This window comes from Bufo gargarizans, chromosome 2 (assembly GCF_014858855.1).
Source record: "Bufo gargarizans isolate SCDJY-AF-19 chromosome 2, ASM1485885v1, whole genome shotgun sequence".
Lineage (NCBI taxonomy): Eukaryota > Metazoa > Chordata > Amphibia > Anura > Bufonidae > Bufo > Bufo gargarizans.
The window spans coordinates 197,677,736-197,821,914 of record NC_058081.1 but is presented as its reverse complement, the minus strand read 5'-3'; the positions used below and the strand labels follow the sequence as shown (position 1 = coordinate 197,821,914).

The 144,179-nt window shown below is 43.7% G+C and overlaps 1 protein-coding gene across 1 annotated transcript; it reads left to right on the top strand.

The window, feature by feature from the left end:
- Window positions 1-23,235: 23,235 nt before the first annotated feature.
- CSK (C-terminal Src kinase) lies at window positions 23,236-126,384 on the top strand. Its single transcript, XM_044279875.1, has 13 exons — window positions 23,236-23,688; window positions 85,039-85,115; window positions 88,314-88,427; window positions 93,566-93,678; window positions 99,545-99,764; window positions 108,965-109,058; window positions 109,724-109,789; window positions 112,841-112,940; window positions 116,656-116,746; window positions 116,850-116,923; window positions 117,913-118,108; window positions 121,034-121,120; window positions 124,070-126,384. The coding sequence occupies exons 2-13, from the start codon at window positions 85,101-85,103 to the stop codon at window positions 124,247-124,249; spliced, it is 1,350 nt and encodes a 449-aa protein (XP_044135810.1). The 5' UTR covers window positions 23,236-23,688; window positions 85,039-85,100; the 3' UTR covers window positions 124,250-126,384.
- The last annotated feature ends 17,795 nt before the right edge of the window (window positions 126,385-144,179 follow it).

Below are 144,179 nucleotides of genomic sequence, written 5' to 3'. Positions count from 1 at the left end.
AGTGAGGAACAGGAAGTATTTGAACACCCTGCGATTTTGCAAGTTCTCCTACTTAGAAATCATGGAGGAGTCTGAAATTCACATTGTAGGTGCATTCCCACTCTGAGAGACAGATTTTTTTTATTTTTTTTAAATTCTGGATTTTGAAAGAATTTATTTGTCTTGCACTGCTGAACATAAGTATTTGAACACCTGAGAAACAGCAAGAATTCTGGCTCTCAAAGACCTATTACTGTGCCTTTAAAAAGTCCACCTCTACTCCACTCATTAATCTAACTTAGTAGCACCTGTCTGAGCTCTTTAAAGACACCTGTCCACCCCACAACAGTCAGTCAGACGCCAACTACTACCATGGGCAAGACCAAAGAGCTGTCAAAAGATACCAGAGACAAAATTGTGGACCTCCACAAGGCTGAAAAGGGCTACGGGATAATTGACAAGCAGCTTGGTGAAAACAGATCAACTGTTGGAGCAATTGTTAGAAAATGGAGGAGGTTAAAGACGACTGTCAGTCTCCATCGGACTGGGGCTCCATGCAAGATCTCACCTTGTGGGGTATTACTGATGATAGGAAAGGTGAGGCCCAGAACTACAAGGGAGGAGCTAGTCAATGACATAAGGAGAGCTGGGACCACAGTTTCAAAGGTCACTGTTGGTAGAACACTTCACCGTCATGCTTTCAAATCATGCATTGCACGGAAGGTACCCCTGCTCAAGTCATCACATGTCCAGGCCCGTCTGAAGTTTGACAATGACCATCTGGATGATCCAGAGGAGGCATGGGAGAAAGTCATGTGGTCAGATGAGACCAAAGTAGAACTTTTTGGGTCTAAACTTCACTCGTCGTGTTTGGAGGAAAAAGAAGGAAGAGTTGCATTCCAAGAACACCATCCCTACTGTGAAGCATGAGGGTGGTAACATCATGCTTTGGGGGTGCTTTTCTGCGAAGGGGACAGGACGACTGCACTGTATTAAGGAGAGGAGGAATGGGGCCATTTATTGTGAGATTTTGAGCAACAACCTCCTTTCCTCAATCAGAGCACTAAAGTTGGGTTGTGGCTAGGTCTTCCAACATGACAACAACCTGAAGCACATAGCCAGGATAACCAAGGAGTGGCTCCGCAAGAAGTACATCAAGGTTCTGCAGTGGCCTAGCCAGTCTCCAGACCTAAATCCAATAGAACATGTTTGGAGGGAGCTGAAACTATGTGTTTCTCAGCGACAGCCCCGAAACCTGACAGATCTCGAGGAGATCTGTGTAAAGGAGTGGGCCTGTTGCAGTGTGTGCAAACCTGGTCAAGAACTACAGGAAACGTTTGACCTCCTGTAATTGCAAACAAAGGCTTCTGTACCAGATATTAACACTGATTTTCTCAGGTGTTCAAATACTTATGTTCTGCAGTGCAAGACAAATACATTCTTTAAAAATCATACAATGTGATTTCCTGATTTTTTTTTAATATTTATTCTGTCTCTCAGTGGGAATGCACCTACAATGTGAATTTCAGATCCCTCCATGATTTCTATGTGGGAGAACCTGCAAAATCGCAGGGCGTTCAAATACTTCTGTTGCTCACTGTATGTTCTATATTCTATGCTTTTCGGGCAGCCCTGGCCCCAAAGAAGTGAATGGGGCTTCAGTGAAAAACGCATTACATCCGGAAGCAAGTCCAGATGCAATGCGTTTTTCACTGATGGTTGCTAAGAGATGTTGTTTGTAAATGTTCATGCGCATGAAAAACTCATCAAAACGCATTACACCCGCGCAGAAAAAAAATGAACAACTGAACTTAATCGCAGACAAAACTGACTGAACTTTTTTTGCAAAATGGTGCGAGTTTCACTGAACTAACCCTGAACGCATCCTGATACAATCAGTATCGTTCATGTGAAAGAGGCCTTAAAGGAAACCTGTCAGGTTGAACATGGTGTCTGAGCTGCAGGCAGCATATTATAGAGCGGGAGGAGCTGAGCAGATTGATAAGTAGTATTGTGGTAAAAGATTCAGTATAAATTCTCTTCATTTATCTAAATTCCTGCTCCTTCTAGGCTTTGAAGTCAGGGAGGCGGTTGTCACGCTCTAGTGTGGGAGGGAAACCTCACATCGAACATAGGAGGGAAAGGGAAATAAGGCCTGAAAACTAGGGAAGGAAGAAGGACACCTCCTAGTGAAAACCCTAATCAAAGCCCTGACTGACTACCAGTATGGAAGGTGAGTTCATACACAGGAATACCTAAAGCCCTATCTAACCCTAAAGGACCCTGGTACTAATGATAGGAATGAGACATCCTGTTCCTCCAAAAGGAAGGATGAACGGGAGTCTACCTAAGGCCTAATACAAAACAGCATAGAAATGCAACACACAGAAAAGCCAAAATACAAAGGGAAAGGTAACATTTAACTTTCAAGAAGCTATGGCAGCATCAGGGACTCAGCTGAGATCCAAACACCAGCTATCCACAGGTCCAACTGAAGCTATAAACCGCACATCATTGTGGGAGAAACATCTATAAATAGGAAAAGTTACAGTAAATGACAGTAAATGTGTTAGCCCCACCTAATTTAGTTGACCCAATTTGGGCCCACTTACAACATGAGTGTTCTTTAAATTTCCATTCCGTCCCGTGCTCACCCCTCTTTTCAGTGGTGTCCCAGGCAGCCGCTATTCCGTCTACTACTCCTACCAGCTTTAATTACAACCCAGCTGACAATGAAGTTGGATAAAGTAGTAAAAGCAGAGGGCAACTTTTGATTATTTATTTTTTATTTAAAAGGGTTATCCAATACTATAAAAATGTCCCCCATATGCCGGGCCCCTCACCGTGAATATACATTTTTATAGTTTTGGACAACACCTTTAAAACATCTTCCACTTGGGGACTCATGCTTTAAATTCTGCATTGCCTGGAAGTGTTTGACACACGAGTACTGGGAAACTGGTTGGGGCAAGGGTTACCCAAACTATGTTTTGCTATGGGGTCTTATGAGATCTGTATATGTCCCTGGTTAGAACGTTAAGCTACCTTTACACCAGCACAGCAATTTCCATTTTTCTGTTTACAGTATACAGTAAGCTCCTAAACTCCATCTAGTCTAAACTGCAGAAAGACAGAATTGTATGAATTAAAGGGATTATCCTATGTGGATATTTCCATAAATGTCCAATAGGTGTGGGTCTTACCTCTGCTGTGAATGGAGAGGTGGCTGTGCACGCTTGACTCTCTACGCTTTCTTCTATCAGAGTTTCTAAAATAGGCAAGTACGCCTGCTTAGTTATATTTAAAACTCCCATAGATGTGAAAGGAGAGAGCCAAGATTGCGCCGCCACCTTTCCATTTGCAGTGGCAGGACCCAGAGGTGGGACCAGCACCTATCAGACATTTATGGCATATCCCATAGATATTCCATAAATGACCAGATGGGAATACTCCTTTAAACTCAGTTGGGAATTTACCAGGATAACAAAGGGGGATGTATAATAAGAAGCAAAAGTAAATAAACGACCGAGGACAACAGTTATGTTGACCCTCAAAACCATAACTAAATTGTGACATTAGAATGCATACAGATGTAGCAGGGTTAGCACTCAAGCTCTTAACTCAAATTTCTTAACTCATCGTGTTATCTTGAGACAAAAGCCATTGAAAAGCAATTTAAGGTGTTTGCTTAACGCATTTAGTTTAGATAATACGTCTCATAAAACATGAGTGTTAACTCTACTACATCCGTAATTGTTTAACCCTTTCAACCTTTTTACCCGTACGTCACAGTGGTTGAGTCAATGTATGGAGCGGGCTGCTGGAGTGGGTGCACTGCAAGGGGACACTATAACTACTGGGTGCACTTAAGGGGGACATTATAAGTACTGGGGCAATACAGAGGGGAATTATAACTACTGTGGGCTTTACAGGGGGACATTAGAATTACTGGGGCATCTACTAGGGGACACTAAAACTACCTGGGAAACTACAGTGGGCATTATAAGTACTAGGGCAATACAGGGGGCATTATAACTAATGGGAACACTACAGGGAGACACTATAACTACTGGGAGCACTAAAAGGGGAGATTATAAGTACTGGGGCAATTCAGGGGAAATTAAATCTACTTGGGTCACTACTGGGTGACACTAAAACTACCTGGGACACTACAGGGGGCATTATCAGTACTGGGGCAATACAAAGGGGAAGGGGGCCTGATAACTTCTGGGGTCACTACAGGGGACACTATAATTACTGGGGGGGCACTAAAAGGGGGGGGAATTGTAACTACTGGGGGCACTACAGGAGTGCATTAGAACTACTAGGGGCATTACAGGGGGACACTAAAATTACCTGGGAAACTACAGGGGGACATAAGTACTAGGGCAATACAGGGGGCATTATAACTAATGGGAAAATTACAGTGATACTGTGATAAAACTACTGGGAGCACTAAAACTGACATTATAACTACTGGGGACACTACATAGAGAGATTAGAACTACTGGGGGCACTACAGGGGGACATTATAGCTATGTGGGCACTATAAATACCTTATAACTACTGCGGGAATTGTAGAGGGACCTTATTACTACTGGGGGCTCTACAGGGGGGCTTATGGAGGGGCCTTATTACTACTGGGGGAATTTGAGGGGATCTTTTTACTACTAATGGGACATTAGTGGCCCATATTACTACTCGCGCCACTTAAGGGGACATTATTACTTCTTGGGTTACTTTAACACTACTAATGGCACTATGGGGCATTCGTATTACTGGTGGTACTGTTGGGGGGGGGGGGGGGGAATTATTGCTTCTGAGGATACTGTGGGGGGAATTATTGGGCACAATATAGAGGGCACCTCTACTAGCAGGGGCACTCTCAGGGAACATTTTCACTGTGGAGGGCACTATTATAATTGGTGAGACTTTTGGGAGCACCATTGGTATGTGAGGGACTATCTTCCAAAGTTATTTCTTCAGAAAAGTATTTAGGGGCATTGGGAAGCACAGTGGGCACCGTATTGGGGGGAGCAGCAGGATAGCACAGTTGGAGCACCGGGGGAGGGGGGCACTTGTGCTGAAACTTGTTCAGGTCTGATAAGACAGCTGTATCTCAGTCTACTGCTTCTCCTTGTAGCAGTGAACCACCAGGTCACTGCACTCCCAAAGGGTTAGATGATGAAAAGAGAACATCTAAGTTAGAGGGCACATCAATAGAAGAGTGTGATGTCTCCTGTATACGTATGTAGTGTGGATGTGATGGCCATCCAAATATGCCATTAGCACTGGGGAAGGGAGGTTGGGGTTTGGATTGGGGAGAGCGGACCATACACCACACAGCAACTAGGCCAGTGTTAAATTTCCGTTTGGAGAGAATGAAATCTAGACACCCGTTTCTGGCTTGGGTGCTCATAGAGGGCTATAGTCAATGTATATCTCAGAATGATCTATGGCACACTGGAGATTTGGCTTGCAAAGTGTAGTTTTAATGCATCTTGTATATCTTTACATAATCAATTATCATCCAGATATAAAGAATGAATAGGTAGATTATTGGCCATATAGAAAAGTCCCAACGTTTCGGTCAACACTGACCTTTTTCAAGGGATCTGGAAAAGATATTGATAGCAAACATGAAGTATTGGAAACACAAAAGATCATGTCCATAGTTGTGGGAAAAATGGTTAGTCAACATAGTGGTTAATAAACATAGTCTTATAACAACAGTATGTATAACAATGAGTACACTGTAGATAAATGCTAAATTCCTATCCCAGTCTGGTCCTGAACGTGGTTACCTAGTGGATTAACTAATTCTCCAGTTTCAAGCTAGTCAAAAGTGAAAAAAAAAAATGTCTGCCATAAACATGTCTAACATTATCATCAGATTATGGTTACCTGGAAGGAGAAACAAATTATGCCCTGTAGTTTTGAAACTAGCCACTAGATGTCTCTACTGGACAACTATTGAAACTGAGTCAGTCCATATCCATTGTAATGGTAGCATCTCATATTCCAGGGATGCTCAACCTGCGGCCCTCAAGCTGCTGTAAAACTACAACTCCCATGATGCCCTGCTGTAAGCTGTAGGTAGTCCGGGCATGCTGGGAGTTGTAGTTTTCCAACAGCTGGAGGGCCGCAGGTTAGGCATTCCCGTCCTATCTTTACTGCACATATATTTGTTTTACATTATTTTGGCAAAAGCATAGCATCTCTTCCATTCTCCTGAAATGAGTCTATTCTGCTAAAAACTGTCATTTTCTCAATTTACTGTTCAGATCTCATTTACAGTTTTGCTATGGATACAAAAAGTGCATGTTTTCAGTGCAGAAAATACCTCTCATGACGGGGGTATTGGCTATGCCTCGTTCGCTTTCTCCACTTACCTTAATACCCTCCTTTGAATTCCCATTCCCCACCATTACACCTCCTCGCCACCATTCCCCAAGCTCAAAAAAGACTCGGACCACCAATTGGAAATGTAATGGCCACAGCAGCCGTTTATTAAATAACAATTATAAAATAACCACAACATAACACTGATAATCCCCAATGGGGGGAGGTCCTTGAAGCCCCAAAACATTGAGCTGCCAAACCAGGGTGAGCCATTCTTACCTCCAGCCGTAACACCCAGCTCAAAGGCAACACCGAATGACCCCCCTCGATTCACCACAACCGCTCGGTCCACCTGGGAGTCCAGCCCCAACCGTTGGGGCCCCCCCAATTGTCCTCAGATTCCACTGTGACCAACTCCAAGGACCCCCCCACCGCCACCGACGACCGGACTTGACCACCTCAACTCCGGGCGTTCCTCCACAACCTTAGGGCCACCTCAATACCATCCTGCAATGCCAAACTCCACATATCCAGCCCCACCGCATTCAAGTGCACCCCATCCGACCTCCAAAAAGCCCCCACTCCAGCCTCCAACTCCCTATGCCTAACTACCACCTCCCTGTTCCTAGCCATAAAACGACCAATCGCCCTATTCACCCGCGCCTTATTCACCGCATCCACCAACCGCGCCTCCCTCCACACCTGTCGGGGAACAATATCCGACCACACAGTCACCATACCTGGGAACAATGACCACAACAGCAAGAAATCCCACTTAACCTCCTTAATCAGGTCCCTGATCGGCTTTGCCGCCAGATCGTTGCCCCCCGCATGGACCACTAACACATCAGGTGCCCTATCCATCCTCACAAACCTATGAATCTCAGGCAACACCCCCTTCCAAACCATACCCCTCCTCCCAATCCACCTTACCACCGTAGACTCTCTGTCAAAGCCCAACTGTTGACCGTCCGGCCGAACCGCTGCCCGGACAGCCCCCCAGAAGACGTAAGAATGCCCCAGAATCCACACCAGAGCGGGTGCCGCCACTGCAACGAGAAAACACAAGAACAATAACGCAGCTTTTACACCCAACACGACAAACCTTTAACACAACCACCCCCGTTCCACTATAGGCGATCCAAGCGAACATACGACTTAAACCTCGCCGATTCCCACTGCCCAATCCGCCTAATAACATCCTCCCCCAGGCCCAACCTTGCCGCCTCCATCGCCGCCCCAATCCTGAAGGCGTGGCTAGAATACCCTTCCCTATCCAACCCTGCCCGACTCAAACACTTATGAAAAACCGCTGAGAACTGAAAACGAGACAAAAAAGAGCCATCCGCATGAACCAACAAACGGGCCCGCCCCCCCCAAGCCCTGCCCCATAATCCTGTAGACATTGAACCGGGCACATATCACAACCCTCAACCCGAAAAAGCACCACCTTCCGACCCCTCCCCAACGTATCCGTCTTTGACCGCCGGATAACAAACTCTACCCTATCCGCAAACAATTCAATATCCCCCCTCCGAAGTCCCCCCACCCGCCTTACTGATGGACAAACCAACTCACCCACCCGCATTGCCCCAAAAAACGCCAACAAGAAATCTAACCGAAACAACCGAACCTCCCCCTCCGATCTACAAACCCCCCGCAACTGACCTCCCAACCGAGGCAACAACCCAAACGATACCGGCCTTCTCCCATCCACCCCCGCACCCAACCTCTGCCACCCTTTTACAGCCTGTACCACCAAAAGGATTTCGTAACATCCACCATACAACGAGCCTTAAAACCAAACGCTAACCCTGTCATGTATCCGCTAACCTTGCTAACCGACCAACCTTGCTCCCGGCAATGACCCAAAAACAGTAATAAGGACAATTCTGGCTCCTCGTTTCCCACTCCCAAACTGAAACACCAATCCTCCCAAGCCTTCCAAGCCCTCATATACATATCCCACGTACCCGGAGCCAACGACGCCCGAATAAGCCCCATTAATGTTCCTCCAACAGCTCCCACAGGCAAGCCGGACACTCCAGGCCAACCTTGTCCGCCTCCGGAGCCAACTCCCAAAAACGATTCCACTGCGAACAAGAAAGGGCGTCAGCAATACAATTGTCCACCCCTGGCACATGCACCGCTACAACCCAAGCATTAAGCGACAAGCACTCCAACACCAACCGCTGCAGCAGCCGCACCACTAACGGCGACGATGCGGACAAACCATTGATCGCCTGAACCACCCCCATATTGTCGCAGTGAAAACGCACCTTCCTGTCCCGGAAACGCTCCCCCCATAACAAAACCGCCAGCACGATGGGAAACAATTCTAACAAGGCCAAATTTCTCACCCAGCCCCGCTCCACCCACACCGCCGGCCAAACCCCAGCACACCATTGACCCCCACAAAATGCCCCAAAACCCGAACCCCCTGCCGCATCAGTAAACAACTCAAAATCAAAAGAATCAACAACTTCACCCATAAACAGCGAGCGACCGTTTTACTGGTCCAGAAAAGAACTCCAAACCTGCAAGTCCGCCCGCAGCTCCCTCCCCAACCGGATATAATAATGCGGAACAACCACCCCCCCGTCGCCTGTGCCAACCGCCTGCAAAACCCATGGGCATTAATTTCCGACAAGCGAAATTAAGCTTCCCCAACAGCGACTGAAGCTCCCTCAACTGCAACTTCTTCGCCCGACTCGCCCTGGCCACCAGACCTTTCAGATCCTCCAGCTTATCCCCTGACAGCAATTCCATAACAGGCCCCACCGTCTTGCCCTCCGCCAATGGTACCCCAAACCTTCCAAAAATCGAATTCAGCGTCTCCAACAACAATGCACAAACCGGCGACCCTGGGGGACCAATGCACAAAAAATCGTCCAGGTAATGAATCAAAGATTCACAACCTGATGAGTCCAGTACTGCCCACTCCAAAAACGAGCTGAACATTTCGAAATAAGCGCACGACAGCGAGCACCCCATGGGCAAACAACGATCGATAAAAAAAAAACCCATCCCAAAAACACCACAACAAATGCTGACACTCCGGATGAACCGGCAGCAACCTAAACGCCGCCTCAATGTCCGTCTTTGCCAACAGGGCCCTGGCCCCAAAACGCTTCACCCAACCCACTGCCGCGTCAAACGACGTGTATACTACAGAACAAACTGCCGGGTCAATACCGTTGTTAACCGAGAAGCCCCTCGGGAACGACAGATGATGGATAAGGCAAAACTTATTCGCCTCCTTCTTAGGGACAAACCCCAACGGCGACAACAGCAAATTGCACACGGGCGGCTCCAAAAACGGGCCCGCCATCCACCCAAGCATCACCTCCTTCCCCAGCTTTTCCTCCACTACCTCCGGATGCTCCCTAGCTGACCGCAAATTCTTCCTGAGCAACACCGCTCCCCACGGCACGAACGGAATTCTAAAACCCTCCGAAAAACCCAACCCTAACAACCCCGCTGCCTCTCTATCCGGGTACCTATCTAGGTACGGCTGCATCTTTTCCAGCCGAACCGGCGTCGCCCCCTTTTCCAGAACTATCCCTGCCTCTCTGTTTGCCACCTCTAAAACACCTCGCTGCCCCATGAGTCCCTCCACAACCTGAACATTCGTGCTTAAATTTACATTTAACCCCGAACCTACAGTTACCTTCGTTAAATGCGAAACACAGTCCCCTCGAGGTGGCAACTGCCGTACTGCCCGTCTAGACTGGCTACATGTTGGGCTGTAGAAAGAGGACAATCCCAGAAAAAGGACATTTGAACAGCAGAGAGGTAGCAATCATTACCCTGTCACTCGCAAACGACGACCCCAACATTAATGGGTGCTCTTATTGAGAACCCCCCAACTGATGAGGACGCCCTAAGGATTATTAACCTCTCAACACACCCACTTACACATATGGAAAGATCGGTGTTGGTAAGAGGTCTTTCTTTTTCTCCCATGAACATGCTGAATAAATTTGAATTTATAAAGGATATTTATCTATTCTGCAGACAATTATGTTTCAGAGTATTATATGCTCAACCATCTTTGGTACAGCAGTTACCTGAGGACGAAAGGGGTGTTTTTATGGATCTGATGGATCTATTGAAGGAAAGTGAATGTGAGACAGGTAGGCGTCAATTTACGCCACGTCTATCATCACTCCCACACTCAATCTCTTTCCTAACATCCAATTGTTCTTTCAGGTCATGGTGGCGGAGATTAGGAAACTACAAGTGAACAAAATCCACAATAAAAATCTGACTAAGGCAGAACTAGTGGCCATCAGGAATTTACAGAATAACGCGGCCTTTGTCATCAAGGAGGCTGATAAAGGAGGTAATGTTGTATTGTGGGAGACTGGGCTATACATAGCGGAGGCTAGAAGACAACTGAATAATCGCCATTTTTATACTCCATTGCCCACCACAACCTTTACGAAGAAACTGGATAGACTTCTTACCTCTGCATGGCAATTCAATATCATCACTAAAAAAGAAAAAGAGTTTTTGGAAGTCAAATATCCCACAGTCTCGACCTTTTACATGCTACCTAAGGTGCACAAGGATTTGGCTGTACCTCCGGGACGTCCAATTGTGGCGGGGATAGGGGGGCTATGTGAACAGGCTTGCATTTACCTTGACTTCTTTTTAAAGCCCTTTGTATTAGGTCTTCAGTCGTATCTTAGAGACTCCATGCAGTTGGTACAACATCTACAAGAGGTTCAACTTCCCCCGGGTACACTTATACTCACATGTGATGTGGATTCCCTCTACTCGAACATCTCTCATAGTGATGGGGTACGAGCCACCCAATACTTCTTTCAAAAATCAACGTCTGGAGATCCGGCACATCATACATTCCTGGTGAGCCTCCTGGATTTTGTCCTCCATCATAATTATTTCATGTTTGATCGTGTCTTTTACAGACAGGTCTCGGGGACTGCCATGGGGGCACGATGTGCTCCCTCCTATGCCAACCTATTCCTAGGTTGGTGGGAGGAGACACAGGTGTACCCCACTGCCATGTTTGACGAACATGTCATAGCATGGTATCGTTCTATTGATGACCTTTTGATTTTTTTGGCAGGGCACAGTGGAACAGTGCACTGAGTTTGTTAGTATGTTGAATACCAATCCATTTAACATCTCCCTCACCTATAGGATTTCGGATACCAACTAATAGCCTGTTACACTTTGACAGCTTCCATCCGGCCCACCTGCGAAAAGGGATCCCTAAGGGACAATTCCTGAGATTACGTCGCAACTGCACCACCACTCCGGACTTCAGTGAGGCCTCTTGTGATTTGACGACCAGATTCCGAGCACGTGGTTACCCTAAGAAAGTGATATCAGGAGCATTTGAAACGGCAAAGGTGGCTGATTGCTTGGAATTGTTGAAGCCAAAATCTAAACCTCGGAGTACCCAGGTACATCTTATCACCAAATATAACAACCAATGGCATGATCTATACACAATACTAAATGTACACTGGCACCTTCTATTGGTGGATCCTAAGCTGAGCGGTCATGTCAACCCAAGTCCGAAGATTATCGCACGCAGAGCTCCAAATTTACGGGACAAACTGGTACGTAGTCATTTCCAGAGGCCTACACAGGGGTTGGGGAGGGGTGTCAGAATGCGTGGGACATACCCGTGCGGTAATTGCAACATCTGTCAATGCATGATCTGCACTGACTCCTTTTCCACCTGCAGGCATCCGGCCGTGATATCTTTGGGTCATTACATCAACTGCCGTACAAAGAATGTGATATACGCACTCATTTGCGAATGTGGAAAAATATATGTGGGTCAGATCGGTCAGGAGGTACGGAAACGTATCCAACATCATCTATCAAACATTACCTTGGCTCGCAGTGACCGGACTCAAGCCAAGAAACCGTTAACCTCAGTCGCTGCACACTTTCTGGATTGTCACCAGTGCATTACCTCTGGACTTAGGATTGCCGGCCTTGATGTGGTGCGCATGAATCTGAGGGGAGGGTCGGCCACTTCCCAGTTGCTACGTTTGTAGTCCAAATGGATTTTCAATCTGGATACAGTGGCCCCACATGGACTAAATGAAGAACTCACGTTCACTGGCTTCTATAATACCTGAATTTGGGGTTTCATACAGGAATCTGGTGCGTGTGTGTGGAGGGCCATTTCTCCCTCTGGTGCTTCATGGCATCCCAGGAGGGATGGGGTCCGCACCACAATGGGCAATTTGCTCTGTGGTGGGTGGGCACCTGCACTGGTAGCTTACTAGGAGGTTCTTTGATTTAAGCAAATATGTGTCAGTATTGTGCGGTCTTGGGTTAGTGTTGATGTGTGCGCATGCGTCATACATTTGCACCCACCCGGCACTGGGTATTTCATGCTCATACAGGGGTCTAACTTACCTTCGTATAACATCATTTGATTGTTTATTATCAACTTATCTTGTAGGAATTCATAATGATATCTTGATATTTTAGTCATGACACGAATATATACAGTACAGACCAAAAGTTTGGACACACCTTCTCATTCAAAGAGTTTTCTTTATTTTCATGACTATGCAAATTGTAGATTCACACTTAAGGCATCAAAACTATAAAATTAACACATGTGGAATTATATACATAACAAAAAAGTGTGAAACAACTGAAAATATGTCATATTCTAGGTTCTTCAAAGTAGCTACCTTTTGCTTTGATTACTGCTTTGCACACTCTTGGCATTCTCTTGATGAGCTTCAAGAGGTAGTCACCTGAAATGGTCTTCCAACAGTCTTGAAGGAGTTCCCAGAGATGCTTAGCACTTGTTGGCCCTTTTGCCTTCACTCTGCGGTCCAGCTCACCCCAAACTATCTCGATTGGGTTCAGGTCCGGTGACTGTGGAGGCCAGGTCATCTGGCGCACCACCCCATCACTCTCCCTAATGGTCAAATAGACCTTACACAGCCTGGAGGTGTGTTTGGGGTCATTGTCCTGTTGAAAAATAAATGATGGTCCAACTAAACGCAAACCGGATGGAATAGCATGCCGCTGCAAGATGCTGTGGTAGCCATGCTGGTTCAGTATGCCTTCAATTTTGAATAAATCCCCAACAGTGTCACCAGCAAAGCACCCCCACACCATCACACCTCCTCCTCCATGCTTCACGGTGGGAACCAGGCATGTAGAGTCCATACGTTCACCTTTGGCTACTTTCACACTAGCGTTCGTGGCTCTGCTTGTTAGTTCCGTTTGAAGGCTCTCACAAGCGGCCCCGAACGGATCCGTCCAGCCCTAATGCATTCTGAGTGGATGCGGATCCGCTCAGAATGCATCAGTCTGGCACCGTCTTGCAGCTTGCAGCGTTCGGGTGTCCGCCTGGGTGTGCGGAGGCAAACGGATCCGTCCAGAGTTACAATGGAAGACAATGGGGGCGGATTCGTTCGAAGGTGACACAATATGGTGCATTTTTCAAACGGATCCGCCCCCCATTGACTTTCAATGTAAATACAAATTGTACTTAGACTTTTTTAGTAAAATATAATGCAGATGGTTCCGTCTGAACGGATACCATTGTTTGCATTATTATTTTCCCTGCTATTATTAGTTTTTATTTTCCTAATTAGGAAAATAAAAATAAAAACTAATAATAGCAGGGAAAATAATCTATCGAGAGCAGAAATTCAGGCAATAAAACAATTGCAGAAGGACCAGAATATAACAATACGCCCGGCGGATAAGGGGGGAGCCATAGTGGTTGGTAGGATAACCCCATGAGACTAAGTATACATTGAAGCGCTTCAAGTCGACCAGGAGTAGTGGGATCGGTATCCAAAATTTGGTAGAAAAAATCTAAAATCAACGGCCGCAGTGACATCTGACCTGCCTGCTTGATTGAGCATCTGTGCAGGAACCAAACTCTACAAAACCACTGAGACGGCACTTCTACAATTGATTACCGTAGATCCCTGAACCTACCTCCTGGAAGTTACATCGCAGCCTGCAAGCGTACTACACGTGGGACGCCACGTTAACCGCAGCACAGTCGGCACAAACCTACAGAACTGTAAGTAATACTAGTGCCGTATGAGTGTATATACAGGCAGAGCGATCTGTTATACTGCTAATTCATAGCAAAAGAAACTTGAGTGACCGAACTATCAATCCTCAGTCCGACTTTATTGAGACTAACCTGTGAACTTTATTTAAATCCTGATTACAACAGCTTGGATATCAGGTGTACTGGACACATTATATAATACGGACACACAGAGTAATAGAAAGGAACAAAAACTTGAGACCATCAGGACACCTTTTCTCTAGGATCGTACATATGATTATATATTTTAGTGTTGCATTTTATTGATTCCTGCAATCTTATCTATTTTAGAGCATTATAAGTCTATATAGCATACCAATTTATGTTTAATATTTTATGTGTCATTATATATATTTTTTGGTATAAATAAATTAAATTTACTGTCTACAACACTCTCCTGTGTGGCTTTGAATGTAGATGTGCCCTAGTACTTTTCCATTAATATTTCCTTTTGAAGATTGGGTGTAATCTTCCCTGTAGGAGCACTCATCCCATTTTTTTGTCTAGGAGGTGAGCCTTCTCTAAATATTTTTTAAATAATACAAATCCTATTCAGTAGGACTATCAGCTGTGTATCCACCTGACTTCTCCACAATGCAACTGATGGTCCCAACCCCATTTATAAGGCAAGAAATCCCACTTATTAAACCTGACATGGCAAACCTGTGAAGTGAAAACCATTTCAGGTGACTACCTCTTGAAGCTCATCAAGAGAATGCCAAGAGTGTGCAAAGCAGTAATCAAAGCAAAAGGTGGCTACTTTGAAGAATCTAGAATATTTTCAGTTGTTTCACACTTTTTTGTTATGTATATAATTCCACATGTGTTAATTCATAGTTTTGATGCCTTCAGTGTGAATCTACAATTTTCATAGTCATGAAAATAAAGAAAACTCTTTGAATGAGGTGTGTCCAAACTTTTGGTCTGTACTGTATATATATATTTTTGTTATGCCTAACACAAGATTTATTGAGAGCAAAAGAAAACCATAAATTGCTTCTTAACCTGCTAAAAGTCGCAGGCAGAGTGGTACAGGAGAACTGCAGTATAAAGGAAGGCAATACCCTTAGAAGAGTAGTCTTTTTCTCCACACATAGTGTTGTGTGTTTCTTCCAAACTCAACTTTGGTTTCATCTGTCCAAAGAATATTTTGCCAGTACTGCTGTGGAACATCCAGGTGCTCTTGTGCAAACTGTAAATGTGCAGCAATGTTTTTTTTGGACAGCAGTGGCTTCCTCTGTGGTATCCTCCCATGAAATCCATTCTAGTTTAGTGTTTTATGTATCGTAGATTCGCTAACAGGGATGTTAGCATATGCCAGAGACTTTTGTAAGTCTTTAGCTGACACTCTAGGATTCTTCTTCACCTCATTAAGCAGTTTGCACTGTGCTCTTGCAGTCATCTTTACAGGACGGCCACTCCTAGGGAGAGTAGCAGCATTGCTGAACTTTCTCCATTTATAGACATTTGTCTTATTGTGGACTGATGAACAGCAAGGCTTTTGGAGATACTTTTATAACCCTTTCCAGCTCTATGCAAGTCAACAATTCTTAATCGTAGGTCTTCTGAGAGCTCTTTTGTGCGAGGCATCATTAACATCAGGCAATGCTTCTTGTGAAAAACAAACTAAAAACTGGTGTGTTTTTTATAGGGCAGGGCAGCTGTAACCAACACCTCCAATCTCATCTCATTGATTAGACTCCAGTTGTCTGACACCTCACTCCAATTAGCTCTTGGAGATGTCATTAGTCTAGGGGTTCACATACTTTTTACACCTGCACTGTGAATGTTTACATGGTGTGTTCAATAAAAACATGGTAACATTTAATTCTTTGTGTGTTATTAGTTTAAGCAGATTGTGATTGTCTATTGTTGTGACTTAGATGAAGATCAGATCACATTTTATGACCAATTTATGCAGAAATCCATACCATTCCAAAGGGTTCACATACTTTTTCTTGCAACTGTATAAAAAAAACAACAACTTATACTTACCTCCTCCAGGATGCGATGCAGGCCTCTTCCGGCCTGTGTCCCTCGCTGGCTCAGGCGGCAGGATTACGTCATCGGGCCGCCTGCACCGGCCTCTGATAGGTTGCCAGCCTAGTGCTGAGGACGGCGATACAGATGACTATAGAAATGAGTGAGCGCTTCCATAATGGAAGCGCAGCACTCATCTCCTGCTGTCCCCTGCCGGCGCCCCCCTTCTGACGGCGCCCCGGCCTGCCCGGTCCAAGAAACGGCCCTGTGCATTATTAAAAACTGGAAGGATAGTGGGGACCCATCGTATTTGAGGAAGAAATGTGGCGGGAAAAAAATCCTGAATGATCGTCGATCACTTAAACGTTTGGTGAAATCAAATCGAAGAAAAACCACAGTAGAACTTAGGGCTATGTTTAACAGTGAAAGTAAGAGCATTTCCACACGCACAATGTGACATTGCAGAAGCTTATCGAAACAATGCCACAGTGAATGTGTGCCGTAATCAAAGCCAAAGGCGGTCCAACAAAATATTTTAGGTGCTGACTTTTTTGGGGGACGGGCAGTGTATTATTTTACATTGTTTTTATGTGTAAGCCTCTGCTTGAATGTGAGTTTTAGGTACAAATGACTGTTTTGATGCATTTTTTTAAATAATTGTTTGTCACAAAGTTACATGAAGGTGGACATAGTTGTCAACAACCCTTCAAGGCAACTGCAATCATCAGGCGTCTGCTTTCAGGAAATATATTGGTTCTGCGGGTGCACTTACCTTTCTAGAACTGACGCCCTGTATTTTTAAATGTTGTTACTTTTTAAAAATTTCCAACTTAAATGCAGATTTTTGGTCTTTCCATTTCTGGTGATTTTATGAAGATATGTACATGTAAATTTAGGCAGAAGTAACATATATGAACTCTGCACATGCTAAAATTTTATTTTTATGAGGTGTGGTGCATATACAGTGGCATGCAAAAGTTTGGACACCCCTGGTCAAAATTACTGTTACTGTGAACAGTTAGCAAGTTGGAAATGGAATGATCTCCAAAAGGCATAAAGTTAAAGATGACACATTCCCTTTGTATTCTGGAAGATAAGTCCCTGAGAGAGAAGGTTGTCTCTGAGTGGAAGGGACCACAGAGTGTCTCCTAACAGAAGGATGAGATCTGTGTACTACACGCGACAGGGCCAACCTGGGGTGATGAGAATCGTCTGAATGCCCTCCAACTTGATTTGGCACAGGAGCCAGGGCAGAAGGGGAAGAGGAAGAAAGACGCATACGAGACCTGAAGGTGGGAAGCTTGTAATTTAACCTGGACACCATTAAGTCCACGTCCAAGTGGCCCCCACCAGATCGACTGGAACACTTCCGGATGCAGAGACCACATCCTGATCCTCGGTCACCTGGCTGAGGAAGTCCGCTGTCCAATTTTCTACCCCCGGAATGCGGACTGCTAATAAAGCCGACACGTGCTTCTCCGCCCACTGCAGGATCTTGGCTGACTCCACTATCACCACAGGACTGTGGGTCCCTCTTTGATGATTGAGATAAGCCATGTCATTGTCCGACTGAACACAGATCAGCAGGCCACTAAGGAGGGGAGTCCAATGATCGGCAGTTTGGATTCTGACACAGACCATTTGCCCTGAACTGCCCGAGGTGGGAAGACTCCACCCCGACCATGGAGGCTGGCGTCTGTGGTGATTACTGCCCACGAGATAGGGAAAGAGGATTTGCCAGAGATCACCGCCGGTGTGGAAAGCCACATATGGGTCGATTGGACCCATGGAGGAAGGACGATGGGATGGTTAAAGAAGCCCGGATTCCAGGTCCCAGGATGTCAGTATAGCTAGCTGGAGGTGGCAGGTGTGAAACCGGGCAAACGGAATTGCCTTGATCAAGGAGACCATTGTTCCCAAGACCTGCATGCAAAGACCTCAGCCAGAGAAGAAGACAAACATTCTGCTGAAGGGACAGACACTTGTCTGGAGAAACAAGGACTTTGGCCGAAGTGGTATACCGGACCATGCCAAGGAAGGAGATCCATGTGTTAGGACATAGGAATGACTTCTGGAAGTTGACCAGCCAGGCAAAGCATGTCAGGGCATCCAGAGTGATATGCAGACTGTCCTCGTTCTGCCAAATGTCGGAGCCTCAACGTGAATATTGCCCTGATAGGGAATCAGGGTGATGCCCCAAGAACGAAGAAGAGCAAGAAAAGGAGCAAGAAGGGGGGGGGGCTTGTGGACACATGCATAGCTGTCGCCAGACCAAAAGGCACGGTGACATACTGGAAATGGTGTGACACCACGGCAAAGTGGAGAAAACGCTGGTGTGCGCAAGTGATGGGGATGTGCAGGTACGCATCCTTCATGTCCACAGGGGAAAGGTGTGTGGGGTGAACTGGTGGCATTTGAGGGGGAATTGATGGCACTGGGGGAAGCTGGTGGCACTGCTGGAAGAAGTAATTGCATTGGAGTGGGAACTGATGGCACTGGGGAGGAACTAATAGCACTGGAGGGGGAATTGATGGCAGGGGAGCTGATGAGTTTTTCTAGAAAACGTTCTTTCAATTAGCTTTTGCTTATTAGAGTACCCGATTAATCACTGGATTAATCGGTAGAATACTTTATTACTAAAATAATCGATAGCTGCAGCCCTGTGAGAGGGTCGTAAACCACAGTTGTTGTCCATGCACACTGCGGGGGTTGTAGTAGTGTTATGTAACACCTTTGTGTATATATTGTAACGGTCACGTACACACACACACACACAGGGGGGAGGATAGTGACCACTGCGCTCCACCCTCACCCCTGGTCTTGCCTACTTGCCTCATGTCCTTATGACAGGGGACAACTGGACGGCAGTCCCTAACTTAGGATACGTGCTGGGAGGACAGACTAGACAAATAACGGATCGTGAACAGACCGGGTCAATACCAAGAGAGCAACACAGTACAGAGGGATAAGCAAAGAATAGTCAGGAGAAGCCGAGGTCAAATACCAGGAGAGTAATGGAGTACAACAGAAGTCCGCAAAGAATCGTCAGGTGGAAGCCGGGTCAGAATACCAGGAGAGATGCGCAGTACAGGAGGAGCAGGCAGAGGATGGTCAGGGAACACAGGATCAGGTAAGTATACAGTAATCAAAAATCGCCAGGAAGCTAAATTAACAGGCAACCTGTGGCCAGCAGGCTGCCTGTTAAATACTAGCTAGCTGGGGTCATGTGACATGGCCAGCGTCACATGACCCACACTAGGAAGTATAGCTGAGCACCGAGTGCCCAGTTTGGTGCTCAGACCTCGCCTGGTTGCTGGGGGAACTGGGGACGCAGAGGAGACATGCACGGCCGGTCCGTCCCGCCCCCTATCACCAAGGAGATGAGGACGCTGTGCGCGTCCTCGCTCCTGCACAGAAACGGGACACCGGCGGCGCTGAGGAGAGCGAGCGCCTCGGTGTCCCGTGACATATATACTGTGACTTGCAGTGATACTATTTGTAACAGTACTGACCACCATGCTGTACCCTGTGCTTGTGCTGTGCACAGTACTATAGATCTACTTCATATACTATAAAACTAACAACGAGCATTCAGAATATTATTTGATTATGATATAACCCCTAGACAACCAAGTGCTGTCGGACACTTGATGCAGCGAGTGAGTGAGTGTATTGAGGATCCAGATGAACGTCCATGCAAGCCCTGTGTCTCCCTCACTTGCAACCTCTTCACAATTTCGACATCAGGACTCGTCTAGTTCCAGAGAGTCAATCATGGAGCGAAGGGACTCCATCCTGAAGTGTTGAACCACCTCTGTAAGCATGGACTATAGCACTTGAGGAAAGGTGGCGGCTGGGAGAGGAAAAACAATCCGACGGAATTGAAGAAAACTTGATCTTGTAACCCGAGGTTACAATCTCGAGCACCTAGGAGTTGGTTACGTGGGTACACCAGGCTTCCTGAAAAAGGAGTCGGCCCAGCAACTAAGTCCGCTGGAAAGGGAAGCGGTAAAGTGACGAATCAGGTAATAGCATGTCTTGGAGACGATGACTGAAAAGTAGTCATGCAAGGGGTTTGTCTGTAATGGAGAAAGTACATGCCCTGGCGGCTGGTAAAAGGGGGAGGGTAATCCAGAACCTGGAAGGTATCACGAATGGACGTGACTAAACTGTCCACTTTAGAAGCAATCTTAGAAGATTGTTCCGGGTTCAGATCTGAGTCTAGTAACTCTCCTTCGGACAGTATCTCGCCTGGGAGGGAAGAGATTTCCGAGCGGGATCTTGGCAGGGGTGGAGATGCCGAGGAGTCAGAGGGGGAAAACTGTCCTGTTCTAGCCCGCTTGAGGGTCTGCCCCAGGGTTGGTCACCTGAGGAAAGCGCAGGTTATGTCTGGTCAACCAATCGACCTATGAGGGTGAGAGTGGACTGGGGAATTTAAGATAAATCCACCACAGCCAGAGACAAGACACAAGCCTATTCCGGTTCCACTCGATCAGGGTGATAGTGCGGCTGCTTGGGCGGAGGACCCCGGCTAGTCTGGGCGCATTGCACGTAGTACACAGGTAGCCCGGCTGACTGCGGGGGATCTTGAGCTTGCATTTGGCAGCAGCATAATGGGTAGGGGCTGATGGAGGACAGGTGTCACCTGGAGGAATACTCACCCATTACCAATTACTCACCCCATCTTCATTCTCTTCTCTTCACCCTCCCTCTGTGGACCAGCAGGGTCACATCCTCAGCTGTTTGGCACAGAAGTGGCAGACAGCTGGAGTGGAGGGAGGGACTGACAAATTCAGGTGACCCCATGACTGGCGGGATTCAGGGGAGCTGGGCTGCCCTGGTCCACTTTGTCTTCTTTGTAGAAGATGGACCATGAGGAACACCAACACCGGCCAAACTCCCCTGGTGAACAGAGAGGCCAGATGTTTCTGCTACCCCAACCTGTAAAGAAAGAAAAAGAAAAATGGCAGAAACGTATCTTGCAAAGCAGAGAGGACTGCCTCCTACGACACTAAGGTAAAAACTTATCAGCTCTCTACAGGCTGGAGGGCGTATAGCTGACAGGAGAAGCTAACACTTTATTCTAGCTTAGTGTCGCCCCCTAGTGGCAGCAGCTATACCCGCGGTCCAGTATCCCCCAATGATACGAGCGAGAAAATGTTTTTGTTTTTTTTTCATTTTAAAGGGAACCTGCCACCGTGATTTTGTGTATAGAGCTGAGGACATGGGTTGCTAGATCGCCGCTAGCACATCCACAATACCCAGTCCCCATAGCTCTGTGTGCTTTTATTGTGTAAAAACACTGATTTGATACATATGCAAATTAACCTGAGATGAGCCCTGTCCCTGACTCATCTCACCTACAGGACTCATCTCAGGTTAATTTGTATATGTATCAAATCAGTGTTTTTACACAATAAAAGCACACAGAGCTATGGGGACACCAGGATTTTGTGTATAAAGCTGAGGACATGGGTTGCTAGATCGCCGCTAACACATCCGCAATACCCAGTCCCCATAGCTCTGTGTGCTTTTATTGTGTGAAAAAAACGATTTGATACATATGCAAATTAACCTGAGTTGAGTCCTGTCCCTGAGATGAGTCCTGTACATGAGATGAGTCAGGGACAGGACACATATCAGGTAAATTTGCATATGTATCAAATCAGTGTTTTTACACAATAAAAGCACACAGAGCTATGGGGACTGGGTATTGCGGATGTGCTAGCAGCCATCTAGCAGCCCATGTCCTCAGCTCTATACACAGAATACCGGTGACAGGTTCCCTTTAACCCCTCTTCCAACCAATATCAGACATTTTTATCCATGTGACATGTCGCATTCTCTTGCTGGAAGATCCCATGTGCCCCAGGGAAGACAATCAGCATGTATGGGTGTAAGTGATCTGCAAGCGCAGGTAGGGCAAAACGGCTGTTGCCTGACTCATCTGTGCTGTGCCCGCACTTTCCAGTTTTTAATCAGAATACAGCTGCAAATATTACTTTATAGTGAGTGCCGATATTCATCACTTCTTTATTTACTGAAGGATGGATTCATATCCTATCATTACAGAAAATGTTGGGCGACATGTCGCAATGTAGTTGTACCCTTTTTCCTGCACGACTTGTCGCACAACACGTCACCGTGTAGCCCTAGCTTAAGTTGCATAACTCGCTGTAACACGTTACCCCAGCCTTAGATGATGGCTACACAGTGATGTAGGCCACGTGACCTGTCCCTAAACAGACCATCACGCTGAAGCATAATTATGGAGTAGCATTCGACAGTACAGTCACAAGCAGGGCTGGAACGCTTAGGAATTAGGCTACGTCTACACGACGACATTTGCGCGCGACAATTTTTATAATGGCAATTTATAGTTTCGCACTGCAACATGCTGCGACTGCGACGCAACAGTCGCAGAAAAATCCATCTCAAATGGATTTTCTGCGACTGTTGCGTCGCAGTCGCAGCATGTTGCACTGCGACACCATAGACTGCCATTATAAAAATTGTCGCTCGACATTAGTGCAACATGTTGTCGTGTAGACGTAGCAAATCAGATGCAAGGCGACTCAGAATGTACTTGCTCTGCTGCCAGGGAGCATAGCCAAGTGCGAGCTTTGGTCACCTGAGAGGCCGAGATCGCTGCATAGCGTCCTACTAGTGCACAAAACATGTTGTTATAACGTGACACGAGCACAGCCTCTGCTTTGTTGTCATTACACGTTACAGCGCCGTCGCCTGACAATTGCGTCACCCACCAACCAGACGTACAACCGTCTCCTGCCATCCACAATATGGTAGAGGAAGGAGGGGCGGTTCACGCCCTGCGCCCCTGCTCTGGCCGCGCAGGCGCCGTGCGGTGCTCGGGGCTAGCACCGTTTCCTCTGTCAGGGCCGCGTCTGCAGAGACAACTGAACGGAGGCCTGCCTGCTCCTTCCAGCCTGCGACGGCTTCCGTTCCGAGCTGGTCCCTAGATAAGGATATCGCCGGGACACGCTCCCTGCGCGCCCTCTGTCACCCCCTCCTGTTAACCCTTCCCCGGCTCGGTTATTGTAGCGGCAGACGTCTCGGTCAGTGGTCCCTGTGCGGCTGTACTCCTCCGGAGCCCCGGCTCTGCATGCACTGTCCGCAGCAGCCAGCTTCTGCATGCGGCAGGGCTCCCCGTGGCACCCTCTGACCCCATCGTAGTGGGCACCCTCTCCCCATCTCTCTGTGGTCTGCCGTCCTGCCTCGCCCCCCACTGCTCCTCCACACGTCGCCCCAATTCAATGGGAGGTCCTGGACATCTGCACCTCCAGGTGAGCCTGCATGGGTGTGTGTCAGTGAGTGACAAGTGCCATCTGTGTGTGACAAGCCTGCGAAATAGAAGTGCTGCTGTGCCCGGCTGTACATGGGCTCTCCTGTGTGTGCATACATATATATGCATCTGTCTGTATGTGTATACACTGCCTGACCACTGTCCTCTCTAACAGACTAATGGCTTCACTGCAGATTGCATTCTGCTAAACTACTGGACTGTCACATTACATAGGACCCGGGATTACACGTCACATTACATAGGACCCGGGATTGCACGTCACATTACATAGGACCTGGGATTGCACGTCACATTACATAGGACCCGGGATTGCACGTCACATTACATAGGACCTGGGATTGCACGTCACATTACATAGGACCCGGGATTGCACGTCACATTACATAGGACCCGGGATTGCACGTCACATTACATAGGACCCGGGATTACACGTCACATTACATAGGACCTGGGATTGCACGTCACATTACATAGGACCCGGGATTGCACGTCACATTACATAGGACCCGGGATTGCACGTCACATTACATAGGACCCGGGATTGCACGTCACATTACATAGGACTCGGGATTGCACGTCACATTACATAGGACCCGGGATTGCACGTCACATTACATAGGACTCGGGATTGCACGTCACATTACATAGGACTCGGGATTGCACGTCACATTACATAGGACCCGGGATTGCACGTCACATTACATAGGACCCGGGATTGCACGTCACATTACATAGGACCCGGGATTGCACGTCACATTACATAGGTGGCAGATTTAGGGTTACATGTTACATTATATAGGGATCAGACATTACATAGGATTTAGAAGTTACATTTTAGATTGTATAGGTCTTGGGTTACATTGCAAAAGACTCAGGTTACACGTTATATTACATTGAACTGGAAACTACGTGTTACATTGCATATCATTTGTGATTACATGTTACACTATATAGGTCCCACTACATTACGTAGGAATCAGGATTACACATTACATTATGTTGGATTTGGGACTGCACACTGGATTACATAGGACTCAGGATTACATGTTATATTACATAGAAATTGGTGAACATTTGTTGTCCCTACAGATAAGGCCTCATGCACATGACTGTAGTTTTGATCCGCTTCTGATCTGCATTTTTTGCGGTTTGGCTGCGGACCCGTTCATTTCAATGGGGCTCCAAAAGATGCGCACAGTACATTGTGCGCTGTCCCCATCCGTATGTCCGTTCTGCGGCCCCTCAAATAAAAGTACAAGTGTCCTATTCTTGTCCGTGTTGCGGACAAGAATAGGCATTTCTAACAGAGGGTGGGATGTACCGGTCCGCAAAATGTGGAGAGCACACGGGCAGTATCCATGTTTTGCAGACCAGAAAAACGGATACAGTCATGTGCAGGAGGCCTAATGGTGTGGCTCTTCCCACTTCTTTTGCGCTAGCCTGTCCTTCTTGGCTAGTAACTATTGTGCACTGACACAAAGGTGACCAGAGCCTTGTCCTCTGTCCTGATATTGACCAGTCATGAAATGATCACCGAGCAGACGCCATTACTGGTTTCATCAAGATGATGTGATTTGTCTGGTTACATCTTCATTCGCCTCTTGGTTCAATCACAAATGCAAAGGTGGAGCGTTCTTTATTAGATTGTGATGTTTGTGTCTGCCGGCAGAGCCATGATCTCTGTAGTACATCACGTGTATTGGCAAGTCACTCATAAATGCGTATGCCCTGCACTAGGTACCTAGTGTTGCCCTTGACTGGCTCTCTGATATTTTTCCGCTATTATTAGGCTTATCTTTAAGGGGACATACATTGAGATATATTTGCTGCACTGTTTATGATGACCAGTAGAGATGAGCGAATTTCACGTTATGAAATTCGTTCACGCTTCGTTTGGTGGTAAAAGCAGAATTGCGTTATGGATTCCGTTACCACGGACCATAATGCAATTCTATGACGGAATGCATAACGGAATGCCTTTAGAGGCATTCTGTTATTCATTCCGTCAAAATAGAAGTCTATGGACTTCATAACGGATCCGTCCCGTTTCCGTGATGCAGGAGAGGACTCCCCTGCATAACGGAAACGGGACGGATACATTATCCAGCCCATAGAGTTCTATTATGACGGAATGCCTCTAAAGGCATTCCGTTATGCATTCCGTCATAGAATTGCGTTATGGTCCGGGGTAACGGGATCCATAAAGCAGTTCTGCTTTTTACCACCAAACGAAGCGTGAACGAATTTCAAAATTATATATATTGTATAGTGCTGTGCTTCTTAGGGGCCAGAGGATAGGTAATCATTTTTATAAGTCTCAGAAACAGCTTTAATGGTCTCTGTATAAGGGACTGTTATAGTGCGGTTTATTGGGAACCAGTAACATAGTACATAAAGCCGAAAAAAGACATTTGTCCATCCAGTTCGGCCTGTTATCCTGCAAGTTGATCCAGAGGAAGGCAAAAAAAAACAAAAAACTGTGAGGTAGAAGCCAATTTTCCCCACTTTAGGGGAATAAAAAATTCCTTCCCGACTCCAATCAGGCAATCAGACTAACTCCCTGGATCAACGACCCCTCTCTAGTAGCTATAGCCTGTAATATTATTACACTCCAGAAATACATCCAGGCCCCTCTTGAATTCCTTTATTGTACTCACCATCACCACCTCCTCAGGCAGAGAGTTCCATAGTCTCACTGCTCTTACCGTAAAGAATCCTCTTCTATGTTTGTGTACAAACCTTCTTTCCTCCAGACGCAGAGGATGTCCCCTCGACAGTCACCGTCCTGGGAATGAATAGATGATGGGATAGATCTCTGTACCGACCCCTGATATATTTATACATATTAACTAGATCTCCTCTCAGTCATCTTTTTTTCTAAAGTGAATAACCCTAATTTTGATAATCTTTCAGGGTACTGTAGTTGCCCCATTCCAGTTATTACTTTAGTTGCCCTCCTCTGGACCTTCTCCAGCTCTGCTATGTCTGCCTTGTTTACAGGAGCCCAGAACTGTACACAGTACTCCATGTGTGGTCTGACTAGCGATTTGTAAAGTGGTAGGACTATGTTCTTATCACGGGCATCTATGCCCCTTCTGATGCAACCCATTATCTTATTGGCCTTGGCAGCAGCTGCCTGACACTGATTTTTGCAGCTTAGTTTGCTGTTTATTAAAATTCCTAGATCCTTTTCCATGTCAGTGTTACCCAGTGTTTTACCATTTAGTATGTACGGGTGACTTGCATTTTTCCTTCCCATGTGCATAACTTTACATTTGTCAGTGTTAAACCTCATCTGCCACTTATCTGCCCAAACCTCTAATCTATCCAGATCCCTCTGTAGTAGTATACTGTCCTCTTCAGTGTTAATTACTTTACAGTTTAGTGTCATCTGCAAAAATTGACACTTTACTATACAAGCCTTCTACAAGATCATTAATAAATATATTGAAGAGAATAGGGCCCAATACTGACCCCTGAGGTACTCCACTAGTGACAGTGACCCAATCTGAGTATGTACCGTTAATAACCACCCTCTGTTTTCTATCACTGAGCCAGTTACTTACCCACTTACAGACGTTTTCTCCCAGTCCGAGCATTCTCATTTTATTTACTAACCTTTTATGTGGTACAGTGTCAAATGCTTTGGAGAAGTCCAGATACACGACATCCATTGATTCGCCGCTGTCAAGTCTAGAACTTACCTCCTCATAGAAACTGATTAAATTAGTCTGACATGACCGATCCCTCACGAAGCCATGCTGATATAGAGTTATTTGCTTATTTCCGTTAAGATGCTCTAAGATAGCATCTCTCAGAAAACCTTCAAACAGTTTACCCACAACAGATGTTAAACTTACCGGCCTATAGTTTCCAGGCTCTGTTTTTGGACCCTTTTTGAATATTGGTACCACTTTTGCCATGCGCCAATCCTGTGGGACATTCCCTGTCAGTTTAGAGTCTGCAACACTTCATACAAAGCTTCATACAGTGTTCATACAAAGCTCGTTCCTGATAATTGGCCTGTGTAAAAGTGTCGCCGATCACCTGATGAACAGGTAAACGACTGTTTGTATATGTAAATGCAGTCCTCATCTCTTCTGATGATCGGGCAGTTATTGGGAGAGTCCACTTTGTTCCTGATAATCCGCCAGATCATCTGTACGTGTAAAAGGACCCTTGGCGGTCTTAGGCCCCTTTCACACGGGCGAGTATTCCGCGTGGATGCGATGCGTGAGTTGAACGCATTGCACCCGCACTGAATCCCAACCCATTCATTTCGATGGGGCTGTTCACATGAGCAGTGATTTTTACGCATCACTTATGCCTTGTGTGAAAATCGCAGCAAGCTCTATTTTGTGCGTTTTTTGCGTAACGCAGGCCCCAAAGAACTGAATGGGGTTGCATGAAAATCGCAAGCATCCGCAAGCAGGTGCGGATGCGGTGCGATTTTCACGCACGGTTGTTAGGAGACGATCAGGATGGAGACCTGATCATTATTATTTTCCCCTTTTAACATGATTATAAGGGAAAATAATGGCATTCTGAATACAGAATGCATAGTAAAATAGCGCTGTAGGGGTTAAAATAAATAAATAAATAATTTAACTCACCTTAGTCCACTTGATCGCGAAGCCCGGCTTCTCTTCTGTCTGTCTTCTGTGCTGTGTGCAGTAACAGGACCTGTGGTGATGTCACTCCGGTCATCACATGGTCCATCACCATGGTAAAAGATCATATGATGGATCATGTGATGACCGGAGTGACATCACCACAGGTCCTGTTACTGCACACAGCTAAGATGAAGACAGAAAGATGCCGGCTTCACGATCAAGTGGGCTAAGGTGAGTTAAATTATTTTTTATTAACCCCTCCAGCGCTATTTTACTATGCATTCTGCATTCAGAATGCTATTATTTTCCCTTATAACCATGTTATAAGGGAAAATAATACAATCTACAGAACACCGATCCCAAGCCCGAACTTCTGTGAAGAAGTTCGGGTTTGGGTACCAAACATACGCGATTTTTCTCACGCGAGTGCAAAACGCATTACAATGTTTTGCACTCGTGCGGAAAAATCACGCGTGTTCCTGCAACGCACCCGCACCTATTCCCGCAACGCCCGTGTGAAAGAGGCCTTAGTGTTTCATCACTTGGAGGCGTCACAAGAAGTTGTTCATATGTGCTGACTATACAGGGCAGTGAAATGAGGACGCACGGTGCATGCGTGACCTCCTCTGCTGGCTGGGGGTGGATACCGGATTTGGAAAAGTCTAGTCTAAATGGAAGGAAGCTGTCTTACATTTTGAAGCCGCGCTGGATACGCCAAAGTTATGAAGAGGCCAGTGCAAGGGGTTATTAAGACTGGCATCTAAAACGTTTTATTTAGCCCAGTGAAGTAATTCTGATGTATGAAACGTGTGTGACATGTAGAAGCTTCACGTGCTTATCAGATGTGTGGTTTTGATAAGGTTTCTTTCTGTTTGAAGAGCACATTAAAGGGGTTCCCGGAGTCCTGACATATCCCCATTTTCACCCCCCTGATATGAGCTCCGATGCTCTCCTTTTCCCTGCGCGATTCTTTTTATGGAGATCCAGTGACGTATCGGGCTCTCCATAGGGTAAGCTAGGTGGCGGCTTCTGCCCAGCAGTGAGCCTGGTGACGTCACCAGCACCGATGGGTGAGCTTAGCGCTGCCCTAGCTCGTAAAATGGCAAAAGCACGCCCATCAGTGCCACTGACATCACCAGCAATACTGCTAGGCGGAAGCCTCCACCTAGCAGTGTGAATATACAAACAAAACGGCCCTTGCCCTGCACGATCCAGCACAGGGCAAGAGAGCAGCGGAGCATGAAATGCTCCAATTCTCATGTTATAGGGGTGAAAACGGGGATATGTCCGGGTTCGGCTCTGAACCCAGACAACCTCTTTAATGGGCAGCCTGGCTGTTTTAGGGCGCCATTCACATACTGGGGCAGATTTATTAATTCAGCCACAGTTTTACCTTTTTTTTATTTTTATATATTCGATTTGCGGTAAAACTGACCAGTTACTTTCATTCTACAGGTTTTGATACTGATAAAATAATAAAAATCTTGGGGGAAAAAAAAATCAGTTTTATTTTTTTTCCTCGCCATATTCTGACCCCTATAACTTTTATGCAATCATATGTACAGCTCTGTGTGAGCATTCATTTTTTTTGCGGGGCGACCTGTACTTTTTGTTGTGGAGTGTGTATGACTTTTTGATCACTTTTTATTGAATTTTTTTGTGGGAATTGAAGCGACCAAAAACAGCGAATCGGCTATTTTGACTTTTTTTCCATTTTGCCGTATGGGGAAAATATTTTTATAGTATGGCCATTTAAAAATATATATATATATATATATATATATATATATATATATATATATATATATTTTTTTTTTTTTTTTGGGGGAGGGGGGCGTGAAAGGGGGTGATTTGAACCTTCATTTATATATTTTATTTTTAACTCCCATAGGGAACTATAACAAGCAGTCATTACCGTAGATTGCTATTCTCATAGACTCCAATGCATCAGCATTGGAGTCTATGAGAAATGTTAGTTTCCTAGTATGCAGCATACTCCTGTCATTGTCCATGACGGGCTGCTGCATACAAGCTCTGGCTCCTCTGATTGCCACAGGAGGGAGCTGGAACATAGTCGGAAGTGTGCTCTCAGATGCCATGGTCAGGATTGGCCACAGCATCTGAAGTGCGATACGCGGGTGTCTGCTGTAGGAAACAGCAGGCACCCCCGTGGCTATGGCACCCTTTCTGCTCAGGAGCGGGCGCCTCTTTAAAGACCCAAACATTTATTATGAGATCAATCAAGGAGCTGGAACACCTCAGTGCCGTGCACTATGTTGTGGCTGTTATAGGGTACTGCAGGTCAGCTCCCATTTCTTTAATAGGCCACCCAAGAATGGGCACTACACAGTGTACAGCGATGTGGTGTTCTGGCTCCTTACACTGTTTACTTCCACAACCCCCGGCTGCCACTAACGGTTGATCGGTGGAGGTGCCTGGTGTCAGAACCCCAACGATCTAATGTTGATGACCTTTCTTATGGATAGATCGTCAGTATATTAGTCCCAGAAAGCCGCTTTAAGGGTCCATTCACACATCCGTGTGTGTTTTGCGGATCTGCAAAACACGCACACCGGCAATGTGGGTTCCGCATTTTGCGGACCGCACATTGCTGACACTAATAGAATATGCCTATTGTCCGCAATTGCGGACAAGAATAGGGCATGTTCTATTTTATTCGGGAATGGAAATGCGGACCCGGAAGTGCAGGGCCGCATAGAAATGAATGGGTCCGCAATTCTGTTCCGCAAATTTGCTGATGTGTGAATGGAGCCTAAAGCTAGTGCTAGAACACCAGATATTTGGAGTGTTTATGGATGTACCCGTGCAAACAAATAATCACAATTGGCCCTTCCTGGACTCGTGGTCACCAAGATCTGGGTTCTGAGACGGGTAAAAAGTCATTCCAGATACTTCTTCATGTGCCAAATTAGTCCAGGGTGTAAAGGTGGTCATTCATGGTAGATAAAAGTTGGCGGGACCGACTGACCATCTTGCCTGTATGGTGATATCCAGACTTTACTGCAGGCGTTGAAGAATAAAAAGGATTGGGCTGTTGAATGTCAACATGGCTGTTCCTTTTGTTCTCAAGGAGATAAACTGCTGCTGGAGGTGCCTGGCAGCAGCTCTTTTCCCATTCAGGGCACGTGCATGGGGTCAGGGGAGGGATAGCTGTTGGCCAGATGATTAAATGGGTATAGCATGTATTTATTTTTTTGCAGCTATCACACTTGGACGCCATGGTATAGCAGTGGAAGTGCTGTGGAAGTGATGTGTCTCCACATGCATGTAGCTTGTGTTTAGTAGAATGGATCTTATTACCGTGTCCATGACCACGCCCTGGCTTCTTATGGAACAACATAAGTACCCCCCATCACTTCTTCATGTTCCTTACGGTTTTTCTTGTACCGTATGAGGCAGAACATCTTTCTGTGTTTCCATGGGTAGCCCTTTTTAGCCGTGCGATTACCACAATGGCAGGACGGTATGTTATCTTCAGAAGGGGGGAGGTCTGTGGATGTCAGTGTGCGCTCCCCGGGGATGTGCATGTCACTCGCTTGCAAAATTCCAGCTGTCCGGCCTGCTAGAGGCCAGAAAGGCTGTCATTATTGTCGAGTTATTTTTGCTTCTAACTCCCTGTAAATCTTTTTATATTCCAACCTAATATGGTCCATATTCTGTCTTACTGCATGAGGATTTTACCACCCAGTTCCCATTTGCCCTGTTTGTTTTTGGTTGCCTTTATAGCACCATCATAGACTACCACCATGTACAGAGGTTGTCGTCACTCACATTGGTCTTTGTCTCCTGTGGTGCTTCAATCTAATGTCTCTTATCTACCCCCCCCCCCCCCCCCCCAGTCTTCTAGGAAGGGAATTTATAGTGAAGATGGAAGGGCATGACAGCTGGCTTATTTATTTTTTACAAGGGTAAATAAATCCCAGCATCAAACATTTTAAGTGCTGTGTTTTTAGTTCGCAAAATCAGTTTTATTATGTTTTTCTGTTGAATTCATACTTCTTGCAGCACCATATGACAGCACTTAGAGCTCTTGCACACGACCGTGTGCTGGCCGTCCTGTGCTTTTGGGACCGCAATTTGCGGTCCCCAATGCATGGCAACATCCGTGCGGCGGGTGCAGACAGATCCAGACCCATTCAACTTGCATGCACTACTTTTTTGCGGTGCGGAGGCACGGACAGAAAACCCACGGAAGCACTCCGTAGTGCTTCCGTTCCGTGCCTCCGTTCCGCATCTACCGGATTGCAGACCCGTTGACGTGAATGCGTCCGCGATCCGTCACAGAGTCTCCATGCAGGCTCTGGCAGGGATTACATGCTGTGGACGGAATCCTGTTCAAGTTTGCAGTAAATCCACATTTAGGCCTCTTGCACACGAACATGTGCGCCCCGTTGCCGTATTGCTCATCCGCAATACACGGGTGCTGTTCTGTGGGCATTCCGCATCACGGATGCAGACCCATTCACTTCAATGTGTCCGCAAATATGGAGATACGGAAGCACTACGGAGTGCTTCCGTGGGGTTTCGTCCCGTACTTCCGTTCCGCAAAAAGATAGGACATGTAGCAGACCCGTTAAAGTGAATGGGTCCGCGATCCGCTGCGGCTGCCCCACGGACTGTGCTCATGCATTGCGGGCCGCAGCACGACCACAGGGCAAGAGGCCTTTGGGTGGAATCAGGCAATCACATTTTGCGGATTGCGGACCCATCAAAGTCATTGGACCTGTACCGCGAAGTGCACACAGCCGTTGCCCGTGTTTTGCGCGTCCACAGCTTACAGCAGAGCGATGACTGATTTGCGGCAAATAAACCATTTCTGAATGTGGCGTTGTAGTCCATGTCAGCTACACGAACAGCTAATCAGACTGGAAAACATTGGGACGCACTGGATGGGGGCTTCTTTGAATGAAAATAACGCCTCTCTGGGCACCTTAATGCCTCATTAGCATGTGGATCAAAGTGGATTTTCTATAGATATAAAGCGAGCTGCAACGGGAAAGAGAACACATATGGAAAGAAGGTATGGCGTGCTGTAAGGACATACGTTTGGTTTAATAGCGATTAGCCAGGTGACAGATTCCCTTTAAGGCTGCCTGCACTTAGGTGCGGATAAGGGTCCATTTACATGTCCGCAAAACACCGGGCCTGCACCCCAGAAGAAATGTCTTTTCTCTGCATTTTCATACCAAATCTGCATCAAAATCTGCATTTGTTACTTCCAGGTTCTCTTGCAGATTTAATGTAATTTTGCCTCAAATCTCAGCTTTAAAAATCACACAAACAATTGACATGCTGCCGATTTTAGAATCCATACGGCAGGTCTATTTCCACACAGAAGAAAAAAGCAAAGTGTACTTAAGATTTGTCTGATCTCTTTAATTTTGCTGGTGCTGTATTACTTTGTGGTTTTTCTGCATGAAAAAAACGGGTGTAATTGTGCAGTTAGTCTAAGAGAGCTAAATTTGAGTTGGCATTTGTACAATATTGCAAGATGCACATAACCAGTATCCACGGTTTGTGTACTACAAAACGGATACAGTTATGTGCATTAGGCCTAAGGCTGTGGCCACGGTGTGGTTTTCTGAAATTGCGGCAAAAATGCTGATGTTTTGTCATGATTGTGGAAATCCATGGCAAAAACAGCATCGTGGCAACATGTGAACGGAGTCTTAGGCCTCATGCACACGACCATAATTTTTTTACGCATCCATATGTCTATGTGCAGTGATGGCCAGTTCGCTGTGTTCGCCAGCGAACACATGCGGGCTGCCATCTTTAGTAAGGTTAGACTCACCCGTACAGCGATGCCCAGGTAAGCCCTTACCTGTGCCGTGAGCCGGTCTGAAATCAAATGCGGTCACCGGGAGCAGGCAGTTCCGAGAACAGCCACCGGAAGCCTTAATCGGGCTGTTCTCGGAACTGCCTGCTCCCGGTGACCACATTTGATTTCAGACCGGCTCGCGGCACAGGCACAGGTAAGGGCTTACCTGGGCATCGCCGTACGGGTGAGTCTAACCTTACTAAAAATGGCAGCCCGCATGTGTTCGCTGGCCATCACTGTCTATGTGGCCTTTCTGTAAAAAAGATAGAACATGTCCTATTCTTGTCCGTTTTGTTGAGAAGAATAGGCAGTTCTACAATAGGGCTCGCGGAAAGTGCGGGATGCACATGTTCTGTATCTGTGTTTTGTGGATCCACAGTTTGCAGAGCGTAAAATAGATACGGTTGTGTACACTAGGCCATAACATAACGCCGAAAAAAGACATTTGTCCATCCAGTTCGTTCTGTTATCCTGCAAGTTGATCCAGAGGAAGGCAAAAAAAAACAAAAAAAAAACCTGTGAGGTAGAAGCCAATTTTCTCCACTTTAGGGGAATATAAAATTCCTTCCCGACTCCAATCAGGCAATCAGAATAACTCCCTGGATCAACGACCCCTCTCTAGTAGCTATAGCCTGTTAATATTATTACGCTCCAGAAATACATCCAGGCCCCTCTTGAATTCCTTTATTGTACTCACCATCACCACCTCCTCAGGCAGAGAGTTCCATAGTCTCACTGCTCTTACCGTAAAGAATCCTCTTCTATGTTTGTGTACAAACCTTCTTTCCTCCAGACGCAGAGGATGTCCCCTCGTCACAGTCCTGGGAATGAATAGATGATGGGAGAGATCTCTGTACTGACCCCTGATATATTTATACATATTAATTAGATCTCCCCTCAGTCGTCTTTTTTCTAAAGTGAATAACCCTAATTTTGATAATCTTTCAGGGTACTGTAGTTGCCCCATTCCAGTTATTACTTTAGATGCTCTCCTCTGGACCTTCTCCAGCTCTGCTATGTCTGCCTTGTTTACAGGAGCCCAGAACTGTACACAGTACTCCACGTGTGGTCTGACTAGTGATTTGTAAAGTGGTAGGACTATGTTCTCATCACGGGAATCTATGCCCCTTCTGATGCAACCCATTATCTGGGAGAAATATATTCGACTCTCAAAAAGTAGTAGAAGGCTGTATTCAGATGTGCCATTTTTGTCACATTTTTTTGTACTGCAGTCACATTGTTTAAAAAAAGCTTCAGGATTGACACATGTGAATACATCCTGAAACGATATCCAAACCTTTCATACTTGCATATGTGTGGCATATTGCATCTGCAGTAGGGATCGACCGATTATCGGATTTGCCGATATTATCGGCTGATATTCAGGATTTTGAATGCTATCGGTATCTGCATTTATTTTGCCGATATTCCGATAGTGTATGGGGAACACAGATCGCGCTGCTGACAGTGCTCTCCGTGTTCCCTCAGCAGCAGCACAGGGGAGAAGGAGCAGTGTCTCCTCCCCCTGTGCTGCTGCTGCTGCTGCTGCCGCCAATGAAAGGACAGGGGACAAGAGGAGGGGAGGAGCTATGGCCACTGCACCACCAATGAAGCTTAATCTCTCATTTATTCATATACAGGAGGCGAGAGCTGCAGAATCACATAGCCGGCTCCCGGCCTCTATGAGCTGTAGCTGCGATCTGCGGTAGTTAACCCTTCAGGTGCCGCGGATCGCAGCTACTTGTCATAGAGGTCGGGAGCCGGCTATGTGATCCTGCAGCCAGCTCCCGCCTCCTGTATATGAATAAAATAGAGATTAAGCGTCATTGGTGGCGCAGTGCGCCCCCCAAGCCCCCCAGTATTAGACATTGGTGGCGCAGTGCGCTCCCCCTTCCCCCCCAAGTATTAAGCATTGGTGGCGCAGTGTGCCTCCCCCCCAAGCCCCCCCAGTATTAAGCATTGGTGGCGCAGTGCGCCCCCCCCCCCCCAATATTAAGCAGTGGTGGCGCATAGGGCCCCCCCACCCCAGTCGCAGTGCGCCCCCCCAAAGGATCCCCTCTCCCCTGCTCCTCCGATCGGAGCCCCAGCAGTGTAATGCTGGGGCTCCGATCGGTTACCATGGCAGCCAGGACGCTATTGAAGCCCTGGCTGCCATGATAAGCTCCATGCTGCTGTGTGCACAAAGCACAGAGCAGCAGGGACAGTGTGAGCTCCTATTCACCCTGATAGAGATCTATCAGGGTGAATAGGACAAGGGTTCTAGTCCCTAAGGGGGCTAAAAGTTAGTTAAAAAAAAAAAAAAAAAAAAAAAAGTTACAAAAATAAAAACACCAAAATATTAAATATAAATGAAAAAAAAATACACATTAACAATAAACATTAATTTTCAGCAGATTTGTGGGAATTTTTTATTTTTTTTCAAAAATGAAAATTCCCAGAATATCGGTATAAATTATCGGCTATCGGCCTGAAAGTTCACAAATTATCGGTATCGGCCCTAAAAAATCAATATCGGTCGATCCCTAATCTGCAGTCCAGTACTACTAGTATCAAAATAGTACAAACATTTTTGCACTGTCCAGTCTCATCCTTAGGGCTCATGCACTGTATGCATTTTGCGGTCCGCAAAAAAAACAACGGATGACGTCCATGTGCATTCCGTATTTTACGGAACAGCTGGCCCCTAAGGCCTCTTTCACACGGGTGAAATTTCTGCGCGGGTGCAATGTGTGAGTTGAACGCATTGCACCCGCACAGAATCCGGACCTATTAATTTCTATGGGGCTGTGCACATGAGCGGTGATTTTCACGCAACGCAGGCCCCATAGATGTGAATGGGGCTGCGTGAAAATCGCAAGCATCACGCATGGTTGCTAGGAGACGATCGGGATGGGGACCCGATCATTATTATTTTCCCTTATAACGTGGTTATAAGGGAAAATTAATAGCATTCTTAATATAGAATGCTTAGTAACATAGTGATGGAGGGGTTAAAAATAAATAAATAATTTAACTTGCCTTAATCCACTTGTTCGCGCAGCCGGCTTCTCTTCTTTATACTTCTTTGAGGAAAAGGACCATGGTGATGAACCGTGTGACGGACCATGTGATGAGCGCAGTGACGTCACCACAGGTCCTTTTCCTCAAAGAAGAAGAAAGAGGACAAGCCGGGCTGCGCGAACAAGTGGATTAAGGTGAGTTAAAATATTTTTTATTTTTTTTTAACCCCTCCAGCCCTATTGTACTATGCATTCTGTATTAAGAATGCTATTATTTTCCCTTATAATCATGTTATAAGGGAAAATAATAAAATCTACACAACACTGTGAAGTCCTGTATTGGGTACCAAACATGCCGATTTTTCTCACGCACGTGCAAAACGCATTAAAATGTTTTGCACTCCTGCGGAAAAATTGTGCTTTTTCCCACGACGCAACTGCATCTTATCCGGCCCAAATCCATGACGCCCGAGTGAAAGAGGCCTAATAGAACAGTACTATCCTTGTCTGTAATGCGGACAATAATAGGACATGTTCTATTTTTTATGCGAAATGGAAATACGGAAACGGAATGCACAAGGAGTGACTTCATTTTTTTTGCGGACCAATTGAAATGAATGGTTCCGTATACGGTCCGCAAAAAAAACCGGAACGGACATGGAAAGAAAATACTTTCGTGTCCATGAGCCCTTAGGCCCCTTTCACACGAGCAAATATTCCACGCGGGTGCAATGCATGATGCGAACACATTGCGCCCGCACGGAATCTGGACCCATTCACGTCAATGGGGATGTGTACATGTGCATTGGTTTTCTCGCATCATTAGTGCGTTGCGTGAAAATCGCAGCATGTTCTATATTCAGCGATTTTCATGCAACACTGGCCCCCATAGAAGTGAATAGGACTGCGTAAAAATCGCATTGTATCCGCAAGCAAGTGCGGATGCGATGCATTTTTCACTGATGTTGCTAAGAGATGTTGTTTGTAAACATTCTGTTTTTTATCACGCGTGTGCAAAACGCATTAAATCGCATTGCACCCGCGTGATAAAAACTGAACAACTGAATGCGATTGCAGACAAAACCTAATGACTTTGTTTGCAAAATTGCGCATTTGTCACTGAACGCATTCACAACGCATCCGGACCTAATCCGCACTCGATCGTCTGCAAGGGGCCTTAGGCTGCTTTCACGCAGTCAGGTCTCCTTCACATTTCAGTGTTCATTTGACATTTGTTGAAAATCCATCTGTTTCATCCATTAAGATGTCTGTGTGGGATCCTTATTTGGGCCATGTGTCCATTTTTTGCCCTCCGCATGTCATCCCTATTCCACGGACACTGCTCAGCTGAAAATTAATTTCGAGAGCATCTGCTACCAGTGGTCAGTGAAAAACGGACTAAACATGGATGCCATCCGTGTTGTGTCAGTAGTTTTTTAGAGACCCATAGACTTCAATGGGAGTGTTTAGTCTGCATCACAGACCAAAGTAGTGCATGGTCAGTTTAAAACCACTAATGTGTGAACAAATGCATTAAGCCTCATGCACAGGCCAGTGTTTGGTCAGTGATTTGTGAGCCAAAACCAGGATTGGAGACTTAAGACATAAGGGAAAGATCTGCACCTGTTCTGTGTTTAGAGCCGCACCTGGTTTTGGCTCCAAATCACTGATGGAAAAAACTGACCGAACATTGACTTTGTGAATAAGGCCTCGTGCACACGACCGTTGTTTTGATCCACATCCAAGCCTCAGTTTTTGCGGCTAGGATGCGGACCAATTCACTTCAATGATGCTGCAAAAGATGCGGACAGCCGTCCGCATCCGTTGCTCCGTTCCGAGGCCCTGCAAAAAAAATATAACATGTCCTATTCTTGTCCGTTTTGCAGACAAGAATAGGCATTTCTACACATGGGCGGCTTGCGTTTTTTTTGCGGCGGCAAAAACGGAACGGTCGTGTGCATGAGGCCAGTTTCACACTAGCGTATTTCGGGCACTTATGTTCACCTGCGGTATGGAAAAGTGTCCAGGCCTGACCATGTATTTTCTGACCCGAATCCACAGCATCATAGATCTTTATAAGAGCTCCTGCACACGGCCATAGTGCGTGGGATACCGGGCATGCGCGTTTCCGCATTTTGTGGAACAGAACGTCCCCTCCATAATAAAGCTGTCCTATCCTCTGTAATACCACAAGAATAGGACATGTTCTGTTCTGTGTTTTTTTTTTTTTTTTTTTTTGCGGTCGTGTGCATGAGGCCTAATGCTGTCGAGTTTTGATTGGTAAATATGTAGTTGGGCCGGGACGCTTCTCTGTATTATGATCGCTCATATGTGCTTTTGTGAAACTGGCCATACAAAGTCTACAAATACCAATTACAAATGCACTTGTGGTTTCGTGTTTGTTTTTTTAAGTTTTTTTAATGCCAAAGCCAAGAATAGATCCAGAAGAAAGAAAATGTTAGGTTTCATTTTCTTTATGAAAAATTCAAGGATTGGATGCGCTGCAGGAACAATCCAATAAAACAATTGTGTGACTGGAGAATTCTAATTCTTTGTTTCTTTGCAGAATGCAGGCTGCTTCGTACTGCAGTCTACATTCTGCCTATGAAAGTTTAGGCCGTGTTCACATGTGATTGATTTTCTTGTGGCAAATCCGCAGTATTGTACAGTACCAGCAGTGAATGAGAATTCTGAATTGTCATCCCCACACTGCATCCAAAATCCGCAGCGTAAATTGACCTGCGGTGTGAATTTGACATCTGCAGCGTGTCAGTTTAACCTGTGGATTTTACGCTGTGCAATCAAGAAGGTGAAGTCCGCTGACTGATACATGCGGTTATGTTGCGTTTCTTTCTGCGGAAACACAGCAGAAACCGCAGCAGATTTTTCTGTTAGATTTTCAGTTACATGTGTACCCAGCTATAGGGCTCATGCACATGAACGTGTTTTGTTTCCGGGTCCGTTCCGTTTTTTTTTTGCGGATAGGATGCGGGCCTATGCATGTCAATGGGTCTGCAAAAACTGCGGACAGCATTGACCGCATGTCCTATTTTCTTGTCCATTTTGCACACAATCCACATTGTATTACCATAGCAGCAAAGCAGGGCTGTGGAGTTAGTAAAGCAAAATTCTGACTCCAGCTCCGACTCCTTCATAAATGGCCAATCATTTAGTAATATATTGCAGGAAAATGGTGACATTGTTTCTTACCATAATGTAAATAATCATCCTACTTAGATGCATAAACCATATTTATTGGAATACAATTTCTGAAATTCCTGACGTTTTCTAAATTCCTATTAGTAAATATGCAATGCACTATGCATTTAAAGGGATTCTGTCACCAGGTTTCACCCCTGTCAGCTAAACATATGCTGATGTTCAGGGCCTCATCACGATTCCGAATGTGGGCTTCTAAATGCCATCTGTAGCCTTATTTTGCTAAAAAACAGCTTTTACTAACCTGTCACTCAAAGAAATAAGGTGCCCAAGGGGATGTTAAGGGATCCAAGTTGCCGGCCGCTCCCGCTGCCGTTCATGCCCAGCGCCGCCTTTCCAGACTTCTGCGCCGCCTCCTAATCCTCCGTGCCGCCTCTCGCTCTCATTCCCTCCCCCCTCCTCCTGCTGTAAGATCTCGCGCGTGCGCACAGGGCTCTGCCTGATGCGCCCGTGCGGACTTCTCCATTTGGCTTCTTACAGCGAAGTGCGCATGCGCCGGCACTTCGCTCAACCCCTGTATGCGCGAGATCTTACAGCAGGAGGAGGGGGGAGGGAGGGAGAGCGAGAGGCGGCACAGAGGATTAGGAGGCGGCGCAGAAGTCTGGAAAGGCGGCGCTGGGCATGAACGGCGGCGGCAACTTGGATCCCTTAACATCCCCTTGGGCACCTTATTTCTTTGAGTGACAGGTTAGTAAAAGCTGTTTTTTTTTTTTTTTTTTTTTAGCAAAATAAGGCTTCAGATGACATTTAGAAGCCCACACTAGGAATCGTGATGAGGCCCTGAACATCAGCATATGTTTAGTTGACAGGGGTGAAACCTGGTGACAAAATCCCTTTAAAGGAGTAGCTGATGAATGTTGATTGGTCGGGGTCCTGGATGTTTGTTGGACCCCCACTAATTAGTATTAAAATCTCTGAAAACCGCTTTAATAACTGGAATAAACTGTTATACACTTAATAATTGTAAGAAATCTATGAATTTGTCGTTAGAAAAAGTTAGAAAAGTTATAAATGTATGTCCTAGAGAAGCAGAGAATCGTGAGCAAATCTAAATGGGAATGAAAGAAACAAGTAAGTCTACTTTCACAGTTGCGTTTTGGCTTTCTGTTTGTGAGATCTGTTCAGGGTTCTCACAGCGGTCCAAAACGGATCAGTTTGCATTCTAAGGGTACTTTCACACTAGCGTTATTCTTTTCCGGTATTGAGTTCCATCCTAGGGGCTCAATACGAAAAAAACTGATCAGTTTTATCCTAATGCATTCGGAATGGAGAGCAATCAGTTCAGTATGCATCAGGATGTCTTCAGTTCAGTCACTCTTACGGTATTTGGCCGGAGAAAATACCGGAATACTTGCCAGAATGCCAGATCTGGCATTATTTTCCATTGAAATGCATTAATGCCGGATCCGGCACAAAGTGTTCAGGCAACACGGATCAGGCTTTCTGGTCTGCGCATGCGCAGACCTTTAAAAATGCGAAAAAAATATAATACCGGATCCGTTTTTCCGGATGACACCGGAGAGACGGTGTTTCAATGCATTTGTTAGACGGAACCGCATCCGGATCCGTCTACAAATGCGACGGAACTGCCTGCCGGATCTTCACAACGCGAGTGTGGAGGTACCCTAATGCACTCAGAATGGAGAAGGGTCCGCTTAGAATGCATCTGTTTGCCTCCGTTCCGTCTCCATTCCACTTTGTTATACAAAACGCTGCTTGCAGCGTTTTGGTGTCCGTCTGATGAAACTGAGCCAAACGGATCCGTCCTGGCACACAATCTAAGTCAATGGGGACTGATCCATTTCCACTGACACGACATGGCACAATAGAAAACGGATCCGTCCTCCATTGACTTTCAATGGTGTTCAAGACTGATCCGCCTTGGCTATGTTAAAGATAATACAATATATGCAGGGCTTGCCATGAAAGGGTTTTCTGGGAATGCATTTTTACAGGTACGCTCAGCTTGTCTCTGCTATGGAAAGATTCCTACTTACCTGCAGTTCTGGTCCTGTACTCTGGCTCTCGTTTGTCTATCTTCCGGCCTGTGGCTTGTTTACCTCCTCTCCGACATGGGCATGATCATCTGCTCCGTGGCAGACTGCATTCATTGGTCACATGTCCACAAGAGACACATCACCGCTGAAGCCAGTTATTGGCTACAGCAGAGCAGATGATCATTCTGTTCCAGGGATGAACTAAACAAGACACAGACCATAAGATGAGACATGTCAGCCGGCACACAGGGACCAGTGTGGTGGGGAGTAAGTAAATATGATTCTTTACATAGTGGAGACAAGCTGTGGGCACCTAGTAAAAGTTACTTATTCCCAGATAACACCTTTAATTCTGTCTTCCTGTTCTGCCTAGCAGTTCTAAGATATTTGCGGGCATGCTCAGTAGTGAACTTCCTCCTCTGGTCTTTAGAGCAGGGACTTACTACTGAGCATGTGCAGCACCGTTTCAGGCATTGTAATTAGAGATGACTGACTTTCAGGGTCTGAAATTCCTTCATGCTTTGTTTGGTGGTAAAAGCATTATTGCGCTATGGATTCCGTTACCACTGACCATAACGCAATTCTATGACGGAATGCCTTCAGAGGCATTCCGTTATTAATTCCGTCATAAAAGAAGTCTATGGCCTGCATAACAGATCCATCCCGTTTCCGTTATGCAGGAGAGGACTTCGCTGCATAACGGAAACTGGACGGCTCCGTTTTGCAGCCCATAGACTTTTATTATGACGGAATGAATAATGGAATGTCTCTAAAGGAATTCCGTCATAGAATTGCGTTATGGTCCGTGGTAACGGAATCCATAACACCATTCTGCTTTTACAACCAAACGAAGCGTGAACGAATTTCAAAATATGAAATTCGCTCATCTCTAATTGTAACTAAGGTCCTTGGAGCAGCATGAAGATACCTAGTATACCTGTATATACTATAAGGACAGTGGAGAACACAGGAGAGGTTAGAACTGAGTTTTCCATCACTACTAGAAGACCCTGCTTATCACTGTATATAGTATAAGGATAGGAGAGGCGAGCACTGATTATCACTACTAGAACACTCTGCTTATCACTGTATATAGTATGAGGATAGGAGAGGTGAGCACTGATTACCACTGCTAGAACACCCTGCTTATCACTGTATATAGTATGAGGGTAGGAGAGGTGAGCACTGATTACCACTACTAGAACCCCCAGCTTATCGCTGTATATAGTATGAGGATAGGAGAGGTGAGCACTGATTACCACTACTAGAACCCCCAGCTTATCGCTGTATATAGTATGAGGATAGGAGAGGTGAGCACTGATTACCACTACTAGAACACCCTGCTTATCACTGTATATAGTATGAGGATAGGAGAGGTGAGCACTGATTACCACTACTAGAACCCCCAGCTTATCACTGTATATAGTATGAGGATAGGAGAGGTGAGCACTGATTACCACTGCTAGAACACCCTCCTTATCACTGCATATAGTATGAGGATAGGAGAGGTGAGCACTGATTACCACTACTAGAACACCCTGCTTATCACTGTATATAGTATAAGGATAGGCGAGCACTGATTACCACTGCTAGAACACCCTGCTTATCACTGTATATAGTATAAGGATAGGAGAGGCGAGCACTGATTACCACTGCTAGAACACCCTGCTTATCACTGCATATAGTATGAGGATAGGAGAGGCTGATTATCACTGTATATAGTATAAGGATAGGAGAGGCGAGTACCCATTATCACTGCTAGAACACCCTGCTTATCACGGCATATAGTATAAGGATAGGAGAGGCGAGCACTGATTACCACTACTAGAACCCCCAGCTTATCACTGTATATAGTATAAGGATAGGAGAGGCTGATTACCACTACTAGAACACCCTGCTTATCACTGTATATAGTATAAGGATAGGAGAGGCGAGCACTGATTACCACTACTAGAACACCCTGCTTATCACTGTATATAGTATAAGGATAGGAGAGGCTGATTACCACTACTAGAACACCCTGCTTATCACTGTATATAGTATAAGGATAGGAGAGGCTGATTATCACTACTAGAACACCCTGCTTATCACTGTATATAGTATGAGGATAGGAGAGGTGAGCACTGATTACCACTGCTAGAACACCCTGCTTATCACTGCATATAGTATGAGGATATGAGAGGCTGATTATCACTACTAGAACACCCTGCTTATCACTGCATATAGTATGAGGATATGAGAGGCTGATTATCACTACTAGAACACCCTGCTTATCACTGTATATAGTATGAGGATAGGAGAGGTGAGCACTGATTACCACTGCTAGAACACCCTGCTTATCACTGTATATAGTATGAGGATAGGAGAGGCTGATTATCACTACTAGAACACCCTGCTTATCACTGCATATAGTATGAGGATAGGAGAGGTGAGCACTGATTACCACTACTAGAACACCCTCCTTATCACTGCATATAGTATGAGGATAGGAGAGGCGAGCACTGATTACCACTACTAGAACACCCTGCTTATTACTGTATATAGTATAAGGATAGGAGAGGCGAGCACTGATTACCACTGCTAGAACACCCTGCTTATCACTGTATATAGTATGAGGATAGGAGAGGCTGATTATCACTGTATATAGTATAAGGATAGGAGAGGCGAGTACCCATTATCACTACTAGAACACCCTGCTTATTACTGTATATAGTATAAGGATAGGAAAGGTGAGCACTGGTTATCACTGCTAGAACACCCAGCTTATCACTGTATATAGTATAAGGATAGGAGAGGCTGATTATCACTGCTAGAACACCCTGCTTATCACTGCATATAGTATGAGGATAGGAGAGGCGAGCACTGATTACCACTACTAGAACACCCTCCTTATCACTGCATATAGTATGAGGATAGGAGAGGCTGATTATCACTGTATATAGTATAAGGATAGGAGAGGCGAGTACCCATTATCACTACTAGAACACCCTGCTTATTACTGTATATAGTATAAGGATAGGAAAGGTGAGCACTGGTTATCACTGCTAGAACACCCAGCTTATCACTGTATATAGTATAAGGATAGGAGAGGCTGATTATCACTGCTAGAACACCCTGCTTATCACTGTATATAGTATGAGGATAGGAGAGGCGAGTACCCATTACCACTGCTAGAACACCCTGCTTATTACTGTATATAGTATAAGGATAGGAAAGGTGAGCACTGGTTATCACTGCTAGAACACCCAGCTTATCACTGTATATAGTATAAGGATAGGAGAGGCTGATTATCACTGCTAGAACACCCTGCTTATCACTGTATATAGTATGAGGATAGGAGAGGCTGATTATCACTGCTAGAACACCCTGCTTATCACTGTATATAGTATAAGGATAGGAGAGGCGAGCACTGATTACCACTGCTAGAACACCCTGCTTATCACTGTATATAGTATGAGGATAGGAGAGGCTGATTATCACTGTATATAGTATAAGGATAGGAGAGGCGAGTACCCATTATCACTACTAGAACACCCTGCTTATTACTGTATATAGTATAAGGATAGGAAAGGTGAGCACTGGTTATCACTGCTAGAACACCCAGCTTATCACTGTATATAGTATAAGGATAGGAGAGGCTGATTATCACTGCTAGAACACCCTGCTTATCACTGCATATAGTATGAGGATAGGAGAGGCGAGCACTGATTACCACTACTAGAACACCCTCCTTATCACTGCATATAGTATGAGGATAGGAGAGGCTGATTATCACTGTATATAGTATAAGGATAGGAGAGGCGAGTACCCATTATCACTACTAGAACACCCTGCTTATTACTGTATATAGTATAAGGATAGGAAAGGTGAGCACTGGTTATCACTGCTAGAACACCCAGCTTATCACTGTATATAGTATAAGGATAGGAGAGGCTGATTATCACTGCTAGAACACCCTGCTTATCACTGTATATAGTATGAGGATAGGAGAGGCGAGTACCCATTACCACTGCTAGAACACCCTGCTTATTACTGTATATAGTATAAGGATAGGAAAGGTGAGCACTGGTTATCACTGCTAGAACACCCAGCTTATCACTGTATATAGTATAAGGATAGGAGAGGCTGATTATCACTGCTAGAACACCCTGCTTATCACTGTATATAGTATGAGGATAGGAGAGGCTGATTATCACTGCTAGAACACCCTGCTTATCACTGTATATAGTATGAGGATAGGAGAGGCTGATTACCACTGCTAGAACACCCTGCTTATCACTGTATATAGTATGAGGATAGGAGAGGCTGATTATCACTGTATATAGTATAAGGATAGGAGAGGCGAGTACCCATTACCACTGCTAGAACACCCTGCTTATCACTGTATATAGTATAAGGATAGGAGAGGCTGATTACCACTACTAGAACACCCTGCTTATCACTGTATATAGTATAAGGATAGGAGAGGCTGATTATCACTACTAGAACACCCTGCTTATCACTGTATATAGTATGAGGATAGGAGAGGTGAGCACTGATTACCACTGCTAGAACACCCTGCTTATCACTGCATATAGTATGAGGATATGAGAGGCTGATTATCACTACTAGAACACCCTGCTTATCACTGCATATAGTATGAGGATATGAGAGGCTGATTATCACTACTAGAACACCCTGCTTATCACTGTATATAGTATGAGGATAGGAGAGGTGAGCACTGATTACCACTGCTAGAACACCCTGCTTATCACTGTATATAGTATGAGGATAGGAGAGGCTGATTATCACTACTAGAACACCCTGCTTATCACTGCATATAGTATGAGGATAGGAGAGGTGAGCACTGATTACCACTACTAGAACACCCTGCTTATCACTGTATATAGTATAAGGATAGGCGAGCACTGATTACCACTGCTAGAACACCCTGCTTATCACTGTATATAGTATAAGGATAGGAGAGGCGAGCACTGATTACCACTGCTAGAACACCCTGCTTATCACTGCATATAGTATGAGGATAGGAGAGGCTGATTATCACTGTATATAGTATAAGGATAGGAGAGGCGAGTACCCATTATCACTGCTAGAACACCCTGCTTATTACTGTATATAGTATAAGGATAGGAAAGGTGAGCACTGGTTATCACTGCTAGAACACCCAGCTTATCACTGTATATAGTATAAGGATAGGAGAGGCTGATTATCACTGCTAGAACACCCTGCTTATCACTGTATATAGTATGAGGATAGGAGAGGCTGATTATCACTGCTAGAACACCCTGCTTATCACTGTATATAGTATAAGGATAGGAGAGGCGAGCACTGATTACCACTGCTAGAACACCCTGCTTATCACTGTATATAGTATGAGGATAGGAGAGGCTGATTATCACTGTATATAGTATAAGGATAGGAGAGGCGAGTACCCATTATCACTACTAGAACACCCTGCTTATTACTGTATATAGTATAAGGATAGGAAAGGTGAGCACTGGTTATCACTGCTAGAACACCCAGCTTATCACTGTATATAGTATAAGGATAGGAGAGGCTGATTATCACTGCTAGAACACCCTGCTTATCACTGCATATAGTATGAGGATAGGAGAGGCGAGCACTGATTACCACTACTAGAACACCCTCCTTATCACTGCATATAGTATGAGGATAGGAGAGGCTGATTATCACTGTATATAGTATAAGGATAGGAGAGGCGAGTACCCATTATCACTACTAGAACACCCTGCTTATTACTGTATATAGTATAAGGATAGGAAAGGTGAGCACTGGTTATCACTGCTAGAACACCCAGCTTATCACTGTATATAGTATAAGGATAGGAGAGGCTGATTATCACTGCTAGAACACCCTGCTTATCACTGTATATAGTATGAGGATAGGAGAGGCGAGTACCCATTACCACTGCTAGAACACCCTGCTTATTACTGTATATAGTATAAGGATAGGAAAGGTGAGCACTGGTTATCACTGCTAGAACACCCAGCTTATCACTGTATATAGTATAAGGATAGGAGAGGCTGATTATCACTGCTAGAACACCCTGCTTATCACTGTATATAGTATGAGGATAGGAGAGGCTGATTATCACTGCTAGAACACCCTGCTTATCACTGTATATAGTATAAGGATAGGAGAGGCGAGCACTGATTACCACTGCTAGAACACCCTGCTTATCACTGTATATAGTATGAGGATAGGAGAGGCTGATTATCACTGTATATAGTATAAGGATAGGAGAGGCGAGTACCCATTACCACTGCTAGAACACCCTGCTTATCACTGTATATAGTATAAGGATAGGAGAGGCTGATTACCACTACTAGAACACCCTGCTTATCACTGTATATAGTATAAGGATAGGAGAGGCTGATTATCACTACTAGAACACCCTGCTTATCACTGTATATAGTATGAGGATAGGAGAGGTGAGCACTGATTACCACTGCTAGAACACCCTGCTTATCACTGCATATAGTATGAGGATATGAGAGGCTGATTATCACTACTAGAACACCCTGCTTATCACTGCATATAGTATGAGGATATGAGAGGCTGATTATCACTACTAGAACACCCTGCTTATCACTGTATATAGTATGAGGATAGGAGAGGTGAGCACTGATTACCACTGCTAGAACACCCTGCTTATCACTGTATATAGTATGAGGATAGGAGAGGCTGATTATCACTACTAGAACACCCTGCTTATCACTGCATATAGTATGAGGATAGGAGAGGTGAGCACTGATTACCACTACTAGAACACCCTGCTTATCACTGTATATAGTATAAGGATAGGCGAGCACTGATTACCACTGCTAGAACACCCTGCTTATCACTGTATATAGTATAAGGATAGGAGAGGCGAGCACTGATTACCACTGCTAGAACACCCTGCTTATCACTGCATATAGTATGAGGATAGGAGAGGCTGATTATCACTGTATATAGTATAAGGATAGGAGAGGCGAGTACCCATTATCACTGCTAGAACACCCTGCTTATCACGGCATATAGTATAAGGATAGGAGAGGCGAGCACTGATTACCACTACTAGAACCCCCAGCTTATCACTGTATATAGTATAAGGATAGGAGAGGCTGATTACCACTACTAGAACACCCTGCTTATCACTGTATATAGTATAAGGATAGGAGAGGCGAGCACTGATTACCACTACTAGAACACCCTGCTTATCACTGTATATAGTATAAGGATAGGAGAGGCTGATTACCACTACTAGAACACCCTGCTTATCACTGTATATAGTATAAGGATAGGAGAGGCTGATTATTACTACTAGAACACCCTGCTTATCACTGTATATAGTATGAGGATAGGAGAGGTGAGCACTGATTACCACTGCTAGAACACCCTGCTTATCACTGTATATAGTATAAGGATAGGAGAGGCGAGCACTGATTACCACTACTAGAACCCCCAGCTTATCACTGCATATAGTATGAGGATAGGAGAGGTGAGCACTGATTACCACTACTAGAACACCCTGCTTATCACTGTATATAGTATAAGGATAGGAGAGGCGAGCACTGATTACCACTGCTAGAACACCCTGCTTATCACTGCATATAGTATGAGGATATGAGAGGCTGATTATCACTACTAGAACACCCTGCTTATCACTGCATATAGTATGAGGATATGAGAGGCTGATTATCACTACTAGAACACCCTGCTTATCACTGTATATAGTATGAGGATAGGAGAGGTGAGCACTGATTACCACTGCTAGAACACCCTGCTTATCACTGTATATAGTATGAGGATAGGAGAGGCTGATTATCACTGCTAGAACACCCTGCTTATCACTGCATATAGTATGAGGATAGGAGAGGTGAGCACTGATTACCACTACTAGAACACCCTCCTTATCACTGCATATAGTATGAGGATAGGAGAGGCGAGCACTGATTACCACTACTAGAACACCCTGCTTATTACTGTATATAGTATAAGGATAGGAGAGGCGAGCACTGATTACCACTGCTAGAACACCCTGCTTATCACTGTATATAGTATGAGGATAGGAGAGGCTGATTATCACTGTATATAGTATAAGGATAGGAGAGGCGAGTACCCATTATCACTACTAGAACACCCTGCTTATTACTGTATATAGTATAAGGATAGGAAAGGTGAGCACTGGTTATCACTGCTAGAACACCCAGCTTATCACTGTATATAGTATAAGGATAGGAGAGGCTGATTATCACTGCTAGAACACCCTGCTTATCACTGCATATAGTATGAGGATAGGAGAGGCGAGCACTGATTACCACTACTAGAACACCCTCCTTATCACTGCATATAGTATGAGGATAGGAGAGGCTGATTATCACTGTATATAGTATAAGGATAGGAGAGGCGAGTACCCATTATCACTACTAGAACACCCTGCTTATTACTGTATATAGTATAAGGATAGGAAAGGTGAGCACTGGTTATCACTGCTAGAACACCCAGCTTATCACTGTATATAGTATAAGGATAGGAGAGGCTGATTATCACTGCTAGAACACCCTGCTTATCACTGTATATAGTATGAGGATAGGAGAGGCGAGTACCCATTACCACTGCTAGAACACCCTGCTTATTACTGTATATAGTATAAGGATAGGAAAGGTGAGCACTGGTTATCACTGCTAGAACACCCAGCTTATCACTGTATATAGTATAAGGATAGGAGAGGCTGATTATCACTGCTAGAACACCCTGCTTATCACTGCATATAGTATGAGGATAGGAGAGGCGAGCACTGATTACCACTACTAGAACACCCTCCTTATCACTGCATATAGTATGAGGATAGGAGAGGCTGATTATCACTGTATATAGTATAAGGATAGGAGAGGCGAGTACCCATTATCACTACTAGAACACCCTGCTTATTACTGTATATAGTATAAGGATAGGAGAGGCGAGCACTGATTACCACTGCTAGAACACCCTGCTTATCACTGTATATAGTATGAGGATAGGAGAGGCTGATTATCACTGTATATAGTATAAGGATAGGAGAGGCGAGTACCCATTATCACTACTAGAACACCCTGCTTATTACTGTATATAGTATAAGGATAGGAAAGGTGAGCACTGGTTATCACTGCTAGAACACCCAGCTTATCACTGTATATAGTATAAGGATAGGAGAGGCTGATTATCACTGCTAGAACACCCTGCTTATCACTGCATATAGTATGAGGATAGGAGAGGCGAGCACTGATTACCACTACTAGAACACCCTCCTTATCACTGCATATAGTATGAGGATAGGAGAGGCTGATTATCACTGTATATAGTATAAGGATAGGAGAGGCGAGTACCCATTATCACTACTAGAACACCCTGCTTATTACTGTATATAGTATAAGGATAGGAAAGGTGAGCACTGGTTATCACTGCTAGAACACCCAGCTTATCACTGTATATAGTATAAGGATAGGAGAGGCTGATTATCACTGCTAGAACACCCTGCTTATCACTGTATATAGTATGAGGATAGGAGAGGCGAGTACCCATTACCACTGCTAGAACACCCTGCTTATTACTGTATATAGTATAAGGATAGGAAAGGTGAGCACTGGTTATCACTGCTAGAACACCCAGCTTATCACTGTATATAGTATAAGGATAGGAGAGGCTGATTATCACTGCTAGAACACCCTGCTTATCACTGTATATAGTATGAGGATAGGAGAGGCTGATTATCACTGCTAGAACACCCTGCTTATCACTGTATATAGTATAAGGATAGGAGAGGCGAGCACTGATTACCACTGCTAGAACACCCTGCTTATCACTGTATATAGTATGAGGATAGGAGAGGCTGATTATCACTGTATATAGTATAAGGATAGGAGAGGCGAGTACCCATTATCACTACTAGAACACCCTGCTTATTACTGTATATAGTATAAGGATAGGAAAGGTGAGCACTGGTTATCACTGCTAGAACACCCAGCTTATCACTGTATATAGTATAAGGATAGGAGAGGCTGATTATCACTGCTAGAACACCCTGCTTATCACTGCATATAGTATGAGGATAGGAGAGGCGAGCACTGATTACCACTACTAGAACACCCTCCTTATCACTGCATATAGTATGAGGATAGGAGAGGCTGATTATCACTGTATATAGTATAAGGATAGGAGAGGCGAGTACCCATTATCACTACTAGAACACCCTGCTTATTACTGTATATAGTATAAGGATAGGAAAGGTGAGCACTGGTTATCACTGCTAGAACACCCAGCTTATCACTGTATATAGTATAAGGATAGGAGAGGCTGATTATCACTGCTAGAACACCCTGCTTATCACTGTATATAGTATGAGGATAGGAGAGGCGAGTACCCATTACCACTGCTAGAACACCCTGCTTATTACTGTATATAGTATAAGGATAGGAAAGGTGAGCACTGGTTATCACTGCTAGAACACCCAGCTTATCACTGTATATAGTATAAGGATAGGAGAGGCTGATTATCACTGCTAGAACACCCTGCTTATCACTGTATATAGTATGAGGATAGGAGAGGCTGATTATCACTGCTAGAACACCCTGCTTATCACTGTATATAGTATAAGGATAGGAGAGGCGAGCACTGATTACCACTGCTAGAACACCCTGCTTATCACTGTATATAGTATGAGGATAGGAGAGGCTGATTATCACTGTATATAGTATAAGGATAGGAGAGGCGAGTACCCATTATCACTACTAGAACACCCTGCTTATTACTGTATATAGTATAAGGATAGGAAAGGTGAGCACTGGTTATCACTGCTAGAACACCCAGCTTATCACTGTATATAGTATAAGGATAGGAGAGGCTGATTATCACTGCTAGAACACCCTGCTTATCACTGTATATAGTATGAGGATAGGAGAGGTGAGCACTGATTACCACTACTAGAACACCCTGCTTATCACTGTATATAGTATGAGGATAGGAGAGGCGAGCACTGATTACCACTACTAGAACACCCTGCTTATTACTGTATATAGTATGAGGATAGGAGAGGCGAGTACCCATTACCACTGCTAGAACACCCTGCTTATTACTGTATATAGTATAAGGATAGGAAAGGTGAGCACTGGTTATCACTGCTAGAACACCCTGCTTATCACTGTATATAGTATGAGGATAGGAGAGGCGAGTACCCATTATCACTACTAGAACACCCTGCTTATCGCTGTATATAGTATGAGGATAGGAGAGGTGAGCACTGGTTACCACTACTAGAACACCCTGCTTATCACTGTATATAGTATGAGGATAGGAGAGGCGAGTACCCATTATCACTACTAGAACACCCTGCTTATCACTGTATATAGTATAAGGATAGGAGAGGCGAGTACCCATTATCACTACTAGAACACCCTGCTTATCACTGTATATAGTATAAGGATAGGAGAGGCGAGTACCCATTATCACTACTAGAACACCCTGCTTATCACTGCATATAGTTTGAGGATAGGAGAGGTGAGCACTGATTACCACTACTAGAACACCCTGCTTATCACTGTATATAGTATGAGGATAGGAGAGGCGAGTACCCATTATCACTACTAGAACACCCTGCTTATCACTGTTTATGGTATAAGGACAGTGTACAACACAGGAAAGGTTTGGCAAACTGCCTTTAGAGTGTTGAAAAACAGGCTGTGAAGTCGGCTGCGTGGAGGGGGAGTATACATTTCTAGCATCTGGCCCTATTTTTAAAGGGAGCAACCCCAATAACTCATTATATTTAAATTGTTTGCTCTATAAGCATAATCAAGTTAATATGCTGTTTTAGGGCATACAGGTCTCATAAAGAAGGGTCCTCCATTATGAGCCATAGAGAGGAGCCGCTAATGGGTATTCTTTTAAATGGCTGCCATGTAAAATCTTGTAAAACAGACAGAAAACACAGGTTTATCTTTGAATATTTAATAGAAGAACACATTTGACTGAATATGGTGAATTCATCTGTTCTTATTTCGTGATAATTGCAGCATAAAAAAAAAGATAAAAAATAGAACACCCCAAAACTCTGTATCTGTGAATGAACCCCATACTGTACTGAGGTGTATTTAGTGAAAATGTGAGATCTGCGGCAGCATGAAATGTGAGGCCCTTCCAATATCCCCTCCTGATCCATAAATTTTCATCATGCTTTTGCTGAGATATGAATGAATGAACAATTGTGAAGGACGGAAGGGGTTGTAAAGAGGAAGTAAAGACGTTGCCTTGTTTTGTGATCTGGGCAGAACAGGAACAAAGTAATGGGATTAACAGGCTTAATATTTGCCATCCCCCACCTTTATAAATAGATGCAGATTGGAAATTAATAACGCACAGATGTGTGTAATATGACAGGAATGGGAGCACTTTGCAGTATCTCTGCGTTTGTGTCCTCACCGTTGCAGGTAATTGGGTGTAATGCCAGTGATATTTAGCACCGTAGTTACTTCTATGGCAGTTTTATTTTCACCTTGTGATTAGAGCGGGGAACAGTTGTATGAAAAGCTTTTCTTGTGGTGTAATGACATCCGACCTAGGAAATCACACCCTAACTGTAGTAACATTATGATCTGTGTATAGTTGGGCATGACCGTTTTAGGTATGTGACAAACTAAGGCCTCTTTCACACGGGCGTCACAGATTTTGTCTGGATGCGATGCGGGAAACCCGCGCGAGTAGGCACGCAGTTTCAGTCAGTTTTGTCTGTGATTGCGTTCCGTTGTTCAGTTTTTTCCGCGTGAGTGCAATATGATTTGCACGCCTGCGATAAAAAACTGAATGTGGTAGCCAGACCCGAACCCGGACCTCTTCACTGAAGTTTGGGTTTGGCTAGGTGTTCTGTAGATTTTATTATTTTCCCTTCTAACATGGTTATAAGGGAAAAATAATAGCATTCCTAATACAGAATGCTTAGTAAACTGTCCATTGAGGGGCAGCCAATGGCAGGAGGTGACAGGGACGAGCCTCCCTAGCGTCACCCGCGATACTTGGGAGGCTCGTCCCCCCCCTGCCCTTGGCTGCTCCCCCTGACATCCCCCCCCCCCCTCGACATCAAATGTTTTCATCCGTGCACGGGGAGAAGTGGCAGTGTGGGGACCAGGAGCGTACATAGCCTGCATACCCATCCTGCAACTCTGATTTGCCAGATTTACAAGGGATTGGCATCCATCTGAAATGTCCAATATTTGCCTGCAAAGTTGAAGAGATTTCTTCTGTGGATCCACTTCTATGTCTAGTAATAGTAATGATCAGACATCACCACACCACATACCTGCTGTCGGAGAGATGGCATATCATATGCAGAAACACCTGGCCAGTATGTGTATGTCCTTTGTGAACATCTAGAAAGCCTTGTGATTCCTAGCTATACACATTGGCTGGCTTCTACCTAAACATTTACATTGCTGGGAAGTCCACACAAGAAAGAAATAAGAGGATGTTCAATGTGTTCTCTTTTGGAGGGCTGAACTGTATGACGTGAGATTTTCTGTTTATCATAAAACCCAGTACGTTTTCTTTACTTGAAAGTCACCAGTCATGCGGCAATAAATATTTTACGTTAAAGCGAACTTTTCACCTGGTCTGGGGCCATTAAATTGCCCACATACCATTGGGTTTAGGGTCCCAAACTTGACCTTAGCCAACCCATCTGTCCACATGAAGAATAATGGAAATCAAAAACTTTTTGAAGAAGAGTCCAGGACCCTTCTCCAGCAGTATCATGCACACTGTGCCGAGAAACCTGGGAATAGTACACCTCGTATTACCACACATTCCCAATCGGCAGTGCAAGGTGTGTCTGCTGGAGTTCACCTGATCTGGCATAGTTCTGGATAACGCCTGGAACCGCTGGGTCCCCATTGACTATAATGAGATCCAACCCAGCTGGTTTCCTGCATAAAGTCTGCTTTCAACTGGGCAAAAAGTTGTGCGTACCATGAATTTTTGGGTGGAAACTGGCTGGCCAGTCGACATGTCCGTGCCTTTAGTCAATGGTGGATCTGGTGAGTTCCAGCAGGCGCTTCCCCTGCCGGAACAGCCTGTCGGATTTCTGAAAACCATTGTGAATGTTGCCTATTAAGCGGAAGGAAAAATCTGCAATGTAAACCTACCCTAGGCTTAAATTAGCTCCACTATTTAGCAATACGATTGATGTAAATGTGTAGTTCCCTGTGTGGTAGAGTTATTTTCAGTTCTGGTTTGTTCTGATATTGCACACTTCTATGTAAACCAAAATGTCTTTTTTTTTTTTTTGGCGGTGTATCCTGGATGTAGATGTGCACAGGCATCACCCTAATCTGTAAGGCAACCTTCACATGTTAGACTGAGTTCACACTTTAGTTATTTGGTCAGTTATTTCCGTCAGTTATTTGGAGCCAAAACCATTTGCGGGTCAAAAACACAGAACAGGTGCAGCTCCTTCCATTATATGTTATCTCTGTGTAGGCTTCACTACTGATTTTGGCTCACAATCACTGATGGAAATAACTGAACAGAAAACTGAAGTGTGAACTCCCACTTATAGCGGTAATGTGGAAAGCTCTACAGAAGCCTGCCTATATTGCCCCAAAACCACTAGTTAAAAAAAAATTAAATAAAAAAAACACATGGGTAGGTGCCCTCCTGACATGCTTGTTTTAATAGTTTCATGCATTCCCCATGTAACAGCAATTCTGGGGCATCTATCCTCATGTCTCTGTGCCATTCCTTTATTATTTCTACTAGAAGTTATGAATAATTGCTAGCAGTCTGCAGTAAGGGTACAGAGGGGTGGTAACCAGTTGGGGGGTGTCCCTGCACAGTCTCACACTATCCAATCAGTGCTGCCTTTTTCAGACTGTGCAGGGACACCCCCCCAACTTGTTACCACCCCGTGTACCCTTACTGAAGACTGCTAGAAATTCATTCATAACTTCTACCGTAGTAGAAATAATAAAGGAAGAACGCTTCCGTTCTGATAATACAAGCATCTGCTTCTGTTATGAACAGATACGGTTGTATTATATTTAACATAGCCAAGATGGAGTCGTTATGAACTCCATTGAAAGTCAATGGAAGACAGATCAGTTTTCTATTGTGCCAGATTGGGTCATAGAAAACGGATTTGTCCCCATTGACTTACATTGTGTGTCAGAACAGATCCGTCTAGCCCCTCACCACATTGCGGACAATAAAACACTGCTTGCAGCATTGTTCTCTCTGCAATAGGGACACAACCAAACGGAACGGAATGCATTCTGGTGCACTCCGTTTCGTTTAGTTCAGTTTTGTCCCAATTGACAATGAATGGGGACAAAAGGGAAGCGTTTTCCCCCGCTATTGAGATCCTATGACGGATCTCAATAGCGGAAAAGGAAAGCACAAGTGTGAAAGTAGCCCGAGTCATTGATTATCTCGCCTGCCGACATCTGAGCGTTTCAAGTGCAGACGTCAGGCCCAGTACAATGGTTTATGAACAGGATTCCTGTACTAATAAGGCCTACAGTAGGCGTGGTGCTTATCCAGACACTTCTGATCCAGGGAGCGCTTTGCCCATTTTCTTTTCATTCTACGTTTGGCATTGTGAGCGTCTCATAAATTGGTGTTCAGATGTTATTTTTAGAAATTAATTTTCGTTGCGTTGCATGCAAAAAACTTTTGTACTGATGGGAGCAGTTCCTCTTTTTTTCTATAATTTGCATCTTGATGTTCTCAGACTACCTTCCAGCCCCTACTTCCTTGTCCGCTGCTACCCTTACTGCTCAGTGCTGAGAAATACTAGAGGGCCCATCTTGTCTGCCCGTACAGTCAATAATATGGAAAAATCCGCAGCCCTCTTCCCTTTATGAAAAATCCAGTCTATTTAGTTTAAATCAGCAGCATAGTGACTGAAACGTCGCTGTCACTATGCTGCTGATTTAAACTAAAAAGGCTGGATTTTTCATAAACGGAAGAGTGCTGCAGATTTTTTTTTTTTTTTTTTTACATATTATTGGTACATGTCAGGACCCCCAGCCAGGATCTCTACCCGCGAGCACCATCTCTCCGATTAATGGTAGAGTCTGTAGTGCTGCTTATCTTTTACAGTACAGTCAGAGGCCCCTTTTCTACACTGCCAATAGCATTTCTGATTTTAAAGTTATCAGATTCAGCATTTCATTTTTGTGGTGCCTTTAGAAAATAACTGAACTTTGGTACTTACGGCTCTACAGTAAGGCTACATGCACACGAACATTGTTTGTTTCCTTGTCCGTTCCGTAGTTTTGTTTTTTTTGTTTGTGGATAGGATGCGGACCCATTCCTTTCAGTGGGTCAGCAAAACTATGCTGACAGCACACTGTGTACTATCCGCATCCGTATGTCCGTTCGGTAGCCCCGAAAAAAAAAAAAAAAATAGAGCATGTCCTATTCTTGTCCGTTTTAGGCATTGTTACAATGGGTCCGCCAAAAAAAAAAAAAAAACGGATGGCATACCCAATAATTTTTTTTATTAAAAGTGATCAAAAAGTCTCACACACTTCAAATTTGTGTCACTGAAAAAAACATATTGTCCCGCAAAAATGAGCCCTCCCACAGCCCCGTACACACAACTACAAAAATGTTATAGGGGTCAGAATATGGTTATAAAAAAATAAAAAAAATTCCCTCAAAGTTTTTTTTTTTCTTTTCAGTATTAAAACGCAAGAAAAATGATACAAGTGTGGTATTGTTGTAATTGTACTGACATGAAGATAATAGGTCAATTTTACTGCATAGTGTAGTACAGTGTAAAAAACAAACAAAAAAACCTTTATGAGAATTGTATTTTTTTTTACTACATAGTATGCAACCATAAATGGTGCCATTAGAAAGTATAACTTGTCCCGCAATAAATAAGCCCTCAAAAGGCTATAGAAACCCAAAAGAAGAAAACCCCGTAGGGATACACATACATACACAAAATATGAAATTTTATTAGATAATTACATACAAATAATTACAAAAACATGATAAGAAATGATCAAAGTAATGAAGCAGCAATACAGGTGATGTTTGCAAATGGTAGCTCACCGGCATAGGTAAGAGATCCCAAAATGCAAAATAGACTAGGCACAGTGGCCAAGGCAGCAGTGCCAGGGAAAAAGTATCTGTGCACCAGAAATGCCCTGGAATCCTATCTGATGTTCCTGAGTGCCCTGTATAAAAAAACGTCCACGCTAGGTCCCGCAGGAAACCTCAAGTGGGCATACAGGCAACAGTCAAATATAGAGAAAGACACAGATAATACCTGGGTTATGGTGCAAAGCAGGGATCCAACTACCGGTCAGCTGTGAGTGCACCCCTCAAAAGGCTATGTGAATGGAAAAATAAAAGTATCCCCCCTGCCCACCTTATAAATACGGAAATATAAAGTTTTATAACCTGCTTGTCTGGTCTCCAATCTGCCCAAGGGGCGGTGTTTCATCTGAAAATGCGCCCAGCCAGCCGCTCCCAACTGCCGTTCTGAAGCCCCGCCCAGCTTATCAATATTCACTTCGCTGGGCGGCGGCTACAACTCTCCAGGTCACGATCCTGCGCATGGGCAATCGAATCCTCCTGGCATCGTTCGTGTGTAATCTTCTGCACCTGCGCCCCGCCGTGGTTAGATCGCGCCTGCGTACACACCCTGCCTGCGTCCCCGAGCCTCTGCCTCATGCGCCTGAAGCGCTGCTGCTATGAACAGTGTCTGGCGCATGCGCATGAGGCAGAGGCTCGGGGACGCAGGCAGGGTGTGTACGCAGGTGCGATCTAACCACGGCGGGGCGCAGGCGCAGAAGATTACACACGAACGATGCCAGGAGGATTCGATTGCCCATGCGCAGGATCGTGACCTGGAGAGTTGTAGCCGCCGCCCAGCGAAGTGAATATTGATGAGCTGGGCGGGGCTTCAGAACGGCAGTTGGGAGCGGCTGGCTGGGCGCATTTTCAGATGAAACGCCGCCCCTTGGGCAGATTGGAGACTGGACAAGCAGGTTATAAAACTTTATATTTCCGTATTTATAAGGTGGGCAGGGGGGATACTTACATGATTCTAATACACTTTATATGACCTGTACTGTGATATATATAACTCAATATGCTAATTGGGCCTGTCAGTGTCCCTTTAAGGGGTTAAAATCTAGACGTGTCATCAAATTCTGAGTTCATATTTGGAATCGGCACGCTCATTTTAGTATAAACCACATGTTTTTCTCTCAGTAGCAAAATCATTGTTGCGCGGTGGATGGTTAACATAACCACTACCATTTATATTTTATCAAGGAATGGATTGAGCAGGTGCGCCATTTTCTCTCCATCAGTTGACAGGTACTGTTCAGTTTAGCTGTCAGCTCTGGAGGATTGCAGTTGCTCACTGAGAATACTGGATGCTTATCCCACGGACACCCAGTGATGCGCTCCCATGCAGTAATGCTTCAGGGAAAGCTAGTGGTGACACAGTGGCCATATCTACAAGTCAAGGGGAATCCAGGGAAGCAGGTTTAATATAGGGGGATCCTCACAGTGGACAACAATTACCGTCTGAGTGCAAGAAGTCCCAGTCAGGAGCTTCTTTGTGTGGGCACAGGATGCTGCGCAGACAGGACAGACAGACAACCATGTCTCTGCTCGCTGAGCTGTGACAATGACATGCTGTGTTCTGCGCTCTCAACCAGATTTAGTTTGTGTGCTGTGACTAATAGTAGAAATATGACACTGTTTAGCACATCGCCATCCAGCGTCTGTGTGGACTCTTATGGTTCGTTTCATTCCTTTTACTATATTTCGGTGTAAATTGCATACTTTGGGGGTCATTTACTAAGCTGAAATATGCCTAAATTAGGCATATTTCAGGCGCAGATGGCAGCGCAACGGTTAGTTATCTATAACTTCTCCCCGCTCACGCCAGTTCTAAAATTGTGGGTGTGGTGTGTTTTATACGTAGAATATAATCTAAATGTGAGACCGCTCAGAAACAAGTCTTACGTTTAGAACTGGCGCTGGATGCACCAAAGTTATGGAGAGGCCGGTAACTCCGTCAGATCCACCGCCAGCTGTGGGCCTTTATTAAGACCAGCATCTAAAATGCCGGTCTTCATAAATGTGCCCCTTTGTTCATATTCTTCCATAGATGCGGTAATTTACCTACCCTTTTCTGCATACCCAGTTTCTTATGTAGGTATGGTTTTCTGCTTTATGATGAGCGTAGTTTTTTGGTCTGAAGTCATATTGTGGGACAGATTACAATATTTACAGCTTGAAATTACATTCAGCTTACAATACCACAGGGCTCAAAGTTCAAGCAAGTTGGCATGGGCATTTAAAGGGGTATTCTCATCTTGAAAAGTGGTAGTACATCGCTAGAATATACTATTACTTTGGAGTCCAACTTCTGGGACCCCAACTAATGCTCAGAATCGGCACCGTGGTACCTTCACTGTCCACAAGTGGCCTGTGTACTTGACCACATTCACTTAAATGGAGTCATGTTGGAGATCCTCTGCAAAGGGCATGGAAAGACTATGAAGGGGCTGCTGTGTCCCCTTCATTTTCTGGATCAGTGATGGTCCAAGAGGTCAGACAGCCACAAGTCATAAAGTGATGGCATATTCTAGCACTTGGTAATACGGAAATATCCCTTTATTAAAGTGAAAATATCGCCAGAGGACTCTTTGGAGAAAAGGAGCACAAAAAAGTATGGTAAATCAACCCATCTTGAAAAAAAATCAAAACTGAAATGCATCCCCAATATAAATAAGTCCTTATGTATGATACAGGGCCTGGCTCTATGGCACCTGTTGAAATTGCACTAGGGGCAGGCAGTATCACCGGGTACAAAAATTAGCTATGCATTATATGGAAAACTAAGGGTGCCATTGCATGCCGTAGGCTAAGCTGCAAACTCGGGTTACCACAAATTGTTGTACTCCCCTATACTCGCCATGATTTTAAGTTGCAAGTTCAGGTGCAGTAAGGCAGTGATCTTAAGCCGGTGGCTCTCCGGCTGTTGCAAAACTACAACTCCCATCGTATCCTGGTGGCTGCAGGCTATACAGTCATAATGGGAATTCTAGTTTAGCAACAGCTGCAGAAACCTAGGTTGGGGAACATAGGTGTAAAGGGAATCTGTCATGTCATCTTCACCTATATAACTAACAGCATTGCCCCATAGAAGACTGCACACGCATTCCAGGCATATCTGTGTGAGTCTTTATTCAATATCCATAAAAAGTGCTTTTATTCTGCTGGAAAGTGCCCAGAGCAAACCAGACTTAAAGAATATGTACACTTTTAGTTTTTTTTACTCATTTTGAGCTAAAAATGTTTTTTTCAATTGTTCTTTATTAAAAAGGACCTTTCATGGGTCAAGACTTTATAAGATAAGTAGCACATTAGGTAGGGCATAAAGCAGGGATCCTATAGTGCTTACTATTATTCCTGGGCGCCGCTCCGTTCGTCCGCTGTGCCCTCCGGTATTTTCCCCCCTCAGTATGCTAATTGCTAGCAGCGGTACAGGGAGGAGGAGACGCCAGGGTTTCTGAATGGGCGTCTCCTTCTCTCTGGCTGTAGCGCTGTCCAGTCACAGCGCAGAGCCTCACAGCCAGGGATAAAAAACCTCCCTGGCTGTGACGCTCTGCGATGCGATTGGACAGCCACTGAGAGAGACTGTCTCCTCCTCATTGTTCCGATACTCCTCATTATAATACATGGCGCCAAAAGGGGGGCCTATAACACAAGGCGGTCCATAGGCGTGGGGGCCGCCCTATAAGGTAACACCCTAATTAGACTTTTGCAAAACTGATTAAAGGTCTTCTTTAAGTAGTCTCACAAGACTTCGCATAATAACTTCAGAAATTGATTTATACTGTAAAAAAACATTTACCGAACTCGGGTTCGGTTCCAAGGTACCACTTGGAACCGAACCAGAGTTCGGGAAATGGGTTTTTTTACAGTATAAGGCCTCATGCACACGGCCGTGTTCTGCGGCTGAGAGCGGACTGTGGAAACCAGGCCGGGATTCCTGCTGACAGCATGAGCGCACGGCGCCATTGGTTGCTATGACGCCGTGCGCTTCATGCAGCCGCTGCTGTACAATAATACACTATACTACTGTCAGCAGGAATCCCGGCCGGGTTTCCACGGTTTGCTCTCTGCTGCGGAACACGGCCGTGTGCATGAGGCCTTAGGCTCCTTTCACACGGGCGAGTATTCCGTTCGGGTGCAATGCGTGAGGTAAACGCATTGCACCCACACTGAATCCGGACCCATTCACTTCAATTGGGCTGTGGAGATGAGCGGTGATTTTCACGCATCACTTGTGCATTATGTGAAAATCGCAGCATGTTCTATATTCAGCGTTTTTTTTTTTCACGCAACGCAGGCCCCATAGAAATGAATTGGGCTGCGTGAAAATCGCAAGCAAGTGCGGATGCGGTGCGATTTTCACGCATGGTTTCTAGGAGAGGATAGGGATGAGCAACCCGGGACCCTATTAAAGTAAATTCACTGTATTATTTTTCCTTATAACATGGTTACAAGGGAAAATAATAGCATTCTTAATACAGAATGTTTACAAAAATGTCGATTGAGGGGTTAAAAATAAAAAATTAACTCACCTTATCCACTTGATCGCGCAGCCGGCATTGTCGTCTTTCTTCTTCTTTCAGGACCTGCAAAAGGACCTGCAAAAGGACCTTTGATGTAATCGAGCGCGGTAAATTCAGCGCAGGTCCTGCTGAATGAAGATAGAAGGAATGCCATTATTTTCCCTTATAACCATGTTATAAGGGAAAATATTAAAATCGAACCCGAACTTCAGTGAAGAAGTCCGGCTCTGGGTACCACATTCAGTTTCACTCGCGTGCGGAACGCATTGCACCCACGTGATAAAAACAGAACAACGCAATCGCAGTCAAAACTGACTGAAATTGCGTGCGCAGTTGTGCAGGTTTCCCGCAATGCACACGCAGCGCATCCGGAGCAAATCCGGGACGCCCGTGTGAAAGAGGCCTAAATCAATTTCTGAGGTTATTATGCGAAGTCTCACTAGACTTCGCGAAGTAATAACTTTGGCTCATCGGAGCCAATAGATTCTAATACTGTACGGAACAAATTTTTATGCTAATCCCTACTTATAATCGCTCATAGCTCAATTGTTATCTTACTGATAAGAATGTGGCTTAAATGAAGTGTTTAGTAATTTAGAGATAAGGTTTACTGGATGACCAAAGTGAAAGTACCATTCACCTTTAGTTTATCATTCGCTGGCTCTGCTTCTCCTCCTCTTCTCGATGTTGGGTTCCAATGACGTCAGCACAGGTCCTTTTGTAGGTCCTGCAAGAAGAAGAAAGAAAATGATAACGGCTGCGCGCTCAAGTGGATGAGGTGAGTAATTTTTATTTTTTAACCCTCAATGGACATTTTACTTAGCATTCTGTATTAAAGAATGCTATTATTTTCCATTATAACCATGTTATAATGGAAAATAATACAGTAAATGGACTTTAGTGGGGTCCCAGGGCTCATCCCTATTTATTAACATCATCTCCTTAGCAACCATCTGTGAAAATCGCATTGCGTCCACACTTGCTTGCAGATGCAATGCGATTTTCACGCAGCCCCATTCACTTCTATAGGGCCTGCGTTGCATGAAAAACGCAGAATATAGAACCTGCTGCGATTGTCATGCAACGCAGAACTGATGCGTGAAAAACATTGCTCATGTACACAGCCCCATTGAAATGAATGGGTCAGGGCGGAAAACTCGCCCGTGTGAAAGGGGCTTTAGTGTTTCAGTTGTATATTAGCCAGTTAAGTTGTTGTGATAAAGATTATTATTCACACAGCTAGACAAACAGTTATCCCTTTCTAAGAGAACGGCTCAATATTTTTTATAAAGACCAATTGAAAAAATTATTTGTATCCCAAAATGAGTGAAATGCAATAATAAACAAAAATTGTCCCCAAAGGTGTACATAGCCTTTAAGAAAAGGGCAGGGCTGATTTAGCTGCTCATATATTGGGATTGGTAGCAGCTAGAGATATGGTCCTAGTCTTGTATGAAAGCTGGCATTCCAAAATTTCAAACCGTTCCAGTATCACAGTGTTATATCCATTTCAGTGGAAGATATAGCTATTAGAACTCTTGATGGCAAAAAATGTAGTTATGAAGGTAACAGATTTCACTGCTTTGTAATGGATCTAGTGCTGTCATCCTGGTATTGTCTGAAAGCTTGAAATGCCAATTTCGACACAGTATGTTTGGAATGTGTTTGCAGTCTTCTGCGGGGCAGTGCTGTTAGTTATATAGGTGAACCTGACGTGACAGATTCCCTTTAAAGGTGTGCTTCCATTACAATTTGATGTCACATGACTATATGTGAATGTTCTGTATCATTTGTTTATTATAAAAAAAAGGGTGGAGAGTTTTCGGGATACAGTTTTTTGAAGTCACTCCATGTGTTCTGCTTTGGCCTCTTGCACACAAATGTTTTTTTTTTTTTTTTTCCAGCTTCTGTTCCGTTTTTGCGCATTCTGTTTGCGGTCCATATGCGGAACCATTCATTTTAATGGTTCCACAAAATATATTTTTTTAATGTACTCCGTATGCATTCCGTTTCCGTATATCAGTTCCGCTGAAAGATAGAACTTGTCCTATTATTGCCTGCAAATAACGATCCGTGTCTCTTTTCAGGTCAATGGGTCCACAAAAAACACTGATTGCATACGGAACACATCCGTATGTCATCCGTTTTTCGCAGATCCATGCCCACTTTACCAATGTTTATACTGTTAAAACACATTACTGTACATTACAATAATGATTAAAAAATGTGTTTGTTTGCGATCCCCAACAACTGATCGCATGCGGAAACCATACCGAGATTTTTTTAAAGGAACTACTGAATGGAAACAGAAACGTAACCGAAAACCAAAAACTGAACAACGGATCCGTGAAAAACGGACTGCAAAATATAGAAAAAGCCATACGGTCGTGTGCAAGAGGCCTTTCTCGAATTCTACTTGCTCTTCCTCTTTAACTTCCTCTTTGTTTGGACTTTAACCTTGACAAGCAGTCTAGCTTAAAGGGAACCTGTCGCCTCCAAAACCAATCTGAAGCCGCCAGCAGTACCTGAGAGTAGCGAGGAGTGTGTTTCTGATGATTGTTTTGTTCCTGAAGGCAGATGCGGCAAAAGCTCTGAAAACGTTCCTTTATCCCCTGCCCTGATCTTTATTTCTTACATCAGTCATGAGTCTCATGACATATCCCCATTACTACGACCAGAGAGGGAAGGGTGTCTCGGAGCATCACATATCGCACTTCAATGCAATGCTCTTCTGTGCGCATCTTTATCTAGACCTGTCTAATCTAACATTAGAGCTGTCATCCCAATTCTACAGTGACTATTATGCTATTAGATAGTGTCATCCCTTCACAGCAGCAGGCTTACGAGATCTTTTCGTTTGTGCTGACTGCTACAGAAGCACAATATGTTGTATTCAATTTTCAATGTCATTGTACTGGTAAAATGAAAAACAGCTAAAAAAATAAATAAATAATAATTTCTATGAATATTTAGTTGAAAATTCTTTTTTTTTTTTTTCCCTAAAGGAAATGTCCCTTTCATAGCACCTTTAGACTATTTCAGAAGCAGCGGATTTGTTGTGGATGTGCTACAGTGAAATGTAAGAAAATATTAGATGTATGTATTTCAGTGTATACTATGGACAATCAAATCCACATCATGCCCTGTGTATTGCGGCTTTATTTCAGGGATGCCATGGCGGATATTTCCACAAAGAATGGTGCACTTTTATTAGGACTCCTTTAAGGCAGCTGTAAACCCCACAAAAAAGTGTCTAAAAAGTGTAGGCCAGGTGCTCCACTTTCAGCATAATTTTGGCGTTCTTAGCAGGAAGTAGTGCTGATGGTATCGGTCTATAAGTGGAGCATATTTGTATGGAGGAGTGGACATAAAGTGGGTAGGCCCGAGAGCAGTCATGGGGAATGCAGTTAGACCAGACTGCCTCGGCCTGCTGCATAAGATAATCTTTTCCTTTTCCTTTTATGACTACTGTACTATAGAAATAACTGGGACGAGTACTTTTCTAGCCACAAATTGCCGCACAGCTGTAGCCAGTGACTTCATGTCCTTACATGATTTCTCTGAGCGTCCTGTAATGTGTAGTCACTGTGCTGCAGTCTGAGTTTTAGTATCACATGAGGAAAAAGCTGGGTATTCTTATTTTTAGCTTTGTTGGCTTTATATGGTAAGTTGTGATTTGTGTGACAGGAAGCGACTTGGGGTAAGGGGAAGCATTGCTTCCACCATATAATTTAGCACAAGGTTATTCATGTGTCTATTGTTAAAAAATGTTTTCTTTATTGCTTTTGCATAGTCTATTTGCTGGATAAGGCTACTTTCACACTCGTGTTTGGTGCGGATCCGTCATGGATCTGCACAGACGGATCCGTTCAGATAATCTAATCGTCTGCATCCGTTCAGAACGGATCCGTTTGTATTATCTTTAACATAGCCAAAACGGTTTTCTATTGTGCCAGATTGTGTCCGTTTGGCTCAGTTTCGTCAGACTGACACCAAAACGCCGCAAGCGGATGACATCCGTGTGCATTCCGTATTTTGCGGAATAGAACGGCTGGCCCCTAATAGAACAGTCCTATCCTTGTCCGTAATGTGGACAATAATAGGACATGTTCTATTTTTTTGCAGAATGGAAATACAGACATATGGAAACTGAATGCACAGGAGACCCTTAAGCTGAGGCCTGAGGGGGACAGGGAAACATCAGAATGGCAAGTCTTTTAAAACAAAATATAAATAATCTTTCTAAATCTATATGTATATTGTCAAACATCCCCCTTTAAGCTTTACCCAGGAAGATTTGTGTTTCTGAGAAAAGCTGTGTTTAGGGGAGGTATCCTCTTTAAAGATAAATGTATTTAGTATCATTTCATTGGTTAAATAGCTTTTACTGGAATTTTCTTTAATCATATTCAAAAGTGGAAATTTGTTAAAGCAGTACCCTGATTTTTATAGCGGTGACGGCAGGCGGTCCAGGTATACTTCAGTGCCTCGGTGCAGAATGCACTGGTAGATGTAATTATGCTGGGAATGTGCTCTGAGGGTGTCTGTCATCTGCTGTTCAAAGCAGATTATACAAGCTCTCGTAAAATGTGGCAGTATTGGAATGACTACAAAACAAGGAGCGGTCCCTACACTCCTTTATAGACTCCATCCGGACAGACCTTTAGGCCTCATGCCCACAAACGTATTTTCTGTCCGTTCCTTTTTTTTTTTTGGGTGGACCGTATGCGAAACCATTCACTTCAATGGGTCTGCAAAAACAAAACAAAAGGTACTCTGTGTGCATTCCGTTTTCGTATGTCCGTATTTCCATTCCGCAAAAAAAATAGAACATGTCCTATTATTGTCCGCATTAAGAACAAGGATAGGACTGTTCTATCAGGGGCCAGCTGTTCCGTTCCGCAAAATACGGAATGCACGCGGAGGTCATCCGTATTTTTTGCGGATCAGTTTTTTTACAGACCGCAAAATACATACGGTCGTGTGCAAGAGGCCTTAAACAGGAGGAATAATCTTAAAACATAACATTTAATGTCTAAATTTCTAAAATCCTTGATACAATGTGCGAAAAAGAAAATTAAATATAGTGAGATGAACACGGTGCAGGGCCCTCAATGGCTATGGCCCATGGTCATCTCAGTATATTGATAAATTAAATTAAATTAAAGTGCACGGCGGCACTAAGAGGGTAACCAGTGTGTCCTACCGGTACCCAGGATAGGTTGTCAGTTGCTTCAACACACGATGATCCAGTAAACGTTCTTCCTGTATAGATGGTCGGATGAACCAATAGGGAGATAGCAACCGGCTGACAGTTTACCACATGTGTGTAGGGTCCCTAAGGAAATCCTATGGCTGTCTAGCCAATACCCTAGAAACTAGAAATGTGATAGCAACCTGACCACAGGGCACTCGTCCTTGAAAGGACGACCCTGTCCGGAACCTTTCCCTGATTCTATAAACTATATGTCCCTAATTTATGCATGAGCATAGTCCCTACACGCATGTTTCACTGCCAGGACATTAGGCAGTTCATCAGGAGAGATGATATAATAGTGAAACAGTCAATCGCAGATAGAGTGGAAAAAACCTGATGACCAGAGATGACACAGTCAGTCAAAGTGGTCAGTAGGTGCACGAGGATAATCGGCTCCTATGTGGGCTACCCCATAGATGGAGGGGTTTAGGAGTAATGCAGTAAACCGATGTGTGTAGCTGCATATGGGACGCCAACTAACCTGGCGTTCGTTCCTAGTTTAAATAGCCCAGTTCCCGCTGCTGATGACGTCAGTAAAACACGTCAGGTGGCGCAGCGCTCGCCCGCACGTAAGCGTCGCGCATGCGCACAACACAGAATTGAAACGAGGCTTGGTGCGCAGGACAAGTGCCTGATACGAAACGCACTTCTGCGCATGCGCGAACTCGCATCAGATGTCGCGAGATCGCGGAAGCTAATGCCAACAACAAGAGAAGTTGGAGGCGACTCAGGTATTTGATGCTTCACAGTCTGCATATGGTGTACCTACGATCGGACAATTATAGGTACAGCTAGGCATATTAAGCCACAATCGGCTCTGATTTTTAGATATTTGGGGCTATTCTTCCCATATGGGGTCGGAACAGCTGACGGATAGTGAAAAAACACAGCGACAGATTAGAGAAGATGGTCGCAGGAGATAAGATATTATCTCATGTAGGCTCTTGGTCAATATAAGTAAATGACCTATAACCTGATGTTGCAACATTATGGTGCCATTAGTTATTATCAAATGGGTATTCAGACCACACATATGTGTTAGAAAGTATCTGTGTCAGGTGTTTTTAAGATAACGGTAAACGGCAGGAATATATGGGTAATCACTAATACATTAGGGCTATTGTCAAAGAGGCGGTGGTAACGGTGGTATAGATCCTCAAAAGCTGTCAGTCTACAAAAAACAGCTGTAATTCAACTGTTCATTGAGACCGTTAGGTGTGACAGTTTTTAAGATAAATATCCACCTTGTCTCACGCTGTAGGAGGATCCTATCCCAATCGCCGCCTCTTTTGGGGGGGCTGACAGTCTCTATGCCCATAGCCTTAATGACCTTGGGATTGCCTTGGTGTAATTCACAGACGTGTCCTGCCACTGGGGTATCGCGACGCTTATCGATATCTAGGAGATGCTCACCAATGCGTCTACGCAACTCGCGCTTTGTTTTCCCAATATACTCCATGTGGCAAACACAAGTGATTTTATATATCACCCCAACAGTTCTGCATGAGATGAAATCTCTAATCTCAAAGTTACGTTTAAGGTTTGTACTATAAAAAGTTTTTCCCGGGCTTATGTTACTGCAGGCCACACACCCACTGCATCTAAAACATCCCACAGGCTGACGTCCAAGCCACATACTTGGCTTCACTGGTGGTGCAAGGTGGCTATGCACCAATAAATCTTTGAGACTTTGTCCCTTCCTAAAGGTCACCTGTGGGTGTTCATGCAGGACTTCCCGGACATCCGGGTCCATAAGTAAAATGGGCCAGTGTCGTTTTAGAATCTCTTTTGATTCCTTTGCGGAACCATCAAAAGTTGTGATAAACCTCACCTTCCTGTCACTTTCTTGTTTAGTTTTTGGGGTAAGTAGTGTCTCTCTTGGAGTATTCTTTGCCCTCTGAAAAGCTCCTCTCAAAACCTTATCAGGGTAACCCCTGGCCCTAAATCTTTGCCGGAGGTCTGCTGCCTGTCGTAGGAACTCTTGTTCCTCAGAACAGTTTCTGCGCAAGCGCAGGTACTGTCCATAAGGTATTCCCCTCTTTAGTGGCAGAGGGTGGCTACTCTGCCAATGTAGGACAGAGTTTGTAGCAGTGGTCTTGCGAAAAACAGTTGTAGAGAGCTCACCACCAGGATTCTTGGAAATGAGGACATCAAGAAAAGGCAGTGAACTCTCGCCAATCTCGTAGGTAAAACGGAGACCAATACTGTTAACGTTAAGAGAGTCCACAAACCTTTTGAAATCCTGGGTGCCCGCATTCCAGACAATCAGGATGTCATCGATGTACCGGGCCCATAATGTGATGGGCCCGGTCATCGATTCACCTTCCCCAAAAACGACGGTCGCCTCCCACCAGCCCAGGAGCAGATTGGCATAAGACGGCGCACAGGAGCAACCCATGGCCGTGCCCCTGAGCTGGTGGTAAATGCGACCGTCGAAGGTGAAGAAATTATGCGTCAACAGGAATTGAAGTAACCGCAAAACAAAAGCATTATGCGCCAAATATTGTTGTCCTCGCATACTGAGGTAGTAACTAACAGCCCTAAGGCCCGCCTCATGAGGTATGGAGGAATACAATGCCTCCACATCTATACTGATCAGCAAGGAATGGTCTTCAATATAGATCCCTTCCACCCGCTTCAGAAGATCCATCGTATCGCGGGTGTATGAGGGGAGTGCAGTCACAAAAGGCATAAGGATCTGGTCTACGTATATCCCTATGTTTTGGCAGATGCTCCCGATGCCGGCGACGATTGGTCTCCCCTTGAGTGGTCTAAGGCCTTTATGGACCTTGGGGAGACTGTAAAACGTGGCCGTAACGGGGTGCCTAGGATACATGAAGTCCAGCTCCTCTTGTGAGATAAGATTCTCCGCTTTCCCGGCCAGGAGAATCTCCCGTAGTTCAACCACATATGATGCCGTAGGATTGGACGTCAATAACTGGTAACTATTGCTGTCTTTCAGGATATGCTCACACATAGATAGATAGTCTGGTCGATTCATAATAACCGTATTTCCACCCTTATCGGATGATTTGATGACTATATCCTTGTCCTCTTTCAAAGACTTAATAGCACGATGTTCTTCAGATGAACAATTATTGTATTGTGGAGGATACTCTTTGGACATCAAATCAGCACTGACAAGTTGTAGAAAGACGTCTACACATGAAACGTCACCAGTAGGCGGCATTTTATTGCTTTTGTTACGTAGAGGGGTGAATGGACCAACTCCCCGCGAAGTGTGTTCGTCTTCTGCCAAACTATGCAGCAGCTCTACATCCCTCAAAATGTCTGTTGGTATGCCTAAAATCTGACACCTCTTCTTTTCGGCAATCTTAAAATGTTTATGCCACCTGAGCTTTCGTATAAACAGATGGAGGTCTTTGACCCAAGTGAACATATCGTAGTGGCGGGTGGGGACAAATGACAACCCCTTTGATAATATTGCCATTTCGCTATGGGTGAGGGTATGGCTAGAAAGGTTTATTATTTCGGGCCCGATGGTTCCCGTGTGATGGGGCGGTTCCTTAACGGGTAACTCACACCCTGATCTAAAAAAACGGTTTTATTTGGACCAGTTGTACCTCTGCCTCTCCCCCTACCTCTCCCTCTTTTATTGAAATTTCTTGATTTATTTCGGTTAGAATTACCCCCAGACTCTCTCTCACTGTCCGAAAGTTCGGTGTCAGTGGTGGAAATCTCTGAAGTTATTTCTTTAGGGATCCCTTCCTTCAAGACAGAGTAGGCCTTATTCTCTTTAAATTCGGCTAAATCCTTATTAAACTGCCTATGTTTTCGTTCTCGTAGGTAATACTGATATTTCTCAACTGTGACTTGGAGTTGTTTTTCTTTATTTTGAAATTCAGGATCACCTACGAAAGTTTTTGTAACCTCGATCTGAGTTTTGAGTTTGTCAGTTAGGCTAGTTAAATTTAGTCTTTCCTCCTCCAGTAGAAGTGTCATCAACTGGATTTTAGAAATTTAGACATTAAATGTTATGTTTTAAGATTATTCCTCCTGAGTGACAATTGTTTTCTGGATAATCAAGAAGGCAGATACAGCTTGATCTGACCTCCTCAAGTACTTATGAATTTAGGCCTTAAACAGAAATAAATAATATTCTGGTAAATCATGGGCCTGACATCTTGTGCATATGACGTACGCCTCCTCTCAGTGCGTCCTCTTGGCTCCAAATCTGTTCATGTATTCCTAGCACAGATTCATTCAAAGAAGTTTATTCTCCTGGTGGCCCTGATGTGTCAATCTCCTATAGTGCATGCTACATGTTCACCCCCTCAGTGCGTAGAGCACTTGAGCTGTCCTCAAACACATTGGATTACATGTGACTTGAAAAATGTGAACTGCTAAAAATATCTAACTTTTTGGGCTATTATTGCTGCACCACAAAAACAAGCCACATTGACCTTTAGTGCCTAAAGGATGGCATGCTTTGTCGATATTTGCCATGGTGCCAGGTCAGTCCATCCTGGTATATTCATGCTGCAATGTAACAGGTGCAACTTTCTATTACCCCTGTATAGGGGGGCGGGGTGGATATAGCAGATATAGAGAACCCAGAGCACATGAGGCTATGAAGACACATTTCTGTAGCTGCAGAGGGGAGAATGATTATTTTTATTTTATTTTTTTATTAATTTTTTGGTCCAGAACTGGCTTACATACACATTTATTGTGTTTAGATTGCTTTTTCCCAGGGGGTGTGGCTTAGAGGGTATTACGTGTGGCCTACTGGACAGGGGTCGCAGCACATTAGTAAATCTCCCCCTATATGTTGTACACGTAGCGTTGTTTTGAAGATAGTGCTGCAAAAAAAAAGGTCAACCAGTAAAATTAAAAAAAGGTCACATTCTTACATACTTGTTCTGGGGATCAGAGCATCACTTGGTTTGCAGAAAATTGGGGTTTTCCAAAACCCCGTTTAAATCCTACTACTGCCTTAGGGCTTATGCACACAAACGTGTTTTCTTTCTGCTTCTGTGTTGTGTTTTTTTTTTTTTTTTTTTTTGTGGACCGTCTGTGGAACCATTCATTTCAATAGGTCCACAAAAACAACGGAAGGTACTCCGTGTGCATTCCTTTTCCGTATTTCCGTTCCGCAAAAAAGTAGTGCATGTCCCATTATTGTCCGCAAATCAAGTCAATGGGGCCACAAAAAATACGGAATGCACACGGAACACATCCGTATGTCATCCTTATTTTGCGGATCCATACTGTAGAAATGCTATGCCCAGCCCATATTGCTCATGTGTTTGGTGATTAATAAGTTACTGTTTCCGATCCGCAAAAAATGGATCGCATACGGATATGTTTTGTGGAATAATGGAACAGAAGAGGACTTAAATCAGAGGGGAAAAAAACTCAGATCCGGAACAACAGATCCGTGAAAAACAGACCGCAAAACAACAACGGTCGTGTGGATGAGCCCTTAATCTCAAAGTTCCCTCAGGGACATAAAAAGTTAAAATGTCCTTCATGTCCCAAGAGTGACCTTCCTTCTGGTGCAGCGTTGGCATACAAGGCATCTAATTGTTGTGACTTCCTACACATAATGGGCATTCCATACCATTAGTGGGTGAAGTATTTGGGTATGTAATCGTAACGATGGCTGCCAGTGCATGATGATACTGATTGTCATAGCAAATGTTTTCTAGTTACTAAGAGAACACATTCCAGGAGCCAGGTAGCCCCGTCGCCTAAAGTTTTGGGTTGTTTATCTACGGCCTTGTGCACACTGTGCGGTTTGAAGTATGCTGAAGTAAGCTGCAGGCCTTTGCAGATGCAATTGATTTCCATTAGGGCTCATTCTGATGAACGCAAGGGCTCTGTGCCCGTACTGTGGACTGCAAATAGCGGTCTGCTGCAATGCACGGGCACCAGCTGTGTGCACTTCCGTGCTGCGGATCCATTGACTTGAATGGGTCAGCAAAACGCAAGATACGGCTATACGATATGATGTATATCTTTGTGATGCGGAGACACGGACCTGGAAGCCTGCGGAAGTGCTTCCGTGGGCTTATGATCCATGCTTCCATTCCGCAGAAGATAGGACCTGTATTTCAAGTAAGTGGATATGCATCCGCAGCATGGAGTGCACACGGCCGGTGCCCGTATATTGCGGACCCGACGTTTGCAGTCCGCAAAACTGGCATGGAGGATAGACAGGACAACCACATACACACTAGATGGTTGGACGGTCCAGCTGAAGTGACAACTTTTGCCAACATCTAATTATCTAATTTGTCTAAGATTTAGAAATTTCTGAAATTTTCAGATGCAGGAATATTTGCTCGTGCCAGTACTGTGTGACCGGATGTGTAGGATCAGGAAGACTTGTCCTGGTTGTTATCGTACAATTTTCCCATAGTGTGGTTATTACCATAGTTTGTAATAGGGTGCTGATATCCATTTATATTGAACTATTCCTAAGGGAAATGGTCTAGCTCTGTTCCTTTAGAAAATGGTGTTATCGTCCTGCTTGTGGGAAATAGTAGAAATTCTAAGGCCTCGTTCACACTTCAGTGTTTAGTCAGTGATTTCCATCAGTGATTTGTGAGCCAAAACCAGGTGCAGCTCTAAACATAGAACAGGAGCAGATCTTTCCCGTCTACCTCATGTCTGTGGAGGCTCCACTTCTGGTTTTGGCTCACAAATCACTGATGGAAATCACTGACCAAACACTGAAGTGTGAACTAGGCCTAAAGCTAGCAAATATCATTTAGGCTACTTTCACACTAGCGTTTTTACTGGATCCGGCAGGGTTCAGCAAAAAATGCTTCTGGTACTGATAATACAACCTTCTGCATCTGTTATGAACGGATCCGTCATGAACTCCATTGAAAGTCAATGGGGGACGGATCTGTTTTCTATAGTGTCACATTGTGTCAGAGAAAACGGATCAGTCCCCATTGACTTGCATTGGGGGTAATGACGGATCAGTCTTTCTCCGCATCCCAGGATGGAAAACAAACCACAACATGCTGCGGTTTGCTCTCCGGTATGGGAACGCAACTAAATGGCACGAAATGCATTTTGGAGCATTCCATTCTGTTCAGTTTTGTCCCCATTGACAATGAATGGGGACAAAACTAAAACGTTTTTTTTTCCGGTATTAAGCCCCTATGACGGATCTCAAATACCGGAAAACTAAAACGCTGATGTGAAAGTAGCTTTGCTTTGTGCTTCTTTATTTGCACTCCTAAATGTATGCTCTTTCTGAGCTCAGTAGAGACTGTATGTGGACATTCTTATCCTTGATTGAAAACTTTCCCTGTATGTGTAGCTGTCAGTCACTTATTAGGACCACCACAATAAGACCACTGAACGCAGAATGAGGGCTGATGCACACAAATGTATTTTTGGTCCTCGTCAGAGGCGGACCCATTCACTTCAATGGGGCCACAAAAGATATGGACAGCATACCCTTGTGCTGTCCGTTCCACCGCCCCACAGAAAAATAGAAAATGTCCTACATTTCTATAGAGGGCAGGGCGTTCTGTTCTGCAAAATGTGGAACACACAGCTGGTATCCGTGTTTTGTTGATCCGCAATTTGCAGACTTCAAAAACTGCAACAGTCGTGTGCATGAGCCCTAGGAGGTTTAACCCCTTAAGGCTACATGCACACGTTCAGGATTCATGTGCGCAGAATCCTCACTGAAATCCGCAGGTGTTCACATGCAAATCCGTGCGGTCAATCCGCATTAATTGGTGCGGATTTGCATGCGGATTTGCGTGCGGATTGGTGCGGATTCGGTGCGGATTTTCTGCATGCGGATTTCACTAAGTGAATTAAGAAAATCCGGTCAGGAAAAAAAAAATTGAAATGTCGCGGATTTTAAAATCCGCACCGCAGGTCAAAATCCGCGCGGAAAAAATCTGCATCGTGTGCATTGAGAATTTCAAATTCTCATAGAATACAATGTACATGACCTACGGTGCGGATTTTCCGCACGCAAATCCGCGCGGAAAATCCGCACGCAATCCTGATCGTGTGCAGGGGGCCTAAGGATTCTTTGTATAGTTCATTAGTGCGGTTTTCACCATTTTCAATGCAAGGGTGAGATCTGCGGCAATTCCGCACCAAAAACCACAAGTAAGACATGAGGTTTGTGATGCGGTTTTAGTATGGAAATGCACAGAAATCCTCACTGAAATCTGTGCAGATTTTACCTGTGCAGGTAGCTTGGCGTCAGGGATTTTATTTATTTATTTATTTTTATTATTTTTTTTATCCCATCTTTTGAAAAGCCATAACTTTTTTTTATTTTTTATTATTTTTTTTATGTTTCTAGTGACCTTGCCATGTGAGGAATTTTATGTGGGATGAGTTTTTTTTCAATACCGCCATTTTGGGGTGCCTGAACTGTATTGTGTAACTTAAATGTTTTTCACTTTTAATTTTACTGTGAAAAAATTGCACTTTTTTCCCAAATTCTGTCATCCATAACTTTTATTTTTCTTCTGACAGAGCTGTGTGAAGGCTCTTTTTTTGCGCAGGCCATGCAAAAATGGAAGACTAAGGCCTCATGCACACGACCGTTGTTTTGGTCCGCATCCGAACCGCAGTTTTTGCGGCTTGGATGCGGACCCATTCACTTCAATAGGGTCGCAAAAGATGCGAACAGCACTCCGTGTGCTGTCCGCATCCGTTGCTCCGTTCCGTGGTCCGTAAAAAAAAATATATAACCTGTCCTATTCTTGTCCGTTTTGCAGACAAAAATAGGCAGTTATATCAATGGTTGTCCGTGCCGTTCTGAAAATTGTGGACAGTGGAACCCACACGGACGCCATCCGTGTTTTGTGGATTTGCAATTTGCGGACCGCAAAACACACAACTGTCATGTGCATGAGGCCTAACACTCAACATCTAGCCATTAGTGAAAAATGCATTGTATCCGAATGCCTTCCGTTTTTTCACGGAAGACCGATTTACTTCTATGGGGCCAAGACTGCACAATATAGAACATGCTGCGATTTTTTTTAATTTTTTATTTTTTTTCCTGACTGTAGAGATGATCAGTCATCAACTAGGCTCATGTCCACAGACCCACTGAAATGAATGGTTCAGGATTCAGTCTGGATGCTTATGTGTTCACAAGATGCAAGATTGCCTATATTGGGATCCAGCGGTGATCTGCTCTTTTTTCCGGCATAAATTCCGGGTTTTTGTCAAATAAAAACTGTTGCATGCGACTGTTTTTGGTCGAGCCGGTATTTGTGCTGAATCAGCATGCCACAGATGTAAACCCGGCCTTACAGGGGTAATTGTCTTGTGGTTTTCTTTCAGCTATTGCTATTCCTGGTGCATGTTGCTAACATCTAAAGGCCTGATTTTGGGAACACAAACTTTCTAAGGCAAGTTCATTTTGCTGGGAAGTTACTGTGAACTGAGAAGCCATAGAACTGCTTCTGATTAGACAGCTGTAGGAATGTAAAGAATGGAGAACATCCGCCCCTTCTAAGTGACCCTTCAAACGTTCATGTACAGTATTCCTGAGAAACACGTAGTATGTTTGAATCATTTGAGATGCTCTCTACATATTTATGCAAGGGCCCAGATTTACTAATCCTATAGATGGTGTAAATGTAGACGGGCTGTCTAGACTGGCACCAGATTTATCATAGAGGCTTAGGCTGGATGATACATCTGGTGCAGGGATGGACACTTTTCTCTAAGTCTTTCACACTGGCGTTTTGGCTTTCCGTTTGTGAGATCCATCATGGGCTCTCACAAGCGGTCCAAAACTGATCAGTTTTGCCCTAATGCATTCTGAATGGAAAAGGATCCGCTCAGAATGCATCAGTTTGCCTCCAATCCGTCTCCATTCCGCTCTGGAGGCGGACACCAAAACACTGCTTGCAGCGTTTTGGTGTCCGTCTGATGAAACTGAGGCAAAAGGATCCGTCCTGACACACAATGTAAGTCATGGGGGACAGATCCGTTTTCACTGCCACAATCTGCCACAATAGAAAATGGATCCGTCCTCCAATGACTTTCAGTGGTGTTCAAGATGGATCCGTCTTGGCTATGTTACAGATAATACAAATGGATCCATTCTGAACGTATCAGTCTGTGCAGATCCATGACGCAAGTGTGAGAGTAGCCTTAGTCTGTGCCAACTATTGGCTTACTTTGGGGCAGAAGTTTATGCCAGAATTGTCACAATTTTGATGCAAAATGGTGCAGTTTAGGTAACACCTTTTTTTTTTTTTTTTTTCTTTTCTTTTGCAAAGGCCTGTTTTCTCCCGCTAAGCCCCACCCCCTTTTTAAGCAAGTCCGATAAAAGTGTAGAAACCGGAGTTGCGCCAAACAGTGCCACTTTGCACCTACAATCTGTCTAAAAAGTAATGCAGACATATTAGTACGTCTGGGCCAGGGTGTTTTTCTTATCACTTATTTAACAAGGTGAGTTCGCTATAGAAAAACAAATCTGTAAGGGTATTTTCAGGCATAGAGTTCCATCCTAGGGGATCAATACCGGAAAAGAACTGATCAGGCATATCCCCATGCATTCTGAATGGAGAGCAATCCGTTCAGGATGCATCAGGACGTCTTCAGTTCAGTCATTTTGACTGTTCAGGACAGAGATGATTACCGCAGCATGCTGAGGTTTTAACTCCGGCCAAAATAAAAAACTGAACACTTGCCTGAAACCGTCCTTCCGGTCTGCGCAGAACGGTAAAAATGTGAAAAAAAAATTGAAACGGATCCATTTGTCCGTATGACAAACGGATCCGTTCTTGCAATGCACTTGTAAGACGCATCCAGATCCGTCTACAAATGCTGTCCGTTTGCATGCAGATTGCCGGATCACTCTGCCGCAAGTGTGAAAGTAGCCTAAGTATTGTACAGAACTTTATTTCAAATTTTATTTATTTATACAAAAAATAAATCCTATTCACCTTGGCAGTAAAAAATATCAAATATACATGAAGCCAAATGGCAGACTTAAAGGGGTTGTCCGGGTTCAGAGCTGAACCCGGACATACCCTTATTTTCACCCCGGCAGCCCTCCTAAACCTGGCATCGGAGCATCTCATGCTCCGATGCGCTCCCGTGCCCTGCGCTAGATCGCGCAGGGCACAGGCTCTTGTGTTTTCAATAACACACTGCCGGGCGGTAACTTCCGCCCAGCAGTGTGTTCGGTGATGTCACCGGCTCTGAGGGGCGGGCTTTAGCTCTGCCCTAGCCGTTTTACTGGCTAGGGCAGAGCCAAATCCCGCCCATCAGTGCCGGTGACGTCACCGGGCTGCCTGTCAGCCCCATAGAGAGCCCGGTATGTCACCGGAACTCAGAAAAATGCCTTTGCCCTGCGCGATTTAGCGCAGGGCAAAGGAGAGCATCGGAGCATGAACTGCTCCGATGCTCATGTCAGGGGGGCCGCCGGGGTGAAAATGGAGGTATGTCCAGGTTCAGCTCTGAACCTGGACAACCCCTTTAATGGCAGTGCTGCTTCTGTGAGCAGGCATCATACATATCCATAGCTACTATGTACGCTGCTGTACAAGGTCCATGCGCTTGTCTGGCCACGTGTACTCTTCTCAGCTGATATTACAGTAAACTTTACGATTACAGCAGGAAACATTTAGAATAATAACTGAACAGCTTGTTTTTACTGCCATGGATAGATTATGTTTAATGGACATCTGTCAGCAGATTTGTACCTATGACACTGACCTGTTACATGTGCACTTGGCAGCTGAAGACATCTGTGTTGGTCCAAAATACATATGTGCCCGCATTGCTAAGAAGAATGTTTTATTATATGTAAATGACCCTCTAAGAGCAACGGGGGCATTACCATTACACCTAGAGGCTCTGCTCTCTCTGCAACTGCCGTGACAGCTCTAGGCAGTATGAATGTCATCACGCCTGGCCCTGTGAATCAGAGTGGAGAAGGCAAGGCAGATAAAGAGAAAGCGGAGACTCCTTAGAATAATAACGCCCCCATTGCTCCTAGACGCTCATTTACATATAGTAAAACATCATATTTTTCTCAGCAATGCGAGCACATATGAACATGGGACCAACACAGATGCCTTCAGCTGCCAAGTGCACGTGTAACAGGTCAGCCAGTACAAATCTGCTGACAGATGCCCTTTAACATGCATACGGATCAGGAACCCAAAGAGCAATGTTTAGGTTCAATTGGCGCATGTCTTTTTTGCATTTTAGGGTACTTTAACACACTGCAAATTTTCAAGTTTTACGTTACCAGCAAAGTAGGTGAGAATTTACAAAATGTCATCCACACATTGCAGCAGAAATTGACCCGTAGTGTGGATTTTTAAAACTGCAGCATGTTTTTGCCGCATTTCCACCACAGATTTCAAACTGCAATGCATAGGTTGAAATGCTGCTGCAAAATCTGTAACAAATCCACATATAACACATGCAGATTTTGTTGCGGGCTTGTCGCACCCTAGAGTATCATATTCGGGGTCCATTAACACGTCCGTAAAATGGGTCCGCATCCGTTCTGCAATTTTGCAGAACAGGTGTGGCCTCATTCATTTTCAATGTGGCTGGAATGTGCTGTCTCCATCCACATTTGCGGATCCGCACTTCCGTACCTTAAAAAAATAAAATAAATAGAACATGTCCTATTCTTGTCTGCAATTGCGGACAAGAAAAGTAATTTTCTAGCAGAGTGCCAGCGATGTGTGGTCCGCAAAATGCGGAACGCCCATTGCCGGTGTCCGTGTTTTGTGGATCCGCAATTTTCAGATCCGCAAAACACATACGGACTTGTGAATGGACCCTCGTTGAGTAGAGCTATTCCAATAGAGACTTGTAAAATCTATCTATTGTGTACCATTGGCCTATTTATAGCCAAGGTTAAAGTGGGCTTTGCCTCTGTCCCTTTATTTAATGACATCCTTTCCACTTCTGCCTGTCTCATTTTCTTGATTGCCATCCCCACCATGTCCCATTTCCTGTTATGGCCATCTGTGTCACTTTGTCTTTCTGAATCCCTCTTGGTGCGCATCTCTTGACTTGTATGCCAGCATTTTCTTCATCCACTTTTCTCTCCCTCTCTTTCCGGCTTCCACAGTATTCAAATAATGTCCTAAAATAGCATCAGACAGCTGGGACTCTTAAATATTACCCTTTGCGCCTTAAATGTCTGCTGAGCGGGGGGAGGGGTAATAATTATGTCTTGTGCAGCTGAGCTTTTGTTGCGTGTTGTCCTCTGCATATAGGGTCCTCTGGGGAGCCTCCCTGCTTGGTCATCAGCCTCCGTTATTAATAACCCCTGATGACATATTAATCCAGGCTTTTAGTTAATGCATCAGATGCCTTCTGCGGGATTGAGCAAATGAGGGCACTGGTGGGCGCCCAAATACTTCGCCCAGTAATAGATACCATGTTTTATGAAATGACGGATGACCTTCATATCATCTCCTCACATCTGTGCAGAATATTTCAAAGGTTGATATATTAGGAAATTGTAGACAACATCAGTATAGCTTTTTTTCCCAGTATGGAATAGCAATAGGTATTTTAAAGGTTTCCCATACAATGGGTGACATATCCCACTGTATGCCTGTGCAGCCCTGTGAGTGTTGTATGCAGAATCCCTAATATATCCTATGAAATGCAGCATCCTGCTGCTACCCACTGATTCACACTCTCTGGGGGTCATTTACAAAGTAAATCTTTTACTCCGCTTTTACGCTGCCTTTGCTGGATGAATATGCGCCTAATTTATGACTAGGTGTGTGCCTTATACAGTAATTGAGGCACACCTTCTGCAGTCTGTGCACCTGACTATAAAACTAGACCAGCCCCTGACTGGAGTCGTTTTTCAACAAACACTGTTGGTAAAAAATTGTTGGGGCCAAAGCCCTGGCATCCCCCCGCCATACCCTCAATACCTACTATGCATGAAGCATGGCGCAAGAAAAAAGCGTAGGAAAAAGGTCTAAATGTAAGACAGCTCGGAAACTTCCATTTAGAACTGGCGCTGGATGCGGCGAAGTTATGCAGAGGCCGGCACCAGCACAGGGTCTTTATTAAGACTGGCTTCTAAAATGCCGGTCTTAATAAAGGTGTCCCTATGGGTATTGTGTGCATTTGCATGTATTTGCAGCTTCAGCTTCACAGAGTTCCTGCTTGTTGATGGAGCGAAACCTATCACAAGCAGCAGACTGGATCGACAGACTGAAGCTGCATTGCATAGGATACAGACTGTGAATGTGATTTACGGGACAGAATGCCTGCCACTGATCTGTTCCTGGCAGATAGGACTCGAAGAGCAACAAGTGCTGGGTGAGGCATTCAGAGAAATGTAGGCCGCTTTAGGGGAAATCTAATCATGTAATATATTGTGTTTCTTCTGGTCTAAATAAGATCTAATTATATATACACATTGGCTGCAAAGGTATAATAAAAAACATCACTACAGAAGAAGTGTGCCCCCGGATGTAACTGATTATTGTGGTGCAAAAACTCATCAAGAATACCCTGTGCCATGACACAGTATGCGTAGGTTGTTATTATGTTCATGTTACTGACTTACCCCATGTTAGGTGCTCAAGATCAATACGCCTGGCTATACTTAGCTGTAGAAATGCTAAGAATACTACAAAATCAAACTGCTATCTTTGCTGGTGTCTGCAAACTTTCCACACTGCGTAACAAACCTGCTTCCTGTACTGCGGCTGTAGCTCAGTAGTCTAAAATGTTCTGGTGAAGGTGTCACCTTGTGCTCTCTTTCATATGCCGTGTGATATTAGCACTTTTCCTCTGGTACATGCTATCAGGAGCTGCACTCTTCAGAGTTAGTAAACTTGCCTATATGCAGCGCTTTACAGACATTGTTATCTCTTGTCCCCGGTGGAGCTCACACTCTAAATTCCTTATAAGGGAGATTTATCATTGCTCTATGCCACTTTTATGGCGTAAAAAAAGTCGCAAACCTCTTTTTTTTTTTTTTACTTTTTTAAACATAGTTGTAACAAAATTTTGTCACAAGTGGCATTTCTACGCAGCCTTCACCATTTTCAGAAAATGGGGATGGAGCCAGGAGGCCTGGGACATTTATCTTCATTTGTTCTGGACTACCAGAGGATGTGCCTAATTAATTTATGATGAGGCCTTGCCATAAATTAGGCACATCCCTCCATCCCCCCCTCATCAACAGCGGTGTGTGCTTCTCTCCCCCTATGTCTTTTCTGTGTGGAAGGATATCGGAGGACCCGAAGGAAAACCACACAAACTCCATAGAGATGTTGTCCTTGGTCAAATTCCATTGTAGGATCCGAGAGCTTCAAGGCACCAGTGCTAACCACTGAACCACCCTGATGCTCAGTGGTTAGCAAGTGATTCAGATCACCATAGATAATAGGCACTAGTATCTAGGCACATTGGGTACTAGCCATTGGTATGAGAGAATTTATGAGACGTTAAGAAACATACTCTCATTTTATATCTGTCTACCTTGTAGTAATACAGTGCTCAACGTTGAAGTTGTGCCACTTCGATAATAGTAGGATTTTCACCCTATAGTTGTACGTACTGTTGTGTGGTAGGGCTATTTATTATTTTGGTGAGCCAAATGGACTAAAATATAGACTGCTGCTCTGGGGTCAAGAAACCACCTAGAAGATGCCTATAATTTGGTGTCCTTCACAATAAATGTAAACTGTGAACATGAATAGTTAATTATACTGATAGTGTTCTATCAGCAGGTTAAATAACTTTTCTGTCTAATGGCAATTTGTTCTTTAATCTCAGGTCTGATGATACTCTGCAGAATACCGTCCCTCTGAGTCTCTTTTACAAAGGCTACTCCCAAAATGTCTGTGGTGCAGGTGAGTTTCACATCTCTAATCTCATTATCTCCTTTGTTTTATTCACAGAATATTTTTTTGCTGACATTATTCTGCTTTTAGGCTCTGTTTGGACATGTTTCTCTAAAGCACAGTGATATAATCTGCTACCATTTTCTGTCTTAACAAAAATCTGAAAGTTATACTCTGCCTTCTATATATTCAGTGGATTCCCGACTTACATTTCCAGTTTGAGTGTAGTTTTGAAGGTTCTGCTGGAAAGGCCGAAAATAAAGCAGGCCTTACGCTTATGTCCAAGGTATCAGACAGCACTCCATGCAGTCTGAAGTCCATTGGAACTCAACTGTATTGGTAAAAAAGAGAAAAGTAGAAAAATCTATTACCTCTTATAATAATAGAGGTTGCCTGGTACTAATGGGCAGGCTTTAGCACTGCCCTAGTCTGTAAAACGCCTAGGGCAGCACTAAAGCCCTCCCATTAGTGCCGGTGACATCACTAGGAACACTGCTAGGCGTAAGCCTCCACCTAGCAGTGTAAAAAATACAAACAAACAGCCCTTGCCCTGCGCAATACAGTGCAGGGAGAGCATTGGAGCATAAAATGCTCCGAGGCTACACTCAGAGGGGCTGCCAGAGTGAAGAAGGGGATATGTCCGGGTTTAGCTCTGAACCTGCACAACGCCTTTAATTGTACTCCCAGTTTTAAGGAATAAATTCCAGATAGTGCAGTCAGTGTGAGCACAGCCATGTTCTACCTTGACCGGAAAGATGCAAAGTGCATTTCAGTTTATAAGACCTGGATAGCCTGGGGTGTGAAACAAGGTTGGATTTGTACAATTTAATGTATTTTTCCTCTGGATAAAGTTTCACTAAGTTATTTGTTGGGCATTATGGAGGAGTTGGTGGATGATAGTTTTTACCCTTTTTTGTGCCTTACGGCTAAGAAATGGTCATGATTAGTAGCAGTCTGACCAGGGTTCCTTCAGTGTTAAGGGGGGACACTTTGTAATGTATCTGATCGACTGGAATGTTCTCCTTGTGGAAAATCTTTATCATTTTGAATATCATTTCTGTACATTACTGCACATTTTCTTGTATGCTAATGTATTAAATGCTACATTTCTCATCTTAAAGAGGACCTGGCACTACAAAATGCAGAACAGTCTGCAGCTAGACTGTTATAGAGCAGCTGGAGCTGAGCAGATTGATGTATAGTTTTGTTAGATGAGATTCAGTAAAACTTGTAGTTTTATGCATTGTACAGGCTACCTATATTGATGACCTATCCTCAGGACAGATCCTAAATATCAGATCAGCGGGGGTCTGACCCCTGGCACCCCCACCGATCAGCTGTTTTGGCCGCCGTGGTTCCAGAAGCTATACAATGTACAGAGCAGAAGCACAATGCTCCATACATAGTTTTCAGGCCAGCATACTGAAGCTCAGCTCTAGTTCACTTGAATGGAAGATGCAGGATCCTAGCACAGCCACTACAGGGTATACAGAGCTGTATGCTTCCAGTTCTGTACATTCTATAGTTCCCGTGCCAGCAGCTGCACGAAACAGATGATGGGGGTTCTAGGTTTTGGACCCCCACCGACCTGATAGCGCTTACCTATCCTGAGGATAGGTCATAAATATCTGTAGCCTGGAAAACCCCTTTAATTCTCAGCTGTTTCAGAGCTCAAGACTACCCATTCAGCCATTATCAGTGACTGATGTAAGTGTGTAGCTGTCAGTCATTGATAGTTGTACACGGGGAGGTGTTAATGATTGATAGCATTCTCTGTGTAAGTATGTATACATAGATATCAGGCAGTCCCTGATGGTTGTACACAGGGGAGGTGTTATCAGTGATTGATGCCATTCTCTGTGCAACTATGTATACAAAGCTGTCAGACACTTATAGCTGTAACCGCAGGGTGTGTTATCAGTGATGGATAGCATTCTCTGTGTAAGGGCTTGTTCATGCTAATGTATTTTGCTGTACGTGCGTATACAGGCCATTTTCTGCATTCTGCATGCGATCCGTATATGGAACCATTCATTTCAATGGGTCTGCAAAAGATGCAGACAGCACTTTGTGTGCTGTCCGCATCCGTTGCTCCGTTCCGTGGCCCCGCAAAAATTGAGTCCTGTTCTATTCTTGTTCGTTTTGCGGACAAGAATAGGCATTTCTATAATAGGCCTCCTGTTCCGTTCCGCAAATTGTGGAAGGCACACGGTGGCATCCGTGTTTTGTGGATCCGCAATTTGCGGACCGCAAAAAATGGCACGGTCATGTGAATGAGCCCTAAGTTTGTATACAGAGTGCTTTCAGTCACTGATAAGACAGCCCTGTGTACAACTGAACTCAGAAAGAGCAGAGACTTGAATGTATAAATTACAAGTTGTGCTGAATCCTTTCCTACAAAGCTATAAATGAATCTCTATATGATGCCTGCAGATTGCTCTACATTTTGTGGGGACAGGTTCTCTTTAAAGAGGAATAAAAGGTGTTGTCAAGATTTTGGTTGACCTGTCCTCTAAATACGTCATCGGTATCTGACCCTTACTGATCAGCTGTTTGAGAAGGCATCAGCATTCGCAGTAGTGTTACGGCCTTCTCACAGCTTTGGATACTCATTGATCAGATACTGATCACCTATTGGAAAACCCCTTTTAATGGCTGTTTAAAAAACAAAAGGGCAATTGAAGCTAAGGCATGGATGGCTTATGGGTACTTTCTAAGTACACTGCAGTCTGCAGGGGACTGCATCTCAGCCCAGTCAGCCATGGTTGTTCATTTTAACGTGATTTTTGGGACTCTCCTTGGTTAGAGTCCTATTGATCAGAAAGTGGCAGCATAATCCTAGCAGTTATTATTGGCGTTAGCTGGAATACCCTATTTAATTTAGTTAAAAAGAAAAAGACAGAAAAAAAAAGACTTTTGTGTGTTACCACTTTTGAGAAATTGATTGAAAATGTACATTATTTGCATGTATTGTATTAGCTCATTGACCCTTAGTACTTCTTTTCCGGTGTGTTGTTGTAAAGTCTTGTATGTCTGTTTCTTATGAAATGTAAAATAATCTAGGTTCACATAGCTGCAGTCTGCTGAAACTACCAGGGATCCTAGTGGATCAGATGGACTCCTTCACCTGGAAACTTAGCTGTCTAATTGTCAATATTAACATATTAAAATATTTGATTTAATTAAACTCCCTTTTTGAATCCATAGACACCCTGGCAAGCCGGTACAGAATGTGTCGCTAACTATGACTTCCAGAGGAGAACAGAACAGGATCTTGCATTTACGAAAGGAGAAGTCTTGACAATTGTGGCTGTGACCAGGGTAAAGTAATTTCCATGAGAGTATTTTTGATTTACCATAAAATGTTGTAGGAGCATTGGTAATGCAAACAGCAGGAGATAACTATTAGGTCGTGTGGGGGGTCCTACTAATGGCACCCTTGTGGAGCCCCCTGAAGTGGAGAGGCCGGTTGGGGATGCACTCAGTGGCTCCTTTCCTTTCTATGGACGTTTCAGAGATAGCTGAGTACAGCCATCTTTGGAATTCCCATAGAAATGAATGGAACGACCGGCGTCTCTTTTTATTTCAGGTGGGTTGCAGGGGGTACGGGGCCACCGTTCTTGTGATCGGTGGGGGTCCCAGCGGTAGGATGCCCACTGATGTGGATAGGGGATATCTTGAAACAACCGTAATACCACTTTAAAGATAACTTCAAATAACCTTTAAATCTTGATAAACCACACTGATGACTTTGTATAACAACAATGCATAACTAATGTCCCTTTTGCACGGACCAATAATCAGCCCAATTATTGAGTGTGAGTGTTAGTAGACAAGCTCATTCCCAATAATTGGCCTGTGTAAAAGATGCTGGCGATCACCCAGGGAACAAGCAAACTCTTGTTCATCAGGTAGCGATTGGTTGTCCACATATAGCAGAGGAGATTGCTGTATGTATGTTCAACCATCACCTGCTGACAGTTGGGCCATCTCCGGAATGTTTGCTTCGTTACTGATAATTGGCTGAAATATCAGTCCGGACTGTAAGACCTCAGAATGTGCAGCCTCCCGGAGATTTTATAGGCTTATCCTAAAATATAATATATCTAGTCCTAAGTAATGCTCTACGTAGGCTCAGTTATTAAACCGTTTAGCAAGCACCTTGTTTAGCAGATATTTAAAGTATACATAGTATAGTATGCACAGTAATCGCTTTATAGAGTTGTGCCCACTTTGAAATCACATATCGCTTTGTAGTGTAGTGGCCAGATGCTGTTCACTTTGAGAGTCTGCATCCTACCGGTCCCTATCAATCGGGCAGAAGAGGGAGGTGCTGGGAGGAGAAAGGCCCAGAGCTAATGTTGCACAGAGCGGCTCCGGCTCACCCTTGTTGCACCTAACAGCTAATTAAAATATTGAATTAAAGTGTCCTCCCCCTTCCCCCTGGATTGCATCGGTGATTCTGGCACATAAAGGTATGATTATAACATGCGGCTAGAGCCCTGCCTGGTATTGTGGCCAGTGGATTTTGTTGATGACAGAATCTCTTTAAAATCATGACTACAGTTTTCAGAAGCGGTACAGTCATTACAAGTTTCCTAAAATTGCTTTTTCAAATAGATGGCCCCTTTGACTCGTATAGACATGTTTTTTGGCACATTTTTTCATAGACTAAGAGGTGTCACCAATCACCTCTGGTCATTTGTTCAGAATGCTTTGGACAGAGGTGGGGTTCTTGAGTCTGTCCACCATTCTTTTGCATTAACCAGGTTCACCAAGTGATTGCACCACTTTGGTCGGTTTCTTTTTATTCCGGTACCTCTGGGAAGCAGGCACAAAGCATTAGGGCTCTTTCACACGAGCGGATGCCGTGCAGGTAATCTGCTGCGTGAAAGAGTGCCAAGCCCCGCTCCGGACAGCAGAGATACGGAGCATTAACATGATTGATAACGCGCCGTGCTTCTTTGTGATCTTTTTGCTACAAAATCACGGTGACAACTTTATCTCACTGTGATTTTGTAGCAAAAAGGTTACAGAGAGGCATGGAGCGTTATCAATCATGTTAATGCTCCATGTCTCTGCTGTCCAGAGCGGGGCTTGGCTCTCTTTCACATAGCAGATAACCCGCACGGCATCCGCTCGTGTGAAAGAGCCCTTATACTGTATACGAGAAGAATGGCACATTGTAAAAAGTCCCTGTGTCTCACTTCCTCATTATTATGACGGTTGAGCTAGCTTAAAATGTCTCTTTGATCTAAAATACAAGTTAGTCCTACCTGAGAAGTTGTGACTGAGCATTGTATCTGTTACCCAACCAGGTCACCTGCCAGAATAGGCCTGTTTTGGTGACCATACCTGACATGTTCCTCCTAAATCCAATTGACCGCTCACGATACCTGAATGTGTTGCGTGGGAAGGGGCAATCCCCAAACACCTAGTAATGAAGATAATCCCAGCAACGTTTGTTTTTCTGAATTAATATGCTTTTATTTCATCCACAGATAATATGATACAGGACGCGTTTCGGCCCGTTCAGCCTTTCTCAACAGCGTTTGAGAAAGGCTGGACGGGCCGAAACGCGTCTTGTATCATATTATCTGTGGATGAAATAAAAGCATAATAATTCCGAAAAAAAACGTTGCTGCGATTATCTTCATTACCTGACGTGTTCCTCCAACATAGTCTAATTCCTGAGCAAACAAACTTCTGATTTGTCGGATCATGTTTCAGGCATGCCAGACTTAGTTTTTTTTTAATAATACAATTTATTGGCATTTTCTTATAACACACGACACTGAAAAAAAAAAAATGAAATAAAGGGAAGGCGCAACTTCCGTAAATAAATGTGTAAGTGAATTGTCAAGAAGAGTACATTGAAGCGGCAATAATTAAATAAGTATTGGCAGTACTTTTGTATCTCCTTTCGGTAGATCTCTGAAGTAAAAATATAACAGCCCAATCATTAAGTAGAAAACAAATACAAAAACAAATGAAGCCATCAACAATAGAGGTCTGTCGGGGTCAGGTCGAGTAAAATAAATCTTCTGGTTCAGATGCAGATAATACACTCATGGTAACACTGTTTACTACTATATGATTCCATTGACACGTCCGCAAATGGGTCCGCATCCGTTCCGCAATTTTGCGGGTTGGGTGTAGACTCATTCATTCTCTATGGGGACAGAAAAGATGCGGACAACACACAGTGTGCTGTCCGCATCCGCATTTCCGTACCGCGGCCCCGAACTTCTGTCAGCAGCTCCGCAAAAAATAGAACATGTCTGCAATTGCGGACAAGAATAGGACAATAGGCAGTTCTATGGGGTTGCCTGCCCGGTGTATTGCGGATCCGCAATACACTACGGACGTGTGGATGGACCCTAAGTACAATCAGATCTGTGTGATAGCGTAGTAATACATATAAGATGCCTATATGAGACAGTTCTCCCCATTTCCACCTAGATCCAGATCGTGATCATGGCGGTCTTTAATGAACCAGGCCATGTTGGAGTATGGCGATAGTAAATGAGTCGGTTCCACCGGGGAGTGGAGTGTATTTATAACCGGAGCCCATTTAAGGATGAAGAGAGATGCACCCTTACATCCCTGTCTTTCTACTTCTGATTGATCCATAAATAAATATTTGACCTGGTGAAGGACATCTTCTACCACCGGGGTACGTCCTCCAAACCAGTGTGGCAATCGGCATCGCTTTGCTATCAAGGGGTTTTCCGGTTTGCATCAACATCCTTAACAATCATTTATGAAGGTAGCTGTAATTCTGTAGTGCATTTCTTTTACCTTTATTGCTTCTATCTTCTGTTCTGGGCTGTGGGCACATAATCACAGAGGCAGTGATCAGGGTGTGTCTATATAACTAGCGGGGTAGGAGGAGCTGGGCATTGTTAGGAGCGGTGCTGGAGCTGTGGCACAGAAAGGAGAACTGCATCGTGGGTTTGGTTGGATACAGCAACAAGAAGTGCTACATACAGGATGTAGACAAACCAGAGTGATTTGTTTACATGGAGAAAATGGGTTGGGAGAGTCCAAATTGTAAAAAAAAATTAAAAGAAACATTGAGAATATGTACATATGTAAGCTTTACTTTAGCATATCTGTTAAAACTATAGTAATCCTAGAAAACCCTTTTAATGGTCCTCCTTTGTAACCATGTATTTTTTTTCCCAGTGTTTCTAAAATGTACAATAAAGCAACTTATTAAATTAACATTTTGTCTCCAGATCCTATACAGAATTTAGTGTCTTTATGGTTAAAAAGCACACCAACTCTGATCCTGAAAATACATTCCCTTTTATCGCTCCCCTTATTTTTATTAACTTATATTTGGTATGTTGATAACATATGGAAGAGAGTTTGCCTGCACGATCACACTGCGGAGTTTGGAGTCTGTTATCATGGAGATGCATTCATCTCACACCCGCTTTTAGAATCATTGAAAACAGTGGACCTATTCACATGGCCTGTATTTTTTATATATATATATATATATATATATATATATATATATATATATATATATATATATATATATATATATATATATATATATATATATATATATATTTTTTTTTTTTTTTTTTTTTTTTTTCCATCAAATCATTTTTATTGAGTTTTTCAATTTTATACACAAATGGCTAGTATGTAATGATTTGAATGAACAGACGTAGACCCAATTTGGGTGCAACAATAGTCAAAGACTAAACATATACTGTTATATAACCCCATCCCCCCCTCCCTCCCTACCCTAACCCGCCCCATGCCATGTTGACATTACACCTATCCCTTTTTCTCGATTTGTGGTGTTATATTCCTGCTCCCCACTAAGTTCTACCCGTCGATAGAGCTGTATAATAGTGTTGTCATTAGCTCATTGTCTAGCAGGTCACCCCAGTTGCATGGTTAGAAGGCGCCTGGAGGGCAATCCTGGCATCCGTAACCATGGTCCCCAGATAGACCCAAACTTCTTAATTGTTCCTCACATGGCCTGTATTTTAATGACTGGTGAATAATAGGCATAAAAAAAAGGATATGTCCTATTTTGGCCGTTTTCACGGACCGACTGCCACTATGGAATTGAAGGGGAATGGTTTTTAATGAAAGTATATGTAAAAAAAAAAAAGCAGCTGTTAAAAATGGACAGTTTTGCCATTTTTTAAGGCCTTTTTTTTAACGTTCATGTGAATGTACCCTTAGGCTGTTTGTAAAATTGCGTCATTTTTCATTTTAGTTGCATTGGAGCACAAAACATGTTTGTGAAGGAGGAACTAAAAGAGTCCAATACACCGAATCCTCTTTTGCATGTATTATGTTTGCCCACTTTGGTCGGCTAGCACCTATAGGTGGTTGGCATATCACTCATCCTTCTGAAAAATCCTGCCAATACAATTGTGATGTCGGTGTGCGTGTTCTGCATTGTAATTGTGAATCTTTTCATACAGGATCCCAACTGGTACAAAGCAAAGAACAAAGTTGGCCAGGTTGGCTTTATACCTGCCAACTATGTACAGAAGAGGCAAGGAGTAAAAGCTGGAACAAAGCTTAGTCTAATGCCGTAAGTATATCTGGCATGATGGGAGTGCTCCTTGTGTACGTTTAGAAGGTGTTCTTTATAGTGCTAGTTCTCTTTTTGCTACAATACATAGCAAGGCCTCCACTTGCTGACTATCAACAGTGTAGATTTCCTTCCTATGTTTATTATCACCACATAACCAGTTCCATAGCGTACCAATAGATCTGACCATGGTTTCCCCATCCACTGCCTGCAGACCACATGTCTCAAGAGGGAGAAAGCCCAGAAGCTGAACCAACAGCACCAGGCTATACTGTTCTGGATGCTCTTTGAGGAGGACAACAAATACTGCGCTCACCACGAGGCTAACGGCGAGTCTATTACTGACCCGCCCTTAGCCTTGCAGTTAGCGCAATCTAGGTTGTCCTCCTCTCAGTGTAATATATACACTCCTTGTATGAGTAGACCCGGTGATGTATGCAGGCAGGCTGATCACCCGGCTAGTGCCCACTCTGCACCCCAGTTTGCCATGTTATGTGTTGATGCTATCCCTAAATATTGTCTGTAAGCTCCAGGATTCATATATTTGCCCTGTGAGAATGTGACATGCCTGCCATAAAAATGAGCATAATATGTATTTTAATAGGATATGACATCATTGCCCTCAAATATAACTGGTAATTATAGGTAACTGGTCACATGACTCATACTGATAATGCTTGTAGTGATGGGATGTATAATTGTCAGGGACATTGATGGGCTGATGAGTATGAAGGTCTGGTTATAACATACAAGGTCCTGGGTGAGCAGCCCCAGAACTTGGAACAGGCATGGGCCCTGAAGCTTCTGAAGCAGTGCACTGGCCGTGTGTTGTGTTCCATTTTCTTACCACTAAGGGAGCTGTTGAGGTAATTCCTGGGTGTGGTCGGCTGAGGTGAAGCTCAGGGGCGGTGAGTGTGACACACGTGATATATGTGGCTATTACACACCTGTCACATAGTATGTGTTCTCAGGAGTGGTGAGTGTGACACACATGTGCTGCACATGTGATATATGTGGCTATTACACACCTGTCACATAGTATGTGTTCTCAGGAGTGGTGAGTGTGACACACATGTGCTATACATGTGATATATGTAGTTATTACACACCTGTCACATAGTATGTGTTATCTCAGGGGCGGTGAGTGTGACACACGTGTGCTGCACATGTGATATATGTGCCTGTTACACATCTGTCACATAGTATGTGTTCTCAGGGGTGGTGAGTGTGACACACATGTGCTGTACATGTGATATATGTAGTTATTACAGACCTGTAACATAGTATATGTTGTCTCAGGGGCAGTGAGTGTGACACGTGATAAATGTGAATATTACACACCTGTTACCTCCATGGGTGGAAGTATTGTAGCATTGTTACAGTAGGTAAAATAAATAACTGATTAACAATAATTTAGTATTGCATCGTATTTAAAATGAACGTGGGCCGTCAGCTGGAAATGTTTTCTATGTGTAGCTGATATATCCTGCCTGGTTTGAGACCTGCTGAGTGGCAGAAATGTAATCAAGTAAAACACAGAACATTTTATGAGAGTGTGTGTTTTTTTATATTTTCTGTTTGTAGACAGGTCATAAACATGGGCCTATCTTTTTACATTGAGAGTCTAAACTATAAGACGTAAATCACACATGCAGTTTTATGAGCCAAACTCAAGAAGGAAAAAATGTGACATAAAGACTTGTTTTTATGCCTTTCTTTTGTGTCCACCCGTTTTAGACAAGTTTGGTTTGCTGACAAGTGAGGTATATATGGTGTTCTAATAGGTGCACTGAAATTTTAAAGTTTTGAAGCTAAAAGGTATGTGTGTAGCAGGGGGTCCAACAAATAATGCTTTCAAAAGCCAAGATGCATTAGATAATCCTCAGTTCTATAGCCCCCTGAAATAAAAATGTCCTAAATTTATATTTAAAAAAAATCATGGGGCACCCTCATAACCGCTTTAGGGAAATGCCACCCAGCGCCTTACAATCATGGCCTCCCTCATGCAATTTGTCACCAATTTGCATCTTTTACTATACGGTGAATAAGCTCCATTCGCTGAATTTGGTGTACCCCTTTAAAGGGAACCTGTCACCAGTTTTATGGTGTCCTAACTAAGGGCAAAATAAATAAGTGACTGATTCACTTAGTAAAATGCTGGGTCACTTTCTTTTATTGACCCAGTCAATCTGCCAACATCTTGTATTGAAAAGCTCCAGCTGATAATGATGAGTCATGAATATTCATGAGCTCCTGACTCTCCCCGCCCACCTGCTGCTGAGTGACAGTAATTTTCCATATGAATCAGCAGCAGGTGGGGAGGGGAGTGGCTATAGCTCTGAATTAAATATACACTGGACTCAAATCAGCTCATTAGCATGTGGCATATTTGTGTGTATATTATGAGGTAACCATCTGTCACACCAGTAAGTGAATACATCTAAGGCACTTTTTAGTAGTTAATGATTGTATATAATTAGTTAGATTATAATCAAATATCCACGTGACAGGTTCCCTTTAACCATGCAATTCCAGTACTCTTATTTTATGAATCCTAGGATTGCTAGGTGTTACTTCTCCGTTTTTGGTCACATGGTTTTACCTTCTATTAACCATTTCCCTATCAGCTGGTCAGACGCTCTTTTTTTAATCCCTTTTTGTTTTTGTATAAACATTTGGGGAACATTATCTAATGCTACTTCCTGGTGCTGTAGTGAGCGTTCACTGTGTGGGTGTGCTGCATGTCACACACGTACAGGAATGACGGCAATGTCTCAAATTTCATTATCTTCCTCTACAATTTCAGGAAATTTCAGTTTGATATATTTTTATATATTATAGTTATGTGCCATGTTAGAAAACATTGAAGTTTTTTCTAAACTTTATTATTATTATATTATTATTCATTATAGTGCCTACATGAGTACAGTAGTAGTAGTCCTACCTTTATTATACTCTCTAGGTTATACAAAACAAGCTTCACAGAAATAGCGAAGCAGAATGATTTTACGAGCAGTTTTCGCTGTGCATTTGTGCTGGATCTCTTTAAGGGCTCATGCACACAGATGTATTTTTGGTCAGCATCAGTTTGTCCGTTTCGCGGCATCCGCAGAAATATCAAACATGTTGTATTCTTGTCTGCATTCCGGACAAGGATAGGACTTTTCTATTATGGCCTGAATGTTCTGTTCCACAAAATGCAGAATCCACATGCCTGGTATCTGTGTTTTGCGGATGCGCAATTTGCAGACCTCGAAAACTGCATGTGCATGAGCCCTAACAGAGATCTGAACAAGACCTTGTTTCAGACCCTGACCTTGGTACTGTGGCCTGCATAGAGCTGTATCACAGCTTTCTGAATGCAATACACAGTACACATAAAGGATCTGATATCCTTGAAAACCATAGACATTGTGTACACTTTATGTGATCTGTACATTATGTACAATAATTAAGGGAATAGGGAAATTGTCCCTCTTAAGTGGACGCTTCCATCGGAAAAGTTTTTTGTTTTTAATTTAATATTTATAAAATCTTTAATGTTCTCATCGGGCTTGAACCCCTCAATATTCATAGAAAACAAATTTTCTTTTTAGAATTTAGTCTGTTTTTCTTTCTCATTTCTGCAGTACTATGCCATTGAAAATTAAATGCAAAATGTTTTCCTTCTGTAGCAGTCAGCATAGAGATAAAACTCCTATATACAGTAGATAATCTATTTTTAGTTTATCAATGCTGTGAGGGGAAGATGTTATCTGAAGGTTGATATGACGATGGTAGGTGTAAAATTAGGATAACTTTGACAGCTCTCTTATTCTCTTGATAGGCCTACATAAAGGTGGCCATCGGGGAGCATTGCATTGATTAGTGTAGTGTGTGATGCTCTAATTGAGCGAGACTGATTTCCATGCTAAAAGTTGAAACAAAGAGGAAATGAAAGAGACAAGGCAGGAACTAAAATATATGGAGTGACATATAGGCTGTTAATATGTGATCAATTTTTTTAAAAAGGGGTTGTCCCAAAAAAACATATTCAGCAGTTTTCAAACCAGAACCTGAATCCTTTTGTAATTGCATGTAATTAAACACTTAGCATAGCCACTGAGCTGCTCTATAAAATGTATCTGTATAGCGCCACCTGCTGTCTGTTTTTTTTATTTCTTCATCCGGCTCACTGAGATGGCCGCACATGCTCAGTTTCATCCTTCAGCTGCCTCCTGAGCTGTGACGGGGAGAGCTGAGACACGCCCCCTTAGCTGCAGCAGATAAGACCCTCCCCTTGAGCTGTCAGCTTGATATAAATCTAGCAGAGCAATGAATGGGGAGATCTCTGGATCCATGTGAGGTACAGGGCTGGTTCTAGCTTTGTTAGAAAGAGACTGTCATGTACTATATGATCTCTGAATTTAATTTTTTTACGTTAGTCATGGGACAACCCCTTTAATGGATGCGTCCCTCTGAAGGCCCCAATATACTTCAGTGTATTACCGGCTGAAGTTGTTTTTTTTTGTGGACTGGCCAACAAACTAATGTGTGGGTAGCTCCCAACTCTCTCCTAGCAGATGGTGTCGGGGCAGAGAGGAAACAATTTATCTGATAATTTTGTTCTGGGAGATGAGCCTCTGCCAGAGGTGTCTGGATGCAGCATGCTACTTTTAGTCCTTTGAAAACGAATACAAGCTTAGCCAAACCAAGCATGTATGGAGGATTGACGGAGAGCATCAATCATCTAGTTACTAAAATGAGTAAAGAGCATAACAACTTTTCAATCGGTCGTCTGCTTTAAGGCTGTATTTTCTGTGCTGTTGTGTTGCATTCTTGCCTAACCTGTTAACTGATGTACTTGTGATAACTCCAACTATGCAAGGCGGTGTCACCACCCTTACTTTGTCATCTGTGGGAGCTAAAGTGTTAAACATAAGTGTTTTTTATGCTGGTGGTTTGAAATGTGTGACCCAAGTAAAGTTATTTTAAAGGGAACCTCAAAATTTTAGTTCAGTCTGTGGGCAACATGTTTTAAAGCAGAAGGAACTGAGCAGATTGGTATATAGTTTAGTGGAGAAAGAGATTCAGTAAAACTATTTTATTCATATCCAGCCCTTCAGTTTCTGTGTTTAGGAGTCCAGTAGGCGGTTTCGGTCAGTGGTCCCTTTAGCAGATTGGAAGAAAGGAATCTGCTGATCGCTAGCAGTGTAGACCAGAGTATGGCGAGGAATGATCACTAATGCCATCGCTCTTCCCCATACTGTCACTTTCCACTGGGAAATGATCTTTTATGCTGCACAAAAAAATCCTTTCACTCGATAAACAAGCGTTTTGCTCGTTCATTGGTTAATTGGCGGTGCAGTTACACCGCAGGATCACTAGCTACGCTGGTTAGCGATGATCGTTTCAATTGTCAGGCCTGTAAAGGGCCCATGAGTAACAGCCTTCCACGTTTGACTCCTGTGCCCCAGAATTAGCAGAAATGAAAATGAAGAAAGCCTAAGTTACACTGAATCTTTTCCCACAAAACTACATCTCGATCTAATATTCTCTAAAACATGTTGCCTGCAGATTGGGGTGAGCTCCCTTTTAATTCAGATATTTCTACAAATTCTAGTACAAATATATAGTTTTTTTCAGTATGTTTGACTGTGCACTTATTGCTTAAAGCTGATTTACTGCTTGCTGCAGTTCCTCTGCCCTTTTGCCCTGTAGCAGCGGAATTTAACATTGCCATTTATGGTTTAAATGTCAATAGCACTTCAGTTCCTGAATTCAGATAGAAAGACTTTATTAGAATTTTTCAGCTATTAACGTGTAGCGTTGCATTTAAAGATTACTCACTAATCGATGACCCCATTTCCCTTTCATTGTCTTGCAGATGGTTTCATGGTAAAATCACGAGAGAGCAGGCTGAGCGATTGTTATACCCTCCAGAAACGGGCCTGTTTCTTGTGCGAGAGAGCACAAACTATCCCGGGGACTACACACTGTGTGTGAGCTGTGAGGGTAAAGTGGAGCATTATCGAATTATCTACAAAACGGGCAAGCTGACGATTGATGAAGAGGCATACTTTGATAACCTCATGCAGCTGGTGGAGGTAAGGGGCTTTACCTAGATTGCTCATGGTTCAATTCCTTAATTCATTGTGATATGATACGTGTGACTATTTTTTATTTCAAAGCTGACGACTGAAATGAATCATGCTATGTTATTCACAATCTGAAGAAATAATAGATAGATGGATGGAATAATGGATGAATGGAGAGAGCGAGAGAGGTGACGCTATTGACCTATATATGTTGTGCTTTGTAGAATAGAACTGCTCAGTTTGAGTTGGTTTCAGCTTGTAGTCCCCAGTTGATGCCGTCTTTTGACAAGTCTCTGTGACATGACCATAAAAAACAGAGTTTAATTTTAATTGGCAAGGCTTAGTGGAGAATGTATAAACATACGGCCCTGTATCAAAACTCACAATAGAGGTAACACTGAAAGCTCTGCCTATGCCTCTGGGCTTTCCAGGCTCCTGGTATTGATGAGCTTGTTTCAGGACAGGTCATTGATATCTGATCAGTGCGAGTCTGACACCCAGTAGCCTCCAGAGATGGATCTAGCTCTTGAGTGGATCAGGAAGCACAGCTCTGTTCAAAGTGTAGTGCCCATGCTGGGTTACTGCAGGTCTGTTACCATTGAAGTGAATGGAGTTAAGTTGCAGTAACCCAGCACGGCCACTACACTTGAACAGCGCTATACTTCCTGTTCATATTGCTAGTTCCTGTGTCGGAGATTGTAGGGAATAGCTGATTGGTGGGGGTGTAAGACTAATAGTAGCTGTTTAAGGGTATGTTCGCTTGGTGGAAAATACATGTTGTAAGATTCTGGGAACTGACCCTTTGATCTCTACAGTGGATTCTCAGTTTGCATTTTGTGGATCCACCTGCATATTTAACCCCATTCAATGGGGCAGATCTGCTAAGTGTCCATTCTTTTCTTTCTGCAACATGGATTCCAAATCGCCATGAAGCAAAATGTGGCGCTATCAATGGGCAGTTAATGTTGGCGTTCTGTGCCACAGGGTTGAACATGCATTCAATCTCTATACCCCCTCAATCCCCTAATGGAATCTGCAGGTAGCCGCTATGACAATAACAATCAGTGCAGCCTCTAGGCTCTTGGACAAGGAACATAATTTACATGTCTACCACATTTTTTGGGTGTAAAGTGATCTCTGTTCTAGTGGTGGCTCTTCATAAAGAGGACGATGTACATTCTTTAAAGGAAGTAGTGAACAGGTTTCAGAATGTTTAAGCACCTTTAGTAGCAATTTAAGTGTATGTTATTTTTTTTAGAACAAATCCCTGGTTCTATAATAAAGCTGCAATAGGAATTGAAATGCCTGTGACTTCCTCTACTTAGCGGTTGTCTCATCTTAGACATTGCTGGCATATTGGTAGGATATGCCACCAGTGTAAGAAAGGTGCAGATCCCACCACTCTTCAGAACAGGCCTCCAAAATAAAGAACGCACCGTGCAAGCGCGCCTACCCCTCATTCACTGGTTTGGGAGTTCAGAGAGTGGCTGAGTGCTGTCTCCACTATTTCCGGCAATTCAATAATGATGAATGGAGTGGGGGGCCGTGCATGCACAGTGCTCTTTCCATTCACTTCTATGGGCTATTTTTTGGAGCTCCCATAGAAGTGAATGGAGAGCATGCACGGCGCATTCTCCTTCTCTTTAGGGACCCGTTATATAGATAGGTGCAGGTCCCATCTCTGGGACAACCATCTATCTGAGATTGGTGACATATTGCTAGGATATGCCACCAATTTCTGAGATTGGTATAACCCTAATTGCTAGTTTAAGTAATTTCCGATTTATATTTGTGAAGTTTTCACAAAGACCAGTTATTTCATTGATGCAGAAAAAATTTTTTTTTTTTATTGAAATGTAGAGTGTAGAACCCAATGATGTACAAGACTTTCCTTCAGACGTGTCATTTGTGCTATTTGGTGAATGCAGTTGGTACACATATGGTGACCTAATGAGGTAGAAGCGGCATAAAATTGATGGGCTCTTCCAAGATCACAAAAATACATTTGAAGCATGTTTATAGTGTTATTAAGGGCTCATGGACACGACCGTTGTTATTTTGCGGTCTGTTTTTTCACGGGTCCGTTGTTCCGCATCTGAGTTTTTTTTAATTCTCCTCTGATTTAAGTCCTCTTCCGTTCCGTTATTGCACAAAACATATAACAGTATGGTTTCCGTATTTGATCTTTTTTTTTTTTTTTTTTTTTTTTTGCGGAACGGAAACAGTAACTTGTATTAACTAAACACATGAGCAATATGGGCTGGGCATAGCATTTCTACAGTATGGATCCGCAAAATACGGATGACATACGGATGTGTTCTGTGTGCGTTCCTATTTTTTGCAGACCCATTGACTTGAATGGGGTCTCGGACCGGGATTTGCAGACAATAATAGGACATGCACTACTTTTTTGCGGAACGTCCATGCGGACAAACTCGAACGGCATGCACACGGAGTACCTTACGTTGTTTTTGCTGACCCATTGAAATGTATGGTTCCGCATACGGTCCGCAAAAAACCCAGAATAGGAGCGGAAAGAAAATACGTTTGTGTACATGAGCCCTAAGCCTTATTCACAAGTCAGTTTTTTTAGCCAGTGATTTCCTGTCTAAATACAGAACAGGTGCAGATCTTTCCTTTATATCTTATGTCTGTGGAGGCTCCAGTCCTGGTTTTGTCTCACAATCACTGACCAAACACTAACTGTATGAATATGGCCTTAAGTGTAGTAAATCAAATATGTAGCTCCCCTCGTAGCTGCTTTGCTCAGGCTCAGTGGCTCTGTAAGGCCCCTTTCACACGGGCGAGATTTCCGCGCAGGTGCAATGCGTCAGGGGAAACGCATTGCACCCACACTGAATCTGGACCCATTCATTTCTAGGGGGTTGTGCACATGAGCAGTGATTTTCACGCATCACTTGTGTGTTGCTTGAAAATCGCAGCATGCTCCTCTTTGTGCGTTTTCCACTCAACGCAGGCCCCATAGAAGTGAATGGGGCTGCTTGAAAATCGCAAGCATCAGAAAGCAAGTGCGGATTCGGTGCGATTTTCACGCACGGTTGCTAGGAGACGATAGGGATGGGGACCCGATCATTATTATTTTCCCTTACAACATGATTATAAGGGAAAATAATAGCATTCTTAATACAGAATGCATAGTACAATAGGGCTGGAGGGGTTAAAAAAAAAAAAATTATGTAACTCTCCTTAATCCACTTGATCGCGCAGCCCAGCTTCTCTTCTGTCTTTATCTTTGCTGTGCACAGGAAAAGAACCTGTGGTGACGTCACTGCGGTCCGTCACATGATCCGTCGCCATGGTGCTGGATCATGTGATGGATCATGTGATGGATCATGTGATGGACCATGTGATGAGCGCACTGACGTCATCAAAGGTCCTATTCCTCAAATATGAAGACGGACGCGAAGCCGGGCTGCGCGAACAAGTGGATTAAGGTGAGTTAAATTATTATTATTATTTTTTTAACCCCTCCAGCCCTATTGTACTATGCATTCTGTATTAAGAATGCTACTATTTTCCCTTATAACCATGTTATAAGGGGAAATAATACAATCTACACAGCATCTAACCCAAACCCAAACTTCTGTGAAGAAGTTCAGGTTTGGGTACCAAACATGCCGATTTTTCTCACGCGCGTGCAAAACACATTACAATGTTTTGCACTTGCGCGAAAAAATCGTGCATTTTCCTGCAACGCACCAACATCTTATCCGGGCCAAAAACATGACGCCTGTGTGAAAGAGGCCTAAGGGTGCCTTCACATGCGGCAGATTTTGTTGCAGAATTTTCTGCGCCTGAACATCAGTTCTGTTCATGTGAATGGGGCAGCGACCACATGGATTTCCAAGCCCCTTTCAGGTGAATGGAACTGATTTTCAGTCACGAGAATATTCTACAGCAAAATCTGCCACATGTGAAGGCACCCTAAACTAGACTTGTCCCATGTGCAGCATGTGATTGGTGACATAGATTAGGGGACAGCGTGAGTAACCACCACCAAGTAGATAATTTGAAATAAAATCCCAGGTCTTAAAGGGGTTATTCAAGTTTATAAACACGTGGCTTCTTTCTTCCCTAAACTGCTCCACAGATTGTAAGTGTTGCTGGCCGGGCCCATGCTGCGGACCGCAAATTGCCGTCCGCAATGCACGGGCACCGACCATGGGGCAGCCGCATGCGGATCGCGGACTCATTCACTTGCATGCACTACTTATTTTTTTGCGGTGTTGAGGCACGGCCAGAAACACCACGGAATCAATCCGTAGTGCTTTTGTGGGTAGTGCTACCGCACTGCATTTCCAAATTTGTGGACCCATTCAAGTGAATGGGTCCGCATCCGTGATGCGGGGTGCACACGGCTGGTGCCCCGTGTATTGCAGACCCGCCGTATGTGGTCCGCACTACGGCCACGGCGGGGCAACGGCTGTGTGCATGAGGCCTTAGTGTTACTTTAGTAGAGCTGAGCTGCAGTACCAGAACCAACCATGAAAATGTGTAGTAGTGTTTCTGGAAGAAAGCAGTCATGTTTTTCTAATCATGTAGATCCCATCTAAGGGTAGGTTCACATTACCATTTCGTTTTCTGTTCTTCTGATCCGTCAGAAAAACTGAAAAAAAAAAAAAAAAAAAAGAAACTGATCATTATGCTCAGTTCTGGTCATTTTTTTGTTTTAGCCATTTCCATCTGAAATTATTTTTTTCCTCTACAAAGTACTTTTTCTGTCTAAAATAACGAGTCGCAGATGGAAATGGCTAAAACGGATTAAAAATGAGATACCTTAACTGATGCTTAAAATAATGGATCCTTAATTTTGTTTTGTTGACCGATCAGAAGAACAGAAAACTAAACATAATATGGGAGACCGTATTCGGACTGTTACATTTCAATGTGCTCGATACTTTGTTTTAGGGGAGATTAGCTCCCACCAGATGTTCTGGCAGTGACTTTCTCCCATTCAGAAGACATGCACGCTTGTTTTGGTATGGAGGTTCGGGAAGGAAGGCCGTCAGCCGAATGCTTGTGAATGGCCAGCCATTATGCTATTTTCTTCCTGCAGAAAGACACGACATACCGATTACTGCAAACCTTTTTTTTTTTTTTGCAAAAACTAGCATTATTATATATAACCATGTGGTGCTAACATCTTCCTGAACATGACTAACCTCCTCACCCGATTTCCTGTGCCAGGAACTGAGATAGGTTGAAACCATGCACAGCCAGTTCCTTTTATGAGCTGAGCTCTGCGGCTGTCACATTCTGTTACATCGTTTTTATAAAGCCCCGGCATATTCAGCCGTGCTGTCAAGTGGGAAGAAGTAGTATATTCTCATGTTTATAGGAATGACGTATGGGAGGGCTATGTGGTCCTCAGATTTCAGAAACTTTGCATATAAAATGTAATGAAAGAGACGTTTCATACTTGCAGCTTTGTTATACCACAATGCAACTGAATTCAATGACTTTTTTTGTACCCAACATGAAAAAAGTAAAATGTAAATATTCTCCCATAAAGCATGCACAGCATGTCTGAAGGGGACCCTGTCCGCAGGTTCATGCTGCCCTAACCACGGGTAACTTGAAATACTGACAGCCTCCTCCATTAAAATGGACTGAGTACTCTGAAACCATTTGATGTATCAGGGAAACATAATTTTAAAAAGTGGAGAAGTGTCTTGGGGGCAGCTGCCTGCTTCCCTTGACTTCATTAACAGGTCTCTTTCTGTAAGGCCCCTTTCACACGAGGGAGAATTCTGCACGGGTGCAATGCATGATGCGAACGCATTGCGCCCGCACGGAATCCAGACCCATTCATTTAAATGGATCTGTGTACATGAGCGGTGGTTTCCCGCATCACTTTTGCATTGCGTGAAAATCGCAGCATGTTCTATATTCTGCGATTTTCACGCAACGTTGAAAAGGGCTGCGTGAAAATCACATCCACAAGCAAGTGCGGATGCGATGCGATTTTCACGGACGGTTGCTAAGAGATGTTTGTAAACATTCGGTTTTTTATCACGCGCGTGCAAAACGCAGTAAATTGCATTGCACCCGCACAATAAAAACTGAACGCGATCGCAAACAAAACTGATTGGCTTTGTTTGCAAAATCGCGCAGTTTTCACTGAAAGCATCCGCAAGGCATCCAGACATAATCCGGACACGCTCGTTTGCAAGGGGCATAAAGAGAGACCCGTCAGTTATGCATACTTGGCATATCCCATGCTGAGACCCCCAGCAGTTTTCTCCAATCTGTAGGGGGAACCAGCATTATCCCCAGAGAGGTAAAGGAGCATTACATAGTTCCCACTGAGTCATTGGATTGTCTGTGTAATGCATGGGCTTGCCAGTTCCTCCAGGTAGAGAGAGAAGCTCTTTGTAGCCGCTCTCCTACAAGCATTTGAGAATTGGTTATCTATACCAGACAGCTGTGTTCATCTTTAAAGGGGTTTTCCAGCCCCTTAAAATTGTTGACCGGAAGCTCACAATGGCCTAAAACATGTCAGCTACCTGTGGTGCCACGGCTGTTGTAGAAATACAACTCCCAGCACGTACTCTTGCTTGGCTGTTCTCAGAATTCTGATAGACGTGAATGGAGCATGCTGGGAGTTGTAGTTTCAGAACAGCTGGAGTACCAGAGATTGCTGACCCGTGGTCTAGAATAACAAATCGATCAATACTCAACCGTACTGATCCCTTGGCACCACTTGCTGTGTTCCCCACCAGGCTCTGTATCCTGTCTCCAGCAATAACGATTCAACACAGACATTTACCCTCTGGAGTGAACAACCATTGAGGTCACCTCGGCAGTGGTGACATGTCAGTGTCATCATTGGAGGCCAAAATACAGAGACCAGTGGGGGACCTGGGAAACTGTGCATAGGATCGGTAAGGGGAAGTCACTTTGTTAGTCTAGGAAAAAAAAGGGCTCGACAAACCCTTTAACAACCAAAGATTGAGGCCCCATGCACACAACCGTATTTTTGGTCCACATCTGATCTGCATTGATTTCAATGGGGTCGCAAAAAGAGCCGAACAGCACACATCTGTTTGTCTGTTCCGTTAGCCCATAGAAAAGATGGAACATGTGCTATTCTTGTCCGTTTTGAAGACAAGTTTAGGACATTTCTACAGGGGTAAAAAAAAATAATAAAAAAATGGTGGCATGCACATGAACAGTATCCGTATTTTGCCTATGAGGTCACGTGAATGCGGCCTTATGCTGACTACACCGACTGATTTTTCTGGAAATCAGTCGGAAATGTGTGTGACAGGCAGCTGATTGTACCCCAACAGCAGTCTTTGGAAAGAAGCATCAGTAGTAGTAGCCGTAGACTGAATAAGTGCTCTTTACCTATGAGCTTGGTTCCTGAGCGGATGACAAAATGGTTATACAATAACGCCGCCAAATGCAGCAAATGAGTATTTGAAAACACGCATCCTCAGTCATGGCCCTCAGGGTCTGTTCTCACAAAATGACTGAACTGGGGATCTTTAACCGCTTTCTGACTGCTCTTTAAGCATAAACATCCAGTTGGTTGGCGCATATCTCTGCACAGATGTTTTAAAACGTCTGTGACAGCAGAGGTCCCCATAGAGAAGGCGGGGATGGCTGTTCCACTATCCCTTTGCTCAATGAGCACTGTATATACCAGGCATGGCCAATCTACAGCTCTCCAGCTGTTTTAAAACTACAACTCCCACCATGCTCTGCTGTAGGCTGATAGCTGTAGGTAGTCTGGGCATGCTGGGAGTTGTAGTTTTGCAACAGCTGGAGAGCCGCAGGTTGGCCATCCCTGGTATATACAGATTAGGCTCCAGTTCAACAGTCATGTGATCGCCAGGAGTCTGTGTAAGCTGCTGCGTCTTAGCAGGTGTAGATCAGCTTTCCAGTGAGGTGGTACAGCCTTGTCTAACTTCTCTGGAGGCTGTATTCCCCTGTAACTAGGGCACAATGCGTAAAAATAAATAAAGACAATAAAGTAAGTAAAAAATCCATAAAAATAAGTTTTAAAAAAAAAACGCTACCACAGCTTATTGCCCCGCCTCCAGTCACCATAACCCATTCATCCCTTATATGAAAATGACTATTCCCATATTTTACATTTTACTGGTTATAAAAACACAAAATACTAAAATAAAAATGACATAAAAATAAAGCTCCAAGTATCACTGAAAAAAAGGTGCAAAAATTATTTACATATCCAAACAGAAACTAATGGTATGGATTTCAGATTTGTGCTAACCAAAGGAACATGCGCTGTCTCGGCTGGGGTAAATGGCCCGGTAAACTGGATACCTGAAAAGTTACATGGTGTACTGTCTAGGACTCTATGTATGTTTCCGAGGTGCTCATTATAGGACTAGTTTGCTGCATTGTATCTTAGAAAAGCGCAGTGCGACTAGATAGAATAGACTACTTGAGCAAAATTTAATTCTGCTTTTTCTGTTGTAAAACAAATGGCACAACTTTCAAGTGAAATAGCGTCCACTTCCTTATTTTTTGCAATGACATCATTGTGACAAAAAAAAATATACATCTAATGAGGAAATTTGCTGTATACTATTTTCCTCATTCCTGTGAATGACTGCTGCAAGGTGAGGGAATGCATATAATATCACCCTACAAGAATAAAATGTAGCAGAGCCGAATAGCCAACTAATGAAAGAAGTAAAACACTTGTTTTCTACAGAATTCTTCTGAATTCATTACACTTTATGCAATGACATTTCTGTCCTGTGCACGACTTATGCTGTATGTGTTTATGCACTCCGCCGATAAAGAAATTCACTTCATGGGTGCAAAGATATGGATTTTTTGAAATTAGAGTATTAATAAAATCAGCTATACAGTCTAACAGTAAAATTTGTGTTGCTCATTTGTTTGACCTGAAATAGGCAAATACAATAAAATAGGCCTCATGACAATAAAATAACGCACAAAGGAGGAGTCTCTTACTGTCCACTCCCTCTGCTCATTACTGTTCTTTCTAATGTGCGAGCCTGTGAGTGTTCTTGCTGCCCGGCATGACACTTCTGACAGTTCCGTAAAAATCTATAAATAATGCATTACTTGCACATTGCTTTCATGCACACGCAGTAAAATACTGCGGCTTGTGGTTTTGTTGCCCTCTAATGGGCGTAAGGAGAAATGTCACAACGCCACAGTAACGTGTACCTTCTCAATTTCAGCACTACACTAATGATGCGGACGGCCTCTGCACCAGCTTAATGAAGCCTAAATTGATGGAGGGAACAGTGGCTGCTCAGGACGAGTTCTCTAGAAGTAAGTTTCACATAGTAAGGTTTAAATGAATCATTTCTGTAATGTAATACTATATCCTGTATTACAGCATTCCCCCATTGACTCCATTGTAATGACTGATTATAAATGACATATTATTAAAATATAATATAAAACAATTCTAAATATAAAAAATGAAGAGAGAAAAAAGTTGTTGACAAGGATTTTCTATATTCAACACTAGATACAAATGCTAAAGACCTTTAGAAGTAAAGGCCCCTGTAACATAGGCTGACACAGCGGGCAATTAAAGGGAACAAATCATTTGTTCCCGACAATTGCCTGCGCGTTGCATGAGGTGAAAGCTGCATTTAGATACGTCAATCACCTCCACTGTATTAGGTGGCGCAATCGCTAGGGTGATCGCTCGTTCACAATCTGCTGCACAGAAGTGAAGGTTTAAGAGGGTTTTCTATGACTTACATACTGATGACCTATACTCTGGCCATGTGACTGATGAAGGTGACGCCACTTGGCTTAGAGAAGGCCGCGGTGCTACCACGAGTGCCACAGTCTTCTGCAGCAGCAGATCAGCCAGACTCTGGGGGTATGACCCCCCCCCACCAATCAGATACTGATGACCTATCCAGATGATGCATGTATGCTTTCCCTTCCCACACATTGTTAACTGTATTTTTTTTATTTAGGTGGTTGGGCACTGAAGATGAAAGACCTGACGCTTTTGCAGTCCATTGGGAAAGGAGAATTTGGAGGTACTTATTTCTTTCCATCAGTTGTCATTGAAGAGGCAGTGCAGCCCGTAAACTGATATATTATGTTATATTAGGTGAAGAGTGGGATTTTTTTTGATACAGGTTTTTTTTATCTCATACTTAGTTAATCCACAAACATCCTGAGCTCATATGGTTGTAATTCAAGGACCTGAAATCACATTTTTTCTATTTTCTTTTTTCTCGATAAGACAGCAGAGCAAGGCACAGATACAGATATGCTTTAGATTAAAGGGTTTGTCCAGGATTTTTATTTTATTTTTTGAAATCCCCTTGACCCCAACAGGACCCGAGAAGAAATGCTTTTAGCTGCTCCTCTTCAGTAGGTTTCTTTTCGGTCCCCATTTGTCAACTTCCTGTACGGACGGTCACTTAAGTGTCCCCGAGAGGCATGTCACTGATGGGTCATGAGACACTTGGGGGGATATCACAGCTGATACCAGTCATTGGCTGCAACCGTGCATGTGACCCTGTCCATGTGGAAGTTAACAGTGAGCACTGCATATCTGGTGAAGAGGACCAGGGAGCTGGTTCTGAGCGGTGGGGAGCATCTAAGTGCATTTCCTCCTTTTGTCCTGCTGGCTTCAGGGGGAAATGTAAAGAAAAATCCTGGACAACCTCTTTAATGTTGTGTGAACCCACCTATAGCATCAGTACTGCCCAACCATCTCATGTTTATAGAGACTTTCTGAATCTCCAGAGAACGGCAGATGCAAACTCCCGAGGTCAGGGGAGATGAGGATCAGGTAGTTGGATTTCCACTGCCCCATTATTTTGTTCTCATGCAGATAAACCCCACCTGACAGCGGCTTCCTCCCCTTTCCCCTTCAAAAAACACACACACACTTGGCTGTACCGAGTGTGCATGTGTATGGGAGGGAGATCGGGATAATAAATGTAGGATGAATGAGCATTCATTTAACAGCTAAATTGTATGGACAACTTTAGGTAAAAACTCGCTAACAGTGTCAAAAGGAGTAGTTCTCGGACTGGTACCTGATGGTAGATGTAAATCTGTCAGTATATGAAGTGTCCACTCAGGGTACATCTGGTGACAGTCCAAATTTTATACAGAAACCTGATAATTGCCTGATGGCCTAGTTAATAGAAAGATCATACTCGGATGAAATTGGCTGGCCAAAGTCCTGATGTCTGAATTAACCAAAGCCTGATTTTCTTTCAACATGGGCATAAATCCGTTTTTATAAAAATCAACAGCACTTTTTGCCCATGCTAATGTACAAGTATCCTGTAGTTTCTGCATATTTGTATCATCCATAGTAATGGAGACTTTATTAGGTTTTTATATATTTTTTCTTGAACTGTTAAGGTACAGTACAAGCTCTGCGAGTATATTATACTAGATAGGAAAGTACTGAGTAGCGTTCAGCGAACTTGTGTTTTAAGTTTGGGCTATCGAAGAATCCTGATATGGATTCTGCTACCTAACTGGATTCGACGATAACCTGACGCCAAACTTAAAACCCACGGTTTCTCAATACTAGCTCTGAGTTATCATCCCCCTACTCGCTTATACCACCACCCTATTTAAAGTGGCTCTCTCATCAGAATATACTGCCCTGTTGAAGGTCAGCATGTTAATATAGAGAGACTTCCACTGTACTATTAGCCAAAATACGTTTTTTTTTTTTTCTGACATGTGGGTTAATAGAAGCAATCAAAGAATGTAGCGGTTGCATAGTTATGAGGGGAGCGTGCCCCTGATTCCTCCCTCCTGGCTCACAAGTGACTGCTGCTATTTCCTTGTACGTACTGCAGCTATCAGTCACTGTTGAGGCGGGCAAAGCGCTTACGGCATGTGCTGTTTGGACTAATAGTACAGCGGGCGTGTCTCTGTAAACTGTACCCTTAACTTGGACACATATAATGGGGACAGATGTGCTTTAAAGTGTACCTAAAGTTTAAACATTTTTTTAAATGGTTACAAATGCCCTAAAAATGTTTTTAATATATTTAATTGATTTTATTGTTTAACTAGCAAATCTGGCCCCTGAATTTCAGGCGCTTTTTACTGCAGCACATACAGCATCTGTATACAGCAGCCAAAAATGTGGTGTATGATTAGTGACTCCTACAACATGCGCTGCCATGAGAAGCATACTGGCAGGAGCACACATCACTGCTCACTGCAGCGCATATTGTAGAAATCGGAATCCGTACAACGCATACGTGGCCACGATGTATGGATTCTGTATGCTCTACAGTGCAAAGGGCTAGAAGGTTTCCCCAACCTCTGGGGTCTAAAACAATAAAATCATTTTATAAAATATATTACAAAAAAGATTTTTAGGTCATTTGTCACAGATTTATAAAAAGTTTCAATGTTTAGGTACACCTTTATTGTGAAAGTTACTGGGTTTTATTACTGTCATTTTGCAGATCCAGTGTTTGTGTGTCTGCTGCAGTTGTACCTTTTTGTTTTTTGGCAGACGAAACAGGAACATGGTGTGTTCATCTGCCTTTAGCCCATCAGTGACCAGACCAGGTGTGATAAATAGCACTTTGTCTGCACTCCACTCTTTTATTGCGCTGCTTTTTAGTTGCTGGTCTTGTTTGCTTGATTTTTTTTATTTGATTTTTTGTTTTCTTTGACTTTTTGGACTGGGGGGCTGGATTTTTTTAATCACATGAATGCATTTGGCTAAATGTTTTTAATGTCACAGTTTTTCTCAGCAAAACACACCAAATTTGTGCATGAGAAGTTTGGCAGGATGGCAGACCTGATGCGCTTGAAACTGTATCCAGCACAAGCAATCATACCATGCTCCAACAGGCTTACGCCACTCTTTACTCATAGCTTCCCAACAGCTGGTTTTCGGAAACTCTTGTAGAAGTGGTATCATGCAGGTACCTGCTCATGGACATGATATATTGGATTATAGAGGATCCCTGGATTATAGAGGATCCCTGAATGACAATCTAATTTCTCAATGTGACATGGTTAGAAGATTGACATTGTACATATATGCCTATTTATTAGCATTTAGGTTGGTTTTTTGATTTTTCCTGCAGATGTCATGCTGGGTGACTACAGGGGATCAAAGGTAGCTGTGAAATGTATCAAGAATGATGCAACAGCACAAGCATTTGTTGCAGAAGCTTTGGTGATGACGTAAGTGCAGAAATCTTTGTATAAGTGTGTGTTTTAGTTTTTTTCGTGACAGATATACTGCTGATCCCCACCGATCACTAGAACGGGAGTCCCCAGTCCCTCCTCACCACACAATCACGTTGAGAAGGAGTTTGAATTGAACAGTGTTCAAGTATGTACAGTACAGCAAGTCTACAAGGCCGATGGAGGCAACCGAGCACATAGGTTGTGTAGCCAAGATTAATTGGAAATTCGGGACCTCCATTGTGTTTATTGTGAGAGTATCAACAGTAGGCCCCCAATGATCATGCATTTATCCCATAACTGTGAACTTGTGATACATACTTTTTCTTGGAATTCCCCTTTAAGGCTCTGTTTATAACAGAAGCTAGTCATAATGGGGTCTGTCAGCAGTTCTGTCAATTTGACGTCAAGATTAACACTATATGCTGTAATATTTTGCAGGCAAAAGTGGTTGGGCCCCCAAGAGGTTAGAACCAATATAAACAGAGCCACTGAATATTGCATTCCATAAAGTAGTGTGTAGGCCCCAAAAAGGGCCTATTAAGTCTGTTTTCTTCTAGTTCATTTATTATGGCAGCTCCCCTTTAAAGGGTTTCTACCACTTCAGTTTGACCAAATTAGCTTTCAGACACTAGCGATCTGCTAGTGTCTGATCTCCATAACCATGCAATTCTTAGACCTGTGTGTGGAGCCGTTTCATTAAAAAACTAACTTTTATTCCTATGCAAATGAGCCTCTAGGTGCTATGGGGGCGTCTTTTCAGCACCTAGAGGCTCGGTCTACTCACACTGTATGCCCGCCCATCTCGTCTTGAATGCCTGCCTCCATCACAGCCATCGGACGAATTCACGCGCCTGCGCCGTTCACTTCTGTCTTCGGCACAGGCGCAGTGAGTGAAGGCCGCTCTCCTGATGCCGGCTTCCTCACTGTGACGTAGTCGGCACAGGCGCAGTGAGGAATCCGGCACCAGGAGCGTATCATTTACTCACTGCGCCTGCGCCGATGACAGAAGTGAACGGCGCAGGCGCGTGAATTCGTCCGATGGCTGTGATGGAGGCAGGCATTCAAGACGAGATGGGCGGGCATACAGTGTGAGTAGACCGAGCCTCTAGGTGCTGAAAAGACGCCCCCATAGCACCTAGAGGCTCATTTGCATAGGAATAAAAGTTAGTTTTTTTATGAAACGGCTCCACACACAGGTCTAAGAATTGCATGGTTATGGAGATCAGACACTAGCAGATCGCTAGTGTCTGAAAGCTAATTTGGTCAAACTGAAGTGGTAGAAACCCTTTAATGGCAGCTCCCCTTTAATTTAAAACTGAGATTTATCTAAAAGATGATTCTATGTGTCTCCCATGAGACCAGTGATTTCCCTTCCCTCTCTAGCTCCTCCTCACTAGCCTGTGTTTGGCTGTATAATAATCCTGCAGACTGGCAGACAATGTTGGCAGGGTTATCGATCACTTCTAGGTTGTGTTCCTTTAAACTTCTGTACATTTAAAGGGTTTTTCGGGTTTCTTGATATAAATAGCCTAACCTCAGGATAGGTCCTCAATATCAGTTTGGTGGGGGTGCATATCTCATCACCCCCTGGCAGTCAGCTGTTAGCAGCGGACATGATGCCAGTGTGAGCCCAGTGGCCTTTTCATTGCTTACCTGTCCGTCCTCCGGCATGTTGTTGTGGTGCATTTACTTAAGCTCCCTTTACATGGGGCGGCGATCTAGCAGATTGTCGGGATGGAGGTGTTAATTCCCGACAATCTTTTGATCACTAGCGGGGGAGACCAGTGCACTTAAATGCGGCGATCTCTTCCAGAGTATGGGTAGGGGCGATCGCTAATGCCATTGCTCTTTCCCTCAGGCCCCTTTCAGACGAGCGGGTGTCACGCTGGGGACACATAGCATTATATTGATTTATGATGCTATGTAACCCTTAGAGCTCTGGAATGTATTGGAATGTAAGTGTTTTTAATATATTCCAGAACTGTAATGGTTACATAGCATCATAAATCAATATACCGGTAATGCTATGCGAACCCGGCAGTGCTGGAAGTTCAGGCCGGGTGCTGCGCTGCGAGTCCGCAGCTTGACACCCGCTCGCCTGAAAAGGGCCTTACTGTCTCCCGGCAGCAGATCATGTTTACACAGCGCAATCTGACACTGGTAAATGATAATCTTTTGTTTGTTCATTCGGTAATCGGCGGTGCATTTTTACACCGCAAGATCTTTGCTACCGAGCGTTACTAGTAACACTGGTTAGTGATAACCTGTTTAATTGGCCGTTAAAGAGGACCTTTCACCACTCCTGACATGTCTGTTTTAATAGCTTCATGCATTCCCCACGTACTAACGATTCTGGAACATCTGCTCTTATGTCTGTATGTTGTCCCATTCCTCTATTATTTCTACTAGAAGTTATGAATAATTGCTAGCAGTCTGCAGTAAGGGTACAGAGGGGAGGTAACCAGTTGGGGTGTGTACTGATTGGCAGCACTGATTATATAGAGTGAGTCTGTGCAGGTACACATCCCCAACTTGTTACCTCCCCTCTGTACTCTTACTGAAGGCTAATAGCAATTCATTCATAACGTCTAGTAGAAATAACAGAGGAATGGCACAACATAAAGACATAAGAATAGATGCTCCAGTATTGTTAATACATGGGAAATGCATGAAGCTATTAAAGGGAGTCTTTCACCTAAAATCACCATTATAGAACACTAACATCAGATCTCCATTACATTCCCCATGCTAACCTTCCATATTGCTGTCAATCACCGATTTTCTCAGAAAAACACTTTTATTCAATATGTTAATTAGCTTCTATAGGTGCCCAGGGGCGGCGTTAATGCGGGCGTTGCCCAGGCCCCTCAGTGCTTTTCATACGAAACCCCTCCCCTTTCACCCCTCTGGCCTGCCCTAGGTTCTTCTAATTACGTCCTCCTCTTAATGAGAAATCCAGCATCAGCGCCGCGCCGTGCCACAGATTTGCCGCGCCTGTGCACTTCATTCCCCATTATGGGCAGAGACACAAGGCCGGCTATCGGGATGTACGGGCCGGCACATGCGCATTAAACGCTCTTGTGCCTCTGCCCATAATGGGGAATGAAGTGCGCAGGCACGGCGAATCTGTTGAACGGCGCTGATGCTGGATATCTCACTAAGAGGAGGCTGTAATCAGAAGAACCTAGGACGGGCCGGAGGGATGAAAGGGGAGGGGTTTCGTATGAAAAGCACCAAGGGGCCTGGGCAACGGCCGCATGAATGCCGCCCCTGGGCACCTTCAGAAGCTAATTAACATATTAAATGTGTTTTTCTGAGAAAATCGTCGATGGACAGCAATATGGAAGGTAGCATTCTAATATGGGGAATGAATTGGAGATCCTGATGTTAGTGTTCTATAATGGTGATTTTAGATGAAAGACTCCCTTGAAAACAGGAATGTCAGGAGTAGCGACAGGTCCTCTAAGTAAGCAGTGTTCAGGTAGACGGACACTGCAAAGGTCTCAACTTGCACAAGCTCCGTGTCCTCTTCCAACCATTAATTAGCTAAAGTCCTGAGAGTTGGACTCCCACCTGAAGGAGTTCAATAGATTGCACCCAAAAGACTCTTACAACATCTGCATTCACTAGTCATGTATTTTGCTTTCGGCTGGAGATAATGTGGCCTTCTGTTATTTAACTGATTAGAATAACTTATTTGTATTTTCAGGCAATTGCGACACAAGAATCTGGTTCAGTTACTGGGAGTGATTGTTGAAGACAAGAGCAGCCTGTTTATTGTTACAGAGTTCATGGCAAAGGTAAATTTGAAGCTCTCAGAATGTGGCTCGAGTCACCTGTGGCCGGTGCATTACATGTGCACTGCATTGTTCTCATTGGTGTTTGTATTTCTTTGTTTTCTAGGGCAGCTTAGTAGACTATCTAAGATCTCGAGGAAGAACGGTGCTGTTAGGTGAATGTTTACTAAAGTTTTCTTTGTAAGTGACCCTAAACAATTCCTCATTTGCTATTGACAAATATTTGCTTTTGTTGTAGTTTCTTAAAGGTTCTTGTAATGAAATCAATTTGCTTTGCAAACAGGACTAATGGTACATGATACAAAAATGGATGAACCCCCTGATTAGGATCAGTTGACTAATTTATGTATATGGGGTGTCTCTACTGGTCCCCTACAGCAAATGTCAAGAAAGAAGGATTGGGCATGTTGAGTTTCAGTATGTGCGATCCTTTGTTCTAATGGGATAAGCCACAGGGCAGTGACTTACTTCCCTCTCCACATTCAGAACACAAGCAGGCTGGGCTGAACCAAGCATCTATGTGTAAGGGTTATATGAGCGTTTGACTGACAGCTGTTAAAAGGCTATCGTGACTTTTTGTTGTCAGAGCTCTTTGTTGCCAGATGTACAAAACAAGTGTGTACTGTACAGTCTGAAAAGCTAGCCATGCACATTATATGAATTGTGGCAAAGCCCAGGGGCGTAGCTGAAGGCTCATGGGCCCTGGTGCGAGAGTTCATCTTGGGCCCCCCTTCCCTTATTGCTTTGTGGCCAGGGGCAGGGAAGCACATTGCAAAAATTTTAATGGCACCCCCCATGCCAAATTCCAGCCAGAGGAGTAACTTGACCAGCATAGACTTTCTATAGTACCGGTGTCTTCTTATGTGGCACAAGTCTTTTTAGGCCCCCTCAGGCTCCAGGGCCCTGTAGCGACTGCTACCTCTGCACCCCCTATAGCTACGCCCCTGGCAAAGCCTTCCAAGTGTGCCGGGACTGACTGACCATCTAATGTGCAGTGGAATGCCTGAACTCTTACCCCAAAGGTGTCAGGGCGAAGTAGTGGGCATGTTGAGTTCATCACGTGCATGCTCAAACAGGAAAGAAACTTGTATACCTTATGGCAATCACATGCAGGATGCGTAAAGTCCATGCTTTGTCATGCTCACTATAATTGTTCTACTCTTTCTCAGAGATGTGTCTGAAGGTATGGAGTATCTAGAAGCCAATAACTTTGTGCACAGAGATCTAGCTGCACGTAACGTATTAGTTTCAGAAGACAATATTGCCAAAGTCAGTGATTTTGGACTCACAAAAGAAGCATCTGCAATACAGGACACCAGCAAACTGCCTGTGAAATGGACAGCACCAGAAGCTCTGCGAGAGAAGGTAAGTGGAGTTTAGACACGAGCTGCAATTTGTTAAATATGTGAAAAACATAACAGTTTTCAAACCAAATGTTTCACTTTCTGTACTACATATCATTTTTCTACTGCCTTTGTAAATAAGGCATAGTTAGGGGCACAATAGGGTGTGAAAAAGTAGCAGTTGCCTTTGTGGGCCCCCCAAAAACCCTCTGGTGCATAACAAGACACCAGGTTAAAGTATACTTGTTCTTTGAACAAACTTCCGATGTGTCATAGTGACATACTATACCAAAAGTTTTAGTCAGGCTCCGAGTGCTGAGACTCGCGTCACCTGCTAAAAGGAGGAGTAAGATGTGCTTGCACAGATCATGCTCTTTCCTTACTGCTGAAGGCTCAATAGAAAGTCTATGGGTCTGTCTCCCGCAGCAAGGAGAGACATTGCTCTGTGTGAGCACTTGGACCCTCACTGGTCAAAACCTTTGATACCTCACTACCGGGATTTTGGGTATAGAGCTGAAGACATGGGTTGCTAGATGGCCGCTAGCACATCTGCAATACCCAGTCCCCATAGCTCTGTGTGCTTTTATTGTGTAAATTTTTTTTATACATATGCAAATTAACCTGAGATGAGTCCTGTCCCTGACTCATCTCACATACAGGACTCCTCTCAGGGTAATTTGCATATGTATTAAATCGTTTTTTTTACACAATAAAAGCACACAGACTTATGGGGACTGGGTATTGCAGATGTGCTAGCGGCCATCTAGCAACCCATGTCCTCAGCTCTATACCCCAAATCCCGGTGACAGGTTCCCTTTAAAGGATTTAGGCAGTACCATGATACTGATGACATACCCTCAGGAGTGGTCATCAATATGAGATCCGTGGGAGGTCCCCTCTCTTCCCCGTGCTTAGTAACTAACAGAGAAGCGCATGGAATAGTGATAAAGGAGCAGAGTTGCCATCAAGTCACATCAGCAGGGACTCGGGCAGAGATTGTTAGGTCATATTTAGGAAGGCAGTGGCTGGGGTAGTGAGATAAGAGGCAGGCTGAGAAGCCTGTCTCTGCATGATCCTCATAGTTGTCTTTAGCTTTCAGTAGAGCTCTGAAGACTACCTTAGCAATGTTTAGTTAAAAGCATTACTAAAGAGAATCTTTACACACTTTTTTTGTAAAAAGAAACAGCTTTCCCTATTGAAATATATATATTTTTTTAAGTGACCTTAAATGTTACGGAACTTTGGAGAAAATACTTTTGAAATGTCATAGCGACATATCAAAGGTTTTGATTATTGGGGTCTGAGTGCTGAACTCCCACCGATTTGCTAAAATGATGAGAGAGAAGCACACTCTCTCCTTGCTGCAGGAGACGGGCTTAATGGAAAGTCTTAGGCTTTCTGGATTGTCTCCTGCAGTGAGGAGAGACTGCTGTATGTGAGCGCTTCTCTCTCCCCATTCTAGCCATCAGTGGGGCTCTCAGCACTCAGAGACATAGAGATCAACATCTTTGATATATCGCTTTGACATATCAAAAAACCTTTCAAAGTTCAGTGATGCATTAACATCCCCGTCCCTACACAATATTAAGAATAAAATTAAATGACAGCTTAAGCCTCTTTCACACAGTGAATTGTGGGTCAAAACCAGGAATGGAACCTCCAAAGAGGTATAATGGAAAGATTTGCACCTTTTCTGTGCTTTTGACCTGCACATGATTTGGCCTCAGCATCAGTGATGGAAATAACTGACCAAACACTGAGGCTTCTTGCACACGACCATATAGCGAAATCCTGCGCCATTCACTTCTGTCTTCGGCGCAGGCGCAGTGAGTGAATGATGCGATCCTGGTGCCGGATTCCTGCCTGCGCCGACTATGTCACAGTGAGGAAGCCGGCATCAGGAGAGCGGCTTTCACTCACTGCGCCTGCGCCGAAAACAGAAGTGAACGGCGTGGGATTTCGCCAACGATGCAGGGAACAGTGGCATCAACCAAGAGGTGCTGTGCGGGCAGAACACTGGACCTGGGCGGGATAAAGCGTGAGTAGACGGAGCCTCTAGGTGCTGATTTTACGCCCACATAGCACCTAGAGGCTCATTAGCATATAATAAAAGTGAATTTTTTTTACAAAAAACGGCTGCAGGGACAAATGTTAGAAACATACTGTTATGTAGTGCTGACAGCGCATCGCTAATGTCAGTCAGCTACATAACAGTATTTCTGGTGGTAGAAGCCCTTTAAGGAAACATCTCCAGCACATGCCGAAAGTGTCCCCATATTCATGAGCTCACGGCTCTCTCCGCCCAGCTGCTGCTGATTCATATGGAAAAAAACTGTCAATCAGAGGCAGGTAGGCGGGGAGAGCTGTGAGCTCATGAATATGGGGGCTCATTGGCATGTGCTGGAGATGTTAGAACCTAGCAGCAGAAAACTGGTGACAGATTCCCTTTAAAGGGGTTTTGCCAAGCAGTAAAGATATCACTGGGACCCCATCCCCCCCCCCCCCCCCCCACACACACACACACACAAATTCCAAGAACAGGGGTCCCATTATTCCATCCTGACGGAGCTGCAGGTAAAGCATGCTTCTTTAATTCTCTATGGGACTACCGGAGATAGCCAAGTTATAGTGTTCATCTGTCAAGACGGGGACATGGAATCCCTGCTCTTAGGATCTGTGGGAGTCCCAGCAGTTGGACCTCCAGTGATCACTTTCGCATACGTAATGCATACACAGTAATTTATATAAAAATATATGAATTAAAAACTTAGAATGAAATGAATGTTTTTACGAAACCTAAATTATCTTGTCATTTGGTGCAAGGATGCCTGGAACCTCACTGAGAAATATCTTGCCATTCTTTAGTTTAAATTAAATAGTGGGAACACTTTTAATTTTCATGCCTTTTATAGTTCTCACAAATGACAATGTATATAATATTTTACAGCTTTTTTCAACAAAGTCTGATGTATGGAGTTTTGGAATTTTGCTATGGGAAATCTACTCGTTTGGGCGAGTGCCTTATCCGCGCATTGTAAGTATATAGACTCTTAGTCAGTAGAATCATTGCTGCCAGACAGTCAAATTGATGCTCCTATAGCATGGAATATAAATGAAATATCATTTTGAGATGTTGCATGTCTAAATTTTACATTTCAGTAGTGGCAACGATTATTTGCAGAAATAATTATAGCCAAAGGTGAATGAATACCTTTTGTGCCAGAGTTTACAATAATGTTTGCGTTGGTAAAAACTTTTAGTTTAGCACAATAGAGCCTGTATAATTAACCCCTTCACGACTGCCATACGGCTATATATGTGCTAGCTGCAGCTAGCACGTGTATAAACGTCATGGCAGCTCTTTAATCCAAGCGCTGCAAAACGCTTGGATTAAAGCAGCTGCCCCTGCACTGCTGCTGCCACCGACAGCATACAATCCAGTAATGCCGGCAAGGGACCAATCAGAGTGGTCCCTTGTCGGCGATCGCTCCGATTAGTTAGTCTGTGCAGACTAACCAATCTGAGCGCGCCAGTTTTAAAATGCCGGTTTCAGGCTCTGATCTGCACTCTGAAATCAGGCATTAGCTGATATGTGCCCCCAATCTGTGGCCCCTGATGTTTCCTCTTCTGTAATCTGTGCCCCTATCTGTGTGTCCTAATATCTCCTGTCTCCACCTTCTGTGCCCTGTGCGCAATCTATTCGCAGTACTGTTAATGTTTCTGGCCGTGCTCTGCATGCGCCGGCCCGTCTTAAACTGTGTCCCTAACTGCGCCAGTCTGTGCCCCCTGCCGCCACCTCTCCCCACCCTCTGTTACGGTCCTTGTAAATGTGAGCTGCCGCCATCAGCAGCAAGTGTCAGCTGTATGCTGACACTCTGCTATAACCCCTTAGATGCCGCAGCAGCGGCATCCATGGGGTTAATAGAGAGAGGGGGCTCCCTCTTTCAACCATCGGGCTGCTGCGCTGCGATGGCAGCTACCCAATGGTTGCCAATGTGTTGCCTTCTACCAGGAAACTTAATAGTACTATACTTTTAAATGCTTTTTGCAATGCAAGAACATTGCAAAGTATAATACAGCCATCAGCCCCACTGGATCTTCAAGATCCAAGTGGGACTTAATAAAAAATAAGAAATAAATGATAAAAAATAAAAATGTAAATGAAAAAGAAAATTGCCTTTTTTTAACATATCCACTCATTTATAAGAGATTAAAAAATAAAAATAAACTACACATATTAGGTCTCACCACGTCCGTACCGACCGACTCTATAAATTATATCACATGATCCACCCCGTCCGATAAACACCATAAAACATAAAAACTGTCCAAAAAATGCTATTTTTGTCAGCTTACATCATAAAAAGTGCAACATCAAGTGATCAAAAAGGCGTATGTCCCACAAAATGGTACCAATAAAATAGTCACCTCATCCCTTAAAAAAATGAGCCCCTACATAAGAAAATAGCTTAAAAAAAAAAATGGCTCTTAGAACATGAAGACACTAAAACATCATTTCTTTGCTTCAAATATGCTATTATTGTGTTAAAATGAAATAAATAAAAAAGTATACATATTTCACATGGCCTAACCCCTCAGCTGAACACCGTAAAAAAATAAAAATATAAACTGTGCCAAAAAAGCAATTTTTTGTCACCTTACATCACAAAACATCAAGCGATTAAAAAGGTGTATGCCCCCCACCAATCAAAGAGTCTCCTCGTTCCACAAAAAATGAGACCCTACCTAAGACAATCAGTCAAAAAATAAAAAAGCTATGGCTCTCAGACTCTGTAGAGGGTGCATCAGGGGGGCTTCAAATAGGACATGGCATCTAAAAACCAGTTCAGCAAAATCGGCCTTCCAAAAACCATATGGCGTTCCTTTTCTTCTGCGCCCTGCCGAGCGCCCTTACATCAGTTTTCGACCACATGTGGGGTTTTTCTGTAAACCACAGAATCGGGGTAATAAATATTAAGGGTATTTTTTTGGCTGCTAACCCTCGATGTGTTAAAGAAAAAATGGATTAAAATGGAAAATCCGCCAAAAAAGTGAAATTTAGAAATTTCATCTCCATTTTCCTTTAACTCTTGTGGAACACCTAAAGGGTTAACAAAGTTTGTGAAATCAGTTTGGAGTAACTTGAGGGGTATCGTTTCTGCAATGGGGTCATTTATGGGGGGGAGGGGGGTTCCACTATGAAAGCCCCACAAAGTGACTTCAGACCTGAACTGGTGCTTAAAAAGTGGATTTTGAAAATTTTCTTAAAAATTTTAAGAATTACTTCTAAAATTCTAAGCCTTCTAACGTCCTAAAAAATGTAAATTACATTTGCAAAATGATACCAACATAAAGTAGATATTTGGGGAATGTTAAGTAATATTTTGAGGTATCACTCTCTGTTTTAAAAGCGGAGAAATGGAAATTTTGAAAATTGCAAATCTTTCAAAATTTTGGGTAAATTTGTGATTTTTTTCATAAAGGTGAACTATATTGACTCAAACTTATGACTATCATGAAGTACAATGTGTCACGAGAAAACAATCATAGAATAATTTTCATCAGGCATGCTTAACCTGCAGCCCTACAACTCCCACAATGCCCTGCTGTAGGCTGATAGCTGTAGGCTGTTTGGGCATGCTGGGAGTTGTAGTTTCGCAACAGCTGGAGGGCCGCAGGTTGAGCTTGCCTGGTTTGGATAAATAAAAGCATTCCAAAGTTAATAGCACATAAAGTGACGCATGTCAGATTTGCTAAATTAGACGTGGTCACGAAAAAAATGCCTTGGTCTTGAAAGGGTTAAGCACATTCGGCAGTGGATGGATTTGTGTCATGCCAGACTAGAGGTAGTTAATGTTACAGTGCTTGCCCTATCTGAGCATGGCATAGGATGGTCATATAATTTTATATTATTTTATGCAGTACTGAGCCTGTGAGTCCTGTTTCTTTGTTTTATGGGAATTTTAATTGTTTTGCTACCTAGGCCCTAAAAGATGTCGTCCCTCGGGTGGAGAGAGGATACAAGATGGATGCACCAGATGGTTGCCCCGCCGTTGTGTACGAGGTGATGAAACAGTGTTGGCATGTAGACCCCAACCAACGACCATCTTTCAGGAAACTACGGGAACAGCTAGAGCATATCAAAGCCAAGGAGCTGTACTAGTGAAGGCAATGAGGCCACATGTCAAAACAGACCCAGAGACAGTGACTCGGCCATATCAGAATTGTGGGTATGGGCACAAATAGGACTTCTGGGCTCTCCAAACTTCCCTGCCTTGCACTACCTACCACTCATTTTTGCCCAAAAACAGGCTGAAGAGCCCCACTGGTCTGTGGAACGATTCTGAAGTTCTCCCCCCCAAAAAATGGTTTTGTTGTCACATTTTACATCTCCTGCCACGAGTGGAAGTTTTCTGATACGTAAGCATCCCTCCAAGACTTGGTTTTATGCTCTTGAACAGAAGATTATATGGCCAGTCTACAGGAGAGCTAGAGACCAACACTGAAAATCCGTTTTGAATTCTAGTTCTGCTTTGTCTTTCTGTCATTTTTTTTAGATAGACGTTACTTACTGAAAAATCATCAGTGACCAGGGGCATCATTGCAACATACAATCAGCAATGGGTACTTTTGAAGTCCTTTTAAAATATAAAGCAAATAATGATGCATGCTTCAGACCAGGAACAACATTTCTGATTCTTCTCTGCCTTATTTACTGGGTTAACTATAAACTGACATACTGGGCTAAAAAGAGACCTATGCTCGAAAGCAAAACTCTGGTGGTTTACCATTCAAGATGGCTTTTTAACTCCTGTTCTTGCAAACCTTTCAATGGAACGTGTCATAAACCAAGTGGAATATACCTCCCTTTACACATTCTGTATTATAGTCCTCCAGGACCTGACTATTTTCTCCAAACCCAATGTGATCAACCTATAGACTATACATAGGAGCGCAGACATCTCATTAGGGAGTACATACGGTATTACCATTATCATTTCATGGAGGGCGATGCAAGCAATATAAGAGCAGTCATAACCTGCTACAGTTTTAGGGTTTGTGTAACCTAATCACTGCCAGTGCAGGTGGCATCACATTTATTTTTTGCACCTTACGCAGAGCAGTGACTGCTGGGATATTCCTTGGTCCTCCTGCAATTTGGCCCTTGTCTGACTGTTATATTTTATTGGTTGTGGTACAGTTATCAAATTTTGCAACCCCAAAAAATTATTGGCAGGCTCCAATAATTACGGTATTTCTTTGGGGTCATAATTTCAGTGATGGATTCCCTTCATTCATTTTGGCCTATACATATTAATGTTAGTAGCAGATTTATAATAAAATAAGATTTTGTTGCCTGCAGGAACCAATCACGACACAGCTTTTATTTCATACATTACCCATGAAAAATAAAAAGCTGCTCTATGATTGGCTGCTTTGGTCTTCATAGACAGTTTTCATAATTCTTCTCCAATCGTTCGGATCATTGTGATGATCTGAATAATAAAACCTTTTTTTTAACTATAAGATCCATAGCCAGATGCCAATGGGATTTACAATGACAATGGTAATACGGCATGATACGCAATATTTTATCTTATAAAATAGCCCAGCTCAGCTTGTCTCCATGTCTGTCTGTTGCAGAGAAGAGATTCCAAAGAAACGCGCATGAATCTTGACCTTCTGAAGGCTTGACCGCTCAGTCCTGTTCACTTTAGCCAGTATCTAAATTCAGTCAAGTTAGCAGTTTATACTTTTGTGATCCATACAGTAATTTTGAATTTTCAAGCTTGCTCAGGGAAAGGGTAGATGAAATCCAAAATCTGCAGCTGGTTTAGAAGATGTTGGTAGCATAGCAGAGACAACTCAGTCCATTTTCCCCTCCCAGTGTCCTTTATGTTTCTCACATTTTTATAAAAAATTAAAAAGGATTTATAAAAAGGTAACTGTTGTGCTGACTATGAGCCTTATAGAAGTATTAATGGCCTAGAAAATGTTCTGCCTTCTTCAAAAGAAAAGATGATACTGTAAGTCAAGATTTAATAAGAAACGACACATTTGCATGCCTTTTTTTGAAAACTGCCTTGTACTTTGAAATGGCCAGGCACCCCTATGAGTTAGCACAACAGTAGAGAACATGGGGTATACTTGTACCTGCAGTATATGCCCCCGTAGGCTCTGTTCACACTAGCATCATGACCCCTCTCCATAAGGCCTCATGCACACGACCGTGCCTTTTTTGCGGTCCGCAAAAAACGGAAGCTGTCCGTGTGCCTTCCGCAATTTACGGAACGGGCGGCCGTCAATAAAAATGCCTATTCTTGTCCGCAAATCGCAGACAAGAATAGGAAATGTTATATTTTTTTGGGGTGGCCGCGGAACGGAGCAACGGATGCGGACAGCACATGGAGTGCTGTCCGCATCTTTTGCAGCTCTGCTATTGTTGCCTTTAAAAATACTGAACAATAATAATACGATTGTGTGAACAGAGCCTAACACTTAAAATGTTTTTTGTTTTTTTTAAGATTATCAATGTATTTTAAATGAAAGTACACTGGGTATTTGAATAAAGGATATTGTGTACTCCACAAGGGAGGGGGGAATGCTCCCAATGTAAAAGCCCTAAACGTCCGTCTGATTGTGTGCTTGTATTTTGTTTATAATTTGCCATATTTCTTTGAAAGGGGGGGTGTCGGAGGGTCCATTTTGTCATGTATATTTTATTTTTTTTTACTTTTTTTTTGTTACATCACAAAAATCTGCCTTTATGGTTAAAGAGGTGTTTTACTGAAGTACGAATCTTATTTTTATTCTATACAAAAATGGTTTGGGGAGGATGGGTGGGAAAAAAAAGATACAATCACTCTGGAAAGGTGAAGTCGCTTGGATTTAATATTGTGGAAATTGTGTGCATGCTCATGTCTTGTGTCTTCATTTCCAAAGGCCTTTCCTTTCTTCATTCCTGTCCAGTGCTTTAAACACATGTATATGCTGCATTTGGTGGGATTAAAATATAATAAACCATTCCATACGGAAAATGCCTGTTTGCCTTGTCAATATACAGACTTGTTTTATTCGTCGGTCATTGTGATTGTAACATTGTGTATGTAAGGTGACATACACAAACATACAGTTGGATTCTGTTCATGTCTGTGTATATTAATAGGGACCTGGAAAAGTGAAGAGAACAGAAAATTGAATGTACAGAGGGACGCTTATCAAGACTGGCGTATCCATATGCAAGTCTTGACCTCCCAGGGACTGGCGTAGATGTCAGCAATAACTTCCACCACTTTCTGGCAAAAGTTAAGTTAAAGTTCTAGTAAATCTGACGGGTAGAGTGAAGCCCATCCTTTTTATCGACACTTTTGTGCTGCAAAGCTTAAAAAGTCACAAATGACGGTGTATATATTGTGTGCACCATTTTTATTTATTTTTTTACTCCACAATAGTGCCCTTAGTAAATGTCCCTCATACATTTATTTTGGAAACTGGAGCGGATTTACTAATAATGTCTTTGTATCATTTAAGAATACGAATTGTAGTCTTATTAATAGGCAAGTTTACAAATCAGGCACACAGCCTTTATAAATTTGGCTGTATTGTAAATCCCACACTGATGAGACAGTGGGGAAGTCAACATGGTGATTACTAATAGTGTTAGGCTACTTTCACACTAGCGTTCGTCGGTCCGCTCACGAGCGGACCCGAACGCCTCCGTCCAGCCCTGATGCAGTCTGAATGGAGCGGATCCGCTCAGACTGCATCAGTCTGGCGGCGTTCAGCCTCCGCACGGCCAGGCGGACAGCTGAACGCTGCTTGCAGCGTTCGGGTGTCCGCCTGGCCGTGCGGAGGCGAGCGGATCCGTTCAGACTTACAATGTAAGTCAATGGGAACAGATCCGCTTGAAGATGACACCATATGGCTCAATCTTCAAGCGGATCCGTCCCCCATTGACTTTGCATTGAAGGTCTGAACGGATCCGCTCAGGCATCTTGCGCACGCCTCCGTCTGCATTAATATGATCGGATCCGTTCAGAACAGATCCGATCAAGCGCTAGTGTGAAAGTAGCCTTATGTGTTGAATAACTTCGGTAGTTGATTTTTAAAGTGGAAAACCAGTTTAAAACGTGCAACTGAACTCTGCTTCAGTGCCGACTAGTACCTCAGAACCGAAGCAGAGTTCAGTTTCAAGTTTTAAAGTGGTTTTCCACTTTAAAAATCCACTACCGATGTTATTCAACAAAGTCACACGCGACTTCGCAAATAACTTACTTCGTCTCATCGGAGCCCATATTATTCTGAAGTTTTGAATGAAGCGACTTCACACAACATTAATTACTAACACTGACTGAAAGTAAGATGGTGTGTGTGGGGGGGTGGAGGGTTATCAAAAATCAAAGTGACACTGAAAAACATGGACTCTAATTGGTTGCTATGAGCAACTAAGCCAGTTTTCCTTTATACTTCCTCTATACTTCCTTTATATCTTCCTCTGTAAATTTACACAGTGTTAGGCCTCTTTCACACTGGCGTGCGCACCACGTTGCCGTATTGCGGATCCGCAATACACTGGCGTTCCGTGGGCATTCCGCATCACGGATGCGGACCTATTCACTTGAATGGGTCTGCAAATGCGGAATGGTGCGGAACGGAACCACGGAAATACGGAGTGCTTCCGTGGGGTTTCGTCCCGTACTCCCGTTCCGCAAAAAGATAGAACATGTTCTATCTTTTTGCGGAACGGCCGGATAGCGGACTCATTCAAGTGAATGGGTCCGCGATCCGCTGTGGCTGCCCCACGGACTGTGCTCGTTTATTGCGGCCCGCATTACGGCAACGGGGCGCACGCGCCGGTGTGAGAGAGGCCTTAAACTGCTCCAGATTTATCATGCTGGGTGATGCTGACTGATAAATCCGTTCCATATTTAGACTGTCTAGTGTAAGTGTATGCTACCTGTAAGTTGGATTTGTTTCATTCTAGAAGTCCTCCAAAGTTTTGGTTTACAGAGGAGCAGTTAAGCCATGCCTATTTTACACAAAGCCACGCCCCTAAAAATGTTTTAGGTTATGTGGTGCAAACCATGCACGCCAGTTTTTTGGCACAAATTGCGCCAAAGAACAGGCACATCTTCAACAGTAAATCTGCCCCTAGGTTTGTGAATGGTTTTCTCAACAATTCCATAAAGAATGATTCCTTTAGAATCACTAACCATTGCCATTAGGAAGGGTTCCGCAAGCTGGACTTAAAGGGAACCCGTCATCAACTTTATGCTGCCCATACTAACGGCAGAATAAAGTGGACACAGGTGAGTTGATTTCAGCGGTCTGTCAAAAAGTTAAAAAATAAGTGGTTGCCTAGAACCAACATCACAATCATTGCAGACTGGGCCTGGAAAAGAGTCCCGGCCACCTGAGAAGAGTCCTGGTTATCCATGAATTCCTGCTCTCCTGCCCACCTGCTGATGGCTGACAGTCTTCTACCTGGTTTTCTCCCTTTCTCTCTAGGAGAGAACTGCCAATCATCAGCAGACGGGTGAGAGAGCAGGAGATATGAATAACCAGGACTCTTCTCAGGTAGATCTGACTCTTCTCAAGGCCTGGGCTGCAATGATTATGATGCTGGTTCTCAGCAACCACTTACTTTTAGCTCATGAGTGACACTCCGCTGAAATCAGCATTTCTGTCACTATTTTATGCTGCCCTTTAACTTTGGCCACTTTATGTCAGAGCTCATTTCACATAATACTGGCGGCCGTAAATGACAACTGAAGTTTGCTGACGGAGCCTGCAAGAATCTCCATCCGTCACATCATTCTTTGATGATTCATTCAACTATTTCCCTATTCAATTGTAGGGACCATTGGACCACAGCATTATCAGCCACTCTTCCAAATGGTTTATAAAGAGAAACAGTTAATTCATAAATTGTACTCTTTTCTATGGTGCCATAGTCAACTGCCTACTCTCTCTACTCCTTGTCTCTTCCGTGGGAAAAGAACAAAGGGTGGGCTGTACCTCTTTTGTATCCACTGCTGTGTTTGGCTCATTGTATGATTTGTGAATGCAGCCAAAAGCCGCATTTTTTGTGACTAAGTTTAGTGTCTGTACATACTGCTGCTGAATATGGTAAAGCCTGTAACAATCTAGACATGCTCTACTACTATTAGATTCCCGCTGTATTCCATTATAGTCGGTGGGGTCTGGCGGTGCACCATCCAGCTATGCGGGTACGGTGAACTCTGGCAGGCTGTTCCAGCAGCAGATACCTTTTTCACATACGGTATGTGAAATTAATCACAGTAGTATTACTAGTAATATTGTTTTTTTATGGAAATCAGCAATTGTTATTTTTACAGATTTTCATGCTTCTAATCATTTGAATCCTAACGGCCTTTTGTAATCCCTTTCCAAGAACGCCCATATAACTGACACATGCTGTGTTCAATGCAAATGTGCATAAACTACATTTTCTGATGTGGTTTGTGAGGCAGTACAGCAGTCTTCTCTAATGTTAATGCAAAAATGGAGAAAAAAAAGAATCCCATCACGTCACCCCTTCTTCAAATACAAAGGTTTGGTCCTCAAAATGTGTTAACTTGGACTTTTATGTGCATCACTTAAAAAAAGTTTGCATCCATTTTTCTGAAGTAGCATGGGTGACATGGATTCTTATCTCCATTTTTGGGTTTGCATTGATGCCCAAGTTACACCCATGAATTTCACATTTTTAGATTTACAAATTGAAAAATTAACCCAATGAGTTGTTGAATACCAACCTTCACCAGTCTTCTGAGGTGGGAGAGAACATATCTGGAATGCCTACAAAGGAAAATACTAAAGGGCTAATATACCCGCCACCACTATGAGATCATTCATTGCAGAAGTGGATGACTTACAACATTGACTTCAACAAGAGGGAACCTAATTAGACTGAACAATTTTTGGTTTGTGACTTCATAAATTGCACTGCAGTTCCTGCAAACAGCTGACTGGTAAGCCATGCGCCGGACCACCGCCAATCTGATATTGATGACCTATATGTAATAAACCATAGGACTCCATAAATAGTGTGCTCTTTATTATTATTTCTATTATTATTATTCCTTATTATAGTGACAGTTTTGGGGCCGACACTAGTGTTTCAGTCCATCTGGGACCTTGGCCAGGGCCAAAAGCATAATGTGTGCTCCCAGGGGATTGCCAAAGTGTAATGAGGACTGTGCTTGCTCGCATTGCTGTTGTTATTGATGGCTTGTCCTAACGAGGTCATCAGTATTAAAGTCATGGAAAATCCCTTTAATAACGTGTATAGTACTGCTAGACACATGCTCATAGACCGTCCTCCTGGTTCTTCTGGTACACAGGCAGCAGAGTGATAACTGATGATATTGTGCAGGCTAGCCAATAAGTATCAGTGCACTAGAAATAGCTTCTCCTTACCAGAACTGAACCTATTAGGTGGATGTTGTGAAACAAACAAACAAAACAAAAACCACGCAGAACATTTTCAATTTTTCTTTTAATTATTCCAACTATAAAAAAGTTTTGGGGGGGGGGGGGGGTGTCTCAGGATTGTATTATTTAATTGTGGGACAAACCCTTTAAGGCCCGATCACCGACCGATTTATTTGAGCTTTAAATTGTACATTACTGTACTAAGGCCTTGTAAATAGAGTCTTACTTTAAAGGGGGTTTCCTAATATTGATTAGTATCTTCAGGATAGGTCATCAATATCCAATCAGTGGGGACTCTGCATCCCCTCCAATCAGCAGTTCCTATCTTGAAGAAGGGCCATCAATACTTAGACGAGTTCCTGCTCGAGGGCCCTGCTGTATCCACTGACATCACTGAAAACTCCAATGACTGTAGATTAACCCCTTGGATGCTGCAGTCAATGCTGACCACAGCATCAAAGGGGACTTAAGGGGGGTGGGGGGAGGGTTCCCACGATGCGATTGAGGGGTGCTGATGGTTGACATGGCAGATGAAAGTCTTTCAAAAGCCTCTGGGCCTGCCATGTACGGAAGCCTATGAGGACCAGCATGACAGTTTCAATGCAGTAGAATACAGCATGTATTGTAATGCATTCAAATGGATCAGACACTCAAAAGTTGAAGCCCCATAGTGAGACTAAAACACTTTAAAAAAAATTTAAACTTTTTAATAAAAATAAAAGTTTTAGGTGTAAAAAACAAACACCCCATTTCAATTGTAAACACCCCATTTCAATTGTAAACACCCCATTTCAATTGTAAACACCCCATTTCAATTGTAAACACCCATTTACAATTGTGAAAAATAAAAATAGACATATTTGGTATTATCTCATCCATTAGGACTGGCTCTATGAAATTATCCTGTACCTCCATTAAAAAAAAACTTTTAAAAAAACTGAGAACAATGCAGGACAGGGGTGTGTTGGAGGCAGTGCCGGCCTCTGAAAATCTACTAACGTACTCCTTGAAACAGGCATAAATGTTGGCTGAAAATATGTGCCCAAAATGTGTCACAAGAAAACAATCTCAGAATCGGTTGGATAAGTAAATGCACTCCAAAGTTATTACCAGATAAAATTACGTCAGATTTACAAAATTACAGTCAGTTGCATGGTTACGACCACCCTGCAATCCAGCAGCGGTGACTGTGCTTGCACAATATAGGAAAAGCTCCAGCCTCTCTGGTGGCCCGGGCCATGGGAGTGCACATAGTCCAGCACTTTTTCTATAGTGTGCAAGCACGGCCACCGCTAATGGATCGTAGGGTAGCTGTAACCATGGAAACGAGCAGTGTATAATGTTATGGAAAAATGAATCTAATCCTCAAAGGAGACAATATAGACAATCGCAATACATTAGAAAGTGCCTTGTATTAACTTTCTATACAGGATAAATGCCATTTGCAGAAGCGAGCCAACCCCTCTAAGCTGAAAACTGGCTGTGCCCTGAAGGGGTTAAAGATCTGTATGCAGCATGCACATTTTGGAGCTTCCTATCAGTTTTCGCCGCAAGTTAAGACACATGAGTCTCCAGAGAGGAGTTATTTCAAATATTTTACATGACTGTAATGTGAGCTGAATTGTTACTATACTGGTGAAAAAGCCATTGCTTAACTGTGACTATCCTTTCAATGTTTATTGCACTAAAATACATCACTCTTGGGCTCATTCAGACGACCGTATGAATGGGTCCGCATCCGTTCCGCAATTTTGAGGAACGGGTGCGGACCCATTCTTTTTAATAGGGCCACAAGAAATGCAGAAAGCACACCTGTTGCTCCGTTCCACTGCCTTGCAAAAAAGATGGCATGTCCTATTCTTGTCTGCAATCGTGGACAAGAATAGGCATTTCTATGATACTGCCGGCCATGTGTGTATACACTTGAATACTGCAGCAAGGGCGTCAGTATTTTGTGTTGTACTGTGGTATTTAGTTCTGCACTGGCGGTATTTTGTGCTGCACTATAGTATTGCTGTCCCAGCCTACCTGTGTTATCCCTGCCTACTTATTTTGCCCCCTTCTATCAATTTGGACTTGCCAACAGCATGAAGGCACTTTTAGGTTTCCAGGGCCACTTTAAATTCCCAGTTCACGGCAGTTTGGTAACTCTGGTGCAGGAACAGGAGCCTTTCCTGGTAAGCCACACCCCCTTGTTGGGCTAGGCACAGATAATTCCTCTAAAGCAGGGATTAGCAACCTTCAGCACTCCAGCTGTTGTGAAACTACAACTCCCAGCATGCTCCTTCCAATTCTGTGGGAGGTCAGAGAACAGCCAAGTAAGTGTGCATGATGGGATATGTAGTTTCACAACACCTGGAGTGCCGGAGGTTGCTGATCACTGCTCTAAAGCTAGATGTACCAAATTTTGGCACCATTTACACCAAAATCTACATTCGTAAATGTGGACCACAGAGTGTGAGTGCACTCTAAGGCTGGGGCTACACGCCAAGGTGTCTCAAAAGTTGCGCAAAAAAAAATACAGCTATTTTAGAACCGTGATTTGGCTGTAAAAACGGACAACTCGCATGTCGCACTTGACTTACATTAAAGTCAATGTAGTAAAAGTTGCATCCATCAGGTCTGACCTTCTTGTGAGTGTTGTGTTTCAACACCATTGACAATCATTAGGTGAAATGTTGTGAAACACATTTCACCATTTAGCCCCAACCTAAATCTGGTAACCTTACATGTGTGTCTATTACTCCATAAGGTTATATTCACATGACAAAAGTGTGTGTGCTGAAAAATCGGATCAGAAGGGTAATCTGCCTCTGAGAAAAGGTGGTTTTTGCCAGTATAAACCACCACATATGCTCAAAATATGCTGAATATTTTAGTTTCCCATTCACATAAATGGGCAATGAAGCTAAAATATACTTCAAAGAGGTAACATGCCACTTCTAAAGTTTTTTTTTTTTTTAACTGCTACATAAAATTTTGCACCCTTAGGGTCCATACACGTCCGCAACGTGTTTTGCGGATCACACATTGCTGGCACTAATAGAATATGCCTATTCTTGTCCGCAATTGCGGACAAGAATAGGACATGTTCTATTTTTTCGGGAACGGAATTGCGGGTCCGCAATTCCGTGTCCGGGCAGCACAATTGTGCTGCCCCATAGAATGAATGGGTCCGCAATTCCTGCTCCGCAAAATGCGGAATGAAATTGCGGACGTGTGAATGGACCCTTATGCACAAGGGTGTGTATTTCCTATTTAAATCGATGGGAAGCTGTTTGGTAATAAAGACAGCTAATATGCAAGATCTAGTAAAGGGATCAGGTGCCTCTGGCATTTCAGCTCTTGTGGAACCACAACTACCAGCATGCTCCATTCATTTTTATGAGAGATCCAAGAACAGCTGAGCAAATGTGCATGCTGGGAGTTGTCATTTCTCAAGTGCCGGAGGTTGCTGAACCATGATCTAGTAGCAGCCAAAGTGCAGACCTTCTGGACATTTCACATGCAAACTGTAGTCATTAGGGCGAACGGGGACTACAGATGTAAAGTGGTATTCTCACTGATATCCCATGACTCTCTTAACATTTCCATTTTAGTTAATTTGCTGGTGCCCACTTTCTGAAGTGTCCAAGATGTGCCTGCAGGACAACTGTAGAATTAGATTTTCTTGCAGGTTTATTTATCCCCTGAAGACAGCAGTTCAGATTTTAACATTTATTTTTGAGAACTGCTTGGAATGCAGTTTTATAATGTAATATTAAAATTGACTACAAACTAGAACTTTAGGCAAATTAATCAGTCACTCTCTTTTTTTTCCAGTACCTTATCAAACCGGAATACCCTAAGTCCAATATAGTAATACTTTCTATACAACGTTTTCATTAACATTTAACAGATGAGCTAAACCCAATCTTACAGAATTTGTGTCCGACCTTATATGTGCCTATATGTTTGTATAGGGTATTCATTACAAACTGGAGTTTCAGTGAAAGTTATAGTTTACTAATGAACCATTCCATGTGTGGGAATATCCAGCTGCTCCAATTCTGCTAACTGATCTATGTGTCCTTTACCCAATCAGCAAATGCCGGGTTTTCTTCAATTCTAACCCTCCTCCTTGTCCTGCCTGGCTAGTGTGCTTCTCCTCTGGTCATTGTCCACTGATGCTCCCAATTGACCTACAGATGTGCTTCCCGACTTGGCTATTGCTTCTGTCCCTTCTTGTGTCTTGTTTCATAGCCCAGGATGTGCCGGCTCACAGCAGGTTTGAGTACAAGTACAGTTTCAAGGGGCCACATGTCACCCTTCCTGATGGAACTATACCCTTCTGGGAGACCTATGGAGGTAATTTCATTTTAGATATAAAGATATTCAGTATTAAAAAATACTTGTTTTAGAGTATGGCAATAAAGCTCTGCTGTGGACACCTCTTAGTGGTAAGTAGTATTTTATATGCTCTAATGCAAATTATAAAGGCAGTCATTGAAGGTTAAACCCACCTATGTAAATGAGGCATCATGGCATTATTTACCTCTATTTTATTGCTTTATGGTCAATATATCAACAAAAACTAACTCTGGTTAAATGAAGAACCTCATAATGAAATTTTTCAATAAATGAACAATTTAGTAACCTGAGGTTCATTGGTGTTCTGTGAGATGAAACATTACTTTTGGGTTATGACAGTGTAATACCATCCTAGAATGCAGGCTGTAAGTTTCACTAGCTCTTACTTATTGCTGAGGAATGAATAATCATTTGTTTTGGTCTCATATGTATGTATTTTCGTAGATGCGATTCCTGGTCCTGATGAAGTTCGCCTTGTTCCTTCATTGAAGAATCACAAAGGCTCAATGTGGACTAAGAACAATGCTTCTTTTCCACACTGGGAGGTGGAGATTTTTATAAGGATCTCTGGTCATGGACGTGAAGGGGCTGAGGGACTGGTAATAAACAACATTTTAATATTTTATATAAGCATAGCCAAATAACACAAGTCTGGGAAAATTACGTATTAGAGTGACTCTCCTGGTCCCCAATTACTAAGGCTCATTCCCCTCAGTATATATACTACCAGAAAATGAAAAACATAACACATGGAAAACTTGCAATTGAGCTGAGATTAACAAAGTATGAACTGTTAGTGATGCTTGGTCAGTGATCATACAACCAAGGTGGTCACTCTTTTTTTGGGGTTCTGCGGCAGGGTATGTGTTGGGGCAGGGTCCATCTTCCCTTGCTGTGATACAGGCTGCCACTCTGGCATAGTAATAGTCATATAGATGCTGGATATCCTCCTGTGGTATGCCATTCCAAACTCTTTCAACTTGAACCTGGAGTTCAGCCATGGTAGTTGTTGGCTGACTTGCATAGGAGATGCTGATGCGGCCACCAGTAGTACAAAGAGAGAACCTTCTTTATTCACTAAACATTATTGTTTATCAGAGTTTGCAGGACGGCTAAAGAGGGCCTGCTGTCCTCATACATAGTGTGGAGACACACAGGAACAACACCAGTTGTCATGGTGTGGGGAACCATTAGCTACCATGGTCGTTCCCATCTTGTATTTGTGGAGGAAACATTTACCAGCCCTCTATATGTCCAGGACATTGTGTCACCTGACCTACTTCCTTCTTGACTCAAAAGATGTGGTGTTCAAACAAGATAACGCCTGCTCACACACTGCCCACTCCACACAATGTAATCTTCAGGGTGTCCAGCAGTTCTCCTTGCCAGCTCACTCAGGAGTTATTTTGCCCCATCAAGAATGTCTAGGACTGGATAGGGCAAAGGATCTCCTATGAACAGCATCCAACAACCACCTTGGCTGAACTACGGGTCCAAGGTGAAAGAACTTGGAATGACATACCACAGGAGGATATCCAACATCTGTATGTCTATTAGTAAGCCAGAGTGGCAGCCTGTATCACAGCAAGGGGAGATGCCACCCAGTATTAATGTGACCCTGTGTCAATATACTGTATACCCTGCCACAGAACCCAAAATAAGAGTGCTCCACCTTGGTTATGTGATAATTGCAAATCCAGCAAGTAAAGATACACGCCAATATAGGGTCAAGGATGGAGAAAAACCTAATTCCAGCAGTAGTAAGAACCCTCTAAAATGATATACTTTAATTATAATGCTTAAACATATGACATACAGAACACATATTACTAGAGTAAATCTACTAAAGGCGTTACTTAATTACTAGTGGGTGGGGAAGCTATCCCTATAGTTACACCCTAGTCTCATGCTCAGCCCAGGGACGACCCCTGATGGTGGGGACTCCCTGTCCTCGAACCTGGACTAAAAATTCCTAATACAACCCTACTCCCAGAATAATGATGTAGGGTAGGACACTCGCCTAATGGTAGATGACAAGATATACACAACACATTACACATACACAGCCCTATAGACATAGGGTAAATGGATGGACTTTCTATACAGCCCTATTGACCAAGCACCACTAGCGGTTTATACTTTGTCTATCTGAGCTCAATCGCATAACATTTTCCAGATGTTTTTTTTTTTTTTGCATTTTCTAGTAGTGTATATATGGCAGATGATCCTGGTAATCCTCTTTTTTCTCTGGTTGTTTAGTACTTCATTATTATTCTGTCCTGGGATGAGCCTGGGCTTATAAACAACAGCCAATCTGAAGAGGCAGAGCTGCAGGAGAAGGGAGAGAGCAGGAGTTAATTATAAAACAGGAGGTGATTTTCAGACCTCACTCTCCCTTTAGGTGAAATAGCTAAACTTTTATCTAATGCAGCTGTGCTAAATACGGTAGTACAAAAGAAACTAACTAGCATGTTAACCTCACCTATAGCTGTGATTTCCAACCTCTGGCTCCCAGCTGAACATTTCAGAATCACTGAAGAGTGTTACATTTTTGAATGGATTTTCAGTGAGTCAGTATGGATGCTTCTGTTACTATAGACACAGCTTGTGACATAAAGATTACATTTGTGACTATATCTGTAGCTATTTTTTCTATTACATGTATTTTGAGGGTTGGGAGCCCACAACTAAAGCACCCAGCAATTGGACAAGATATTAATTCCCTTTTTAAAAATAAGAAACATATTTAGCTTTATAGTTCAGGTCAGCTTCTATTTAAAGGGGTTCTCCGGGAATTAAGAAAATTAAAATACTTAAATATTCCTTTATTATAAATATATTCTCAAATACCTATCATTATTTATAATGGCTCGTTTTGTCTGGAGAGCAATCATCAGGGGAAGGAAAATGGCCGCTGTCCCATTAGTTCACACAAAACCTGTCCTGATCACACAAGTTAAGTTACAACACTGAGGTAAAGAGCTGCCTCCTCCTCCTTCTCTCTACTTGTCAGAGATTATGTTCCTGAATAAAGCTGCTGATAAGATCTTCAGCTGAATCTGTGGGGAATTTAGTTCATGAGGAAACATGAAGTACAGTCAGGACGGACAGGACAGACGGTGGTAATGTGTTGCTGTGGTAATGGAGACTGTAAACAAGTACTGCTGCATATTAGCCCCACCTCACTCTCTCATGTCTTCTCATCTTCTCCATTCCCACAGAGATTCACCTGTATTCAGGATCAGGATTCCTGACAAGCGGAGCAGAGAGGAGGATGAGGCAGCACTATGGCTCATTGTGTTGAAGTAAATTGTCCTCCTGTATGATTAGGACAGGTTTTGTATGTACTGATAGGACTGCAGCCATCCAGAGATCCCCCATCACAGTGCCATCCAGAGATCCCCCATCACAGTGCCATCCAGAGATCCCCCATCACAGTGCCATCCAGAGATCCCCCATCACAGTGCCATCCAGAGATCCCCCATCACAGTGCCATCCAGAGATCCCCCATCACAGTGCCATCCAGAGATCCCCCATCACAGTGCCATCCAGAGATCCCCCATCACAGTGCCATCCAGAGATCCCCCATCACAGTGCCATCCAGAGATCCCCCATCACAGTGCCATCCAGAGATCCCCCATCACAGTGCCATCCAGAGATCCCCCATCACAGTGCCATCCAGAGATCCCCCATCACAGTGCCATCCAGAGATCCCCCATCACAGTGCCATCCAGAGATCCCCATCACAGTGCCATCCAGAGATCCCCCATCACAGTGCCATCCAGAGATCCCCCATCACAGTGCCATCCAGAGATCCCCCATCACAGTGCCATCCAGAGATCCCCATAACAGTGCCAACCAGAGATCCCCCATAACAGTGCCATCCAGAGATCCCCATAACAGTGCCATCCAGAGATCCCCATAACAGTACCATCCACAGATCCCCCATAACAGTGCCATCCAGAGATCCCCATAACAGTGCCATCCAGAGATCCCCATAACAGTGCCATCCAGAGATCCCCATAACAGTACCATCCACAGATCCCCCATCACAGTGCCATCCAGAGATCCCCCATCACAGTGCCATCCAGAGATCCCCCATCACAGTGCCATCCAGAGATCCCCCATCACAGTGCCATCCAGAGATCCCCCATCACAGTGCCATCCAGAGATCCCCCATCACAGTGCCATCCAGAGATCCCCCATCACAGTGCCATCCAGAGATCCCCCATCACAGTGCCATCCAGAGATCCCCCATCACAGTGCCATCCAGAGATCCCCCATCACGGTGCCATCCAGAGATCCCCCATCACGGTGCCATCCAGAGATCCCCCATCACGGTGCCATCCAGAGATCCCCCATCACGGTGCCATCCAGAGATCCCCCATCACGGTGCCATCCAGAGATCCCCCATCACGGTGCCATCCAGAGATCCCCCATCACGGTGCCATCCAGAGATCCCCCATCACGGTGCCATCCAGAGATCCCCCATCACGGTGCCATCCAGAGATCCCCCATAACGGTGCCATCCACAGATCCCCCATAACGGTGTCATCCACAGATCCCCCCGTAACAGTGCCATCCACAGATCCAAATCACTGAAGTACGACTACCTAAAATTTAACCTTTATTACGGTTTAAGCTGAAAGAGGAACAGCTAGTGCAACAAAACACAAAACAAAAACCGTACAACAAACATATGAACGAGCAGGATCAGACAAGTGGATCAATATGGGAGGGAGAAAAAAAGGGGGGGAACGCGTCAGGGCATTCGTGCCATGACCCTTTCTGTCCCTGCAATATCCCTTTATGCCTCCTCCTCAGCCCGGAGATGTGTCTTGATGGTAGGCACACTCCGTCCACGTACCTATACTGTCTATCCTTATAGTGCCCTTTACATACTATCCCATATGGATATCTGGGTAATAGTAGGTATTGAAAAAGATATCGGTTAGATAATCACGTGTCCCGACGCGTTTCCCCCCTTCCTCTCATTGAAGGGGTTCATCAGGGGACAAAGTCACTGTCGATCAAAAGAGATATCAATGAATCATACGACTGGAGGCCACAAACACAAATAGAAACCCAAAGACCAAATCACTGACTAAAGACAAAGGTCCGCACTAAGGCTACTTTCACACTAGCGTTCGTCGGTCCGCTCGTGAGCTCCGTTTGAAGGGGCTCACGAGCGGACCCGAACGCAGCCGTCCAGCCCTGATGCAGTCTGAATGGAGCGGATCCGCTCAGACTGCATCAGTCTGGCGGCGTTCAGCCTCCCCTCCGCTCGCCTCCGCACGGACAGGCGGACAGCTGAACGCTGCTTGCAGCGTTCGGGTGTCCGCCTGGCCGTGCGGAGGCGTGCGGATCCGTCCAGACTTACAATGTAAGTCAATGGGGACGGATCCGTTTGAAGATGCCACAATATGGCTCAATCTTCAGGCGGATCCGTCCCCCATTGACTTTACATTGAAAGTCTGGACGGATCCGTACGAGGCTATTTTCACACTTAGCTTTTATATGCTAAAATAATGCAGACGGATCCGTACTGAACGGAGCCTCCGTCTGCATTATTATAATCGGATCCGTTCAGAACGGATCCGATCGAACGCTAGTGTGAAAGTAGCCTTAATTGTGTAAAGATCAACGGATTTCAAACCAGTAACGAATATACTTAGCTGGTCCACTGGGAAGATGTCCAAGTCAGCGGTTTCTAGGTGAACATGTTGTCAGGGCCTCCAGGGGGCAAGATGTGATATAGCTCCAATTACTGTGGAGTTCCCACCAGATTTAAATAGCCAAATGGGGCTTGTCCCAATCCGAGGGGCCAATCAGGAGTACTGGTGTTGGTCATGTGGTCCTGTAATGGGGAGGAGCCAAAGTAGGTTACAGAAAAAACCTAATAATCCCCTAAATAGGAGAACACTGAATTCATTTTGGCTATCTCCCAAACTATAGGGCCGGGTGCACCGCATATTTATTATCAAAAATGCGCAGCCGCTGCGATAAACATGCTGCTTAGGCCGTCATATGAAACAGGTGGAACGCACGCCAAAAGTTAAAATGGCCGTGCGTTCCATCTCCAGCCAATGGGGGACAGAGCCCAATAGGTCCTCCCCCATGCATCACAGGAGCACACGTCACTGAGGCTGGAGCGCACGTCACCAGGACATGTTCGTGCGCTCCACCCACAGCCAATCCGGGGCCACTGCGCCACAGGAAGCAGGAGGATGGAGCGCACGTCACTGAGAAATGTTTGTGTGCTCCACCCACAGCCGATCCGGGGCCACTGCCGCATCATACACAGGGATAAGGTTATTAGAATATATGTCAACCACATGGTTACCTATTAGGGTATCGGGATAAAGATATTAGTATATATGTCCACAATATGGTTACCTAAATAACCCCATTAATCACAGGGCATGGAGGAGGGACCCAGGGCCATAAGATCCTTGCGATGTGGATCCATCAATGAATAAATTCAAAGATATAAAAGAAAAAAGCGGGTAAATTTATTTTGCACTAATCATGCGCCGGCCCCTTAATTATTAACAGAACATCATTTTGGTGAACTCCACAAATTAATGAATATTGTCAGTCAGTGCTATGTTGATGATGCACAAAAACCGGATATTAAAATGGATGTGATAAGGGTAATCGATAAAACTCACCCCTAAGATATACATAAATGTGACACTTTACGTGTCGATAATCAATTCTATCCATTATTTTAGGATCAGGTGCGTAGGAGTATGCTGAATAATTCCAATGACCTCCGTATAAACTCAAGCTTATCCCCTCATCCACAGATCCCCTCCGTAACAGTGCCATCCACAGATCCCCTCCGTAACAGTGCCATCCACAGATCCCCTCCGTAACAGTGCCATCCACAGATCCCCTCCGTAACAGTGTCATCCACAGATCCCCTCCATAACAGTGTCATCCACAGATCCCCTCCATAACAGTGTCATCCACAGATCCCCTCCATAACAGTGTCATCCACAGATCCCCTCCATAACAGTGTCATCCACAGATCCCCTCCATAACAGTGTCATACACAGACCACCATTAGTTCAAAACCTACCAAAAGTACACCTTTTGGCTCAAAATATTTTTTTTCTTATTTTCCTCATAAAAAAACTAGGTGCGTCTTATGGGCAGGTGGTATATTACCTTATATTTCTGCTGCTGACTATGGTGTTCTTTAAAAAGTTCCTGTTTGTTCAGTGTTTGGAAAATCTTATTTTAATGAACACATGTTCTTATATCTATTCTATTTTTTTTATCTGTTCTGTGCAGTGCTATTAAGAAAATAGCAAGTTTTGTATTTTATACTTTTGCAGTAATGCAAATATGTTATTTACTTTAGTAAAATATGTTTTATTTTGAAAAACACTGTGCATTTCAGTTCTTGAGTTGAGCATAACTACATTTCAGCATTATCAGTAATTTGTGTTTTGCCTTAAAAATCCAAGCAAATAGACCTCTAGCACAATTCCCTTAAAGTATCGCATCGCATATTGTTATCGCATTTTGTTGATTCCCGGAGAATCCCTTTAAGGGATACCTCACAAGGAGGCACCCCCAACTTTATCCCACCTGGATACAGTAACTCAAGGTGGTCACAACTATGGAAACAGCTGTGTGGGCTGTGCTACACTGTTTCTGTAGTTCCTTAGCTGGTCACCAAAATGACTAATCTACACCTTAGGGTTATGAGAAGTATCACTGTGGTATCATATGTGAAATAGTGACACAACATTTCTTTTAGGCATTTTGGTTTACGAGGGAAAAAGGAGAACTGGGCCCAGTTTTCGGCTCTTCAGATCTTTGGGATGGAGTGGCAATTATTTTTGACACCTTTGATCATGATTCTAAGGTAAGTCAATGTACTGCTCATTTGTACAGCACTTCCATAATTCACAGTTTTGTACAGAGATTGTCCTCACGTATATTGCTACCTGTCCCCACTGAGACTCCCAATCTAAACTCCAAATAACATATTACTATAACATGTGGAAGGAAATTGAAGTAGCTGGAGAGAACCTCCACGAACACAGGGAGAACATACAAACTCCATGCAGATGTGGTCCTTGGCCAAATTCAAACCCAGGACCCCAGAGCTGCAAGGCAACAGCACTAAGCACTAAGCCATCATATTGCACAACAGGCAACCCCAAAACACTGTACTACTTCTTATGTAGAGGAACCAACATGTGCCCAATTTCAGACTTGACATTTTCTTGCTGTTAACTTACTGTATCCATCACAAAGATTACATCTAC

Excerpts from the sequence above, each read along its gene's own strand:
- CSK (XM_044279875.1), top strand. Across the intron at positions 116,747-116,849 it reads TTACAGAGTTCATGGCAAAG|GGCAGCTTAGTAGACTATCT; the intron begins GTAAATTTGAAG and ends TTTGTTTTCTAG. Across the intron at positions 118,109-121,033 it reads CAGAAGCTCTGCGAGAGAAG|CTTTTTTCAACAAAGTCTGA; the intron begins GTAAGTGGAGTT and ends AATATTTTACAG.